The sequence below is a fragment of the Eleutherodactylus coqui genome, chromosome 4, assembly GCF_035609145.1.
Source record: "Eleutherodactylus coqui strain aEleCoq1 chromosome 4, aEleCoq1.hap1, whole genome shotgun sequence".
In the NCBI taxonomy this organism is placed as follows: Eukaryota; Metazoa; Chordata; class Amphibia; order Anura; family Eleutherodactylidae; genus Eleutherodactylus; species Eleutherodactylus coqui.
In genome coordinates, this window is record NC_089840.1 from 81,743,434 (window position 1) to 81,887,612 (window position 144,179).

General features: G+C 45.9%; 4 protein-coding genes across 7 annotated transcripts; all 4 read left to right on the forward strand.

The window, feature by feature from the left end:
• The first annotated feature begins 9,997 nt into the window (after positions 1–9,997).
• On the forward strand, positions 9,998–34,999 carry ABHD11 (abhydrolase domain containing 11). The gene is made up of 6 exons (XM_066599776.1): positions 9,998–10,215; positions 24,541–24,676; positions 27,416–27,589; positions 28,054–28,224; positions 30,007–30,188; positions 33,672–34,999. Exons 1-6 carry the CDS (start codon positions 10,094–10,096, stop codon positions 33,808–33,810), a joined length of 924 nt encoding a protein of 307 aa, XP_066455873.1. The 5' UTR covers positions 9,998–10,093; the 3' UTR covers positions 33,811–34,999.
• Positions 35,000–36,254: 1,255 nt separating this feature from the next.
• LOC136625527 (caspase-1-B-like) lies at positions 36,255–105,734 on the forward strand. 2 transcript variants are annotated; one of them, XM_066599777.1, is made up of 18 exons: positions 36,256–36,422; positions 40,418–40,678; positions 45,869–45,928; positions 48,510–48,563; positions 49,325–49,372; positions 50,988–51,041; positions 52,214–52,267; positions 52,663–52,713; positions 53,128–53,181; positions 54,614–54,667; positions 55,119–55,172; positions 66,047–66,094; positions 71,753–71,817; positions 82,380–82,559; positions 86,501–86,735; positions 97,606–97,740; positions 101,787–101,896; positions 105,567–105,734. In XM_066599777.1, the coding sequence occupies exons 1-18, from the start codon at positions 36,416–36,418 to the stop codon at positions 105,654–105,656; spliced, it is 1,614 nt and encodes a 537-aa protein (XP_066455874.1). In that variant the 5' UTR covers positions 36,256–36,415; the 3' UTR covers positions 105,657–105,734. The 2 variants fall into 2 exon arrangements, with proteins under 2 accessions (XP_066455875.1, XP_066455874.1); XM_066599778.1 differs by lacking the exon at positions 48,510–48,563 and having other exon boundaries at positions 36,255–36,422.
• Positions 105,735–117,749: 12,015 nt separating this feature from the next.
• On the forward strand, positions 117,750–121,306 carry LOC136624665 (caspase-1-B-like). The gene is made up of 3 exons (XM_066598619.1): positions 117,750–117,887; positions 120,316–120,591; positions 121,176–121,306. Exons 1-3 carry the CDS (start codon positions 117,881–117,883, stop codon positions 121,208–121,210), a joined length of 318 nt encoding a protein of 105 aa, XP_066454716.1. The 5' UTR covers positions 117,750–117,880; the 3' UTR covers positions 121,211–121,306.
• Positions 121,307–126,924: 5,618 nt separating this feature from the next.
• On the forward strand, positions 126,925–135,967 carry LOC136625530 (caspase-1-B-like). 3 transcript variants are annotated; one of them, XM_066599785.1, is made up of 4 exons: positions 126,925–127,113; positions 131,976–132,263; positions 134,443–134,511; positions 135,836–135,967. In XM_066599785.1, the coding sequence occupies exons 1-3, from the start codon at positions 127,107–127,109 to the stop codon at positions 134,475–134,477; spliced, it is 330 nt and encodes a 109-aa protein (XP_066455882.1). In that variant the 5' UTR covers positions 126,925–127,106; the 3' UTR covers positions 134,478–134,511; positions 135,836–135,967. The 3 variants fall into 3 exon arrangements, with proteins under 3 accessions (XP_066455882.1, XP_066455883.1, XP_066455884.1); XM_066599786.1 differs by having other exon boundaries at positions 131,994–132,263; XM_066599787.1 differs by having other exon boundaries at positions 132,003–132,263.
• Positions 135,968–144,179: the final 8,212 nt, after the last annotated feature.

Here is a 144,179-nt window from a genome sequence, read left to right on the forward strand (position 1 = left end):
CCAGCGATCGAACAGCAAATGATAATCGTTCACTTTTCAACCGTCGTTCATTTTATGCTGGCATAAAAATCATCATTGGCTCGTTCACTTATGGTTCGGTTTAAACAGCGCTCATTCAGTCCTTCTCAGTCACTTATACCGCGAATGTGAAAGACTGGTCAATTCTCATTTGAACAATCCAGCGATATATCTACCTGTCTAAACAGGCTGCACGAGAAAGAGAGAGAGATCTAGTGGTGATGTCTCTCTCTCATTCAAATGATAATCGGTTCCTCTAAAAGGACCCTTAGGCCTTCTTCACAAAATTGCATGAATGAAGGATAGCTGCGACCAAGTCACAGCTATTAGGCTGGGTTCACACAGGGCGGATTTGCCGCGGTTTTGCCGCCGCTGATCCGCCCGCGGCAAAACCGCCCGCGGCCGCTAATCTCGGGATTAGCCAGCCATGTGGATGAGATTTCTCAGAAATCTCGTCCACACGGGACGGCTAATCCGCTGCGGTAAATCCGGCTAAAACCGCGGCTGCGGCAGCCGCGGTCCCCAAAGATTAAGCATGTCTGTTTACTTTCTTTTTTTTGTTTACTTATGTGGCGGCCGCACTCTCCTCTATGGGAGCGCTGGCCGCAACGGAAAAGCATGCGGCCGGGCCGCTTCAAAGCCGCTGCGGCTTAACCGCGGCGGTTCTCCCGGCGGAGATCTCGCGGTTTTTGCTGTGGCCAGACAGCAAGTTTTCTGACAGGAATACGCCCCATGTAAACCCACCCTTATTCTCAATTTTTTCGTTCATTCTCATGGCCGTCTGTGGCGTATTGCAGCGAAAATACACCACAGCCCCGAAATTCCTTGGTCGGCAGAACTATTAGTAATCACTTTTAAATGCCTCACCAGAGGCACCTGTCAGTGTATAGCAGTGCTAGCCGCTGCTAAACTCCCTCCCCCTCACTTTTCTGACAGCTCCCATTGGAGTCTACAGAGCCTCCAGCGTTTTCCAGTCCAAATGTAGAGCAAGGACCTATATTTTTCGACACCCTGAAATTTGATGTGCTAATTTCAAGTGCTAATGTGCTATTTTTTGTGCACCAAAAAAATTGTTTGTTTAAATGATTACATTGGAAACCAATGCTTTAGATGGTCACAATTTTTTAGCGCGGCTAAATTAGCCACATAAAAACACTCGTGTGAATAAGGCCTTAGCGTCCTTTTACATAGGCTGATTTTCGGCCCGATGTAATGAGCTCTGATAGACAAAGCACTTATTTATATTTAATTTACACGGGTTGAGGATCACTGGAATGGAGTAGTACCATCGTCATTATGATTGCTCGTTCCCATAGAGCCGGCTGCACATCTCCTCATTCTCCTCGGTCAGATGTACAGTTGACCAGCAAGGATTTTTATGCTTGCTAAAAAGCAACACGCTACAATTGTGAATTGCAGTGAAAATTTAGCAGGATTTGCAGTACAAGTGTAACGGTTCATGCACTAGGGTGGAGCCTCAGATGCAGCAGCCAATGGTCTTGACAGTAGTCAGGTTAGAGCCAGGAGTCAGTAACAGAAATTCTGGGTTTGCAGTACAATGGATGAGGCGAGTAACATAGTTAGATGGAAAGCCAGTAGTCGGTAACAGTAAGTCTCAGTTTGCAGTACAATGGAGAAGGTGGGTAATGTAGTCAGATGGAAAAACAGCAGTCGGTAACAGGAGGTCTTGTCAAAATAGTAGAGGAGTAGGCGGAAGTGAAGCAAGGACAATTACTAGGATCAGCAGAGGAGCTGGTCCAGCAAGCTGGATAGCTCACTGGGGAGAGAAACTGCATGGAGCGCAGGAGTTCCCAAGTTTGAATCTTAACAACAAGCCATGTGGAGAAGATTTCTAAAATGTTCACTTCGCACGTTGCAGAAAATCTCATTTTAAAAAATGGTGCAGATTCTAAACCAGCTGCATTCTATTTATGCTGCGGAATTTAACCCTTGAAATACAAACAATAAATCCCACAGCAGATACGCTTTAAAAACCGCGGTCAAATCTGCATTTAAGTGCAGATTTTGCTACTGCGGTTTTGCAGCGTAATTGCTGCAGGTTGCAGAATACCCACAACCCTGTGTGTGAAGGTGCTTTAGGGTGACTTCAAACTTGCAAGAAAAATCGCACGATTTTTTGAATGATGCGATTCTGCGAGAAAACGTAGAATTATGAAATCCGTGCTTTCCGATTCCTATTTGCGATATTTTCTGTCCTGCTATGTTGCAAGATTATAAAACTGCTGCCTGTCCTATCCTTCTGCATTTTGCAATTTTTTCTAGCCCATGTTTCCCTATGAAGCCTCTGTTTTGTTGCATCGCAATGCACAAACTTGCACTGTTCGTGTGATGCGATGCGTTTTTAACATTGGAAACTCCTATTGTCTACTGTGTGAGAAAATCGCGGACGGCAGCGATGCAAGATTATTTTCAGGAAAAAGCATCGCTTACGTTAAAAAATGATGTAAGCAAAAATGCGATTTTCCCTTGATTTTCTTGCGGCGATATCGCCAGTGTGAAGGAGCCCTTAGGGTGTGTTTGCTGAATAATTTCTGCTCACATTTTGGGGTTGAAGTTCTGCAATGTGTAATGTACAATACAATGCAAACCCCATTCGTCTACAGTGGGAAAAAAAGCGACAGTGTAAGATAGACATGATGCGGATTTTCACCACATAAGTTGTACAATGGATTCTGCGGTTGAAATCTGCATGCTCTATTTTACCACAGAATCCGCACGGACGGCCTCCATTTATGTCAATAGAGGCGTGTGACCCGAAGCCCATACGCAATTAACATTACATATGGGCTGCAGGTACCTGCGTCATCATTAAGCGACAGTGCGGGAAATACAAACAAACAGGAAAAAAAACTGTACTGCACATGACTGCCTGCGCGCCTCCACAGTGATACGCAGTAAAGATAGGACACGGCACAATTTTCCCGTGCTGTGATGTGAGAAGAAGAAAAAATTTAAAAAAAAGAAAAGAAATCGCTCATATGTATGACCCCATTCAAGAGAAGACTTTCTCGGCCATGTGAAAGCAGCCTAAGGGGTCCGGAAATGGAGACTGGAGGTAGGAACGAGCTACGATGTATATAGGACATGCACAAGGCCAGATCAGGGTTGGGCGAGTTTAAAGGGGTTGTCCCGCGCCGAAACGGGTTTTTTTTTTTTTTCACCCCTCCCCCGTTCGGCGCGAGACAACCCCGATGCAGGGGTTAAAAAAGAACACCGGATGGTGCTTACCTGAATCCCCGCGCTCCGGTGACTTCTTACTTACCTGCTGAAGATGGCCGCCGGCATCTTCTCCCTCGGTGGACCGCAGGGCTTCTGTGCGGTCCATTGCCGATTCCAGCCTTCTGATTGGCTGGAATCGGCACATGACGGGGCGGAGCTACACGGAGCTACACGGAGCCCCATTGAGAAACGAAGAAGACCCGGACTGCGCAAGCGCGTCTAATTTGGCCATTAGACGGCGAAAATTAGACGGCAACCATGGAGACGAGGACGCCAGCAACGGAACAGGTAAGTGAATAACTTTTGATAACTTCTGTATGGCTCATAATTAATGCACAATGTACATTACAAAGTGCATTAATATGGCCATACAGAAGTGTATAGACCCACTTGCTTTCGCGGGACAACCCCTTTAGCCCTTTCCAATCCATCGTCTGATGTCTGAAGACATTCTGCTTGAATGCTGTACAGCTTCGATGTCGGAAGACGTCCGGCAGGGTATTCTCACTGTATATTACTGGCCGATCTGTTGTTGGGGACCTCTCCAGCATGTCCCATACTGCAGTACTGGCTCTAGCCAGCAGAGGGCGCCATTGTATAATAGTAGAAAGAGAAAACCCCCTAGGAAACCCTGAACCAGAAATTGGATTGCAAAGGGTTAATGTCTAGGGTTGCCACCTTTGTCACAAAAAAATAACTGCTAAGACAAAAGGAGCATTGTTGGGGTATGTGGTTGGGACGTGGCTTATCGTGACCTATGCTTTTAACTGCGTTGTTCTAGTGGCCAATTTGAGGAATTGAGTTGTTAAGGCATAGTAAAAAATGAGAATGTTAGGAGCAAATCTAATGGCAGAAATATCTGTACATGTAGCTAATAAATTGTGCCTGACGAAGAAACGCCACTGAATTATGTGACATTTAATAGATTTTCATATTCCTATTACAGATTGCAGAATTCATGGTGGAAATCGTTAAGCGGCATCCGTTGACTCATAATGATTGAATCACGCAATTATGATTAGACTGCGTACTTGAAAACACACCTTGACATTTTAATGCAGTTTGATAGAAAATACTAGATTTAATCAATACTACCCAAAGCATAACAGTATCTATTTATCAGAAAGTCATCGCTTTCACGGATGGACTACATTTGTGCATCAGACCTAGCAGAAAGAAAAATGCCTCCTCCACTAGTGCCCCAGTAGTAATAGTGGCCCCGGTGTTAATAGTATCCCACTTAGTGGTTACGGAAGTAGTGTTGACCCCAGTAGTAATAGTGGTCCCAGTAGTAATAGTAACCCCATTAGCGGCCACAGTAATTAAGTGTCCCCCTTAATGGCCACAGTAGTAATAGTATCTCATGGTGGCCTCAGTAGTAATAGTGACACCATTAGTGACCCTGGTAGTAATGGTGTAGAGTTTGGGGTCCCTCCAGCACTTGAGAATTTGTATGTTTTGTGTATGTGTCATGTCACTGTATGTAGTGTTGAATGGAACAGTAATATCTGTATTAACACAAGAGTGCACAAAAGAGTTAATGTCTGGAAAATGTATCGTTTCAGGTCTAATTATGTGTATTGTCCGTCCCAATGTCAAGGTGCACGTGTTGAGATGTGTCAGGTGAAAGGAAGAGGAGCTAAGGTTGGTAGAGATTGACTGGTGAGTCAGAGTTTGAGAGGAGAAGAGTCTGGAAGCGAGAGGTGATGGAGATGGAGGAGAGATGGGCTGCTGATCCTGCCGGAGCTCAGCCATGGTGGAGTCTCTCCTTGTGAGAAGTCTTTCCCCATCGGAGATTGGAGTGCAGGACATGCAGAGCATGCGTGGGTGTGAGTGCAAGAATCGCATGCTCCCCCGCAGAACCGCAACTTAAGCAAAATCAGTAAGAAACTACCCAACGTTAGTCACAAGTGTGAACGTGTCGGAAAGGCTGTGCAGTTGAGAGTAGCCTCACCTTAGATACCCTTCCCACCCTTTGCCCCCAGATACAGGCGTCCTGGCTTGCCATTGCCTATGATCACTATTACAAGTGATAAGGCATTGCAATACAGAAGTCCTGCAATGCTTTATCATAGCAGCTATGGTACAAGTCCCCTGCAAGGATATAAAGTCTAAACAAAAAAGTAAAATAACCCCTTTTTTGCGTTCTTTTCCCCTATTAGTATAAAAATATTTAAATCTCACATATGCGGTATCATTGTATCCGTAACGACTCATAAAATAACATTGAACACACTATTAATTCTGCGTGGCAAAAAGCGTTTAAAAAAAACCCTAAATAAACTAAGGCAAAATGCTTATTTTTCTTCATTTTGCCTCACACAAAAAAATGCCGTAAAAGTGATCAAAAAAGCTATAATGTACCCTAAAATGGTACCAATAACAACTACAGCTCATCATGCAAAAAAACAAGCCCTCACAGAGCTCTATCTATGGAAAAACAAAAAGTTATAAGACTTTGAATGCAGCAGTTTAGAAAAAAATGATATAAAAAAAAGTTTTTTATTGTGGAAAAAAAAACAAAAAAAAAATAAGAAGAATTTTGGCATTGTTGTAATCGGACTGACTTGCAGGAAAGATAAATGTATCATGTCATTTAGGGCGCCTTCACACTTAACGATCGCAATATTTGTTCTTTGCGTTTTTAATAGAGATGAGCGAGCGTACTCGGGAAAGCACTACTCGCTCGAGTAATTTGCTTTATCCGAGTATCGCTGTGCTCGTCCCTGAAGATTCGGGTGCCGCTGCGGCTGACAGGTGAGTCGCAGCGGGGAGCAGGGGAGAGCGGGCGGGAGAGAGGGAGAGAAAGATCTCCCCTCCGTTCCTCCCCACTCTCCCCTGCAGCTCCCCGCTCCGTGCCGGCACCCGAATCTTCAGGGACGAGCACAGCGATACTCGGATAAAGCAAATTACTCGAGCGAGTAGTGCTTTTCCGAGTACGCTCGCTCATCTCTAGTTTTTTACATTAGAAACTCATATTGAGATTCATGTTAAAAAAACGCAGCGATATTGCGATTGCAAGTGTGAAGGCGCCCTTATGCTGCATCATGAACGCTGTAAAAAAAAAAAAAAAGGCAGAATTTTTGTGTTTTCTCTCCCTGCTATAAAAAAAATGAATTAAAGTTTTACAATATAGTATATTTACACAAAAATCTACAGTTCACCGCGCAAAAAACAAGCCCTCATACGGCCATGTCGATGGAAAAATAAAAACGTTATGGCTTTTGAAAGGTGGAGATGAAAATCTCTAAAAAATCATTGTGTCCTCATGTTCAAAACAGGCCGTGACCTTAAGGCTTCCTTCACACGGGCGACAGCTGCAATAATTGCTGCAAGTTATGCGCAAAAAAAAAAAAAAATCAACGTACCGAGGCGCCCAGCCATTGTAATGACCAATTAGTTTAGGGAGTTCAAAATGTGCGCAAATGTACAGGAAAATCGAGCATGCTGCTTTTTTTTTTTTTGCATGACACAATTCTGCTTGCAGAAAACAACGCGCTTGTGAACGAACCCGTTTTCTGTGTATTGTGTGCGCAAGAACGTTTGTGTGACGCTGGCTGGAGCCTGATGTGGCGCGGTTTGTTAGCCAAACAACTCTGCCCTCCTGTGGAAGCATTATGTAACTACACACTGTGCCTCACACTCATCATCCGTAGGCGTAGCATCTACAGGTGGCCACTGAAAAGTAGCCCGGCACCACATTTTTATGAGAGCTGCCCGAGGGCTCCTTCACACCGGCGAGCGCGATATCGCCATGGAAATAAAAAAACAAAACCACATTTTTATGAGAGCTGCCCGAGGCTCCTTCACACCGGCGAGTGCGATATCGCCCGTGGGAAAAAAAACAAAAACACGTTTTTCTTAATGCGATGTTTGAGCGCCAGGGATGCTTTTTTTTGGAAAACTATTACGCATCGCAGCAGCCGGCCTTTTTCTCGTGCGATAGACGACAGCGGGCATTGTTAATATTAGAAATGCATTGCATCGCACGAAAAACGCAAGTTTGTGCGTTGTGATAAATCAGAGGCTCCATCGAAATATGGCTGAGAAAGAAAATGGCAAAACGCAGAAAGATAGGGCAGGCAGCGATGTCCAAATCTTGCAACATCACAGGACTCGTCGCAGAGGGGGATGAAGCCACTGAAAAGCGGGGGTTTCATATTGCTGTGCTTTCTCGTATTGCTCAAAAATTGTGCTATTTTCTCACCAGTGTAAAGGTGGCCCAAGGCTGCGCTCACATCTGTGGTGGGGGGGGGGGGGGCGGTTTAGGAGCAGGGAGGGGGAATGCCCTGGCCGGATGGATCCATCTCGTGCCGGAACCAAACGGACCTCACTGACTAACATTGTGTCCATAAGGACTCCATTCACTTGTCGGGCATTTTACTGGACAAAACCAAATCCTTCACTTAGCTCTCATTCCTTATACTGCTGAGGTAACATGAAAGCTGCGCTGTGATTGGTTGTTATATATTATACCGCTGAGGTAACATGAAAGCTGCAATGTGATTGGTTGTTATTAGAGATGAGCGAATCTACTCGTTTCGAGTATTTACTCGATGGAGCACCGCAATTTTCGAGTACTTTAGTACTCGGGTGAAAAGATTCGGGGGGCACCGGGGGGCGGGGGGAGGCGTGGCGGCGCGGGGAGTAGCAGCGGGGAACAGGGGGGAGCCCTCTCTCTCCCCCCCCCCCCACTCCCCGCTACAACCCCCCACTCACCCACGGCGCCCCCCGAATCTTTTCGCCCGAGTACGGAAGTACTCGAAAATCGCGGTACTCGGGCGAAAAAGGGGCGTGGCCGAGTAGGCTCGCTCATCTCTAGTTGTTATATATTATACCGCTGAGGTAAAATGAAAGCTGCGCTGCGATTGGTTGCTATTTCTTATACCGCTGATGTAAAAGATAAGCTGCGCTGCGATTGGTTGCTGTTTCTTATACTGTTAGGCTGGGTTCACATGGGGCGGATTTGCCGCGGAAATTATGTGTGGAATTTCGCCGCGGCAAATTTGCCTGCGGCCGCTAATCCCAGTGTTAGCCAGCCATGTGGACGAGATTTCTCAAAAATCTCGTCCACACGGGACGGCAAATCCGGCAGAAACCGGCGCTGCAGCGCGGATTTGCCGACTGCAGCATGTTCATTTTTTTCCGCCGTTGGTTTTGAAGCAGCGGTTCTCCCGATGGAAATGTCGCGGTTTCTCGCTGCGGCCAAACCGCAACATTTTCGGCGGGCATCTGCCCCATGTTACCGTGGCCTTAAGGTAAAGTAAAAACTGCGCTATGATTGGTTGCAATTTCTTCTACTGCTGAGGTAACATGAAAGCTGTACTGTGATTGGTTGTTATTTTGCTGAGGTAAAATAAAAGCTGTGCTGTGATTGGTTGCTATTTCTTATCCTGCTGAGGTAAAATGAAAGCTGCGCTATGATTGGTTGCTATTTCTTACATGGCTGAGGTAAAATGAAAGCTGCGCTGTGATTGGTTGCTGTTTCTTATACGGCTGAGGTATAATAAAAGCTGCGCTGTGATTGGCTGCTATTTCTTATACGGCTGAGGTAACATGAAAGCTGCGCTGTGATTGGTTGCAATTTCTTCTACTGCTGAGGTAAAATAAAAGCTGCGCTGTGATTGGTTGCTATTTCTTACACAGCTGAGGTAACATGAAAGCTGCTCTGTGATTGGTTGCTATTACTTTTACTGCTGGGGTAAAATGAAAGTGGTGCTGTGATTGGTTGCCATATATTATACAGCTGAGGTAAAATGAAAGCTGCGCTGTGATTGGCTGCTATTTCTTACACAGCTGAGGTAAAAGGACAGCTGCGCTGTGATTGGTTGCTGTTTCTTATACTGCTAAGGTAAAATGAGAGCTGCACTGTGATTGGTTATTTTGCTGAGATAAAATGAAAGCTGTGCTGTGATTGGTTGCTGTGGGGTTTTCTGTTAGGCAGCTTCTGTCACAGTGTGCCGCGGGGGTAATGCTCCGTGCCCGCCTGTACAACAACCATCATAAGAATATTGTTTACTGGGAGAGATTTTAATTAGTTGAGCTGCTGGTTTGTCGTGAGGCTTTAGTATCTGACGCCTCTGCGTTATAACTATTATCCCTAATTCCACTGAACTATTCTCCTGTGCCCGGACACTCATACATGTACAGACTGCAGCTGCCATCGGGTCGGCTCGTCTACTAATACTTTTGCTTATTCTTGTTTTTTTCCATCAGCAATATAAATCCAAGATGCCGGCTCACCGCACGGACAGGTGCAGGCACACCCCACAGCGATAGAAAAACAACCCCGCCCCCTCCCCCTCCCCCGACACTTGCGTGGATACCAGGATGAAAGCAGCATTTTATTTTGACATCATGGATAAAAACCTCTTCCAAAAAAAGTTTTCTTGCGCTTCCCTGTTACAAACAGAGCTCCTATTCACAGAAACACGGAAGCGCAAAAAAAATCTTTTTTGGAAGATGTTTTTATCCATGATGTCAAAATAAAATATTACTTTCATCCTGGTGTCCACGGAAGTGCTGGGGGTTGTGTTTTCCAATGACAATACTTTCGGCTAACTGCCACCCAGCATGCCCTCGGGGGGCTGAGCTATTGTCCACCACCCTAGAGCATCCTCAGCTCATACATTCTTTCACATGAGACCTACTTTGCCCTGTATCTCAATGGCAGCCACTATGCGGGCTCTGCCAGGAGTAAACATGGCACCTTATTTCGTTCTCTTTGGGACCACGTGACGAGGACGAAGCAACGCCCACTTAGACTACGAGCACTGTAGAGGCTCCGAATCTGCCCTCAGCCGGAGCGTTGACGCGGCCACCATAGCCGCTTATAATGCCGCTCCTGGCGTCTCATGTGAGCGCGGGGGGCCGCCGGACATGGGGACTTCTATCAAGCAGAGCATTCGGAGCTTTCACGAGACCTCTACATTTTACACACCACAAGCACCATGGCGGGTGAGTGCGTAGTGACGTCATGACGCGCCGTAAAGCGTGTGCGTACTGTCGCGTGTGTGACGTCATCCTGCCTAATGTAATATGCTTGTAAAACGCGTCAGAATGTGAATATGGTCTAAGAAATAGTATAAAACAGTGACCTCTGGACGCCCTTACAGTGATGTCACTGTACGACGTGATAGATAAACTCATACAGATTTAAGCATACATAGAAGTTTTTTAGCGTATGGTCGTACGTTTCCGTATAGTTCTCTGTTTTTAAGTAGCCAACAGTATGTTTTTAACTACATGGTCTTCTATACAGGGACCGGCCTGTATTTGTGCTTTAATGGTCAGGACTACAGATGAGCGAATATACTCGTTTCGAGTAATTACTCGATCGAGCACCGCGATTTTCGATTACTTCCTTACTCGGGTAAAAAAGATTCGGGGGGTGGGGGGGTAACAGGGGTGAGCCCTCTCTCTCTCCCTCTCCCCCCCAGTCCCTGCTGCAACCCCCCACTCACCCACGGCGCCCCTCGAATCTTTTCGCCCGAGTACGGAAGTAATCGAAAATCGGGCGAAAAAGGGTCGTCGCCGAGTAGGTTCGCTCATCTCTAGTCAGGACACAAAAACACACTGATTGAAATGGCTCATTCGTCAGTTCCAGATGAGTTACGGTGCGTCACACATCTTGCGTATCGCACACGCGTTTGTACACCTCCATTAACTTCTATAGGGATCCTTTGGTATTCAAACACGTTGAAAAACAGGCATGCATGCGCCAAATTACGGAAATGTGAATGAACCCATTCACATCAGCGGGTCCTATTCTCTGCATATTGCGCACCTGAGGCCGCTGTCACACAGGCGTAAGCATTTGCACAATGGGAGTTGCATTTTTGCGCGGGTCAGTGTTTTTACTGTATTTGTTGCACAATACACTGCGCCAAAATGCACTTCATGCTGTGAAATATGCCCATGTGACACCGGCCTGATGGTCCAACGTTATTATATGTCCAATGTTAACTGTTTTTATTAAAGGGGTTGTCCCGCGCCGAAACGGGTTTTTTTTTCTTTTCAATAGCCCCCCCGTTTGGCGCGAGACAAACCCGATGCAGGGGTTTAAAAAAAACCCGGATAGTACTTACCCGAATCCCTGCGCTCCGGTGACTTCTTACTTACCTTGCGAAGATGGCCGCCGGGGTCTTCTCCCATGGTGCACCGTGGGCTCTGTGCGTTCCATTGCCGATTCCAGCCTCCTGATTGGCTGGAATCGGCACACGTGACGGGGCGGAGCTACGAGGAGCAGCTCTCCAGCACGAGCGGCCCCATTCAGAAGGGAGAAGACCGGACTGCGCAAGCGCGTCTAATCAGGAGATTAGACGCTGAAATTAGACGGCACCATGGAGACGAGGACGCTAGCAACGGAACAGGTAAGTGAATAACTTGTGTATGGCTCATAATTAATGCACAATGTACATTACAAAGTGCATTAATATGGCCATACAGAAGTGTATACCCCCACTTGCTTTCGCGGGACAACCCCTTTAAGTGTTTTTATTAAAGGGGTTGTCCCGCGCCGAAACGGGTTTTTTTTTTTTTCAACCCCCCCCCCGTTCGGCGCGAGACAACCCCGATGCAGGGAGGTAAAGAAAGCTCACCGGAGCGCTTACCTTAATCCCCGCGCTCCGGTGACTTCTCTACTCACCGCTGAAGATGGCCTCTTCCTCCGTGGACCGCAGCTCTTCTGTGCGGTCCACTGCCGATTCCAGCCTCCTGATTGGCTGGAATCGGCACGTGACGGGGCGGAGCTACACGGAGCTACACGGAGCCCCATAGAAGACTGCAGAAGACCCGGACTGCGCAAGCGCGGCTAATTTGGCCATCGGAGGCCAAAAATTAGTCGGCTCCATGGAGACGAGGACGCCAGCAACGGAGCAGGTAAGTAAAAAACTTTTTATAACTTCTGTATGGCTCATAATTAATGCACAATGTACATTACAAAGTGCATTATTATGGCCATACAGAAGTGTATAGACCCACTTGCTGCCTCGGGACATCTCCTTTAAGCGCTGCGGAATATGTTGGCGCTATACAAATAAAAGATTATTATTGTTATTATTTAAAGGGGTTATCCCGCGGCAGCAAGTGGGTCTATACACTTCTGTATGGCCATATTAATGCACTTTGTAATGTACATTGTGCATTAATTATGAGCCATACAGAAGTTATAAGAAATTTTTCACTTACCTGTTCCATTGCTGGCGTCATCGTTTCCATGGAGCCGTGTAATTTTCAGCGTCTAATCGCCAGATTAGACGCGCTTGCGCAGTCCGGGTCTTCTTCTTTTCTGAATGGGGCCGCTCGTGCCGGAGAGCGGCTCCATGTAGCTCCGCCCCGTCACGTGCCGATTCCAGCCAATCAGGAGGCTGGAATCGGCAATGGACCGCACAGAAGCCCTGCGGTCCACCGAGAGAGAAGATCCCGGCGGCCATCTTCAGCAGGTAAGTAAGAAGTCACCGGAGCGCGGGGATTCAGGTAAGCACTGTCCGGTTTTCTTTTTTAACCCCTGCATCGGGGTTGTCTCGCGCCGAACGGGGGGGGGGGGGGGGGGGGGGTTGGAAAAAAAACAAAAAACGTTTCGGCGCGGGACAACCCCTTTAAGTGTTAATGTAAAATAAACAAAACTGAAATTCCACAGTTATCTTAGGTTTTATTTTATGGGGTTCCCCATATACTACAAGTGAGATGTTACTTCTGTACCTCTGCAGGTCTATACGATTACGGCAATACCAAATTCATGTAGTTTTTAATGTGTTACTATTTTTCCACAATAAAAACACCTTAAAACTCGCCGCATTCCAAGATCCGTAACGCTTTTATTTTTGACAACAGAGCTATGTGCGGTATTGTTTTTGCAGGATGAGTTCTAATTTCCATCGATGCCATTTTGAGATCCATGCAACTTTTTCATCGTATTTTTTTATCAAAACATGAAAAACATCAAGTTTGCCCTTTTTTTCTTTTATAGCGCTTAGGGCGCATTCAGACGACCGTATATCGGCCGGGTATTCACGCCGGCCAATATACGGCGTCTCTCTCTCTCTGTGCTCTGAGCTCCCGCCCCCTCTCTGCCTCCTCTCCACCCTCTCTCCGCCCCTTTGTACTATTTGCAATAAGGAGGTGGGATGGGGGTGGGGCTAAGTGGCGGGAGTTAGCTCCACCCCATCCCGCCTCTACTCATTGAAAATAGTTCAGGGGGGGTGGAGAGGAGGCAGTGATGGGGCGGGAGCTCAGAGCACTGCTCCCAGCTCTTCCAGCCTCCCCCCCCTGCAGAGAGAGACGCTGTATATCGGCCAGCGTGAATACCCGGCCGATATACGGTCGTCTGAATGCAGCCTTACCATGCGGTATAAATAATGTTTTTTTCTTTGGAGCAATACGATTACAGCTATACCAAATTTTTATATTTTTTAATACTTTGACACAAAAAAAAACACTTCATAAAGAAAAAAAATAATTCAATTTGTATTGTTGCTTCCACAACCTATAACATTTTTATTTTCTCACAAAATGAGTTGTGGGAGGCCTGTAGTTTCCATTTGTACTATTTGGGGTACATATGACTCATAATGGCCGCTGGTCATTGACACCTTCTTAAAACTGCACAGATAGTTCAGTGGCTATAGTCAGGGCCATTCATGGAACTCAAAGGGCCCCATAGCCAAAACCCAGAATCCCCCTCCACAAAATAAAAAAATTGTATAGTGCCTCCATTTAGTTATAGTGCCCCCTCTATAGCCCTAAATAATACCCCCCCCCCACCACCACCACCACCTCTCCGCAGCTGCATTTAGCAATAATGTCCCCTTCTGTGACCTTACTTAGCAATGCCGCTTCCTATGTGGCCCTGGCTACTTAGTAATGTTACCCCTCTCCCCCTGCTGGGCAGCAAAGTGTTATCAAGCAGCAGAGGTCTCCCGCATGCTATCACAAGATGCTGTATGCAGAAAATAATCTGGCTCCTCCCCCATCTCCTGCAGGTTAGAACCTTTAGGGCTCATGTCCACGGGCAAAATAAGAATTAAAATCCGCAGCGGATTTTAACTCTTCTCCCGCACGCGGATCCGCACCCCATAGGGATGCATTGACCACCCGCGGGGTAGATAAATACCCGCAGGTGGTCAATAAAAGTGATTTTAAAAAAAATGGAGCATGGAAAAATCTGGACCATGCTCCATTTTCATGCGGGTCTCCCGCGGGGACGGCTCCCGCGGGCTTCTATTGAAGCCTATGGAAGCCGTCCGGATCCGCGGGAGACAAAAATCAGATTTTACTCACACGCTCCGGTTCTTCTCTTCGGCGCGGCGCCATCTTCTCTGTCGCGGCCGGATCATTTTGCTTCGGCCCGGCGCATGCGCGGGGCACGTCACCGACGTCATCATGCACATCCGCCGAGCCGAAGAAAGAAGATCCGGCCGCGACGAGAGAAGATGACGCCGCAGCGAAGAGAAGAAACGGAGCGGATGGGAGGTGAGTTTATTCTTATTTATTGTTATTTTCAGCGCTCATGTCCGCGGGGCAGGAGGGACCCGCTGCAGATTCTCCATGGAGAATCTGCAGCGGATCTGATTTTCCCCGTGGACATGAGGCCTTAGGAACAGGACTAGAGTATACCTTTTATTAAAGGGGTGTTCTAGCACTAAACTGGCATCAGGATAAGTCATCCAAAGTTGATCTGTAGGGGTCTTCCCCTTAGGATCACTGTCAGTCAGTTGGTTCAAGAGGCCATGGCGCGTGGGTGAGTGCTGCAGCCTCTTCTCAGGTCAGTGACGTCTCATTCAACAGTTGGTCGGGACTGCACTACCAAACACCGCTGCTATATAGTGTACAGTGCTGTGCCTGGTATATACTGAAGTGCTCACCCGAGTGCCATTGTCACTTCAATCAGCTGCAGCAGGGATACCGAGTGGTAGATATCTGCTATCCACTATTGATGAGCTATCCGGAGACGGGCCTTCTTGCTGAAGTGCTCTTCCATGTCCATTAAGCTGCTCCACAGCTCTGGCTGACAGCTGTAGCATCCAACTAGGAGACTACAGCTGTCAATTAGAGCCGCTCCGTGAAACCCCCCTGATGAGTTTGATGGTTCACGATGACTCTTTCAGACGCACTTGGGCATATTTACTTAGGCCGGCTGCACACGGCTGTGACGGGCTCCGCCGCGGAATTCCGCGGCGGAACCTGTCACGGCGCCCCCCAGAGACCCCCAAACTTACCTGCGGATCCTCGCTCTCGCATGACGCTTCGGCGTGACGCGCCGCAGCGTCATGTGACACGCCGGCCACGTCACATGACACGCCCACCGCATATGACGCGGCGGCGGTAGGCAGAGAGGCGATTTCACGCTGTGTAGCACAGCGGAAGATAGCGTGAACGGACGGCCTCCATTGACTGCAATGGAAGTCGTCCGCGCGTACACCCGCGGCAAATAGAGCATGCCGCGGGTGAGGACGGGAGATTTCACGGTGCGGAATTCCACACCTAATAGAACCTAATAGCTGCGGGCAACGCAGCGGATTTCCGCCGCGAATTACGCGGCGGAAATCCGTCCGTGTGCAGCCGGCCTTAGAGAAGAGTTTTCTACAGTTACATTTGTGCTGGCTTAAAGGGGTTGTCCGGCCACACAGGGTAAAAATTTTTATAATGCTGCTGCTTTCCTTTCAGTAAGGATAGTAACACACAGCATACAGGGGCTCAAACCGGCCAGCAGATCAGCTGCAATGTCAGTTTATTACCTTAGAATCTGATCTTCACTGCAGCTTTCAAAGATGGCGCCTCTGTGCTGCCTTCCCACAATGCTCTGCGCTCTCCCTCTTCTGTGTGCGCGCTCCCGATGGCAGTAAGAGACATGAAAAGGCAGGATTTCATGGCCTCCCTCAGCTCACGTCCTAGCCCCGCCCACGACACGCCCACCTCTATTGAACTGCTCTACAGTCTCTCCCCACCCAGGCCCCGCCCCCTGCTGCATACTATACTCAGAGGGGTTGTAGCCAGGGGACACTTATACACTCATGGTTCAGGATAAAATCCTGGCATGAGTGTATAGTGAATGGAGAGGGGCTGGGCAGAGCCGAGAGAGAACTCTCCTGCAGCCCCCCACTGCAAGGCTACCTACTGCCCCCCCACCCTGCTAAAGTAAAGTAAAACAAAACATTTCCCCACACACACATGCCCTCATAGTGCCCCTCCCCCTTACAATGACCCCTCTCCCCCACTTCTGTCAGCCGGGTCCCTGCACACACACACATCACTGCACCCCCTTTGCACACATACATCCAACCATCGATCTCTCCCTCTCCACCCCCCCCCCCCTTCCCCCGGGACTTCTGACAGCCGGGTCTCCAGACACCACGAACACACACACACATCACTGCACCCCCCCCCCTCCTTGCACACATCCATCCATCCATCCATCCATCCTCCCCCCTCCTCCCTCCTCCCCCCCCCCCCCACGAGAGCCCGCCCCTCCACTCATTCTTACCTTGGAGATGAAGAGCCAGCAGCCACGCCAGAACTGAGCTTCCCAGCGGCTGAAGTTCTTCTGCACATGCGCAGAGCTGTGCTGGAGAAGCATGTCCCTCGTCCCGACAAGAACAGGACAAGAGACTTGTCGGAACCCATGGCAACCGAGGAGCAACACAGGGGGGGGCATCCCAAAAGGTAAGTGAATAACTTCTGTTTGCCTAATTTACAATGCACAATGTATATTACAAAGTGCATTGTATTGGGCAAACAGAAGTAATGAGACCTAATGTTTATGGCCGGACAACCCCTTTAAGTGTGACAGATATATTAAGAGACCTTTTAACCTCTTAAGGACATGGCACTCCCCTCCTATTTTTGCTTTTTCTTTCCCCCTTTTAAAAAAATCGTAACTCTTTATTTATCCATCGACGTCGCTGTATGAGGGCTTGTTTTTACGGGACGAGTTGTGTTTTTCAATGGTGCTATTAAATGTGCCATATAATATCCGAAAGTGTGGCAGGACACCATTTGAGAGGAGCATGTTAACGGTAAATATCTGTCATTGATAAATAGTCAATTCTATGATAAGAATTATTGATCAGAGAGGAAGGTATAATCTCTGCTGCAGGGGTGAAATGTGCTCTCTGGGTCGGATTGTGAGAGAATGGATATACAGGATATTTTTATGTATTGCAACTCCTTTGGTGTAATAGTGGTGGTGCGAGGGCAAGGGTATACTGTTAGCGTTACAATGGGTTTCTTGGAATAGAAGAATATCACTCTCCGCCTTTCTGAACAGAGCTGACCTCTCTAGGGGTATTATATAATGAAGTAGGTTTACTACCAACCGTAGCAGACATAAGACAAGCATTAAAAGACAGTATCCTTTATGGAAGGAGTCCAGCACGCGGGTAGGAACCAAAAAGTGTCTTAAGGAGACATCAAACTAAAACACATACAAAGTATTGTAAAATCATCAGGATAGGTCATCAATAGTTGATCAGTCGGGGTCCGCCGCTTGGGACCCCAACTGAGCAGCTGTGCAGGCGCATGCTGTCAGCGCCACAATAACAGAGGTCAAAGCGGAAGACTCCATGTCGACCTCCTATGTACTGACCAGTGCTTGTAAATGCAGGCACGGCTCTCGTTGAAATCAAAGAAAGCTGTGCCTGCAGTTACAAGCACCGGCCACTACATGGGAGGTCAGCGCGGAGATTTCCGCTTCAAATACACAGAGGTCAGGTAAACCTCGCATCGCACTCTCATGCAATGTGTTCTCTGTCCCATTGAAAACAATGGGCAATGCGTTCCGAGGACTGCAAAAACATAGGAAATGCAAGAACACCTCACTCCTGTATATGACTGCATTCAAAAGAATAGGGTTCACATTTGCGCGAGTTTTGTGAGTCTCGCAATGCACCAAGCTTGTGCGAGATTCTTGACCGTGTGAAACCGGCCTAAAGGCCACCAAACATTTGATTCTGAAACTCATTGTAGATCTAACTACTTTAGGCCGGTCTCACACAAACGGTCAGATTCCGCAGCGGAATGCCTTGTCACCCGGCGTCCGTGTGAGTGACTGTCGCGGATTCCGTAATCCAAATCCGGACGTGTGAGACCGGCCTTAAGCAGGAAATCTAGATCCTCAGACTGTAAGAGGGGTTTACCAGCAAGTAAGGCCAAAAGGCTTCTCCCTCCTTAATTACATCTGATCCACTGTAATCAGAAACATTTATATGAGGAGTTATAAGATAAGGAGATTTAACCCCTTAGGTACTGGGAAGAGATCTCTTCACCCCTTAGTGACGAAGCCTGTTTGCACCTTAGTGACAGAGCCAAATTTTGGAAATCTGACATGCGTCGTTCAACATAGCATAACTCCGTAAAGGTTTTGCATATCCAATTGATTCTGACATTGTTTTTTCGCCACATGTTGTACTTCATTTTGGTTGTAAAAAGAGACCGATATAATTTGTGTATATTTATTAAAAGTACCAATATTGGAAAAATGTTGAAAAAATTGTCATGTTTTTCACATTTTCAACTGTAATATCTCAAATATGTCCAAACATACTGTACAATTTTTTGATTAGATATATATTTCCATCTGCTTACTTTATTCTGAATGCACACTTGAAAAACTTTTTTTTTTTAACCATTTATAGGACGTACAAATTTAACATACTTCTCAGCATTTTGAGGAACACTTTGTTTTCCTGCACCAAGCCAAGTTTGCAAAGGCTCATGAGTGTCAGAATAATAGACCCCCCCCAAATGACCCCATTTTAAAAACTACACCCCCTAATGTATTCACTGAGGGTTGTCATGAGTATTTTGACCCCACCAGTTTTTTTCAGGAATTAATTCAATTTAGAGGAGAAAAAATAAAATTTCATATTTTTGCAAATATGTCATTTTAAAGACATGTTTTTTTTCCTATAGTGCCCAGGAAAATGAGGATTTACACCCCAAAATGGATATCCCCTTTTCTCCCGTGTTTAGAAACATACCCATTGTGGCCCTAATCTTATGTCTGGATGCACAACGGGACCCAAAATGAAAGGAGTAGTCGGTGTCTTTCAGAACAGAAATTTTGCTTGAAGGCGTTTTAGGCCCCATAGCACATTTGTAGAGCTCTTGAGCGGCCAAAACCAAAGAGAACCCCCACAAGTGACCCTATTTTGAAAACTAGACCCCTTAACGAATTTATCTAGGGGTGTACTGCCCATTTTGACCCCACAGTTTTTGAATGAATTCAAACAAAGCAAAAGGAAAAAAAAAGTGATGTTCGTTTATTTTGGCAATTCTGTCGTTTTAAAAACTGCTTTTTTTGTACAGCACACACATGAATGAAGACTTGCACCGCAAAATGGATACCCCTGTTTGTCCCGTGTTCAGAGACATACCCATTGTGGCCCTAATCTTATGTGTAGATGCACAACGGGGCCCAAAATGAAAGGAGTAGTCGGTGGCTTTCAGAACAGAAATTTAGCATGAAGCTGATTTAGGCCCCATTGCCCACTTGTAGAGCCCTTGAGCGTCCAAAACGACAGAGAACCCCCACAAGTGACCCCATTTTGAAAACTAGACCCCTTAACAAATTCATGTAGGGGTGTACTGTGTATTTTTACCCTACAATTTTTGAATAAATCTAAGCAAAGCAGTTGGAAAAAAATTACAATTTTCATTTTTTTGGCAGTTGTATCAATTTAAAAACAGTTTTTTTTGTACAGCACACATAGGAATGAAGACTTTCACCCCAAAATGGATACCCCTGTTTGTCCCGTGTTCAGAACCATACCCCTTGTGGCCCTAATCTACTTAAAGGACGCATGGCTAGGCCTATAATGGAAGGAGCACCCGTTGGATTTCAGGGTACAACGGAATAAATTCCAGGCCTCATTGCCCACTTGTAGAGCCATTGAGCGTCCAAAACGATAAAGAACCCCACGAATGACCCCATTTTAAAAACTAGACCCCTTAATGAATTCATCTAGGGGTGTATTGCGTATTTTGACGCCATAGTATTTGAGCAAATCTAAGCAAAGCTGAAGGAAAAAATTACGATTTTCATTTTTTTGGCAATTTTGTCAATTTAAAAACTGTTTTTTTTTGTACAGTGTACATAGGAATGAAGACTTTCACCCCAAAATGGATACCCCCGTTTGTCTCGTGTTCAAAAACATACCCCTTGTGGCCCTAATCTACTTAAAGGCACATGGCAAGGCCTGTAATGCAGGGAACACCCGTTGGATTTCAGGGCAGAACTGAATAAATCCCAGGCCCCATTGCCCACTTGTACAGAATAAAAATTGACTCCCTAAAAATATCCCCCCCTCCACGCCCTTTTCGGCGTTCCCCAAATCTTAGATAAAAGTAATAATGTGAACTGTGTGGTATTTCCGAAGACAGGGGTAATTACGGAGGCTGGTTGGGATGGGTACATGGGGCAATCAAACCGTGTATCCCCCCTCCTCTCATGCTTTTTGGGGGTATTTCTTGACCTCAGTAGTGGGTATGGGGTGTAAAAAGTGGCGCTCTGTGAGTTTCCGTAAGCTTGATAAGGTGCGGCGGTCTCGCACAGAAGACGCTCAACAAGCTGCTCCTGGAACTGCAGGAAGGCGAACGTTCCCGGGGCTGCTTGTAAATTGCGTATTACAGGTAGCGGTCTGAATAACGCCGGGCTCACGCAGCCGTAGGTGGAATCCGCTTGCAGAGGCCCACAGCGGATCCCAGCTGTGAGCCCGGCTGTGACCCTGCGTACGGCAGCGTAATGTACTGCGCATAACTGCCTACTCACACAGGCGGTCATGCGCAGTACTTTTTTTTTGTTTTCATTTCCCGAACCTTCGCTTAGCGATGACGTGGGTACCCGCAGCCCGTATGCAATGTAGTTGCGTATGGGCTGCGGGTATATCCGTGACCATGGAGCACAATGGGCTCTATGTTGCGGATATCTGCAGTAAAATAGAACCTGCTGCGTTCTCTTTTCTGCAAGTGGATTACGCAATTCCGACCCGCTAATGTTAGCGGAATTGTGTAATCCAATGCGATTAATCTGCGTAATACCACGGATCAGACGCATGCGGAATCCGTAATTCCTATCCGATCATGTGAGACCGGCCAAAGGTAGATCGCTACCTTTTTTTTCACGTGACCGGGGACCGCTCAACGAGGCCACCTGTCACTGCTCCAGGCTCTCTGCGACCGTTGGTCGCTGGGAGCAAGGAGATTTTAAATTTCCTAGGCACCCCGACTCCTGCACATGTGTCCGGTGTTTTGCCGGCGGTCGCATGTGCAGAATCCGGGAAAGTTCACGGAGGAAGATCGCGTCAGGGTGCAAATACGGAGGCCTCTGGTAAAAAGTTTCATCTCCTCTCACCGATCGCATCGGTGAGGGGAGATGAACCTTCACCTTTTTTTACTTTTACGTGATCGCCATTATCCATTGGATAACGGTGAATACGTGATCAGGAACCGCTCACCGCGGCCCCCCGTGAAGTCTCCAGGCTCTCAGCTAAGTTTTGTAGCCAGGAGCAGGGAGATTTTAAATCATCCTGGCAATCCACGGCTTTTGCGCATGCGCCTGCCATTGTGGCGACGGGCGCGTGCGCAGAAGCTAGGGTAAGGTCCGCCGATAAATCCGCGGGCCTTAGGTACGTCATTTCATCCTCCCTCACAGATATGATCCGTGGGGGGAGATGAAACGCAAGCTTTTTAAACTTTTTTAAACTTTTTTTTTTTACTCTTACACTTTCTTTTCTTCACTTTTTACACTTTTTTTTACTTTACATGATCACTGCTATCCATTGGATAACAGTGATCATGTCCCCGGTATAATCTCTCTGCTCCTGGCTACACATGGCAGCCAGGAGCAGAGGGATTTTAAATTTCCCGGGGCTCGAGCCCCTCTGTGCACGCGCCCGATGATTGACATCAGGCGTGCATGCGCAGACGGGGACTTCGGGTCCCGGGACATCGGGGAGGACTTAGGTGAGTATTTTCACCTCCCCTCATGGATCGGATCCATGAGGGGAGGTGAAACTGACACTTTTTTTTTTAACTTTTTCGCGATCGCCGCTATCCAATGGATTGCGGCGATCACGTGCCCGGGGACTGCTCACAGCAGTCCCCGGTAATACCATCTGGTTCCCGGCTACCTTCAGGAGCCGGGAGCCAGGAGATTTCAAATTTGCTGGGGGCTCCCGGGCTTCTGCGCATGCGCCTGACGTCATCGTCTGGCGCGCATGCGCAGAAGGTCGGCGGCGGGTCCGGGAGGACCAGATCTCCGGGGGACACCGCGGACAAGCCGGGTGAGTATTTTCAGCTGCCCTGATGGATCCAAACCATCAGGGCAGCTGAATATCTACCTTTTTTTACACTTTTATTTACTTTATTGCGATCTGCGCTATCCATTGGATAGCGCCGATCGCAATGCCAGGGGTGACTGCCCGCATCCTGGGATGACAGCTACATGCTGTCGGCTACCTGCGGGCACTGACAGCATGGAGCTGTCATGTCCTCAGGCAAGTGGGCATTAATCCTAAGAGGACGCATAAAACTACATCCTCTAGGATTAAAGCCCACTTTCTGAGGACGTAGAATCCTGATGGGGCCGTCGTTAAGGTGTTAAAAGCCTCCATAGAGCTATGCACCTCTGCCTTTACAATCTCCCTGTCACCTGTCCACGGGCTGGGTGGATTATCATGAGTGGATTCCCACCGCAGGAGATCATTTAAAATCACCGTGATTAACCTATCATTATGATAGGCTCATCACGGAGAATCACAGCATGACGCGATTTTCAGACACGAGCAGAAAATCGCGATGGATTTCCATCGTGTACATCGGGCTGCGCTTTCCATAGTTATCCTATGGTAAGAGTTTCAAGCGTTACCCACGTATGACTTATCGCCACAGATCACGCTATGAACTATCGCCCGTGGACAGTCAGCCTAATAGTCTGAATTAGAGATGGAGATTCATCAGCTACTACTTTATCCATACAAGGCTAACACAAGGCTCTAGTAGAAGCAGAAGGGAGTTTCTGTTTACATAAAGCACATTCCCTATTCTTAGTTTTACTTCAAGCCTTCTTCTGAGTATCCCTAGAATTTCCTGGATGTGATCCGGGCGATCAGAGCGCTGACCATCCCTATTGCTCTGCATGGTGTGGAAATAGGTCTGAAAGTGTGTTTTAGCATACCAATGTGCCAGCTGGGACCCTCCTGAAAAACACGCTCCATTTCACCCCTGTCCCTTCTATTGCTGCCTGCCAGACATCAATAATGTCTCCATGAAAAGGCCAGTCCACTGCTGAATCAATACAGTGCAGAAAGCAAGTGGAGCCCAGCAGTAGCAGGACCCCACCCAAGCAACATGGAGCAGTAATGCCTTGACTCACCCCAACCTACAGATCCCTGGAAGTAAGGTGGGCCCAGTATCCACTACAGGGGAGGAGGGGAGACCAGACTTTTCAGCATCTCCATCCAGAGAGTTAGGCCTCATGCACACGGGTCAAATTTAGCAGCGGATCCCACGCTTCTCAGCATGCGTGGGCGATTCGCTGCTCATTGTGCCCATTGATGTGTGTGGAGATTCCTCTCTCCACGCACACCAGCAGATTTTATTTGTGGCCGCTCTGCGCCAAAATAAAATCGCAGCATGCTCTATTCTCAAAGCGAATATGCAGGAACGGCTTCCATTGACTTCAATGGAAGCCGTCCCTGCTGCGGCACTTCAGCAATGAGCATTAGTGTTGCAGATCCGCATCATCACCTAGGCAACAGCGCGGGGAAATCTGTACTGCGCATTTGCACCGGCGGCACATCCGCAGTACAGAAGAAGAAGACTTCTGACAGGTACGCAGGGTTGCCGGCAGTAGGCATGGGAGGATTCCGTGCGGAATTTCCCACATGGAATCCGTGCGTGCCCGTGTGCATGAGGCCTTAGGCTGAATCTGGAACTTTAACCAGTAGCTCTTTTATATGCGGCGCCTGTAAGCGATACGGAAGCTTGTTCTCCGAGAGATCCAAGAGAAAACAACCTGCACCATGGACAGGAACTGAGGATATGGAGGGTGTTCCAGTGATCTGAGAGGTTCCTGTCTGGATCGGAGGTGGTCTCTCTGGTGCTGTCATGGGTGTAAGGGAAATCGGGTGTGCAAGATTTATTAAATATTTCCCACTGGATTTACTCCTCAGCCAAAAGTCCTTAACAAAGTTCCAATAGCAAATGCATTTTCCTGGCTTATACAGTACTTTTTGAAATTTCCTAATGGATCCACATGTAATATGTTGAATGATCTATTTACAGAGTTGTCCCTTTGTCCTATGACTTGTATGAGGGAAAGGCACCCGGACCGCCTCTGGTCTTGCTTCATGGATTGTTTGGTAGCAAATCGAACTTCCAGTCTATTGCTCGATCTTTGGTGCGACGGATAGGTAGAAAGGTAAGTGGTTCTTCTTGTTAGCGTCACAGACAGATCGGTAAGTTGTCTTCAGAAAACTATTCTTACATTTGATTTCTGAGATGAGGCAAAATTATTGCAAATAGCAAAAATCCTCTATGTGCTACTAATGAGCACTAATCAGTCTTAACAATAAAACCACCTACCTCATATTGTGTAAGTCTCTCTTGTGCTGCAAAACCACTAACATGGGCTCCGCAAGACCTCTGAAGGCGTCCTGTGGTATCTGGCACCAATAGAGACAGCAGATCCTTTAAAAGGGGTTGTTTAGTTGCAAACTATTGATGCCCTAGTCTCAAGATTAGATAATACTAGATTAGTGGAGTTCCACCAATGGGGAGCCTTGCCGACCAGCTGTTCCAGCTGTCGTCATCCAGCTTTGTATTACAAAGTTCCTCTTGAAGTGAATGGGAACTTTGTAGTACCAAGCCGAGCCACTGTAGAGGGAATGAAGATGCCTGCTTCCAGCAGAAACCAGCTCATTGCACGAGTGCACCGATCCAGCAAGCAGCTGAGCGGCAGGAGTCCTGAGCGGCAGACCTATTGATGGCATATCCTGAGGACAGACCATCAGCATTTTACATATGGACACTCCCTTTAAAGGGGTAATCCCTTCTCGGCTTTTGATGGCTGAGTTGGAAAAACTCTGCTGCTGTTAATCTGTGAAGATCTCACGGCGCATGGAAATCTAATCTGACTCTTCAAATTGCTGTCCATCAGCTCTACCATATAAGTCTATGGGGGAGTATGCGCAAGACAATATGAAAAGAGACAGATTTCTGTGTGCTGCGTAATCTTCACTGGAACCACTAAGTGGGCGAGTGTGAAAATATATCCTCCTGTAACAGCACCATAAGCTTATTATATGGTGCTGTAGAAAGGTGTTGGGTTCCCTTTAAAGAGACCTCTGTCACCTACTTTTAGCCCTATAGGTTAGGCTTATCTGCTGGAAGTAGCTTACCCTCTCAGTCCAGAGGATGTGAGTGTTATATTTACCTTCCCCATCGTGCTCCAGATGTGAGCGCTGGAAGTCACCCCTCCAAGCATTGAGCGGCATGCCTAAGTAGTCCACCCATTATAAAATTAGAACGGGCGGACTACTTAATGACGGGGAAGGTAGGTATAACACTAACATTCCTGGACTCAGCGGGTCACCTACTTTCAGCCCATAAGCTTATAAAGCTAAAAGCAGGTGACAGATTACCTTTGAGTAAATTGCAAATTGGGGTTTTCATGGATCAGATCTGTTTTTCCAGCAAAAACAGACAAGGTTTATCCAACATCCATTAAAAGAATGGCCTGTATTGTAACTAGTAAAATCCCAACACTACAGATAGATATCGCGCTCCTTCTGATGTGTTTCAGACTGACATGTGGTTGTTTTTTTGCATCCATTTGAATCTTGCAAGATGTGTGCATCTCTTCAGCTTGGGTAAACTGGTATACTTTCAGCATATTCCACAGATGCTTGATTGGATTAAGATCTGGGGAATTTGGAGGTCATTAAAAAAGTTGATCGACAGGGATTCACCCCTCAGTATCCCAGCCAATCAGCTGATTGTCTAGCCTGCTGTCGGTGCAGCAGAGCCGGATGTCTTCATCAGTAGCTCAGGCGAGGAAGTGTAAGCGCATGCTTTACTCCTATTGAAATCAATGGGAGTGCTGTACTTCTATTACACTTCCTGCTCCTCATCATGGTCAGAATTGAACATCCGGTCCTGACTGCATTGAGAAGCCAGAAGGGTAATAGGAGGCAGCGCTTACACTTACTCCCCTGACCACTGATGACAACATCCGGCCCGCTGGACAATCAGCTGATTTTGAGAGAAAAAAATCTGCACCTATAGAGCGGATTTTGACTCTGTTCTGGATGTAGAAGTGCTGCAGAATTTTTGCAGCATTTCCTCTACATGTAAACGTACTCTAAGGCCCTCTTCACACGAGCGTATGCATATTTGCGTGTGCTTGAGCCTTGTGTATTTGCGGGATGAATTATGTTTTTTTTGTGTGTATTGGCATATTTTACTGTACTCTTTGTGCACACAAGGTATGTTCATTTGCGTTCAGCAAAATATACGCACCAATTGAAATGACTAATTAGTCTAATGAGTTCCAGATGTGTTCTTTTTCCTGTGCAATTACACTGTGTTTCATGCATCTCCTAGAGTATTGCATACGAATTTGCGCATCCTCATTGACTTCTGTCGGGACTTTTGGTGTACAGGGAAACAGTATGCTGCAGGTTTTTTTCTGCACAATCGAAATACGCAGGTAAATGCGCGCATGTGATCGAGCCCATTGAAGCGAATGGGTTCTATTCTCTGTGTATGGCACGCACAAATTTTGCATGCACAAATACGCCCGTGGGAACGGGGCCTAAGGCATACAAATACGTCACAGTATAGAAATAGCATAAATAACACACAGATTTTGGTGCGCATTTTGCTGTGGCTGTATTTTCCGCCACGTGTTAAAGCCCCCTTGTAGTAGTAGGATTGGTCTTCCGGGAGATGCAAAGGAATATTTTTCGAAATAGCAGCTCTAATATTTTACATTATTTCTTTTTTATATTTAGTTGTAGATCAGAATGTAAGACTGATTTAACCTCTACACAACAGGCAAAGCCCTTTCCATTGTATGTGTGTTTCCTGTCTAGGTACCTTAACAAAGGATGTACAGTAAGTGCCGAGGCAAGTATGGTATTTGTTCTCTCTTCCGCAGGTGCTGACATTAGATGCCCGCAACCATGGCAACAGTCCACATTGTGATGTCATCACGTACCCTGCCATGAGCGATGATGTGCGCCACCTCTTGCAGCAGCTAAACATTTCTAGTTGTGTCTTGATTGGTCACAGTATGGGAGGCAAGACTGCCATGACCATGGCACTGCGAGAAGTAAGTGGTACAAATTCAAATTGTTGGTGCAAAATGTATTGTAGTCGGTTCAGACAGTTATATTCTGATAGAAAAGTATAGAGTTCTTGCTGCGTGATACGCACGAGAAATAGAGCACACTGCGATCTTTTTCCTGTGCGTATCTACATGCACTGCTTACATGCTAATGTAAAAGGATCAATGAAATTCTATCATTGGCTTCATTCACCTCGTGTCACGTGGCTTCCCATCGTCCACATAATTGGCGCCAAAATCACGGTCATGAGTTACTTTTTAATGTCATTTAAAAAGTAACTCCCCACAAAGCATAGTTACGGCATTGTTGGGCAGATTTTACTATTTATGTCAAGAGCCATGACTTTTTCTGATTAGTTATCCATCGCTTGCACATATCCACAGTGATATGTAACTTATTACCTTTACAAAATGTATATACACACAACTGACTCTCTTATCTTTCTCAGCCTGACATGGTGGAGCGCTTAGTATCTGTGGACATCAGTCCTTCTCCAACGGTGCCTCAGACTGGTTTCCCCGAGTACATCAAAGTTATGCAGAATGTACGTTTGGAAGGGAAGATGCCAAAGTCTACAGCTAGGAGATCAGCAATGGAGCAGCTCAGTGCGACAGTCAAGGTATAGGAATGATCTATCATTTTTTTTTTCCATCAGATAATATGACACACGCGGTGATAATAAGGCTGTGCTCATATTACATTTAATATACTCCTGGAAAGCTCTACATGTATATTGTGGCAAGTTGGGGTTACTTGCCCAGGATCTCTTGCTTACTTTCCCCTGCCCAGCGGTGGCAGCACTGTAATGATGTCCAGAAACACCAGGTAAAGTCCAAATGTTGGTTCCTTCAGCATTTATTTTAGCATAGCAATGTATTCAGTCTACATACAGTCCAGCATGTCATATGCAACTTCACACTGTTGTCCGTCACAGTGCACACAGCGGACCTTCCAGGAAGGTGACTTCGCCCCGATAGGCAATGAGCGAGGGACAACTACCCTGTGTCTGCTCTGTGCTTCCAGGTCCCTCACAGAACAGCACCCGGTCTACATAGACCTCAGGCCCAACAGGCCTCAATGGACCTAAGCTCCACAGGCTTCAAGGACTCTGAGTCTGTGAGGGAGGGGAAATTTAATCTGTGTAGCCGCACCCTTGCAGGTGCAGGTTAACTAAATCAAACACAATGACTGTGCTCAGAGGCCCTCTACAGGCCACTCTTGCTACTGCACTGTCAGAATATGTTTAACGTGTCCATAGTGTTACACTAGTGCAACGAAGGCTAAATGAATGTCGTCTTAGCTTCTAGCTGGTAAATCGGTATACCATAAAAAAGTTATGGTAGAAGCAGAAAAAATGGCAACAGCATGCAAAATAAATTTACTATCAGGGGTATGAATACATATAATCAATACTCTAACCACATTAAATAATGCAAGGTTCTTGGTATATAATTTGATCAAATTACATTGGCCTATCTACCAACGTCCAGGTGACCAAGCTGTCAGATGGGTCCTAACGCTAATACCAGGTGGTAAATCTCAACCTGGGAAAATTGGGTTCTTACCTCTCAGAATGCTCCTCTTTTTGGACTAAGCCTACAAATGAAACCAGGGAAGGTAGGATACCATTCATATGCTCCCGTAGGAGGGACAGAAGGTAAATGGGCGGCAGATGTGCATGACCAAGTGAAGATTAAATGGGTATAATTCCAGGTAGAACTGCTCTAATATCTAAGGGTGCGTTCAAACGAGTGCATAAACGGCGCGTTTTTGCGCCCAATCTTATAAACGTGACCATCTGAGGCATTGGTTTCCAATGTATTCGTTCGCACGGGCGATTTTCCGGCGCGTAAAAACAGCAACCCGAAAAAAACGGAACATATGCGACCGAAATACGTGCCAACGCATATTCGATGGCCGAAAAGACCGTTTGAAAAGTAGGAACAAACGAAAATACGCTTTCTAGCTCTGGTCGTGATCGGCGAAAAACGTTCTTTCCGGCGATTATACGCTGCGCTCGTGCGAACGTAAATACGCCTACGCTCGTGTGAACGCACCCTAAGACTGCTTTCAAATCTGCAGCGGAGGGTTCATTTTCCTGCAAGAAAGGGGAATCCCTTGGCTGAACAGGTCCATCTTCTGACAAAACCGAATAGCGGCACTGAATGGACCCCATTGACTCTAAAGGGGGTTCATTCGGTTTCCGCTCTGTTGCCCAGCATTTTACCGGAAGAAAAAGCCACACATGCTGCCGTATTTCTTCTGGTATTTTGTGCCGGATTTGCGACAGGACCTCCGATTTGGGGGTTCCAGCGCAGATGTGAATCCGGCCTAATGCAGATTAGTTCATGAAGAATCGTTTCAACTGTGGCTAGTTCACATGTTGGTGTTTTACTTACAGGAGGCTTCTGTTCGCCAGTTTTTGCTAACCAATCTTGTGGAAGAAAACGGTAGTTTTAAGTGGCGAGTAAATCTTGATGCCATCTCGAACAATCTCCAACATATACTAGACTTCCCGGAGTTTGATTGCTCTTACCCTGGACCCACACTCTTTCTTGGAGGAGCTAATTCTCCATACATCAGGTGAAGTACCTTATCCTAGCAAAATAAGATATGTCAGTCACAAAAGATGCGCAGTGTTATTCAAATATCACAGATCCATATAATCAAAGTTCAGCAATAGAAAAATTGTTCCATATAATCAGAATTACAGTCACCGAAAACGGAGTGCCACCCGCAGGTTTTCGTTACTTCATCTAAGCTTTGTTACGTCTGACATTTGGAAACAGTTTAGAGGCTCAATAAACATTATTGACAGAGTTCATTAAAATCAGTGGGATCTTCCAACTAAACTAGAATGTCTTTGACCGCATAAAGTGAATGTTCACTCTTGGATACTTTTTTTTATTCTTTTAATTTCAATAAGCTCAAAATGCTGAGCTAACGGTGGCTCAGTGGTTAGCACGGTTGCCTTGCAGCACTGGGTTCCACCAGAGACAACACTGCCTCTAGTGGTGGCTGCAGACAACTAGTGTTATGCTATAAATTTGTTCAGTGATATTGAGTTCTGTATAAAAAAAATAAAGCTCTGCCTGCACAGAATGTTGCAGCTCATTAATTTCAATACACCACAAGTAGGACAAAATACATATTGTTTACAAATGAATTGAGCATTGATTTCCTTTAGGCCTCCTGCCCATGGACGGAGCTGGATACGCCCGCTGTTTTATGCCGCAGGCATCCTGCGTCGATAAACAAAAAAGTCCCTGCTGGCCATCCCGGAAAAACACGCTTTTTACTAGGTTCTCGGCGGTCTCCTTTAATACTATATTAATGGGGACTTCCTGCCACGGAAAAACGCAGTAAAATAGAACATGCCGCGATTTTTTTTCTGCAGCATGTGAGGATTGAGCTATTAGGTTCAATAGAACCGAATAGCTGCTTTATTCCGCCATGGGGAACGCAGCATAAATCTGGCCATGGGCATTGGCCCTTAACCCTTTCCAATCCACTGTCTGACGTCTAAAGACATTATGATTTAAGGCTGATGTTGCAAGACACCCGTCTATGTTCTCTTACTATATATTGCCAGCCTCTCTGCTGTTGGAGCCTATCCAACGTGTCACCTCCTGCAGTACTGGCTTTAGCCAGCAGATAGCGCCATTGTATAACAGCAGAAAAAGAGTAAGCCCCCTAGGAAAACCAGGATATAAATTGGATTGGAAAGGGTTAATGGGTTGTACTGGAATCGCAAGTTATCCTTTATCCACAGGGGATTGCTGGCTCCATTAATTTTCATTGTGACTACCGAGGGACAAGCGCTCAGGTATTTCCATCAGCCCCATTGAAAGTAATAAAGCACCGACGGTGCATGCTCAGCTAGGACTCCATTCTTTCTGATGTCATTGCAGGAGTAGATGCGACCCCCATATTAACAGACAGGGACAGTGTCTCCCCTTTTTGAGATTGGCTAGGGTTTCTGCGGTGAGATGTCCACTGATCAACAAGTTATCCCCTCTCCTGTGGATAAGGAATAACTTGCGATTCTGTACAATCCCTTTAATGTTTTCGCTCAAAGTCTCCACTGTCAACAGTGATCACTGTATTTATTTGCCTAAATTAATCCATATTCATCACAGACTAGCTTCTTTTGTTAATTTATGAAAAATCGTATTTAGATTAATGAGCTGTAGTCTAATATGGCGTTGTGTTAAAAGGTAGTAATTCACTTTAAGGGTATATTTACTGTGGGTTTGGAATAGTTACAGCGACAAATCCATACCATTTTGATTTGATTGCAGATTTACCAATGCGGAATGTTTAAAAAAAAAAAAGCTAAAAAGCCACAATAGTTTGGATTTATTGAGGACTTTGACATCCCCATTGAACTCAATTGGCAAAAGCTGCAACAAATCCATAGCCAATCCACGGGATAAATTGATTTGCTGCAGACTGAAAATTTACACCATGGATCGGTTTACATTTCATATTTTCTCTTCAGTTTGTGAATGAGATTTCTTGAAATCTCAACCAAATTGCTTGTGCTGGAATACACAATGCAGCGTATATGCCATATGTGACCATAACCTAAAGCGACCTTCTCTAGCCAGTGATTAGCTGAAGCAGTCACATGTCCTTGGTCCTTGTTAGCAGCAACCGGGAAGGACAGAGAGGAGCAATTAAAATAAGCGGAGTAATTATAAGGAAGTGAAGCAATTATATAAGACATTATATAAGTAATGGGAAAATCCCTTTTAAAACTGCATTTACATGAATAATGAGTAGCTTGGAATATACAATAAATCCTGGCACACGGGCTGTATTCACACGGGTGACTGTGATTTTGCTTTGTGAATAATTGACAGTCTTCCTTGTAATTTCCTTGCTATTTTCATGCATTTTTATCACACGTTTTTTCTGCTCTGTACTTGTTCGTTTTTTTTTTTTTAAGTAATCCCCATAGTACCCTGCTTTAAAATCGCATGTAAGTGCAATGCATTTTTTTCACACTCCCATAGAAAATAATGGGTGATTCTTGAGCAAGAATTACCCAAAAATTGGACATGCACCATTATTTCTAACTCCAACTATCAGGCCTCATGTCCACGGGGAAAATCAGGCCCGCTACGGATTCTCCATGGAGAATCCGCAGCGGGTCCCCCCTGCATTGCGGACATGAGGGCTTAAAATAAGAATAAACTCACCTGCTGCGGGCCATGCGTGTCTTCCTTTCTTTGCGGCTGGATCTTCTTTCTTCGGCCGGGCGGATGTGCTCGGCACGCCGACTGCGTGCCGGGCACATCCGCTGGGCCGAAGAAAGAAGATCCTGCCGCGAAGGAAGGAAGATCTGCATCGCCCGGAGCAGGTGAGTTTAATTCTGGTGCGGGTCTCCTGCAGATCCAGACGGCTTCCATAGGCTTCAACAGAAGCCTGCGGGAGACCCGCGCCTAAATGGAGCATGTCCATTTTTTTTTCATGCTCCAGAATTTTTTTTAAATCACTTTTATTGACCATCCGCGGGAATTTATCTACCTGCGGGTGGTCAATGCATCCCTATGGGGTGCGGATCTGCGTGCGGATGATCCGCTGCGGATTTTAATTCTTCTTTTGCCTGTGCACATGAGGCCTCAGTCTGATATCAAATTTACTTGTATATGAGTTCATTCAGATAAATAGGTTATTTCCCAGCGTGCATCTCGGCATCGGACAGAGCTTGCATGGGAAAATTACCTGTGTGAATACAGCCGTACAGATTTCACTCTTGGGGAAGTCCGTCTGAGCTGAACACTTGCATACAAAGAGGTTTTGCTTGGAAAGGAGTTGGAAAAATTGATCCTTCATAGCAAAATAAAGCTCTACTATTCCCCCCAAATGGAGTTGTCCGTTAGCGTTTGCTATGGCTGCAATAACCTTCATCTTTTTATATACTATGCCGACGAATCCAGTTTCCGATATCAGTTCAACATAAAATGTTTTTATTAACCATGAATCCAGCAGTATAAACTATTTTCTGTATATTCTTTTTACATCTAACACATTATTTACTACTGCTGCTTCTATTTCCAGTTCAGAGAATTATCCTGACATAGAGCGCCTCTTCCCGTGTGCAAGCGTGGAGTACATTCAGGGCGCGGGACACTGGGTACATGCCGAGCAGACACAGGAGTTCCTCAATGCCATCTGCAACTTTGTGGAGTCAACGTAACACAAGACAGAAAGCTCTGTAGAGCCAGTCTGTGGGAAGTGGTTCTATCTGTTCAGTATTGTGCCGTCTGCTGGGAAGCTTTATAGTAGTTCTATGAGGTTTACATGCGGAAAGATTGTTTGAAAACTAATTAATATGTAAGTTATTGTTAAAAATGCTAGATGTAAATTTGCATCTATTTGTATATTGGAGAGTAGAGCAGGAGTCGGTGTACTGTATACGGTCCTTTTTTATTTTATTGCAGCTATATTGGCTGCCCCTTTTGAATTCAGTTCTCAGTCACCGATGTTAATCCTTCGCTTGCTGACAAAATAAGCCTCATCAGTTTCTAAAAATTGAGTTCACTGGGGACAGCCATGAAAGGGGTATTCCCAGAATTGACATTTATCACCTATGCACAGGACAGGTAAGAAATATCTGAATGCTGGAGGTCCCTTCTCTGAGAATGCCATTGATCACCAGAATGATGGTCCCATACGCCCTTTTGGCTCTCACTGCACTCCCCACAGTAAGGAGGAACTTGAATTGATTGGCGGCCGAGCATGCACCCTACTTCTATATTTAACTGTATGGGACTGCCGAAGAGGACTCAAGAACACTGGCTATCTCTGGCCGTCCCTTAGTGCTCATGGACATGGGCGTACACAAGTTGCACCCGGCATTCTCAGACGCAACTCGACTCACAGTACATGGACACATATGCGTGTGCTAGGCGGGACCCTATATGTCCGATATAGGTCCGTGATATGGAACAGAATAGGACGTGATGGGTTTTTTTCCCCCAGAAATGGTCATCATGAAAAAACACCAGTGTGTGTATAGACTAATTGGCTATAATATATCCGTCAAATATACGGATGGCACACAGACCAAATATACGTTTTGTGTGCATGAGCCCTTTAGAGTTAAATGGAGCAGTACTGTGCATGCTTGGCCTCCGCTCCGTTCACACTCTTCTTTACTGTAGGGAGCACAGTCAGAACCAAAGGGGGACATTGAATGCCTGTTCTTATGATCAGTGGCGTCCCAAAGATAATTTTTCATATATCGTATTGATAAGTGATAAATATCAATTCCGGTAATACCACTTTAATATTTATATGTATTTCTATGGCACTGAGCTAAATTGGTTATACTGTATATTGCACACATTTCTTTTACCTTGTATTTGCCTTTTGTAAAGTTGACATCCAATAAAAATTGAAAATATGTCTATACTGTGTATATATACATACATACATTATTCTTCTGAAATTAGGGGGGTTACTTCTGCTGTCATTAGTGATGCAAGCTGTAACTGCATGGAATCAACCATAAGCCCTTTTAGGTTGCTATCGCACGGTAATCACTAGCGCTCGTTTTCCTGATAATTTCCAGGCTGATCCTGTGCTTGCAGGTGTAGCCCGGCAATCGTCAAGAAAATGCAAGCACTGGCATTAGTCACTAACGTTCATCTAATAGGAGCCTTAGGCCTTATGTCCACAGGCGGGTTTGTATTCCGGGATCCACGTGGGGCACCCGCGCGGATGATCCGGAGTTCAAGCCACCCATAGACAATTGGGCGCTTGCAGCTTAATTAAACCATGCGAGTTTGTTTTCCAGACCTGGCTCCGCTTTGCTGCGGGTCCTGCAGGGACTGCTTCCATTGAAGTCAATGGAAGCCGTCCAATCTGCGGCACATCCGGAACTGTCACTCCGGGTATGCTGCGAGTCCCGCGGCAAAGCAGGAGACTTAGATAAAATAAAAATCTCCACTGCGCACGTGCGGGGCGCGTGCCGGCCGGCGGGCTCGCCCACATACCGGTCCGCCTGCCCGCATGCACGGAGGAGACGTCGGACAACCCGCACGCATCCGGATTGGTAAGTAATGTCCTCATGCCGCGGGCAGGGTGGGATCCCACAACAGGGCTCCCACCCATGGAACCCGTCCGACCCATGGACATTACTCTGGCAGAGGCGTCCAATAAATGCTCATTCTGAGTATTGCCCTGTGTAGACAGGACAGCGATAGGCCTGCAAATGAAGCAAAACTACGAAATTGCTTTGTTAGTGCTGTGCAGTAATTCGTTCTGTGTTAAAGGGGGTTGTCTGCCTTCTTTTCCACTGATTACCTACATCTGGATAAGTGATAAGTAGTTGATGAACGGGACCGATGTGTAACTGGTTAGTAATACAACCTACTCCAGCAATTACCAGGCAAGCCAGTCGGGCTTTTGGATCGCGTATTGGATCATAGACCTAGTTTGTGCTTGCTAAATTTATATGGTATTGCATTGAGCGTGGAATTAGGGGGTAAAATAATTGAAAGCATTCCAGAGTAACCCTATCTAAGAGAAAGAAGCTTCCTGATTGGACCAGAAAAGAAAGAAGAAGTGTGTGTCTTAACCTCTGCCGAACACGATAAAGTCGTGCTCTTCTGCTCGCTCATTTCTGTGGAACAACTGGTGAAAGTGAAACAGTTGTAAGACGAGACGTCCTCTAACTGCCTCTTCTACACATCAGCCAATTGTCTGTATATCCTACTTCCTGGAAAACACGCCTGTCAGTCTGTAGTGTGGAGTGAGCTGAACCCTGCAGAATAGACGGCGCTGCTGATCCCTACTAGATGGCAGGTAATGTATCCTGTTTAGGAGTCTGATTTTAATGTATGTAAAGTATAATTACATAATGCTTGTGTTAGTTATATGCATTTCCTAAAAACCGATCTCTTCACTCCTGAGCTCTGCTGTCAGACAGAGATCAATTCAATACTCTACAAGACATTGGACTTCAGCAGTAGTCACAGTAAAGTATTCGGAGAGCTACCAGCACAAGTATTACACAACTGTATGGCAGATATACAGAACAGGACTGTTGAATATGACTGAGCCCACATAATATGTAGAGCGGCAGAACAAAGTTTTTATCAATGAGTGATGCCTTCTTCCTGTACAGTGCTAGTTGTATAGAGGAGAGGTGGTACACGAACGCTATTTTCACATATGTTTTTCTTTTATCCAGCGTAGCTTCCATTTCTGGTTTCTAGCTTTTATGCTATAACAAGCATGGAGATGGAAATCTGGACCAGGATGGGGTTTAATGTGTGAGATGGAAACCTTTTTGGTCTCTTTTTCAAAAGGTTTCCATCCGTACCTGACTTTGTAGCTGGATAGAAAAGTGTTATCCTCTGCACTTATCCATCCAGTGAAAAAGACTGATAGGGTTAAAAGTCTTGTGAAATAGAAATCAAAAAAGTTTCACACATTAAACCCTATGCTGGTCTATCCAGATTTCCATCTCCATGTCATTCGCTGCATAAAGACAGAACTCCTACTGGATGCTATGCGAAAGTAGTCTTACAAGACACGGATTGTAACAGCTGTGGAAAGCAGGATGCACAGGCTGTATATATTACATGGAAGTGGTCTTATCCTAGCTATGACATGTCCCTTTACTTACACAGTTCACACTTGGTGGCATAAGGAGGGATAACTCTATTACTTGACTTGCAGGGGCTCTTGAAGCTAACAAATGTCTCTAACACCCCCAGTCCACTCATACTGGGGGTGTTAGAGACTGCCTCTCACTAGGACTCAGGGCAGACAGTCTCTTATTGTATGCTGGAGTACTATCACACCTTCACATTGGCGATAGCCATATCGCCAATTTGCACGACTTTGTAGCTCTCTTTTACCGGGATTTTCAGGTCGAGGGGGGGTTGAAATATAAGCCCTACTCTGAAAATAAGGAGGCAGGGTTTTTGAACCCCAGACTAGGAAGCACTGGCTGAAGACTACAGAAACGTGTTCCAGAGCTGCAGGGGAGACGTGCGGCGGAGCTGACAGCGCCTGTTAGGTGATGTATTGTTTTTGTTTTTTTTATGCAGCTAGGGTTTATTTTAGGGAAAACAGTAGGACTTCCTACTGTAAAAATTGCATTGCACCGCACAAGAAGGCTCCGTAGGAAAACATGGGCTACAAAACCATGCAAATTGCGGCAATATTCAGTATGCTGCAATTTTTTTTAATCGTAATGTAGCAACCTACAAAACTTCGCTAATGTGAAGGAACCTATTACAAAGCATGGGCTTCACATGCATGCGATTTTAGCACTGTCGCATCGTGAGAAAAACGCGCGATTTTGTTGCTCGTGTGAAAGCGGCCTAAGGGTATGTGCACACAGCCGAATCCAGCTCAGATTTTTGCACTCAAGCCATGGCAGAAATCCAGAGCTAAGCCATGTATTTCACCCGCATATTTTGCCACGGATCCACACATGGATTTAGCCCAGTGAATGGGAAAAATATGCATGCAGAATTTCCTACCCAATTTTACAAGTAGAATCTGCCATGTTCACATACCCGAATGTAGGGCCTGTAAAGCCAGAGTATATATCAGAAATGGTTCCCCAAAGTGTTTCAGTCCCTCTTTGTGGGAAATATTTCTTCTGTTCATGCCTGTTTGTTACTGGGGCCAGGAGCCGGCTATCATGGCTTCTACGCCATGCTGTCTTCCCCAGAGCAGCTCCTCACAGCCCCTCCTACTGTCAGCACATTGCTCCATACCCATCTCTCTAGATTTTTGTTGTGTCTCCTATGCTGTGCTGTCTGAACATACTCTGTACAATCTGTTACACTTATCATTTAGTAATACTGTATATATATGTGGCATCAGCTTTGCAACAAAACCAATTTTGCTTAGGGCTTAATCTAGAGGCTGCACCTTGGGTTCCATGGTTTTCACCCTTTAACCCCACCAGTAAAGATCTGGTCTTTGCTGTGGGTGGCCTCAGACTTAACCCCAAAATAGTCTTGGTTATGTGGCTGCTGACACAACTGAGACAACTGCATGAGTGTATAGATAGGGACGTAGTCAAAGAACACAGCTGAAATCAGGGCAGGTAGAATACTTCCACAACGTCGATCATGGAAGGCAACAGACAAAGAAAGTGTAGTCAAATAACGTGTAAAGGTCAGGACTGGAGTGGATAGGAAAACTGGGTGGTTCAGGCAAGGGTCAAATACCAGTAGATCACACAAAAACAAACTTGTACCTTCACACAGTATTGTGACTAATTGCTCAGGCACCTGCTAGTGGGCGGTAGGGTGCTTTAAGTATCCAGAGGCCTGAGTGGATTGGCTGGAGATAGAAAAGCTGGTTGCATGCACTGGCAATTTAATAAGACAAGAATTGGCAGCTCATATGCACCCTATGGGAACCAGGAAACTAATGTCTGCCACAGACCATGCAGGGAATGTGGCGCTGGTTATGACCAACAGCAGGAGGAGGCAGGAGACACAGCCAGCCATGGCCATTGGCTATAAAAATATCCCTTCTACATGTAACCCAACAGATTTTGGTTATATGTAAATCCCAGACAGGTTTACTTGTTGAAAGGCAAAGTCAACCCTATGGCAGAGCTGATTACAGGAAGCTTTATATGGCTAAACACGAAGTCCCCCTAAGGGCGAGCACCCACTGGCGTTTTTTTACCTGCGTTTTGCGTTTTGCGTTTTTCCTGCACAGGCATAGAGATAACCTGTGTTCCTGTCCACTGGCGTTTTTTTTTCGTTGCGTTTGCGTTTTTAACATAGGAACTGTCAGTTGCATATGTGTCCCTATTTTTCTCCTAATGCACCCATGAATGTCAATGGAAATTAACGGAAAACGCTGCGAAAACGCCGCGAAAAACGCGCGGAAAAAACGCGAGAAACGCGGCGAAAACGCTGCGTTTTTTTCCCGCGGAGAACGCAAACGCCAGTGGGTGCTCGCCCTTACTCTGCAGCTCGTCATCTAATTGAGCATGTCATGATTTTATTTTTTTATTTACCCCTCAGAAAATAAGCTGATTCTAAGTATATCAGTCAGGATCCGTGGATGTAGATCTACTAAGCCACAGACTGGTTTGGCTTTGGGCCATATTCTAAAGTGATACCTGAGGAACTCCCGGCTTCACACTTTAACCTCACTAATCGGGTTGTGGGCTTCGGTGCGGGTCTCCCAGGCCATTACTTAGGAAGTAGTCTCAGTACTGTAATAGCTGATGCTACTAGAGGCATAGGCCCGGTATCTGAGGGTGCAAACAGGGGTGCAGTCAGTCCAAGTAAGGACAGGTGGCACACTTCAACATGAGGGACAGGGGAGGCAGCGTAAGGGTAAGGGGAGGCAGTGGACAGAAGCATAGTCAGTGTAACAAGCTGAGGTCAGGAGCAAAGACGGGACTATAGTCAGGGACAGCCAATGTAAGGAACCAGAATATAAGAACAAACTTGATCCCAACTTGAACAGCGCCAAAATGACCACAATACTAAGGCACCCTCGACAGGAAAAAGGATTCCCAATATAGTCAGGTGTCAAATAAGATTGGAGTGGGAACACTTTATTTTTGTGCACTGCCCTTTTAAGACTGTGGCCGGATGCTCACAAGCTCCCATCGGAACGCTGTCACAGCCAGTGTCAAGAAGGGTAAGTGGTTGACCACACATTGTAACAATATCTAGTTATAACGTATAGTAGGATATAGTGTTGAGGGATCTAAGACTGAGATCGGCATGACCGTTTTAACCGACTCTTAAAGCTAGTAAACCATATTCCTTCAACAGTCTTTCATTTTGAATTCTATTTTGTAGCTGAACTTAGAAGATTCCGACTGCAGTTAGTAGAACGCTGCAGCGAAGCACTTATAAAAGGGTTGATAGATGACTTACTTCATCAAAAGATACTCAATGATGCAGAGAAGGAGTCGATCATTCAAGGTAACACTCTGCGTGCGGACAAATGCCGATTACTGATTGATACAGTGATCAGAAAGGGAGATTACAGTTCCAACATACTACTCCAAGAAATAAAGGAAAAGGATCCGGCACTAAGTGAAGATCTAGGAATAACAGGTACAATTATACAATGTGGATTATATTGCATTATTATCTAGTGGTGATTACAATGTAATAGTAAATATGTTCATTGCTGCCCGCTATCATCTGCTCTGTTAAATTGATAGTTTGGTTATGTGGATTTACCTTGGAATGCAATGTTTTGACGTACATTATGTTTTACATTTCAAAATCAGGCAGCTACGCTTAATTTGTGTCCTGAAAAATTTTATAACATGAAAACTATTAATAATAGTTACATAAACGATATTGCATTCAATAAGGCATTAAGCAAAGCATATATTAAAAAATGATTGACCTCGTGCTAACGTCATCGCAATGCAAAGTTGAGTCACAAAAATGTAAGCAGTGGTAAACATTAATTTAGTCCAACTATGGCTTCCATTGTGCGAGCATGACGTTTGAGGTGTCATTTGTTTTGCCTTTTTGCGATTTATAAAATAGATTATAAATAATACCTAAATATGTAATACTTGTTTAAATGTCAGCCTTCGAAGTGGGGAAATGTTGCAAAACTTTAAAAATGACTAAATATATGCATAATAAACCCAAGAAGAATGATAGAAAACATCAACAGGAAAAAATATCATGAGATGTGGAATTCAAGTAAACCTGGATGTCCAATGCTGAGCGTCAACAGACTTAGTGCCTGCAAGGTGAGACGTCACACCGTCAAGATGAATAAGTGCCCTATACGAAAGCGCCAACTACTTCCACTGCTCACTTCAACGCAAGTAGCATTTCTGATTACATAAACATTTCATCAACTAATAGATTTCAACCTATGAAGGTCGATAACGAGCCACAACCATCAACATGTATTGTGGAGACAAGGCGCACTACGCCTGCACCTGTCCTTTTAAGTTGGGAAACTCTTGAGCCTAGGGTCAGTAGGAGAGGTGGGCCTAGGTGAAGATCGGTCCTCTCCTAGACTGAATTTCTCAGTGTCTTTGCCCGTCTCCGGGACCCAGTTCACTGTGCCAGCCTTCCTGGACTCTGGATTGGCAGGGAACTTTCTGCATTAGGCCATAGTCCACCACTACCGAGTTCCCATCTGACGGCTAGAGAAACCTCTTGTGGTGACATCCTTAGACGGCAGAACTCTCGCTCAGACTATTCAGTTTGACACCGTAACCCTGGATCTGAAGGTGAAGGGTTCTTCACACAAAGAAAATCTTCTTGTTGGCTCTTCCAAAATCCAATAGTGTCTTGTTGCCGGGCCTTGGCTCTGTTTACATAACCCCACCTTGGATTTGAGGATGGGCGAGATTTTACATTGGGGGTCCGCTTGCCATTCCAAGTGCCTACATCCAGTACAAACTGTTTGATGGTCCCAGGCTCCCCAGGACCTCCAAGGATTCCCGGAGGCCTACCATAGTTTCGCCAATGTCTTTGACAAGAAAGAAGCGGAGTGCCTGCCACCACCTAGCCCATATGGCTGCCCAGTTGAGCTATTGCCAGGTACCATACCCCCTTGAGGTAGAGTATACCCTCTGTCGTCTCCTGAGACACAAGCTATGGCAGAGTACATCAGAGACAATCTTGCCAGAGGGTTTATTCGCAAGTCCTCCACTCATGCTGGGGCTGGATTCTTTTTTGATAAGAAGAAGGACAGGTCTCTCCAACCCTGCATAGACTATATGGGCTTGAACGCAATTACAATTAAAAACAAATACCATTACCCCATATCCCTGAGTTATTTGACCGCTTGCATGGTGCACGTATTTTTACTAAACTGGATCTACGGAGAGCATACAATCTAGTCTGTATCCGCAAAAGTGACAAATGGAAGACCGCCTTCAGCGTAATGGGCACTATGAGTACTTAGTGATGCCCATCGGCCTGTGCAATTCTCCAGCTGTTTTACAGGAGTTTGTTAATAACATCTTCAGGATATGTCGTGTACCTTGACAACATTCTGATTTTCTCACCAGATATCAATTTGCATCACACACACACGTCCGTACCATGCTCCAACGCTTAAGAAAGAACCAACTATATGCCAAGTCCGAGAAGTGCATTTTTGAAAGAGACTATCTTCCTTTCCTAGGGCATATAGTTTCTCATTTTGGCCTACAAATGGATCCAGACAAAGTATCTGATGTACAAAACTGGCCTCATCTGTTGGGCCTTCATGCTATCCAACATTTTCTGGGCTTCACAAATTTTTAACGGCAATTTATTCCCCACTTCTTCGCCTTGACTGCAACTATCTCTGCTCTCACCCATAAAGGGGCTGACACCAAGCTGTGGACTCCAGAGGCTGAAGCTGCCCTCCAAGCTCTGAAACAGGCCTTTGCTTCTGCTCCCGTTTTGCACTGGCTGGAGATTTCCAAGCAATTTTTCTTGGAGGTTGACGCACCTTCCTCCGGAGAAAATCTCTCCTGGTAGGATGGTGACGTGGTTTTTTTTCCAAGACTTTTTTGGCTTCTGAGCAAAATTATTCTATTAGAGATCGTGAATTGCTGGCCATCAAAATGGCCCTGAAGTTTTGACGATTTCTCCTGGAGGGAGCTTCTCATCCTCTTGTGATTTATACGGACCATAAAAATGTGACATACCTACAGACAGTGACTTAATACTCGACAGGCTCGATGGTTCTTGTTATTTGCCCGATTTTACTTTATTCTGCCTTTCTGTCCTGTGGTCAAGAAAGTCAAAGCTGACATGCTGTCGAGGTCCATTGACCCCAATGATCCAGAGGAAGAACTGCAGTACATCATGGGTCCTGCTAAAATTATGGCTATTCAAGTAAGGGACACTCCTGCAGAGAAGACATTTGTAACCACATCTAAAAGAAGGTGGGTTTTGTTCTGAGGGCATTATGCCAAAATCGCAGAGCACCCTGGTCAATGTAAAACTGCAGAACTAATCCATCATTGCTGGTGTCCATCAATGGAGGATATCCGGAGCTTTGTCTCTGCTTGCACCACTTGTGCCCAAAACAAGTCTTCAAAATAGAGACCTGACGGCCTTCTTTGTCCCCTGCCCACACCTGAAGCACCATGGCACACATAGCTATGGACTTTATCATGGACATGCCCTCATCCACAGTCATCTGGGTGGTCGTGGATTAGTTCTCGAAGATGGCACACTTCGTTCCTTTGCCCGGATTGCCCTTGGCCAGTCAACTGGCTAAGAATTTCATTGACCACATCCATTGACCATGGATTTCCCCTGCACGTTGTGTCCAATAGAGGGGTCCAGTTTAGTTCCAGATTTTGGAGGGCCCTTTGTAAGCTTATGAATGTATCCCTGGACTTCTGTTCCACTTACAATCCGCTCTCTATTGGGCAGGTTGAACACACAAATGACTAACTACCTCCACCGCTTCACCAATGCACATCAAGAAGACTGGACCGATTTGCTTCCTTGGGCCGAATTCTCCCACAATCATCATGTCAGGGAGTTTACTAATAAATCTCCCTTTATTATGGTCTATGGTTATCTACCCACGATCCTCTTCCTGTCTCATACTTGTCTGAGGTTCCAGCAGCAGGATCTTCGGTGGAGAATTTCTCCAGAGTCTGGCTGGTGACGAAGACTGCTCTGGAGAAAGCTACTGCCCAGATGAAGCGGTTTGCCAACCACAAATGCCGATTTCCTCTACAGTTCGTTCCAGGCAACAAGGTGTGGCTCTCCTCCAAACACATCAAACTTAAAGTGCCTTCCTATAAACTGGCACCTCATTTTCTTTGACCATTTGTGGTTACCAATAGGGTGAACCCCATTTGCTACAAGTTACAGCTCCCTCCCTCCTTACGCATACTAATTCATTCCATGTCTCACTTCTGAAACCCCTGATCCTCAATAGCTACTCCAAGAAGTCCAAGTCTGCTTAAGTTCAAGTCAATGCGGAACACATCTATAATGTCAATAACATACCGTAGTTGATGTGAAAGTAATTAGAAATAAAAAAATCTTTTTGGTGGATTGGAAGGAGTATGGCCCAGAAGAGTGGTCATGAGAGCCTTTAGAGAGCATCAATGCTCCGCTCCTAGTATAAAAGTTCTTACAAAGGGTGGGCATGAAGAAGAGGGAGTATAAGAAGGGAGGAACTGTTAGGCGTTTCCCTGCTCTTCCTGTAAAAAACGTGGCTTTTTTCCTCCCAGCACTCTGAAAGTTAATTCTTCCCAGTGCCTCCAGCCAGCTGCAAACTAATAAGCCATTACCCTGCTCTTTAACAGGGCCAGAGATGACACTCCTTGCCTGTGCTTTGGTGTTGTTTGTTTCCTGTTTCCAGCCACCTATTCTGACCTTGATCTATGGTGTACCGAGCCTTCTAATTTAAGATATGATGGTACTTATGAAATGTTGCAACTGTATTCATTGTAATGAACATTTGATGTTTGAAATTAAATTCTTTAAACTGTGATGCACAAAACTACTTATTATTTGCAGTGTGATGAATACTGATGTATTCTACAGCTTAAAACTAGTGGACATATCTTGACACAGCCCCATACTATTTTTTTTCCCAACGATACACTTTTTGCACTCTTTTTTCCACCTGAGTCTTGCACTTCTATTTCTTTTATACAGCAGTTGAACAATTCCTCAGAATAATTCTTGACATCCTCCTTTTACTCATTTTGTCAATGCGCTAGTTATTGCCACAGGATGACCTTTCGATGGATGGTTGATCATGCTTTTCTTAGAACACTCTCCACACTGTTACATGAGAACTCCTAGATTGTTGGCAGTGTATGAAATACTGGCCATTTTTACATATATTTAGTGTAGCACTAGGCCTCGCTCCGAATGCTCGATCTTCCCATTGTAATGTGGATTCATACTAAAACTGATCCACGTAAAACTTGCTTTGATTTTATGCTGTACTCCAAGGTCACGTGATGAATTTTCATAGAGGGGAGGTCCAATCGTGAAAGAGCAGCGGTCTCTGATAAAGAGGCCATTCAGTGTATATGCTGTACATACATTTGATTCTTCACATTGCTATATCTATCATGTTTGCAGAAGGGCAAAATTTCAAATGATGTGCATGAATTCACAACCCCCTAATGTTGTAAGACCAACTAAACTAGCCAACATCACAGTACCTTTCAGTGATGATTGAATGAATGAGTATTAATTGAAACTGGTTAAATGTAAAAAAAAGACAGAACCCGCCATTGTACATGTCATGTACTACCTGAATAATAATCACAATGTTTCCTTCGTTTCCAGCACAGCTTCCATTACCAACACAGGAGGAAAACAGCAGTTATAAACCAGCCACTCTGTCAGGTAATGCTAATTTAAAGGGAACCAGTCTATGAGCACCATAAAGAAGTGAAATTTAAAAGTTCACCCAATTCTACTGGACAAATATTCCAAATTTCACCCTTTAATCACTGGAGAGTTATACACTAAAAAATCTCAACATCTTTTTTTTATGATATTCTATTAAAGGAATTCTGTCATCCTATTTTTGGCCTATTAACACAATATATAATTATACATATGTCACTAAATGAGGAATCTAGCAGTTCCTTTATTTTTACTACCTTAGGCTCCCATCTTGAGATATTGCTACAGAAGGTCTTCCCGTGCAGTATGCTAATTAGTGGTGGATTGTCCGATAGGCGGCTTTCCTCTGCAAGTGATCCGGGCTCTCTTTGCCTCTTCAACTAAAAAAAAACCTTTGCTGCTTGATATCTCCACTGAGGACAGCGCATGCACTGTGACTCCTTCTGGCAAGAATGACATCACACACATGCGCCACAAGTATGTTCTAGGTGGCACAAGCACGCTCTAGGTGGAATGAATGACTTCCCATTTGCCATTGCTGGAGATATCAAACTGCAGAAAAGGTTTTTTTTTTTAGCTGGAGGCGGGAAAAGAGTCCAGACAGCTTCCAGAGGTGGACTGCTGATCGGACAGTCTACTGCTAATTAGCATATGGCACAGGAAGAATTCTTAGTTGGCATCTCAAGATAAGAGCCTGAGCTAAAAAATAATAAAGATACTGCTGGATTTCTCATTAAAGTTGTTGTACCACAAATACAAGTTATCCCCTATCAACAAGATAGGGAATAACTTGCGTATCGTGGGGGCCTTACTGCGGAGACCCCTGCCGATCTCCCGAATGGGGGTCCCATGTCCCGCTCTGCTTGTCACTGCGGGGGTTGCTTCACTGTGAACGGAGTGCTGGCCAAGAATGTGTGGTCAACGTCCCTTTAATTTCAATGGGGTTGCAGGAAATCTCTGCAGTCCCATAGACAGTGAATAGAGCACTAGTATGCTTGCACAACCAGTGTGCCAGTCAGTTTCTTCCTTATCACAGGGGATGCAGTAACCCCGCAGTGAGGGGGACAGGGGGACCTCTTTTCTCAGGATTGGGGGGGTGGAGTCTCAATGATGAGACCCCCACTAATCCGCAAATTATTCCCTATCATATGGATAGGGATAACTTGCAATTATTGTCCAACCTCTTTAAGTCACAAATGTAAAAGTACATTGGATGATATTCACAAAGTCAAGATAGACAGCGGCACTCACCAATATCCCAACTATGGGTGGGGTGAGGAGATGCAGGCTTATATATGGGACTGGACCCACGTCCCTCCAAGATCAACGTTTACATCAATTAGAAGAAAGCAGCATCAGAGGTGTAGTCAAGATTTCAAAAGTAGCCAAAATTTTTCAAAAATAGAAAAATGATTCCTTTATTTCCAATTTTGGCTACTTTTGAAATCTTGACTACACCTCTGATGCTGCTTTCTTGTAAAAGTATATTGTGTTGAGAGGCTAAAAGTAAGATTACAGACTTCCTTTAAGAGCTCAACCTAAGTATGCCAACTGGGAAAGAGACTAAGAGCGCTAGAGTAATAAATGAAAGTGAATTCACCCATATCTGAGGTGTTATGTTGGTGTATATGTCTGTAAAATCTCCAGATGTATACACTGATGTGCCCATAGTTTAAGAAGGTTTCCCAGGCATTTTTTAATAATGACTTCTCCTTGAGAATAGAAAATCTGGTGCTGGGAGCAACTCTCCAAGCTGAAGTAGCAGTGGAAGTATAAATGGTATTCTTTATTAAAGTTAAAAGCCTGCAGGAAAACACATTTCGAGGCACAGCTTATTCTTCAATTATGCTGGGGTAAAACACAATTGGCTATGGATTAAATATTTGATTGTGTCTATTGTCTGACATAATGGAACACTGGGGAAAGGCAAGGCAGAGTTCAAAGTAGCAGATGATTGAGTCTGCTGCAAGTGTCTGCTACTTTGAACTCTCTGAACAGGAGACATCCCCTTTAAATCCATAGTGGTTCCAGAAGCTCTAACTGCGAGAAACACATAAAGAAAGCAATATAACCACTTTATAAACTAATTGTTTGGCTTTATACTCTTTTTTTCCTTTTGTATTGATATTGAGTGTTGGCGTAGCCTTATATTATTATCATGGGGGGCATTGAGTTATAGCAATGAACATGACTGGACCCTTTAATAGAAAAACCTACATGTCCCTGTGTGCTCACATTGATTTCTGTATGTGTCTTATTTATATATGTCGTATTAGTCAGGGTCCTTTTGACCCATATAGTTCTCTGTTATACTGAGATTGTTATGCCCTTTAAATTCCTAATCAATGGATTCTGTGTTTTATTTTAGTCTTCTTGTCTTGTTTATGATATGTTTTTATAAACCAATTGTTTGGCTTTATTCTCTTTTTCCCTTCTGTATTTATATTGAGTGCTGGGGTAACTTTATATTGTTATTATCATGCGGGTATTGAGTTATGGCAATGAACACGCCTGTACCCTTTAACATAAAAGCCTGCATGTCTTTGTGTGCTCATATTGATTTCCATGTTTCTCACAGTTCCACGTCCTGAGACCAATGTGAATTTAATGGGGGAATCTCTGGGCTCCACTGGTGGGTACTTTTCCAGAACGTGGTTTTGACTCGACTTGTATCTAGTTTACTTTACCTTTACCTATATTTAGCATTAATCTTTATATATGTGTCTTATTAGTCAGGGTCCTTTTGCCCCATATAGTTCTCTGTTATACTGGGATTGTTATGCACTTTAAATTCCCAATCAATGGATGCTTGGTTTTATTTTAGGCTTCTTGTCTTGTTTCTGATATGTACAGGTGGTGGACAAAAATATGGGAACACTGTATAAAATGTATGCTTTAAATTACATGGTATTCTAAATCATATTTCCATAAGACATGTAGAGACCGATTTTAAATGGAGGTAATATGACACAGATACTGCCGGGCAGAAGTAAACATCTGCCCGAGGAACAAGGTTCCGTTGGTCAGGGATTGAGCTACTCATCTGCTGTTACCAGCTGGCTCCCAAAACCACAGAGAGCAGGGCAAGAGGTGAAGTAAACACAAATTTGGTGGAAAAGCTCTCAGTCAAGCAGGGGTCAAAAGGGCAGCTCGGTGCTAATGATTAAAATCCATGCATTTCGAAGGCATTTCCATATTTTTGTCCACCCCTTGTGTTTTCTTAATAAATTTATTGTTTGGCTTTATATTCCTTTTTCCATTTAGATTAAGTGTTGGAGTTGCCTTATATTGATTATTATTATCATGGGGGGCATTGAATTATAGCATTGAACATGCCTGGACCCTTTACCAGAAAAACATGTTTATATATTTTTGTGTGTCTTGCATTTGCAGGTCTTGGAACCATTATGGATTTAAAGGGGGTGTTTCCTAACACAATTGGTGGGTACTTTTCCAGTGTGTAGTTTTGACTCGACTTGTTTCTAGCTTACTTTACCTATGTGTAGCATTACTCTCTATTTATATGTGTGCCTTATTAGTGACATAGTAACATAGTACGTAAGGCCAAAAAAGACATATCTCCATCCAGTTCAGCCTATTTCCTCCCCCCCCCCCCACACAATGTTTATCCAGAGGAAGGCAAAGAACCCCAATGAGGTAGAAGCCAATTTTCCCCATTTAAGGGAAGATATTTCTTCCCGACTCTAATCTGGCAATTGGAATAATCCCTGGATCAACAACTCTTTTGAAGTAATTAGTGACTATAACATATAATATTGTATCACTCAAGAAAGGTGTCCAGACCCCTCTTGAACTCTTTTATTGAATTTGCCATTACCATGTCCTCAGGCAGAGAGTGCCATAGTCTCACTGCTCTTACAGTAAAGAACCCTCTTCCATGTCGGTGTAGAAACCATCTTTCCTCTAGATGTAGAGGGCGCCCCCTTGTTACAGTAACAGTCCTGGGCATAAAGATATGATGGAAGAGATCTCTGTATTGTCCCCAGACATAATTATAGATAGTTATTAGGTCGCCCCTCAGCGGTCTTTTTTCTATGCGAAATAATCCCAATTTGAGCCTTTTGACCCATATAATACTATGTTATTCTGCACTTAAATTCCCACTCAATGAATCCTTGGTATTATTTTAGTCTTCCTGTCTTGTTTGTTGATATGTGTTTTATGTTTTCTTACTAAACTAACTGTTTGTGTTTCATCTAAAACACTTACCAGGCATACATGCATGCATAAACAAATTGAATTGCTGCAGTACGAGGTATTGGTTCGTATTTTGGCCAATATACCTAAGCCCACAAGCCCGCGACCAGGGTCCTTGTTGTTTCGTGGGTCCTTACTTCCACAAGACAACTTCCCCATGAATCATGCCTGCAAGCAGGGCAATCGTCCCAATAGGTAAAGGCCCACGCTGAAACCTAAGGATTTAGCTCGCGCTAGATGGTAAACGATCCAAGCTGAACAGGACACAATTCACTCCAACACACAAGGGAATGCATACCACACATAACAGGATTGTTCACACCACATGTCCGTCAACCTGCACAGACATATACTGTAGAACACGTCACAGTTCACACCAAAACACATAGAACAAGATTGTTCACACCACATGTCTGGCTACATGCATAGACAGACAGAATATGTTGCTGTTCACACCTACACAACAGCATCCATTAATGCAAACACCATGGTATTAGGAAACCAGCATCGTCTAGCCAGAGGGGCTGGTATTTATGTGCAGCAGACCGGTGGTGATTAGCTGGCTAAAGAACTCTACACCCAGCCAGCCCAAACATCCTGCACCTGTGGCTGTGTGCTCCTGGAACCTCATAGAAATATACGTCCCAGCAGCACAACCTAACAGTTTTGCTTTATGCTCCTTTTTTTTCAATTATATTTTTATTGAGTGTTGGAGTAGCATTAAATTGATTATTATTATCATGGTGGCATTAAGTTATAGCATTCAACATAACTGGGCCCTTAACTGGAACCTACATGTCCTTGTGTGTGCTCATAATGATTTCTGTGTTTCTCACAGTTGCAGGTGCTGGAAGCATTATGGATTTAAATGGGTCGTCTCCTGGAACCATTGGTGGGTAATTTTCCAGTGTGTGGTTTTGACTCAGTTTGCACCCAGCTTACTTTACCTGTGCGTAGCATTACTCTTAATTTATATGTGTTAATATCAGAGTGCTTTTTGGTTCAATGATTTTTATTGAACTGTCATAATAAATAACACATTGGTATATGTAAAATTATCAATTCAGGTGGGATACCTGGGCACATTTCTTTCTTTTTCTTGTACAATTGTAACATAAACCCGGGAAGGGAGAAGGCTTGGAAAAAGTAGTGAAGAGTGTGTGTGTGTGTGTGTGTGTGGGGGGGGGGGGTGCTTTTTGAAATGCATTTCCAGAACCAATATGCCTTATAAATATAAAGGAAGTATTCCCTTCCAGACCTTTGTAATAGTAACTTCAGTTTTTCCTTAAGAGGATTCGGGCTAAACTCCGGTTTTAGATTATCCCCTTGTTAACACCATTTAACCAAGGTTGCCAACATTCTTTAAAATATAGCATTTTGTCCTGCCTTGCAGCGAATAGTTTTTCATATGACCAATGCTCCAAGGTCCTTCTATTAATATTTTGAATTGAGGGTGGGGTAGGGGATCTCCACTCTCTGGCTATCAATAGAATATCAGAGTCCTTTTGACTTCTTGTCACATGTATTTTATGTGTTTTCTTAGTAAACTAATTGTTTGGCTTTATACTCCTTTTTTCCTTTTGTATTTATATTGAGTGCTGGAGTAACTCTATATTGATTATTATTATCATGGAGGGCATTGAGTTATGGCATTGAACATGCCTGGACCCTTCAGTAGAAACCCTGCATGTCTTTGGGCTAATGTTCATGGCCGGATTTATGCCGCGCTCGGGCAACGTAAACTCACGGCAAAATAACGCAGCTATTAGGTTCTAGTGAGCCTAATGGTTTAGTCCTCACATGTGGGATTCTGCCGCGGTTTTACGTCGTGGAAAAAAAAATGGCATGTTCTATTTTACGCGTTTTTCTGCGTTGGGAGGTCTCCATTAATATGGTATTAATGGAGACTGCGGAAAAACACACATTTTTTTCGTGATCGCCAGCGGGGACTGTTTTTTTTTACTCTGCAGGATTCCTGTGGCGTAAAACCAAAGGCGTATCTCGCTCCGTCCATGGGCAGGAGGCCTTTGTGTGTGCTCATATTGATTTCTGTGTTTCTCACAGTTGCAGGTCCTAGAACTGTTATGGATTTAAATGGGTCATCTCCTGGAACCGTTGGTGGGTACTTTTCCAGTTTGTCGTTTTGACTCGACTTGCACCTAGCTTACTTTACCTGTGTGTAGCATTACTCTTCATTTATATATGTGTCAATATCAGAGTCTTTTTGTCCTATAAAATTCTCTGTTATACTGGGATTGTTATGCACTTTAAATTCCCTCTCAGTAGATCCTTGGTTTTATTTTAGTCTTCTTCTTCTGGTGTGCTTTTTATATGTTTTCTTAATAAAGTAATTGTTTGGCTTTTTTCCTTTTGTATTTGTATTGAGTAGCCTTATATTGATCATTTTTATCTTGGTGGGCCTTGAGTTATGGCAATGAACATGCCTGGACCCTTTACTAGAAAGACCTGCATGTCTTTATGTGCGTTCATATCGATTTCTGTGTTTCTCACAGTTGCAGGTCCTGAATCCATTATGGTTTTAAAGGGGATGTCTGGAACTATTGGTAGGTGATCTTCCAGTATTTGGTTTTGACTTGACCTCTACCTAGCTTACTTTACTTATGTGTAGCATTATTCTTTATTTATATATGTGTCTTATTAGGCAGAGTCCTTTGACCCATATAATTTTCTGTTATACTGGGATTGTTATGCACTTTTAAATTCCCACTCAATGGATTCTTGGTTTTATTCATTCTTCTTGTCTTGTTTGTGACATGTATTTTATGTGTTTTCTTAATAAACTGTTTGGTTTTATACTACTTTTTTCCTTTTGTATTTACATTGAGTACTGGTGTAGACTTATATTGATTAATATTATCATGGGGGGCATTGAGTTATAGCATTTAACACGGCTGGACCCTTTACTAAAACCTACATGTCCTTGTGTGTGCTCATATTGATTTCTGTCTTTCTCACAGTTGCAGGTCCTGGAACCATTATGGATTTAAATGGGGTGCCTCCTGACTCCATTGGTGGGTAATTTTCCAATATGTGGTATTGATTCGACTTGCACCTATAATTCTTTACCTATGTGTTACTTTACTGTTTATTTATATATGTGGCTTATTAGTCAGAAGCTGTTAGGTCTGCTACCTGTGTCTGCTACCCTCTTGCTATTCTAAGCAGATGTGGGCATTACTCTGCTCCCTCTGTATGAATATACTCTTTGTTTCTATTTGCTTCCAGCAATGTACTAATTAACCCTGCTCAGGTGCTCATAGCCCAGCTGCAACCTAAGTGGCAATTGCCTTCCTATTTAAGGTAGCTGGAGCCACCCCACCCTTGCCACAGAATTGATGTGTGTTTGCTTATTTTGTATAGTTTTTACCTTATGCTTTAGCCTGTCTTTCAATTTCTGTCCAGTTTGCGCATTGTTCCTGTTTCTGTTGTAGTCAGCCGTGTTCTGTGTTTTGTTTACACTGTCATTGTTTCCTGTCAGGGATAGTCAGCCCTAAGGTTTAAGCGCAGGGCCTTCCTTATCAAGGTGATCACCCTGCTTGTAGGCAGGGATTCTTCCCATCTTCCTGCTTACCTTAAGACAAATTACTTATCTTTTAAGTACCTCTGTCTTCTGGGATCACCTGCCAGCTTACCAGGTCTGGTCTAATAGCCAGGTTTGGTTGGTCAGCACAGTGGGTGCACACCCAGAGCTCTAACAAAGGCCTTTTGAACCACATAATTCTTTGTTAGGCCGGGCTCACACGATCGTATGTTAAAACACTGCATTAAAAATTGCACATTGGATATTGCCGTGTTTTACCATGTTCTTAATCGCATATGCCTGTGAATGGACAGCATATCTCATGCATGCTGTCATACACAGGCTTCCTGGTTTCTTTTTTTTATTTACTTTCTATTGTGTCTTAGCAACGTTACGTAAAAATGCTGCACATACGCAATGTGAATCGTGTATGCACAACGTTTAGTAGACACCCATAGAGAACAATAGGGCTTTATCACGCATAGTAAGTGGTAAAAGAACGTACTGCATTCTTTTTTACGCTGGTAATATACACAATAAATATACGCTAATGTGAGAGGAGCGGCGAAATCAATGAACTTGAATTGCCGTGATGTACTGCATACATCACACGCGTAATACGCAATTCAAATACACTCATGTGAGCCCAGCCCCTTTACTGAGATTGCACTTTAAATTCTGACTCAATGGATCTTTGGTTTTATTTTAGTCTTCTTGTCTTGTTTCTGATATGCATTTTCTGTGTTTTCTTAATAATCTAATTGTTTGGCTTTATACTCCTTTTTTGCTTTTGTATTTATATTGAGTGATGGAGTAACTCTATATTGAATATTATTATCATGGGGGCATTGAGTTATAATGTTGAACTAGAAAAACCTACATGTCTTAGTGTGTGCTCATATTGATTTCTGTGTTTCTCGCAGTTGTACATTCTGGAAGCATTAAGGATTTAAAGCAGCGGTCTCCCGGCATCTTTGGTGAGTACTTTTCCATTTTGTGGTTTTGACTTAACTTGCACCTATCTTACTTTACCCATGTATAGCATTACTCTTTATTTACATATGTGCCTTATTAGTCAGAGTCCTTTGACCCATATCATTTTCTGTTATACTGAGATTGTTATGCACTTTTAAATCCCCACTCAATGGATTCTTGGTTTTATTCATTCTTCTTGCCTTGTTTGTGACATGTATTTTATGTGTTTTCTTAATAAATTGTTTGGTTGTATACTCTTTTTTTCCCTTTCGTATTTATATTGAGTGGTGGAGTAGACTTACATTGATTAATATTATCATATGGGGCACTGAGTTATAGCATTGAACACGCCTGGACCCTCACTTTAAATCCCCACTCAATGGCTCCTTGGTTTTATTTTAGTCTTCTTGTCTTGTTGGTGATATGTTTTATTGATTTCTGTGTTTCTCACAGTTGCAGTTGCTGGAATCATTATGGAGTTAAAGGAGGTGTCTCCGGGCACCAATGGTGGGTACTTTTCCAGTATCTGATTTTTATTTAACTTGCACCAGCTTACTTTACCTGTGTGTAGCATTAATTATTTAGCTTTATACTCCTTTTTTCCTTTTGTATTTATATGGAATGTTGATGTAGCCTTATATTGATTCACTGGTCTACATCAATTTTGTTGACTACAAGATAACATGTGATTTGTATGTACTTTTGTGTGCTGAATCTAAAAATTACATGTCTGTTTTTTCTGCAAAACTCTGTTTACAAATAAACTGTAGAAATGTAATGTGAGCAAAATTATAATTTATTGTATTGGTATGTATGTGGTCTCTGGAATGTATATGGGATGTCCTGCAAGAGCACATGTTAGGGCTAATGCCCACGGATGGATTTATGCCATGTTCCCTGTGGCGTAAATCCGTGGTGGAATAACGCAGCTATTGAGCCCAATAGCTCAGTCCTCACATGCAGGATTCTGCCGCGGATTTACGTCGTGGGAAAATAAATCACGGCATGTTCTATTTTACTGCGTTTTTCTGCAGCGGGAGGTCTCCATTAATGCAGTATTCATGGAGACTGCCGAAAAATGCTGTAAAAAGTGTTTTTTTCCGCGATCGCCAGCGGGGACTTTTTTGTTTATTCTCGTGGCGTTAAACCGTGAGCGTATCCTGCTCCATCCGTGGGCATTAGCCCTAACACAGTGACTAAAAAGTTTTGTATAAATGAAATTATACTATGTGAAATGTTCCAACCCCTTTTGTTCAACATACAGATAGTCCCCTACTTGCGAATGCTCGAGTTACGAACTTCGCAAGATGCGAACAATCTGGCCTGCACAGTATGATGTAATGCTATGGCATTACATCATTCTTTGCAGGGACCGGACAGGCTTCTATCAAGCCTGTCAGGTCAGATCGTGTGACGCTGTGTGGTTGCCAGGCAGCTCAGGGCCTTCTGAAAGGCCCTAGCGTTGCCTATGCAGAGCGCCTATCAAGTCGTGCCTTGATAGGCGATCTGCATAGGCAGCCCTGGGGCCTTTCAGAAGGCCCCCTGGGTGATAAGCAACCCCTGAAGAAACCCCTGAACGTAGGGTGCCGGCTGTTTCTTACAGCGGACACCCGGCGGCAGCAGTTCCGACGAGCCACGCCGCTTGTCGGAACTGTCAACGCTTTAAATACCGCTGACTATTCTGACAGCGGCATTTAAAGTGTTATCTGTTCTGATGAGCGGCGCGGCTCGTCGGAACTGCTGCCGCCGGGTGTCCGCTGTAAGAACAGCCTGCACCTGACGTTGTATGGAGCGGGATCCACCCGCGATCCGCTCCATACAACCATTTGTTCGGACATACGAACAAATGTACTTATGAAAAGGTTCGTGGAACGGAACCTGTTTGTAAGTAGGGGAGTATCTGTACTTTAAACTGGCTGAATTGATATAAACACTCTTTTTGGAACTGCACATGCTATTGTGTGTTTCAAAGGCTGTACTGGTTCATTCATTATTCAAATAATCTGGTCAAGAGAATATACATGGTTAAAGGCTAGATTTAGCACTATCAGTAACTATATATATATATATATATATATATATATGAGTGTGTGTTTTTTGTTGAATATGTCATCCAATACTCGAATAGTTGATGGACGGTGCAGGAAGGATCATAATTAGAGATGAGCGAACACCAAAATGTTCGGGTGTTCGTTATTCGGAACGAACTTCCCGTGATGCTCGAGGGTTCGTTTCGAACAACGAACCCCATTGAAGTCAATGGGCGACCAGAGCATTTTTGTATTTCGCCGATGCTCGCTAAGGTTTTCATGTGTGAAAATCTGGGCAATTCAACAAAGTGATGGGAACGACACAGAAACGGATAGGGCAGGCGAGGGGCTACATGTTGGGCTGCATCTCAAGTTCCCAGGTCCCACTATTAAGCCACAATACCGGCAAGAGTGGGCCCCCCCCCTCCCAACAACTTTTACTTCTGAAAAGCCCTCATTAGCATGGCATACCTTTGCTAAGCACCACACTACCTCCAACAAAGCACAATCACTGCCTGCATGACACTCCACTGACACTTCTCCTGGGTTACATGCTGCCCAACCGCCCCCCCTCCCCTCCCACAGCGCACACCAAAGTGTCCCTGGGCAGCCTTCAGCTGCCCTCATGCCACACCACGCTCATGTCTATTTAGAATTGCGTCTGCCATGACGAGGGACCGCAGGCACACACTGCAGAGGTTGGCACGGCTAGGCAGCGACCCTCTTTAAAAGTGGCGGAGCGATAGCCCACAATGCTGTACAGAAGCAATGAGAAATAGAATCCTGTGCCACCGCCATAAGGAGCTGCACACGTGGGCATAGCAATGGGGAACCTATGTGCCACACACTATTCATTCTGTCAAGGTGTCTGCATGCCCCAGTCAGACCGGGCTTTTTAATTCATAGACACAGGCAGGTACAACTCCCTATTGTGAAGTCCCTGTCGACCCACAGCATGGGTGGCTCCCTGGAACCCACCGGCGGTACACAGAAATATCCCATTGCATTGCCCAACACAGCTGAGGTAGTAATGTCGTGCTTAATGCAGGTGGGCTTCGGCCCACACTGCATGCCCCAGTCTGACTGGGGTTCTTTATAAGTATACAGATGTAGTAAAAACTCCGTGTGCACCTACAGCATGGGTGGGTGCCAGGAAGCCACCGGCGGTACATAGAAATATCCCATTGCATTGCCCAACACAGCTGAGGTAGTAATGTTGTGCTTAACCCTTTCCAATCCAATTTGTATATGGTTTTCCTAGGGGGCTTACTCTTTTTCTGCTGTTATACAACGGCGCTATATGCTGGCTAAAGCCAGTACTGCATGAGCTGACACGTAGGATAGGCTCCGACAGCAGAGAGGCTGGCAATATACAGTAAGAGAACCCCGACGGACGTCTACCAACAACGGAGCTGTACAGCCTTAAACCCTAATGTCTTCACAGGTCACACAGTGGACTGGAAAGGGTTAATGCAGGTGGGTTTCGGCCCACACTGCATGCCCCAGTCAGACTGGGGTTCTTTACAAGTGGACACATGTAGGTTAAACTCCCTGTGGACCCACTGCCTGGGTGGGTGCCAGGAAGCCACCGGCGGTACATAGAAATATCCCATTGCATTGCCCAACACAGCTGAGGTAGTAATGTCGTGCGTAATACAGGTGGGCTTCGGCCCACACTGCATGCCCCAGTCAGACGGGTTCTTTAGAAGTGTACAGATGTATTAAAAACTCAGTGTGCACCTACAGCATGGGTGGCTCCCTGGAACCCACCGGCGGTACATAAAAATATCCCATTGCATTGCCCAACACAGCTGAGGTAGTAATGTCGTGCTTAATGCAGGTGGGCTTCGGCCCACACTGCATGCCCCAGTCAGACTGGGGTTCTTTACAAGTGGACACATGTAGGTTAAACTCCCTGTGGACCCACTGCCTGGGTGGGTGCCAGGAAGCCACCGGCGGTACATAGAAATATCCCATTGCATTGCCCAACACAGCTGAGGTAGTAATGTCGTGCGTAATACAGGTGGGCTTAGGCCCACACTGCATGCCCCAGTCAGACGGGTTCTTTAGAAGTGTACAGATGTATTAAAAACTCAGTGTGCACCTACAGCATGGGTGGCTCCCTGGAACCCACCGGCGGTACATAAAAATATCCCATTGCATTGCCCAACACAGCTGAGGTAACGTCAGCTGTAATGCAGGTGGGCTAAAAATTAATTTGATTACACTGTAGGCGAGGGCCCACAAAAATTGCTGTATCAACAGTACTAATGTACATCCCAAAAATTGGCCATGGCCAGCCAAGAGGGCAGGTGAAACCTATTAATCGCTTTGGTTAATGTGGCTTAAGTGGTAACTAGGCCTGGAGGCAGCCCAGTGTAATGAAAAATTGGTTCAAGTTAAAGTTCCAACGCTTTTAAGCGCATTGAAACTTATAAAAATTGTTCTGAAAAATTATTTGAGTGAGCCTTGTGGCCCTAAGAAAAATTGCCCGTTCAGCGTGATTACGTGAGGTTTCAGGAGGAGGAGCAGGAGGAGGAGGAGGAGGAGGAGGAATATTAGACACAGATTGATGAAGCAGAAATGTCCCCGTTTTGGATGGTGAGAGAGAACGTAGCTTCCATCCGCGGGTGCAGCCTACGTATTGCTTACGTATCGCTGCTGTCCGCTGGTGGAGAACAGAAGTCTGGGGAAATCCAGCCTTTGTTCATCTTGATGAGTGTTAGCCTGTCGGCACTGTCGGTTGACAAGCGGCTACGCTTACCTGTGATGATTCCCCCAGCCGCACTAAACACCCTCTCCGACAAGACGCTAGCCGCAGGACAAGCAAGCACCTCCAGGGCATACAGCGCTAGTTCAGGCCACATGTCCAGCTTCGACACCCAGTAGTTGTAGGGGGCAGAGGCGTCACCAAGGATGGTCGTGCGATCCGCTACGTACTCCCTCACCATCCTTTTACAGTGCTCCCGCCGACTCAGCCGTGACTGGGGAGCGGTGACACAGTCTTGGTGGGGAGCCATAAAGCTGGCCAGGCCCTTAAAGACTGTTGCACTGCCTGGGATGTACATGCTGCTCGATCTACGCACATCCCCTGCTACCTTGCCCTCGGTACTGCGCCTTCTGCCACTAGCGCTGTCGGCTGGGAATTTTACCATCAGCTTGTCCGCAAGGGTCCTGTGGTATAGCAACACTCTCGAACCCCTTTCCTCTTCGGGAATCAGAGTGGGCAGGTTCTCCTTATACCGTGGATCGAGCAGTGTGTACACCCAGTAATCCGTCGTGGCCAGAATGCGTGCAACGCGAGGGTCACGAGAAAGGCATCCTAACATGAAGTCAGCCATGTGTGCCAGGGTACCTGTACGCAACACATGGCTGTCTTCACTAGGAAGATCACTATCAGGATCCTCCTCCTCCTCCTCAGGCCATACACGCTGAAAGGATGACAGGCAATCAGCCGGTGTACCGTCAGCAGCGGGCCAAGCTGTCTCTTCCCCCTCCTCCTCATCCTCCTCATGCTCCTCCTCCTCCTCCTGTACGCGCTGAGAAATAGACAGGAGGGTGCCCTGACTATCCAGCGGCATACTGTCTTCCCCCGCCCCCGTTTCCGAGCGCAAAGCAGCTGCCTTTATGGTTTGCAGGGAATTTCTCAAGATGCATAGCAGAGGAATGGTGACGCTAATGATTGTAGCATCGCCGCTCACCACCTGGGTAGACTCCTCAAAATTACCAAGGACATGGCAGATGTCTGCCAACCAGGCCCACTCTTCTGAAAGGAATTGAGGAGGCTGACTCCCACTGCGCCGCCCATGTTGGAGTTGGTATTCGACTATAGCTCTACGTTGTTCATAGAGCCTGGCCAACATGTGGAGCGTAGAGTTCCACCGTGTGGGCACGTCGCACAGCAGTCGGTGCACTGGCAGCTTAAAGTGATGTTGCAGGGTGCGCAGGGTGGCAGCGTCCGTGTGGGACTTGCGGAAATGTGCGCAGAGTCGGCGCGCCTTTACGAGCAGGTCTGACAAGCGTGGGTAGCTTTTCAGAAACCGCTGAACCACCAAATTAAAGACGTGGGCCAGGCATGGCACGTGCGTGAGGCTGCCGAGCTGCAGAGCCGCCACCAGGTTACGCCCGTTGTCACACACGACCATGCCCGGTTGGAGGCTCAGCGGCGCAAGCCAGCGGTCGGTCTGCTCTGTCAGACCCTGCAGCAGTTCGTGGGCCGTGTGCCTCTTATCGCCTAAGCTGAGTAGTTTCAGCACGGCCTGCTGACGCTTGCCCACCGCTGTGCTGCCACACCGCGCGACACCGACTGCTGGCGACATGCTGCTGCTAACACATCTTGATTGCGAGACAGAGGAGGAGGAGGAGGAGGGTGCTTTAGTGGAGGAAGCATACACCTCCGCAGATACCAGCACCGAGCTGGGGCCCGCAATTCTGGGGGTGGGTAGGACGTGAGCGGTCCCAGGCTCTGACTCTGTCCCAGCCTCCACTAAATTCACCCAATGTGCCGTCAGGGAGATGTAGTGGCCCTGCCCGCCTGTGCTTGTCCACGTGTCCGTAGTTAAGTGGACCGTGGCAGTAACCGCGTTGGTGAGGGCGCGCACAATGTTGCGGGAGACGTGGTCGTGCAGGGCTGGGACGGCACATCGGGAAAAGTAGTGGCGACTGGGAACTGAGTAGCGCGGGGCCGCCGCCTCCATGATACTTTTGAAGGACTCAGTTTCCACAACCCTATACGGCAGCATCTCAAGGCTGATGAATTTTGCTATGCGGACGGTTAACGTTTGAGCGTGCGGGTGCGTGGCGGCGTACTTGCGCTTGCGCTCGAACACTTGCGCAAGCGACGGCTGAACGGTGCGCTGAACTACACTGCTGGATGGGGCCGAGGACAGCGGAGATGAGGGTGTGGGTGCAGGCCATGAGGCGGTAGTGCCTGTGTCCTGAGAGGGGGGTTGCATCTCAGTGGCAGGTTGGGGCACAGGGGGAGAGGCAGGGGTGCAAACCGGAGGCGGTGAACGGCCTTCGTCCCACCTTGTGGGGTGCTTGGCCATCATATGTCTGCGCATGGTGGTGGTGGTGAGGCTGTTGGTGTTGGCTCCCCGGCTGAGCTTTGCGCAACAAAGGTTGCACACCACTGTTCGTCGGTCGTCAGGCGTCTCTGTGAAAAACTGCCAGACCTTAGAGCACCTCGGCCTCTGCAGGGTGGCATGGCGCGAGGGGGCGCTTTGGGAAACACTTGGTGGATTATTCGGTCTGGCCCTGCCTCTACCCCTGGCCACCGCACTGCCTCTTGCAACCTGCACTGCTGATGCCCTTGACTCCCCCTCTGAAGACCTGTCCTCCTGAGTAAGCGTTGCACACCAGGTGGGGTCAGTCACCTCATCGTCCTGCTGCTCTTCCTCCGAATCCTCTGTGCGCTGCTCCCTCGGACTTACTGCCCTTACTACTACCTCACTGCAAGACAACTGTGTCTGATCGTCATCGTCCTCCTCACCCACAGAAAGTTGTTAAGACAGTTGGCGGAAGTCCCCAGCCTCTTCCCCCGAACCCCGGGAACTTTCGAATGGTTGGGCATCAGTGACGATAAACTCCTCTGGTGGGAGAGGAACCGCTGCTGCCCAATCTAAGCAGGGGCCCGAGAACAGTTCCTGGGAGTGTTCCCGCTCCTGAGCAGGTGTTATTGTAGTGGAGTGAGGAGGCTGGGAGGAAGGAGGAGCAGCAGACAGAGGATTCGGATTGGCAGCAGTGGACGGCGCAGAACTGCGGGTAGACGATAGGTTGCTCGAAGCACTTTCTGCCATCCAGGACAGGACCTGCTCACACTGCTCATTTTCTAATAACCGTCTCCCGCGTGGACCCATTAATTGGGCGATGAATGTGGGGACGCCAGAAACGTGCCTCTCTCCTAATCGCGCAGCAGTCGGCTGCGACACACCGGGATCAGGAGCTCGGGCTGTGCCCACACCCTGACTTGGCCCTCCGCGTCCTCGGCCGCGTCCACGTCCTCTAGGCCTACCCCTACCCCTCAGCATGCTGTATTACCAGTGATTTGATTTCACAGGCAGGAAATAAATTGGCGCAAGACTGCAGGCCAAATATAATTTTTGCCCTTTTTGGAAAACGAAAGGCCCCACTGCCTCTAGTGAATGAATTATCTAAGTTTAATAACTGTGCTGTGTCCCTGCTAATGTGTCACAGAACGTGAAGGTAGCAGAGTTATTATAACTCTTGGAGAGCAGGTATTTTTTTCCCAATTAAGGAAAGCAAATGGCGAAGCCAGCAGTAAAGCGTAGCTGGGTGCGTCTGATTTAGCAATGTTGTTCACGCAGCTCACACGTGTCCACCGCCCTTAGGACGGACAGAGGCTGGACAAATAGATTTGTTTTCAGTTTTTTTCCACCAAAAGGCAGCACTGCGTATATTCAATGAACATGAGAAGTTTAATAACTGTGCTGTGTCCCTGCTTATGTGTCACAGAACGTGAGGGTAGCAGAGTTATTATAACTCTTGGAGAGCAGGTATTTTTTTCCCAATTAAGGAAAGCAAATGGCGAAGCCAGCAGTAAAGCGTAGCTGGGTGCGTCTGATTTAGCAATGTTGTTCACGCAGCTCACACGTGTCCACCGCCCTTAGGACGGACAGAGGCTGGACAAATAGATTTGTTTTCAGTTTTTTTCCACCAAAAGGCAGCACTGCGTATATTCAATGAACATGAGAAGTTTAATAACTGTGCTGTGTCCCTGCTTATGTGTCACAGAACGTGAGGGTAGCAGAGTTATTATAACTCTTGGAGAGCAGGTATTTTTTTCCCAATTAAGGAAAGCAAATGGCGAAGCCAGCAGTAAAGCGTAGCTGGGTGCGTCTGATTTAGCAATGTTGTTCACGCAGCTCACACTTGTCCACAGCCCTTAGGATGGACAGAGGCTGGACAAATAGATTTTTCAGTTTTTTGGCACCAAAAGGCAGCACTGTGTATATTCAATGAATAACAACTGTGTTGTCGCCCTGCCTATACAATTCTTTCCCTGCAGTATCAATGGAGGGTGCAATGGTCTGCAGAGGCGATTTTGAGAAGCAAAAAAAAATGCAGCACAGCTAACAGCAGCCTGGACAGTACTGCACACGGATAAATATGGCCCTAGAAAGGACCGTTGAGGTTCTTGAAGGCTACACTCACTCCTAACACTCTCCCTGCCTATGCAGCACTTCTGTCCCTAATGCCAGGTGCAACGGTCTGCAGAGGCGATTTTGAGAAAAAAAAATTTGCCACTGCTAACAGCAGCCAACACACAGCTATCAGTGGCCCTAATAAGGACCTTTGGGGGGTCTTGAAGCCTACACTAACTACCAATTCTTTCCCTACAGCAGCTCCGGTACAAACAGCACTGTCCCTCATCTAACTCACACCGCATCTGAGGCGAACCGCGGGAGGGGCCGACTTTTATGTTCGGGTGACACCTGATCTTCCCAGCCACTCACAGCAGGGGGGTGGTATAGGGCTTGAACGTCACAGGGGGAAGTTGTAATGCCTTCCCTGTCTTTCAATTGGCCAGAAAAGCGCGCTAACGTCTCAGGGAAGGAAGTGAAAATAACCAGAACACCGCATGGTGTTCGTTACGAATAACGAACATCCCGAACACCCTAATATTCGCACGAATATCAAGCTCGGAAGAACACGTTCGCTCATCTCTAATCATAATATATTTTGTTACATTTGTGAGATTTTTTTACAACACCAAAACAAAGGACGAATATATCTGACTTTGTACGTTAAGCTTATCACGAATATTTTGGAGTTAAACTGGGTGACCAGGAAAAACCTTGGACACCAGAAAAAGTGTGCAGGACATGCATTGAAAGTTTGAAGCAGTTGACTAAGGATCAGAGAAAAGGTCTAAGCATCAGAGTTCCAATGGTGTGGCAAGAACTTCAAAACCAGTAAATATGAGAGGAACTTATGAATCCGTCAGAACCATTCTCCAAAAAATCAAATATAGTGATCATTGGTGGATTTTATGCGGCGACCTGAAAGTTATATTGATTCTTCTAGGATAGAACAGGGAAAACACTAAATTTCATTAGGATAGCCGAGCAAAAGGCAGAACATTATACTAGGACAGAATGACCAGCTAGAGAGAATTTTACGATTGGTGAAAAGAATATCAAGAATGAACCACTTGTTAATCCTCATAAAGTGTTGTTTCCCTCACTGCATATAAAATTGGGACTTATGAAACAGTAGGTTAGGGCTTTGGATCGAGATGGTGAGTGCTTCAAGTACATCTGTACCAAATTTCCCGCTCTTTCCCACGAGAAGTTAAAAGCTGGCATATTTGATGGCGTATAAATAAGGCTTCTAATAAAAGAGAACTCCTTGATATCTTGAAAACCATAGAAAAGGATGCTTGGTCTTCTTTTTTCTGAGTGGTTACGGATTTCCTTGGCAACTTTAGGGCCGAAAATTATAACCGTATAGTTCAACATTTGTTGATTGCTTTTCAAAGACTGGGAGAAAACATGAGTGTCAAATTGTATTTCCTTCATCGCCACCTGAACTACTTCCCCTCAAATCTTGGATCTATGAGTGAGGAACAAGGAGAACACTTTCACTAAGACATCAAAACCATGGAACATAGATATCAAGGTAGATGGAACACAACCATGATGGCCGACTACTGCTGGTGTTTACAGCCTAACAATCCTGGACAGAACTATTCAGAGCATCCAAAAAGAGAAAAATTCTCCCTAACAATTAAAATTTACACAACTATTGTTTTCTTGCTTAGGCAATAGACTCGTTTCTTGCTTGAAACAAATATATTATATGCCATCACTTCTGCAGAACTTCTTATTATCTCTGATATTTGCCTCTATAACCACTAATCAAACAGTTGTTATTTGTGAAAAAAATTGACGTATTGCATATTTTTGGACTTCATATGTGGAATCAGCACCTTTCATTTGGGTAAAAACAGCTAAACTACTTAGGTCAGCAGAATTTTTTTGTTCAAATGTAGACCAGTGGGGGAGGGGGTGGGGCATTGAGTTACAGTGTTGAACAACTAAAATGTCACTGTTCTTGTTTAGTTTTAATAACCAATAATAATAAATGAATTATAATAAATTATAAATATTACAAGTGAGGCGTGTTCTAGCCTAATTGCAAATGTCTTTGTAGATATATTCATGCATGTTAATGGAATAAACATATGACTTCCAACCACATCTCATGTGTGTGTGACTTGTAAGCTTCTTTGGGCTAGAATATAAACAATAATTTGGATACCTAAAGACATACCAGTTAGCAAATATTTATTTGGGCTTACACTCACATTGATCTATATGTTTCTCACAGTTGCAGGTCCTAGAACGGATTTAAAGGGGGCGTCTCCTGGAACCATTGGTGTGTACTTTTCCAGTATGAGATTTTGACTTGACTTGCACCCATCTTACTTTACCTATGTGTAGCATTAAGTGTTTAGCGTTATACTTTTTTCCTTGAGTAACTATAGGGCAGGCACCATAAACATAATATTGATGCTGGTAACTTCATGTCTCCACAGTGGAATAGCAGGGATAATTCTTAGGATTAGTAAGAAGGTGAAGTAAGGTGGTCTGTAACCTGGATCTTTCCTAATGGGAAAGGAAACCATACAGCTAAGATGATTAATATCATTCACACGACTAAAGATACCTTTACATGGGACGACTGCCCTAGGAACTGCTTCCTGACTATCACTCCTATGCTTACACAGTCTTTAAGTAAATTGAGGCATAGCAGGCGACTATCATTCCAGGCCACCTGCCTCCATTCACAGTACACAGAAGTCACTCAAATATTGAACAGCTCCTGTTTACACTACCCTTCAGTCGCTTGGTTTTTAGTTCTGCTAAAAACCAAGTGACTTTGACATGTGAGTGTTTTCTTGGCAGCTGCCTTTACATGGGACAACTATTGCCCGAATTTGCTGCTTCTAGTGAGAATTCAGGCAATAATTGCTTCTTGGAAAGTACCCTTAAAGGGGTTGTCCCGTTGCCTAAACTGAATTTTTCCCCCCTTAATGCCCTGTAAAGTAAGAGCATCATACAGTACAGCATTACACTTAAAAAATGATATTCTGCTCACCTTTTTATTCCTTATCTTCTCCTTGTAAAGCTGACCCGAAGAATATTTCAAAGATAGCGCCGCCTGGGTAGTTCCCATGGTGAACTGCTCTCTCTCCTCCTTAGCGTGTGCACTGCCGACGATGTTGGTCACATGACGGGAAGACCGATGTCATTATGAGAGGCGCACGCTGTGATGGGGACAGCGATATCGGGCTGTGAGTGACAGCCCGATATAGCTCTCTCCATCCATGCGAGTCCTCTGGATGCAAGGCGTTTCATGTGAAAACAGCCTCGCATCCCTGTGGGAAATCCCTTCACTGCTTTCAATGGAGTCGGAAGCCGAACGGCTCCATTCAAAGCAATGGGAGAGCATTGCGATCTCCTGCTACTGCTGTGACAGCTGTAGCAGGAGATTCCTTCATCTCCCCAGCATGTCCCCTCATCACTAGACACTGTGACAGCACTGTCACATCATTGTCAGTGTCCAGTGATGAGGGGACATGCCAGGGAGATGAAGGAAGTAGTAGCAGTAGCAAGGGATCGTGATGCTCTCCCATTGAAAGTAATTAAAAGTGAAAGTAACCCCACATGCTCCCACACACCTACATAGTTCCCCCACACAGTCCCACATGGTGCCCCCACATAGTGCCCACACATAACATAGTGCCACCCTCAGTGCCCCACATAGTGTCCCCACAGTGCTCCCACGAGGTGCCCTCACATAGTGCTCCGACATGGTGCCCACACAATTATAGCCACAGTAGCATCTATGCCCCCACAATTATAGCCACAGCAGCATCAGTGCCCCCACAATTATAGCCACAGCAGCAGTAATGCCCCCACAATAGTATCCACTGCAGTAATAGTGCCCCCACAATTGCAGCCACAGCAGCATCAGTCCCCTTACAATTGTAGCCACAGCAAAATCAGTGCCCTCACAATAGTAGCCTCAGCAGCATCAGTGACCCACAATAGTAGCCACAGCAGCATCAGTGCACCAACAATTATAGCCACAGCAGTAATTTTGACCCAACAATAGTAGCCCCAGCAGCATCAGTGCCCCACAATTGTAGCCACAGCAGCATCAGTGTCCCCACTATTATAGCCACTGCAGTAATAGTGCCCCCACAATAGTAGCCCTGTAGCATCAGTACCCCCACAATTGTAGTCACAGCAGCATTAGTGCCCCGACAATAGTAGTCACAGCAGCATTAGTGCCCGCACAAATATAGACAGCAGGATCAGTGCCCCCACAATTATAGCCACTGTAGTAATAGTGCCCCCACAATAGTAGCCCCCGCAGCAACAGTATCCCCACAATTGTAGCCATAGTAGCATCAGTGTCCCCACGATTATAGCTACTGCAGTAATAGTGCCCCCACAAAAGTAGCACTGTAGCAACAGTACCCCCACAATTGTAGCCACAGCACCATCAGTGCCCCCACAATAGTAGCCACAGCAGCATCAGTGCCCCCAGAATTATATCCACTGTACTAATAGTGCCCCCACAATAGTAGCCACAGCAGCGTCAGTGCCCCCACAATAGTAGCCCCAGCAGCATCAGTGCCCCCGCAATTATAGCCACAGCAGCATCAGTGCCCCCATTATAGTACCCACAGCAGCATCAGTGCCTCCACAATAGCAGCCACAGCAGCATCAGCATCCCCACAATTATAGCCACAGCAGCATTAGTGCCCCCACAATTATATCCACTGTAGCAATAGTGCCCCCATAATTATAGCCCCAGCAGCATCAGTACCCCCACAATTTTAGCCACAGCAGCATCAGTGCCCCCACAATAGTAGCCACAGCAACATCAGTGCCTGCACAATTATAGCCACAGCAGTAATTATGACCCCACAATAGTATCCACAGCAGCATCAGTGCCCCAACAATTATAACCACAGCAGTAATATTGCCTCCACAATAGTATCCCCAGCAACATCAGTGCCCTCATAATTATAGCCACAGCAGTAATAGTGTACCCACAATAGTAGCCCCAGCAGCCTCAGTACCCTCACAATTGTAGACACAGCACCATCAGTGCCCCCACAATAGTAGCCACAACAACATCAGTGCCCCCACAATAGTAGCCCCAGCAGCATCAGTGCCCCCATAATAGTACCCACAGCAGCATCAGTGCCCCCACAATAGCAGCCACAGCTGCATTAGTGCCCCCACAATTATATCCACTGTAGTAATAGTGCCCTCATGATTATAGCCCCAGCAGCATCAGTACCCCCACAATTTTAGCCACAGCAGCATCAGTGCCCCCACAATAGTAGCCAAAGCAACATCAGTGCCTTCACAATTATAGCCACAGTAGAAATTATGACCATACAATAGTAGCCACAGCAGCATCTGTGCCCCAACAATTACAGACACAGCAGTAACTGTGACCCCACAATAGTAGCCCCAGCAGCATCTGTGCCCCCACAATAGTAGCCCCAGCAGCATCAGTACCCCCACAATTGTAGCCACAGCAGCATCAGTGCCCCCACAATAGTAGCCCCAGCAGCATCAGTACCCCCACAATTGTAGCCACAGCAGCATCAGTGCCCCACAATTATAGCCACAGCAGCATAAGTGCCCCCACGATTATATCAACTGTAGTAATAGTGCCCCCACAATAGTAGCCCCAGCAACATCAGTGCCCCCTCAATTATTGCCACAGCAGTAATAGTGCTCCCACAATAGTAGCCACAGCAGCATCATTGCCCCAACAATTATAGCAAAAGCAGTAATTGTGACCCCTCAATAGTAGCCCCAGTCGCATCAGTGCCCCCACAATAGTAGCCCCAGCCGCATCAGTGCCCCCACAATTGAATCTACAGCAGCATCAGTATTCCCACAATTATAGCCACAGCAGTAATAGTGCCCCCACAATAGTAGACCCAGTAGCATCAGTACCCCCACAATTGTAGACACAGCAGCATCAGTGCCCCACAATTATAGCCACAGCAGCATCAGTGCCCCCACGATTATAGCCACAGCAGCGTCAGTGCCCCCACAATAGTAGCCACAGTACCATCAGTGCCCCCAGAATTATATCCACTGTACTAATAGTGCACCCACAATCGTAGCCCCAGCAACATCAGTATACCGCCACAATTATAACCATGGCAGCATCAGTGCCCCCACAATAGTAGCCAGAGCAGCATCAATGCCAACACAATAGTAGCCCCAGCAGCATCAGTGCCCCCACAATTATATCAACTGTAGTAATAGTGCCCCTACAATAGTAGCCAGAGCAGCATCAATGCCAACACAATAGTAGCCCCAGCAGCATCAGTGCCCCCACAATTATATCAACTGTAGTAATAGTGCCCCCGCAATAGTATCCCCAGCAACATCAGTGCCCCCTCAGTTATTGCCACAGCAGTAATAGTGCCTCCACAATAGTAGCCACAGCAGCATCAGTGCCCCCATAATTATAGCCAAAGCAGTAATTGTGACCCCAAAATAGTAGCCTCAGCAGCATCAGTGTCCCCACAATTATATCCACTGCAGTAATAGTGCCCCCAAAATAGTAGCCCCAGCTGCATCAGTGCCCCCACAATTGTATCCCCAGCAGCATCAGTGCTGCACAATTATAGCTACAGCAGTAATAGTGCCCCCACAATAGTAGCCCCAGCAGCATCGGTACCTCCACAATTGTAGCCACAGCAGCATCAGTGCCCCCAAAATTATTGCCACAGCAGTAATAGTGACCCCCAATAATTGCCTTAGTGGTAATAGTGACCCCCAATAGTTGCCCCAGTTGTAATAGTGACCCCCAATAATTGCTCCAGCAGTAATAGTGACCTGCAATAGTTGCCCCAGCAGTAATAGTGACCCCTAATACTTGCCCCAACACAAATAATGACCACCAATAATTGCCACAGCAGCATCAGTGCCCCCAGAATTATTGCCTCAGCAATAATAATGAGCCCCAATAATTGCCCCAGCGGTAATAGTGAGCCCCAATAATTGCCCCAGCAGTAATAGGGACCCCCAAGTAGTTGCCTCAGTAGTAATAGTAATCCCCATTAATCCCTATGTGACAAATTACTGTGACAGCCCTCCTTCTCCCATCTAACCCCCTCCCCCCGACAAATTACTGTGACTGCCCCCCCTTCTCACACCGCCATCCCTTGGTGCAACAAGTTGCTGTGACAGTTACCCTACCCCCCTTATGACAAATTACTGTAACAGCCCCTCCTCCCACCACCAGCCCACCCCAGTACGACAAATTACTGTGGCAGCCCCCACACAACAAATTACTGTGACAGCCCCCCACCTCCACCGCGCAACAAATTACTGTGACAACCCCCCTAGCCCAGCGCAACAAATTACTGTGACAGCCCCCCACCCACCGGGACGATAAATTACTGTGACAGCCCCCTACCCCCTGGCACAACAAAACACAAACAGTCACATACAGTCACAGCTGAGGACGGTCGGCAGGTGGAAGCCGCTGTTCTTCTTCCTCTTCAGGTCCGTACTGTCAGCGGGAGCCGTGGGTGAGCGGACTGTGCATGCGCGCGCACGAGATGCGCATTCACAGGGCCCAATCAGCCAACAAGCGCTATTGCACCTGTGCGACAAGAAGAAGAGGAGACACCGCTGGATTTCTTGTATCAAAGGACGACGGACAGGTAAATACAGGGGGGGCACTTGATCAGGTAAGTATATATCTTCTGTGTGGCTCATTTACAAAGCACATATCATATTACAAAGTTCTATGTAATGGCCAAACCGAAGTGTATAGCTGTATTTGTCACGGCGGGACAACCCCTTGGCTTCCAGTAAATGTATTCTAACCTCATTTATTGCAATTGGTTGCCACTAATTATCCCGTTGATTTTGAGATCTCTGTTATTGAATATGGGTGTCCATATTGTCATCTGAACACCCCGTTTATATATTCTATGGGGGGCAAAAAAGCTCATCAACTTTCATTATTTTCGTTTAGACATCAATGGAATCACACTGTGCTCCGAGGCAGAATATCAAGAAATAACTACTAAAGAAACAGAGGTGAGAGTTAGTCATAGGAATCGGTGAATGCCCAATGCCATGGTTGGGTATCTATTTTTGTCATAAGTCCCTTATATTGGCATTATGGCAGATATTTGCCAAACAACCACTCATGTTATGTTCAAGAAATTATCGGAGTCAAAAGTTTCTGGCTACAGAAATCACGAAATCTTCTGCTCTATATTAATATCCAAACACATACCTGAAATGAAAACCCACAGACGCCAGCGTGGAACTGAAAGGCTGCGGCATTTATTTTAAATGGCGTTACCTTATAAATATTAATAACTCAAAAACCCAACATATGTAACACGTAGACTAATAAGCCAATACTCTAATATTAATGCCCAAATTACCTTTTAAAATCATTTCTGCCCAGATTCCATGAGGCCCCAGTCCCTAATTGGCCTTCGGCCGCACATGGAATCTTATGCTCTATATTACTATTCAAGCATATGCCTGGAATTAAAACATACAGATGCCAACACGGATTTGAAAGGCTGCAGCATTTATTTTAAACGGGGTTACCTTATCAATATTAATAACTCAAAGTCCTAACATATATAACACGTCCTACCTACTCAAGTCTACACCAATAACCAATCTGTAATCCGTTGTTATACCCACTCGCAGGAGGCGGGCGGCATTCCCACCAGATCATGACATAACTATGGCATGGCCACCACCCAACACAGCCACAGCCCTTTCAATCAGCTACTGCAATCCCATATTAAAATGTCCAAAGCAATGTCCGATAAATGCACCCACTCCAGTTCTGTATGGCCAGCTAAAACCCTTCTAGCTTAGCGTGCTGAACCGAAAACCCTGAGTGACAGCAACCCTTTTCCTAGCACCTTGTTCAATCTTTTCCATCTTTTATTCAAAATAAAACTTTGGAAACACCCAAACCAACAGGGGTCTAAATCCGGAAAATCCTAAAATCATGTCAGGAAAAATTGCTTTAACCCTCCATAATTCAAAGTAATAAACACATTCCCATCCTGCGAATGTTTATCCATTTCAAGCTTACAGCATGGTTCAGCCGGCCAGTGACCATTCCAGAATACCCCGTAATCTTGCTCACAAGAAAAGAACAAATAAACCAAATTAAATCCATAATACCATTAACCCCTTAACGACCGCCCCATCGGGAAACTACGTCCTGGCCGACTGGGCTTTATTCCTAGAGGACGTAGTTTTATGCATCCTCTAGGAATGGCAGCCCTGCAGGCTCAGGATGTGATAGCTCCATGCTGCCGGTTACCGGAGGTAGCCGACAGCATGGAGCTGTCATCCTGGGCGGCGGGACCCCACCCCCGGTAACCGGATACCGGCGATCGCGTTAAAGTCAATGCAGAGTTTAAAACAATTAAAGTTTCAGCTCCCCTTACGGATCCGATCCGTAAGGGGAGCTGAGAGTACTCACCCCCAGTCCTCCACGCTGTCCGGCATCTTCACTCTTCTCCCCGGCCCTGCCGCCGGCGTCTGCGCATGCGCGCCAGACGAATTACGTCACGCGCATGCGCAGAGAGCCGGGAGGCCCGTGAGATTTAAAAACTCCCGGCTAGAATGAGTAGCCGAGAGCAGGGAGCTGTCACCGGGAGCCGCTGTATGCGGCTCCCGGTCACATGATCGCTGCTATCCAATGGATAGCAGCGATCATGTAAAAGTAAAAAAAAAGTTTAAAAAGTGTAAAAAAAGAAGATAAAAATGTTGTTTCATCTCCCCTCATGGATCATATCCGTGAGGGGAGATGAAATTAGGTACCTTAAGCCCCCAGATTTATCCGCGGATCTTGCCCGTCTTTTGCGCACACATCAGTCGCCAAAATGGCGGACGCAGGCGTAAAAGCCGCAGATTGGCGCGGTAATTTAAAATCTCCCCGCATCTAGCTACTAAATGTAGCTAAGAGCCTGGAGATTTCATGGGCGGCCACGGTACGCATTTCCCAGTCACGTGATCGCCGTTATCCAATGGATAACGGCGATCACGTAAAAGTAAAAAAAAGCTCAATTTTCATCTCCCATCATGGATCGGATCCGTGAGGGGAGGTGAAATTACTTAAATAAGGCCACCAGCAAGGTTCCCTGATGGGATCCTTATCCGCGGACCTTTCCCCAGTTTTGGCGCACGCGCCCGTCGCCAAGATCGTGGACGCAAGCGCAGAAGCTGGGGAGGGCAAGAGAAAATTTAAAATCTCCTTGCTCCTGGCTACTAAAGGTAGCCAAGAGCTTAGAGATGTCACGGGGGGCCGCGGTGAGCGGTCTTCGGTCACGTGATCGCCATTATCCAATGGATAATGGCGGTCAGTTAAAAGTCAAAAGACAGTTAAAGTTTGACGCTCCGTTCAGTTTGGGCCCCGTTGTGCATCCAGACAGAAGATTAGGGCCACAATGCATATGTTTCTGAACACGGGACAAATGGGGGTATACATTTTGGGCTGAACGTCTTCATTCCTATGTATGCTGTACAAAAAAAACTATTTTTAAAATTACATAATTGCCAAAAAAACAAAAATCGTAATTTTTTCCTTCTGCTTTGCTTCAATTCATTTAAAACCGGTGGGGTCAAAATACGCAGTACACCGCTAGATGAATGCGTTAAGGGGTCTAGTTTTTAAAATGGGGTCATTTGTGGGGGCCCTCTGTCGTTTTGGTCGCTCACGGGTTCTATAAGTGGGCAATGGGGCCTGAAACACCTTCAACCAAAATGTCTATTCAGAAAACCACCCGCTGCTCCTTCCAGTTTGGGCCTCGTTCTGCATACGGACAGAAGATTAGGCCCACAATGGGTATGTTTCTGAACATGGGACAAACGGGGGTATCCAATTTTGGGTGAAAGCCTCCATTTATATGTCTGCTGTCCAAAAAAAAATGTTTTTAAAATCACATAATTGATAAAAAAAACAAAAATTGTAATTTTTTCCTTCTGCTTTGCTTTGCTTCATTCAAAAACTGTTGGGTAAAAATTTGCAGTGCACCCCTAGATTAATGCGCTATGAGGTCTAGTTTCCAAAATGAGGTCATTTTTGGGGGTTCTCTATCGTTTTGGCCGCTCGAGGGGTCTATAAGTGACCAATGGGGCCTAAAACGCCTTCAAGCAAAATGTCTGATCTGAAAGCCACTGGCTGCTCCTTTCGGTTTTGGCCCCGTTGTACATACGGACAGAAGATTAGGGCCACAATGGGTATGTTTCTGAACACGGGACAAACGGAGGTATCCATTTTGAGGTGTAAATCCTCATTTTCATGTGCACTATAGAAAAAAAATCTGTGTTAAAAATTACGTATTTGCAAAAATATGAAATTTTATTTGTTTTACTCTAAATTACATTAATTCCTGAAAAGAAACTGTGGGGTCAAAATACTCCTGACCCCCCTCAGTGAATACACTAAGGGGTGTAGTTTTTAAAATGGGGTCATTTGTGGGGTTATCTATAATTCTGACACCTATGAGAATTTACAATCTTGGCTTGGTGCCGGAAAATAAAGTGTTCCTCAAAATGTTGATAAGTAATGTTAAATTTGTACGTCTCCTAAATGGTTAAAAAAAAACGAAAGTTTTTCAAACGTGCATTCAGAATAAAGTGAACAGATGGAAATATATATCTGAGCAAAAATTTGTACAGTATGTTTGCACATATTTGAGATATTACAGTTGAAAACGTGAAAAAATGAGTTTTTTCAATATATTCCCATTTTTGGGGTTTTTAATAAATATACACAAATTCTATGGGTCTATTTTTACCACCTAAATGAAATACAACATGTGGCGAAAAAACAATGTCAGAATCACTTGGATATGTAAAGCCTTCACGGAGTTATGATATGTTAAGTTTGACAAAGACTCATTCTTTAGAGTCGAAACGTCGCCATCTTGTGTGTTGAGGAGGCATTACTATCTGTGTATTCTCATGAATGCATAAAATACAACCGCACCAAACCTGCTGCCTGACGTCTTTCTTATTATATGATATGTTAAGTGACACATGTCAGATTTCCAAAATTTGGCTCTGTCACTAAGGCGCAAACAGGCTTCGTCACTAAGGGGTTAAACTCTGGCAAAACTGCATCCATGTGAGCAGGTCATTCTTCTGAATTGACAGTCAATCTGCTTATTGAGAGAGTGAAGACCTCATGTGACTCTTTTGGAAAGAAAAAGAAATAAAAAATAAGAAGATAGTACAACCTGCAATTATAATACCCAAGAATTCCAATCCGGTGCATGGAAAATTGTTTCTCATGATCCAGAGGCATACCAATTTTTTTTTAAACCTCTTCTAACTACCCACTTGAAGGAAAGAAGCAAAAAACTCAAAGTAAATACATGACTGAAAAAAACCCATGGATGAAGGAAGCCCTGTCCAAGAACAGTCCATCCTTGAAATGCAAAGCAAAAGAATTGAAGACAAACAAGCAACTCAGGTTTAACCTCAACCTACAGAGAAAATTGCCTTGGGTAAGATAAATGACAAATCACTGGGAGGAGATGGACTCCTTCTTTGGTATCGCCCCTAAAGGGGACAACCTCAAGTTGACTAAAAGAGGTATCAAAATTACCAGAAATTTTGCCATCATCTATTTCCTTAACCATTTCTTTTTTGAACTAATAGCAAGATAGGGAATAACTGAAATGTAACTTATTAACCTCTTACTACCGAGACCCTTGGACTTGGGCACAAAGCAGATGTTAAAAAGCCTTCTTTAATGAGACCTCAGAGATTCACTCAAATCAAATCAGAAATATATATATATATATATATATATATATATATAGTGGCAAGCTGGAGTATACTTGCCTGCGGATCGCCAACTTCCAGACCGGAAGGGGCACCAGCCATGTAGAAAGACTCTCTGGAGACATGAATTTTCTTTAAACCTGGCTCCTGCCAGTCTTTATTCACTGCACAAACAACGTAAACAGAGTCCATATAACATTCAACAAAACATAGAAGTCCACAGGCACCCCACTTGGGTGTAAGTCCAGGGTAGTCGTCCCGGTCGGACTCCTTTGCTAGGCCACCAGCCTGCAGCACCTCAGCTCTGCTGCACTGGTCCTCTCTCCCTTTCTTCCTGCACAGCTGCCTCTTTTGTAGCTAACTCTTGCTACAACTTGGGTATTAACCCTTTCTTTCCCTCTTGCAGGTATTAGAATGCCTGACTAGCACACTCTGCTTTGATATAGGCCGTAGGCTGTATCACACTTTCTTTTGGCCCTCCAGGGTCAAAACTCCAGGCACGGGGGTCTCTTTCTATTTTTACTTCTATGAGAAGTTCTCTCTTCTTGTCTCCACTCGGCTCATCACATCCTTGCAGATCTCTCTCAGACTGTGCCCTCCCAGCTTGCAGGTTGACTTCCAAGTGCCACTTTGTATCCTCTGTGGTTTGTAACTCATCTTCAGGTTCCTCTACCTCTGAATCTAACTTTTGCTTGGTAGTATTCAGTTCACTGATGAGTTGGTCCTTGTAGCCAGCATCCCTGTGATAGGCTTCTACCACCTGGACAACCCGTTTCTTCACTTTCTGCGTTTGCTTTTTGAGGTCATTATACTCTTGCTGCAGTTCTTCCAAGATTTCTGCTGCCACTTCTGAGACCGTCTCAGCTTCAATAGCCTCACTTTCTCCCTTCTCCTTGGCCTCTTGTACTTCAGAGGTCTGTTCAATCTGCATCTTTTGCTCAGCTCTCACCTTAATGACTTTTCCTTTGTTTACAGAAGTGATTTCTTTCCTCCAGACCATCCAAGTCTTCACACATTGTTCATCTAGAGTGCCCAGGTCACCTTCATCTAATTTGGTATGCTTCACCACTTGTGTCTTATTTTTACAATTCTTCATTCCTGCCACTGATTGTGGGACAACGCCCTTGCGTTTTCTTTGTACCAGAGTTCGCTTTCCAGCATCATTACTGGGAATCTTCCACAAGCCCTTCTCTTTTACTTGCTGTCTGAACTGGCTCCTAGACCGCACTAGTCTCTGAACCCTCTTTTCAGCAACATGACACTGTGCTGCCCAGCGTTTCATCTTCAGGCTTGAACTCTTCGCGAACTTTTGGAACAGCCCCTTTTTATTTGACATCATTTTCAGGGTGCATGTCAAAGTTAACCCTTCAGTCTTTTTCATACAGACCCTTTCTTCAGCAAGCTCACATTCAGTGACATATCTTGCAGACTTGATTTTCTCCTCTGTAAGCTGCTGTTCACATATTTTATGCGTCTTTCTTAGTTTGGACAGAAGCTCCTTTTGGAGACCAAGCTACACAGAAACATTTTCTATCTCTTGCTGAAAACTTACTTTAACCTTCTCAAGCTTATAACAGGCAGCTGTCTTCTCTTCACACTGCTGCCTTGTAGCTTCTAACTCCTCTTGTATTTCTCTTTTCTGCTCTTCCACAGAATCCAAGCACACAGCACTCTTCTCCAGTTTATATTTTAGGTCCGACACCTCAGCCTGAAGTGTTGCAACCTGCTCTGACAGGTGTCTCCTAGCTTCTGCATTTTCCTGTACCTGCTTGAGGAACACATCTCTCTCATCTTACATTGTCTTCAGGTGTGCACCGAGACCAATCCTCTGCTGTGTCTCTTCCTGTAGCAATTTCTGGGACTCTTCACTCTGAGCTTCCAGCTCCACCTGCAGCCTGCTGACCTGCTCAGACAACGCTGTCTGCACACTGTCACCTTCGGTTATTTTTATTTGTAGCTCTTGAAGCTGCATCTCTACTGTCTTTTTCTTGCATTCAGACTCCTGTTTAGCCTGCAAAAGGACCGTCAGCTTATGAGTAAGCTCAGTACACTTGCTTTCCATAGCCTGTTTGACCTCTTCCAAGTTTCATTCATCTTTCCAGCTTGCTCTAACCGTTGGGACAGTTCCTTTATAGCTAGCGCATGGATCTGATTAAGGTCCTGTATCTGAGCTTCATATTCTTCAGCTTCCTCATTCAGGCTCTTCGGTAGCTGGGACACCAGTCTCTCATGCAGTGCTTCCTGGTTTTCTTTGTAAACTAGTAAATCTTTCAAGATCTCTGCTTGCTTCTCTGCCTGACTGCAAGCAGTTTTCTCTATTTCCAGCTCTTCCTTAAGCTGACTTATTTGGCACTCCAATTCACCATTTTTCTTTGCTAACTGCATTTTCAACTCTGCAACTTGATTCTGCAAACCTGTAGTTTGATTCCGTGCATCTGTAGAAGCTCTATCTAACTCGCAACACATCATCTCCAACTTCTGGGTTTTCATTTGCAGTTTCTTACAGTCCTGTTCATACTGCACAGACTGTGCCTCCAGACATACTCTGCGATCAGCCTAATCTCTGGCTACATCTCTGAGGTCTTTTATCTCTTCATGGGCTGTTGAAATATATTCCTCATACTTTTGTTTCTCACTTCTCATTTCTTCTAAGCTCTATTCACACTGAACATTCTTCTGTTCCAGCAACACCCGGTGATCAGCTTCCTTCTTAGGCAATCTCTCAAGATGCTCCTTCTCCTTTAAGAGAGCTGCACTCTCTGCTTTCTGCTGCTCAGCTTCTTGGAGAATACTTTCTTTTAGGAATTTATCTGTCTGTTCCTCTGCTAACAGCCTTTGCCTCTTGGCCTCTTCTCCAAGCAGACACAAGATAGTCCTTTCTTTCTGTAACTGAACTTCATAATTTCTGTTAGCAGTTTGCAATGCCTCCTCAAGAAACTTTACATGAGCTTGCAAGGGTGCAAATCCCTCCTGAATTTTAAACAAGCGTTCTCTTGTTGTCTCACCCTGGACCTCAGGATCTGCACTGATAACCTCACTTGGTTCACTAGCAGCAGCCTTTTTCTTCTTTTTTCTCTTTTTTTTTTTGCAGATTTAGTGCGATCTATCTTTTCTCTCTCTAAAGGCATAGTACTACTCACTCCAGCATTTCTAGTCCTACACACACTATCCTCATTATTACTTCCCTCTTTCACTAGAGGTATATTTGCCCTGACTCCCACATGGGCGTTGGCTGCACTCCTCATTGCACCCTGTTCACATCCTGACTTCATTTGGGAAACATATCTACACATATTAGGCACAGAATACATCCCACCATCCCCCACACATGATATTCCGGGGTTAATGGACTTTTTTTGCCCCACCCAGTCAGCAACACAGTTCTCAGACAACTCTTCCTTAAATGTCCGTGCACACTGTGCGGCTTTCATAGTATCATCGTGCAACACATTATCAACAATACAGTTTTGGGACTTCTTTTCACCCAATGCACATACTGTCTTTTACCCAGCACCCTCCTGCAAGAAAAACATTCTGTTATGCAGCATTTTAACCACATCAATTTGTTCACCGTGAAGTCCATACCGCACAGAACGCACAGTCTTTTTAGTGGTCTCACCACTCCATGGATTTTTTAAGGCAAAAAAAACTAGTATACAGTATATTAGATATGACAGTAATCCTAACACAGAATAACATTAACCTGTCATTTATACCACACTGTGAGCAAGGTAAAAACAAATCCCCCCCAAAAAATGACAAAATTACTTTCCACTTCCCTTGCAAATGAATAAAAGTTAATCAATAAAGTATATGTACCCCCAAATGTCTCATTAAAAATACAGATAATGCTGCAAAAATCATGTATTTATACAACTGTAAAAATTTTTGACACTCAGCCTGTGATTAAATGAAGAAAAAAGGTTACATACTTCACCGCATCTTCAATGACTTCCAAGAAAGTCAACCAAGCACTTTTGGTTTTCTGCTCCCGATATACCCCACAGCCATTCTGGCAGCATATTTGGTATTTCAGCCGCACTTCAGTAGTGGTGAGCGATTCCAGTGACCTGATTGTTGGGTACACACCCCCCTTTGGAGATATGCACGAGTGGCCTGCCCGTTAAATAAGCAGCAGGGGCATAGCAGGGTCGGCAAATAAGGCCAACCATAAACCGTAACCCCAAACCCTAAACCTAACCCTAAACCCTAAACCTAACCCTAACCTAACCCTAAACCTGGTCTTGTGAAGTAGCACTCATGCACATCTCCAAAGGGGGGTGTGTACCCAACAACCAATCAGGTCGCTGGAATCGCTCACCGCTACTGAAGCGCAGCTGAAATACCAAATATGGATTCTGGCATGCCTTGCACCACTTTTGGAATATGAAATCTCACAAGTTATCATGAGATCTATTGTTCTGGCAAAAACTACACTGTTTCCTGCTGTAACAGAACAGTAATTGATCGATAAACATTAATCAATGCTTATCCATTACAAACGTCTTAAAGCAGTTATCAAAAAGTCTACTTTTATCTGTTATCCACAGGATAGGTGACAACAGTTTGATCATGGGGAACTCATCTCTGAGACCCCCACGATCCCAGAAATGGGGGTTGCATGTCCCCTTCTTTGCATCACTGTCTGCTAATTGCACCCAACTGCAGTGAGGTGGAGACTGAATGGACTAGCAGCTGAGCATGTTCTCCATTCTTTGAAAAGGGGCTGATAGAAATAGCCAAGAACAGCCGGTGCTGGTACTTTTTTTTACCGGCCCTATTAAAGACCGGTATTTTTTAATGCTTTATGGAAGCGGGGAGTGAATTCCTTGCCTCCAGCAAAGATAATGCTCTGATTGGCTAGCCAGCGCCGGCTTCAGCCAATTAGAAGCCGGCGCTGGGTTAACCAATCACAGCCATTCAATGACGTCATTGAATAGCTGTGAATGGTTAAGCCAGCGCCAGCTTTCATGTGCTGGCGCTGGCTAGCCAATCATCCACAGGGCTTTGTTGTCCTTCTCCGGGGACACTACACATGAGGGAGGCGGTGACATCACTTCCAGTGTGTGATCCTGGCCTGAGCCTTGCCCTGCACTGTGCACTGGGAATCCTCCTCTTCATGGTTCTGTGGCTGAGTACTCCTTGGTAAGTTGCTGACAGCCGCTGATGCCATCATCACTCTGTAAAGATTCCCCCCCTAAGCCACCTTCCATCCCACTTAACCCATTTGCTAACTATTTCAACTACTACTGGGAAGACCGACATGGCCAGGTAACATTGGGGGAGGGGCTGCTCTGTGGGGGGCAGCTGGTGGGAAGTCCTGCCTCAGTAGATTTGTCAGGCGTAAGAGAGAGTCCGTCAGTCCTATAGTCCGTGCATCCCTCAGTTAGTTAGTCAGTTACATAGTCTGTCCGTTCCATAGTTTGTCCATCTGTCCCTCAGTTAGTCAGTCAGTCCTGTAGTCCATCTGCCTGTTAGCCATTCCTTTAGTCTGTCCGTCCTTCAGTTAGTCAGTCAGTCCTATAGTCTCTCTGTCTCTCAGACAATCTTATAATCCGTCTGTCTCTTAGTCAGTCAGTCCTTTAGCTGTCTGTCCCTCAGTTAGTCAGTCAGTCCTATAGTAGCGCTTGCCAATGTGTGATTCTTTATGGCTCCCTGTCCACGGCTGTCGCGCATGCACAGAACAAAATTTTGGCCCCGCGATAAGCCATGCCCCAAGCCACACACCCTTTTTTTTTTTTACCATGGCCGGTATTTTTTCATGACAAAAGTGGCAACCCTAAATACTGGATTATTCAACAACACGTTTTTGCTTTCTCCTCTAGAGATATCCTATATATGACATAGCTAATCGCAAACGCTGGGCTCTGATTATCTGTAATATTAATTTTGAAGATGAAGCTATAAAGGAGCGCAAAGGGGCGGACATTGACCTCAAGGAAATGACAAAACTATTAGAAGGACTTGGTTACAATGTACGATCAGAAAGTAATCTGACAGCTGAGGTAAGAACTGGAATATACTGTATATATGTGAACCCCTTCAGCCAGCGCTTCATAGGATTTTGTGTGTATTGGTTGCACTGTTGGAATAGTGGAGGTTTTCAGTATGATATTCTGTCTAATGTATTCCTATGAGATGGCCATAAAGAATGACTGTGCTATCGCTATAGAGCTCCTTTTCCTTTCCAGTTCTATCTAAATTAAACTTCTGCAACTTACTAATGTACTTTGTTATAGAGTTGATTAGCCCCTTGAAAATCTTTACTTGGTGTCAGTGAGAGGCTGAAAATCATTAGGTGAGAGAGCCAAGGTTTAGGTGATGTGTGGCCACACAGGATTTAGGCACTTTGGGCTTTTACGACAAATCAGCACAGTTTTGCAATAAGTATTTTAACATATTACACCTGCAAAACCACGAAATCACACATTACAACACTGCGCTGACTTGTTATAACTCTTGTGTTTTAACCCCTTAACAGTACAGGGCGTATAGTTACATCCTGCAAGTTCGGGGTTTGTATGGAGGGGGGGGGGGGGGGGGGGGGTTGCCACCTAATCCAGCTTCATAAAATGCTGGTTCCTGCAGTTTCTTACAGCCAACACCCCCTGCAACAGCTCTGATAAGTTGTGCCACTTATCGGAGCTGTTAACCCTTTAAATGCCACAGTCAATACTAACAGCAGCATTTAAATGCTTTGACCGTTGTCCGGGGCTCTTGTCAGATCAGGGTATGATTTAAAGGAGATGTCTCGAGGAAGCAGTTAATTTTTTTTTTTGCCCAGTCCCCCCCATTAAACATACATTACAAAGCCCCCCTGTAAATGACATTTCTAGCTGGTTCGTACTTACCGTTCCAGCGTTTCAGCAACTTATAAAAGTTTCCTCAAGATGGCCGCCGGCTCTTTCCCCGTCGCTCGCTGCAGCCCGACGTGCGCGCTCCCGAGACGCCGCCAGCTGTGTCTCCATGGCAACCGGACGCATCGCAGCCGCCGACCAGACGCCCCGCAGCCGCCGACCAGACAGCAGGTAACCGGCGCTAGCCCCCGGCTCCCCAGCGCTAAACCCTCAGCCCAGGTAAAGGCCCCGGAGCCCAGCGCTAGGTTCCGGAGCCCAGCGCTAGTTCCCCCGGCCTAGCGGCAGCCCCCCCCCCGGCCTAACGACAGCCCCCCCGGCGCAGCCCGGCGCAGCGGCAGCCCCCCCGGCCTAGCGACAGCCCCCCCATCACAGCGGCAGCCCCCCCCGGCCTAGCGACAGCCCCCCCGGCGCAGCCCGGCGCAGCGGCAGCCCCCCCCGGCCTAGCGACAGCCCCCCCGGCGCAGCCCGGCGCAGCGGCAGCCCCCCCGGCCTAGCGACAGCCCCCCCCCCGGCCTAGCGACAGCCCCTCCGGCGCAGCGACAGCCCCCCCGGCCTAGCGACAGCCCCCCCGGCGCAGCCCGGCGCAGCGGCAGCCCCCCCCCGACCCATCACTTACCTGGGAGGCTTCTCGGGGCTGCTGGGCTGGGCTTCTCCGCTGGGCAGCTCCAGTTTCTGCACCTTCCTCTAACAGAGGATGGTGCAGAATGGCCGCTTCAGCGCGCTCCCGAGCAGTGACAGCTCGTCTGCGCATGCGCAGAAGAGCTGTAGCGGGGAGCACACTGAAGCGGCTCGTGCTGAATGGAGAAGACCGGACTGCGCAAGCGCGTCTAAAAAAGCAAGCTGCCAGCGAATTTAGACGGAACCATGGAGACGAGGACGCTAGCAACGGAGCAGGTAAGTGGAATAACTTCTGTATGGCTCATATTTAATGCACAATGTACATTACAAAGTGCATTAATATGGCCATACGGAAGTGTATAACCCCACTTGGTTTCGCGAGACCACCCCTTTAATGCTATGGCATTACATCATACTGCAGGAGCGATCAAAGCATCGCAAGTTCTTTTCTTCTCTGGGGGCTAAAAAACAAGTAAAAATAAGTTTTAAAAAGTCTTACTAATTATTTAAAAAAATTAAAAGTAATAAAAGTTAAAAATAAAAAAAAACTTTTGTCATATATATAATAAAGGAGTCTAAATAATACACGAAAAAAACATATTTGGCATCACTGCGTAATAACAAGTAATGTTATTTACCCCTCCCAGTGAATGTTGTTAAAAAAAAAAAAAGGAACGCCAGAATTAAACTTTTTTTGGTCACCCTCGAAGAGAAAATGTAATAAAAAGCGATCAAAAAGTCATATGTTCTCCAAAATGGTGGCAATGGAAACTACAGGATGTCCGGCAAAAAATGAGCCACCGCACAACTATGTCAACTGAAAAATAAAAATGCTATGCCTGGCAGAAGATGGCAACAGGAAATAGTTGAAAATATATATAAAAATACTTGAAATAATAAAAGTAGTACAGCAAAAATCTATATCAATTTGGAATTGTAGCAATCATAGTGACCTATGTGTTTTTTTTCTTGCATTATTTAGACTCCTTTATTATAAATATGGCAAAAGGTTTTTTTTTAATTTTTAACTTTTATTACTTTTAATTTTTAAAAATAATTAGTAAGACTTTTTAAAACTTATTTTTACTTGTTTATCAGGTCATTTCTGTTGCAGTTTTTTTCCATTTCACTCCACCCAGAAAGTGTTAAAGTTTTTCAGTATTAAATAGTACCATTGAAAAATACAACTCATCCGGCAAAAACAATGTCTGACACCTACGTGGATGGATAAATTAACCCTTTTCAATCCACTATCTGACCTGTAAAGACATTATGATTTAAGGCTGTACAGCTCTGATGTTGCTAGACATCCGTCGGGGTTCTCTTACTGTATATTGCCAGCCTCTCTGCTTCTCCAACATGTCACCTCACGCAGTACTGGCTTTAGCCAGCATATAGCGCTGTTGTACACCGGCAGAAGAAGAGTAAGCACACTTGGAAAACTAAGATACAAATTGGACTGGAAAGGGTTAAAGAGTTATGATTTTTTTAAAAGGGGGGAGGAAACACATGGAAATGGAAAAAAAGGTCTGCTTCTTTAAAGGGTTAGTACACACCGTGGCCACAGATCAGCCAAACAACCCGCAGTGCAACCATATATCAGGTAAACGTGGATGCTACAAGCAGCTTAACGTAATCCAGAGAATGTTGGTTATTTACACATACAATATTCATACCACAACAATTCTAAGAGTCACACGAAACCTTTTTTCCTGCACATGCATATATACATACTAGATGCACAACAACAACCTTTTCTATCTAGTTCTTTGGACCCACTGGGAACACAACAGCAGTGTTTCCTCTGGCAGTGGTCAGGGACCCCCACAACCTCAGGAAGGGAAAGATAGTAAATATAAGAAAAATACATTTTCTTACCTTTTTAATGGAGCTCCGAGAAATCTGTCTGTCCTGTTTGGTGGAGGGTCACTAGGTTGTCAGCTGGATGAAGGATGCGTCTCAGGGCCCCACGTTAGGCGCCAAATTGATATTGCAATAATTCTGCGAAACAGGTATACCTTGCTTGTGTCAAATGTGTTATAAAAGGATACTCAGTTTTTGGTGTAATCAAAATGATCTCAGCTTTATTTAATCATATAGCAACTTTTATAGTTTTAAATCAAAAGTTGCGCCCATCTTCCTAGCCAATAAACAAGTGTGGAAGGTTGAAGAAGGTCGTAGAATAGTAGTTCTGCTCTGTTGCCTTGCTAGGTCATGCTATGACGTCAATGGTTTCTTATTAAGCATATTTCTTCTGGCCGTGTCATCTAGCTAAAAACCACTTTAATATTAAATATCTATTTTCTTAATGCTACACATACAATCTTGAACACAACAGGGAATATAATCATATAAAAGGGTATATAAAGATGCATTTGGCAATGTTACATAAATATATATTCTCTAACAGTAGAGTTCTATGGTGTATAAGAACGAGATACAGTGTTTGTATAATTCTTATCTCTTTGTAGGAGATGCGGAGCACAATGAAGAGTTTTGCTGCTCACACTGATCACAGCCAATCTGACAGCACCTTCCTGGTTTTTATGTCTCATGGAGAAAAAAACATAATTTATGGGACTGATGTTAAAAAAGATGTCACTAGGGGTCTCCATGTTGATGAGATCTTCAATATGTTCAACAACAAAAACTGCCCAGGACTGCGGGATAAACCAAAAATGATCCTTATCCAGGCTTGTCGTGGAAGTAAGTTAAAGGGTTCTCCAGAAGTAAAGTATACAGTATATAAAACACTTTGTATTGTGTGATTGTTCCCAGCAAGAGAAACCGAGTAATTTAGGAGATCTGATACCTTTTAATGGCTAACAAAAATACATGATGTTATAGCAAGCTTTTAAACCTTTCAGGCAAATTCTTCCTCAGGCTTCAGTCACACGGGCGCATCGGCACCCGTACACCGGCGCCGATGCGCCCGTGTGACTGACACCAGCAGACGGCCGTACCTAAAGACGGCCGTCTCTCTGCAGCGCCGGACAAAAGAACATGTGACCGGCTCCATTGCCGGTCATGTGTTCTTCCCTCCGGCGCTGCAGAGAGACGGCCGTCTCCTTCCTGCAGTCACACGGGCGCATCGGCGCCGGTGTACGGGTGCCGATGCGCCCGTGTGACTGACACCAGCAGACGGCCGTACCTAAAGACGGCCGTCTCTCTGCAGCGCCGGACAAAAGAACATGTGACCGGCTCCATTGCCGGTCATGTGTTCTTCCCTCCGGCGCTGCAGAGAGACGGCCGTCTCCTTCCTGCAGTCACACGGGCGCATCGGCGCCGGTGTACGGGTGCCGATGCACCCGTGTGACTGAGGCCTCAGGCATAATCAAATAGATCCAAAGAGGCATATATATATATATATATATATAGACACATACTTATTACCTTGTATTACGACACAGTATAGTAATGAAGAAGGACAGCTTTCCTTCTGCAAGCATATATGTATATTATAACTTATGGTCACTGCTGCACTGACCACACTGTTTTCAGAGCTGAATGACATTAGAAATGTCCTATGATAGCGCAGATGCACATCATATCTATTGGCATTATAAAGTATAAGGTTATTTTCACATTTCAGTTGGTTCTTCAACACATTTCCGCTATAACTCTTTTATTGATCCATCCACATAGATGTCAGATGTTTTTTTGCGTGACGAGTTGCATTTTTCATTGGTACTATTTAACGTACCACATAAGGTACTGTAAAACTTTTAAGTGGTGTGAAATGGAAAAAAAAAAACAAAAAAACTTCAACATCTTTTGAGGGTTGTAGTTTATACCGCTTACAAACTGCAGCAAAAATGACTTGATAACATTTTCTATGGGTTAGTAAAATTATTACCATGTCAAATTTATATAGCTTTTTGGCTCCACTACTTTTATTTTTTTCCAAAGACATTTAGTTTTTTTTTAATTATTTTCTGCCGCTATATTTTGACAGCCATAACTTTTTTATTTTTCCATTGACATAGTTGTTCACGGGCTTGTTTTTTCTGGGCCGTCCTGTAGTTTCTATTGGTACAATTTTGGAGTACATATGACTTTTTAATCTCCTTTTAATAATTTTTTTTCTTGGAGATAGGGTGACCAAAAAAAATGCAATTCACCGTCCAAGATAAGTAAGATACCGAATATGTCTTTTGTTTTCTTTTACATATATATATATATATATATATATATATATATATATATATATATATTTTATATTTTTATTAAACAATTGAGATACACATCCCACATTACATCAGTTAATCAGTCATTCTTGATTTTTCTGGAATCTGGATCAATTTGTACTTCTGGAACACATTGTGACTGTCAGCAGATTAGTGCATAGATATATTCTCGATATACATTTTGTATTTTTTTTTAACTAATAATCAAAAGTAACCAAAAAGAAAAAAAAAGAAAACAAAAAACACATGAAAACAAACTTAGACCTGTTATGACCTCAAAATTATGTGCCATCTTCCTCTTTTCATTTATTATTCTTTAAACACTATGTAACTATTTTCAGGGTCTGTTCTCAGTGCATCAATGCACCCGAGACAAATTCCTGATTAACAGCGATTAGAGATGAGCAAGCATACTCGCTAAGGCAAACTACTCGAGCGAGTAGTGCCTTATTCGAGTACCTGCCCGCTCGTCTCTAAAGATTCGGCTGCCGACGCGGGTGAGAGGTGAGTTGCTGTGGTGAGCAGGGGGGAGCTGGGGGGAGAGAGGGAGAGAGAGATCTCCCCTCCGTTCCTCCCCGCTCTCTCCGCCCCTGGCCGGCAGCTGAATCTTTAGAGACGAGCGGGCAGGTACTCGAATAAGGCACTACTCGCTCGAGTAGTTTGCCTTAGCGAGTATGCTCACTCATCTCTAACAGCGATGTTTCAGCCCAGTCCATGTTGAACAGGAATGCCAGCTTATCCAAAAATATTCTAAATGGAGGGGCTGTCGGTTTTATCCACGTCTGTAGGATGGTTTTTAGTCCCGCTACTACCACAAAATGTAAAAGCTTGTGCACGCCTCTTGAGCAGTAATATATATTTGGGTCCAAGTACCCAAAAATCACCCATATAGGCTCCTGTGGACAGAAATTTGTTAAGTGTGTGGTGGTATATTCATAAATACATGACCAGAAAGCTTGTATCTCAGGGCACGCCCGTAGGCTATGGTATAGATTGGCACAAGGAGCCTTGCATTTCAAACAATTTGACGTGGAGTATATTCCCCTACGGTATCCCTTTACCAGGGTTAGATATGATCTGTGGATGACCTGGAGTTGCATCTCTAGAAACCTAGCCAAGGGTGGGTATTTATGAGCTGATGACACGGATTTCATAATTAATTCTTATGTGAGGCCTGGGTCGTCCAGAGACCACCTATCAACCCCCGCATCCATGTCATTCTGCTCTCGCATATTTTGTATTGCTGTATATATTTTGGAGGTCATACCCCTCATGTCCCCCGATCTAGAGATCCATGCACCACCCATCTGTAGCCAGTCAAGTTCTCTGAAATGTGGCAGGAGTTGTTGGATATAGTGTCTTGCTTGCATGTAGGAGAATAATGGAATTGGTAGTTCAGGATATTTCTGTTTCATCTCTTCATATGACAGGATGCGCTTCTCTTTTTTGTATAGCAGTTTATCTATAGAGTCGACCCCCTGTCCCCACCAGACAGAAAAAATCTCGCGGGGATTGTTGCTCTGAAAATTGGGGTTATTTGTGAAAGATAGATATGGGGACACATGCAGGGATGCATGGCTGTCTCAGCGGAGTCTGTCCCATACCCTCCTGGCCACGAGAATTAGGGGGTTGCACTTGGTAGTCTCTGACAGTGTTGCATATGGGAGATGGAGAATATATTGTAATTGTATTGGGCTGGACAGTTTCTGTTCCAATTGTTTATTTGTAAAATTTGATTGGGGATGAATCCAGTGATGGATTATATGGGCCTGTGCTGCTAAATTGTAGTCTTTTATGCGGAGTAGATTAATTCCACCGTAGTCTTTGTGTTTGTGCAGTGTTTTGAGTGCTATGCGCGGTCGCTTTCCTCCCCACACAAAGTTTCTGTAGAGATAATTTATCTTTTTTATGTCTTTTAGTTTTAGAAAAATGGGTAGGGAATGTAGGATGTCTAGTAGTCAGAGGAATTCCGTCATTTCTAAAAGATTGGCTCTCCCCAGGAAAGATATCCAGGTGTTTAAGGTCATTTCTAATTTTCTGATATAGGGTTCTATGTTTGTGGCATACAGCCTAGAGGGGTTTCTCCTGACCTTGATTTCCAGGTACTGTATGGAGTGTGTTTCCCAATAAAACGGATACTGGTCTGTCCACGGGGGGTTAGTTGGTCCTTTTAGTAGTAAAGCTTCAGTTTTGTCTAGATTTAGGGTGTATCTTGAGAGTCTCCCTAATCTTTCTATGTCTTGTAATAACGGTGTCAAGGTCTCCTTGGGGTTACCAACTATCAATAAGATGTCATCTGCAAAGGCTTCTACTTTGACCTCTATATCATTGCAACAGGTGGGCCCTCCTACGTAAATTGACAGTCGGTGTGTTAAGACCATTATTTGTGAGAGTATTGATGGCATTCATTTGGGTTGCATTTATATAATTTACAAATGTCTGTCCAAACTTGCGCTTCCCCATAACCGCAATTAAAAAATGGCCATGCCATTTTATCGAAGGCCTTCTCGGCATCTAGACTCAAGAGCATCATCACAGGGCTGTCTCGGTTTTGAACAATAATTGTTGCCGCTATGGAGGCCCTAATATTTTTTAGGGCACTCCTACTCTGTCTGAAATCTTTCTGTGATGCATCCAGTACAGAGGATAGACTGGAGTCTGTCAGCCATTATTTTCAACAGAAATTTGTAGTTGCAGTTTAGTAACACTATTGGTCTGTTAAAGCTCGGGTTGTTTAGATCGGGTTTAGGCAATAAAATGGTTCTGGATGCCCCAAAATCTTCAATTTGGGTCTCATTTATATATAATGCATTGTAGAATTGGGTCAATGTAGGCACCAAGTCTGCTGAGAGCATTTTATAGTATTCTGCTGAGAGTCTATGGGGGCCTGGTGATTTTCCCCCTGCTGCCGACACTATTACCGCTTTTACCTCCTCCTCCCGTATAGCAGTATCTAGTAAGGATGCCTTTTTATCTGAGATTCTGGGTAAGCCCACTGTGTCCAGGAAGGTATGAGTCTCTAATATTTGATGGTTCTGCTCTGTAAAGATCTTCGAAATAATCATAAAATATCTCTTCCCTGTTGGTTATTATATATCAGTGTTGGGATGCCACAGTTAAAAGTTAAAATCAGCTTGTGGGGCTGGTTTTGTCTAGTTAAGTTGGCCTGTAGGCAGCCTAACTTGTTTTTTTTAGTTGCGTTTGCCAATGTGCATAGGTATATACAAATGTGTCTAGAAGGTGTTTTGCTGTTAAAAAGGCTTGATATGAGCGGTCGCTATGAGACTCAATATGTTCTTTCTGCACTGCCAGGAGAGAGGTATGCAGCTCTGCGAATTCTGTCTGAAACTTTTTCCATCTATGGGAAACGTAACTTATAATGTGACCTTGCATTACCCCCTTTGATGCTTGCCAAAATAGCGTTATGTCACCGTCATGTTCTCTGTTATCTGTTGGAGCCTGGACTAGATTTGGGTTGAGATCAGAGCTTCTCCTGTATATTAGCCCCGTTCCTCAGCCTCCTCCAAGCCCATGTATATTCTGGCGTCTTCTGGGGAGTTAAATAGAAGAGATTTGTTGCCTTCCTGAACTCGGAGTTTTACCGGGTATAGTAACTTGAAACGGGTCTTTCTTTCATGCAGAGCTTGACAAATTGGGGTGAACAACTTCCTTTTTTGTTGAACTATCATGGAGAAGTCCTGAAACAATAGGATCCTTGTCCCCTGGATTTGCAGCTCCCCCTGACGCTGTAGGCTTATAGGATGGTTTCTTTAGTCGTCCAGTGTAGGTATTTGGCTATTACTGGGGGTGGTTGTGCCCTGTCATTATTTCGTCGCTCTCTGTGTGGTCCGATACAGTGAGCCCTTTCTATTATTAGTGGATCATTAGGTATGTCAAGCTGGAGAGCCCGTGGAAGATCTGTGGTCATATATGTAATCAATTGGATGTTAGTCACTGACTCTGATATCCAGATGAAACGCAAGTTATTTTGGCGGTGTCTGTTCTCCAAATCGTCTATTTTGTCTCGGAGAAGTGCAGTCTCTGATTGGCTTCTTAATAGTGAGGTTTCTAGGGTTGCGATGGTATGTTCCGTACTTTGAGTTCTCGCCTCAAGCTCTGTCACCTGTCGGGCATAATTTGTAATCTGCGACAGGGCAGAATTTATTGATTTATGCTATGTCTCTAGCCTACTGTCGAAAGGAGTATTTTTGATACCACCTGTGCCACCAAAGATGCCTGTGCCACCTCCATCATATTAGAAGCTCCATTTAGAGCTGTCTATGGCCTCTGGGAGGGAATCAGACATAGCCATGGCGCTGGGGGGGGGGGGGGGGGGGGGGGGATATAGGTTGTTGGATTCCCTTGTGTTCTTTAGATTTAGCTGCTTTATTTTTTTGTTTTCCAGTTATTGATGTTTTTTCGGACTCCAATTGGCACGTTGTTCGTGTTGGGGTGCCCACAGTCCATTCGTTTAAATATCTGTCCATACTTGTGTCTTACGGATCATGTATACAGATGTTAGAGATACTGTCAAGCTCTCTATTTTGGCATTAGATTAATTATATGAATGTGGCTTCTCATCTAGAAATTATTCAGATTCCATCTCTACGTACAATTCCCCACTGGGCTGGTTCATAACTAGCAATTGTATTTATTAGGATAGGCATCTTCTTCTATTCCTCCACTAGGTGGCAGCAACACTGATATTTAGTGAATAGCTGGATTTTGGTATATGAAGACTTGTTTCCTCTTATGGATGGAACTGGCCTCTGTAGATCTAATAGTGCTGTGGACTTTGTACCCTGCACTTGTGTTAGCACTACAAAGAAAATGATGGCTGTGGGAGAGTGCCTCCCCCTGTGCTGCACACAGAATGATGGCTACAGGCCAAGTGGCCCTCCTAGCAACAGCTGGATCTACCTGAGCTGATGTTGTGGGGTGCACTTTATTGTCCAGGCTTAGGTGTCAGGATCCTCTAACAGGCTTCAGTACAGACGCTGGCAGCGGCAGAGAGAAGGATGCTGCTGCACCTAATATCAGGCCGTGTGAAGCAGCCTGTGATCAGTGGTACTTCTCAGGCTGTTGACAGTCTGGACCAGGCACAGCAGGGAAAAGCCGTCCGCCGCCTCTATGGGTTCTGATAGAGCGTTGGGGGGTGTGTGGAAAATCCCGCACAGATCAGCCAGAGCGGGTCTCTCACCTCCACTGCGCTGCAACAAGATGGCAGTCACTGCTACTTCTGGTCTCCTCTCCGTCTGGCACAGCTCTGGTGGTTGTCAGGGCTGTGGGCAGGTCTCCCAGTCCCTCCTCCCGCATATGATATTGCCGCTGGGACTCCCTCACCATCAAGATGTCCAGGCACTGGGTGCAGATGAACGCGGAGACTGGCTGCAGAGAAGTCTGCGGTCTTGGTCAGCAGGTAGGCCGCAGTTTTTCACGGCTGCTCCTGAGTGCACACTGTCAGTTTCTTCTGCTTTTTATCTCTGCTCCGGCACTCAGGATAGCTGGTGGAAGCTGGATGTGGGACACTGGGATCACTAAGGATGTCAAAGCAGGGCTTTTTTAGCGTAAATCCCCAGGAGCTGATCTCCCACGCGTCCTCTCTCTTTGGATGCTAAGCCACACCCCTCTCCTTATATTTTTTATTATAAGTATGGCAAAAGGGGCAGTTAAACCTTTATTCCCTTTTATTTATTTCAATAAATAATAAGACTTTTTTAAACTGATTTTTTCCATTTTTTTAGTCCCCATAGGGGACAAGAACTTGTGATGGTTTGATCTCTCTTGCAGTATGATGTAACTCCATAGCATTACATTATATCGCAATCTGATAGGCATTCTATCAAGCCATGCCCTGGGCATGGCTTGATAACCCATAGAGCTGCCATGGCAGATGGCCCTTCGGAAGGCCTCCAGCTGCTATTGCAACTACACACATGAAATTGCGGGAGGCTATTTGGGCCCCCTGAACATCGATCAGGGCATATAAATGCCATTGTCAGAATTGATGGCGGTATTTAAAGGGATAATCGCTCCAATCAGTGGCGGTGCTGACCCGAGTTGTTGCGTGTGGATGTTAGCTGTAGGAACCAGTCGGCACCCTCATTGTATTGAGCAGAATCGACCACCGATCCCCAGCCTTACAAACCCCGAACCTCCATGATGTCAATGTATGCCCTGCAGCGTTAAGGGGTTAAAAAGATAGAATTTTCAGAATGTAAGTTAGCAAAACAAAAATAAGTTTGTGCGTCCTGAAGTAACATCAAGATTCATTAAATACACATTTTAACCAGTCCTGAATCTGGTAAAAACAAGCCTTGCCACCAGTGTGACCACAACCTGGTAGTATATAGTCATCTCCCACAACTCTCCATCCCTTACTAGCAGAACGGAGCTGATAATGGGGAGAACAGCAGCAGGAAACCCTAATTTTTATGGCTGCTCGTTCTGCTGCGGCTGCAGAATATAAGAACTGTTTACAGTAAGAATATTCTTGTAAGAAACCCTCCAATCAGAAATGAAAATTCCTTCTATCATGTTCCCTTCTCTTACATTGTAAGTTCTCCTTCATACACACATTTGCAAAGCGTATTTTAACACTTGTAAAAAAAAAAAAAGCCACAAATTTCAAGTATTTTTCTTAAATCCTCTAGAGAAATCTATGGGAAAAATGACAGAAAAAAGCCACATCCAGAGCATAATACATTTTGGAAAACAGTCCAATGTTCCAAAGAAAGTCAACAAAATGCCACAAACCAAAACGTTGTATGTAGTAGATTTTGTATTCCTATATAGACTTCAGGGCCCAATGCACAGGGGCATATTTACACTGCGGATATCCGGAGCGGGCGTTTGCCTCCAGATTCCGCTGCAAACACTGCCCATTGTTATGTTATGCAAAATTACTTTTCCATTTAGTCGAAAGGAAATCAATTGTGATTTTCCGCTTGCATAGGGAAAATTGCTGCATGTCCTATTCCAGTGTGTATTCCGCGCGGGCGGCTTCCATTGACGCGGAAAAGCAGACGGTTTAAAAAAAAAAATACTGCACTGCGCATGTCCGACGGCTCGCCATGCTGACCATCTGCAGTACAGAAGAAATATATAAGAGAGTGTCTGTGAGCCAGCCCATCGATACCAGAAGCCTACCACCAAGGCTGTTGGTCTGCCGCTCCTCTTTCCTTATTAATCTTTCATCTATTTCTCTCAAGTTTTTTTTAACTTCTGGGCTATCAGGAAGTTATCCCTAGAAACTGAGCAATATAGAAAGTATGAGAAACTAAAAGGGGAAATAAGAAGAAGAAGTTAGAGTACAGTGAGAGTAGAGGAGGAAATCTAAGTTCTCATACAAGATTGGAAATCGAGAAGTAATAAAGTGGGGAACTTGTGGGTTTGGCAGCTGTAGTGATCAGAACTGCAGTCAGGAGCATAGTGACAGATGGGAGAATCAGTTGCCTGCATCCGTAGGGGCAACTAGAATGATCAATGAGCTTATACTGAATGGAGCAGAGATGAGTTATATATAGATGGGCTCCTAATGAATCGAATAGGGTGGTGATATACGACGTTGTCTAATACAGAAGCTGTGAGACGGATCCAGCAATGCTATATCTATTTTTTATGACAAAATCTTTTACCACCTTAGAGTGATTTTGGTTAAATAGGGTTGTGACAAACTGAGATAACTATGGTGTCATCAATTCATCCACAAATTAGACATATTGGGTCCCTGAGGAGCTACTGTAAGGAAGCAAATGCGTCGGGGCAGGACCAAGATTGCAGTGTCATTGAAATCCTTCTAAAGTGATTAAAAGTGAAACCTCCCCTCTTGCCTCAGGGAGGTACTAGATTGGTCACTCGCTTGATCTCCAAATACGTGCAGTTATACCCAATACAGCTGTACAATTCTTTACAGTGAAACAAGTAGTAACATCGATATACCCTGATTGTATCACAGAATATATATCAATTGTTGAGGTGGATGAAATTATCAGTCCACTTAATTCCCATCACTGCTCTCACAAAATAAGTGAGAAATATCATATCATTTCTACTGTCAGATGTGTGTGAGTCATATTAAAAGTCATGTTTTATAGTCCAAACCTGTGAAAAGGTTGTAGAGATATTATTTGGACTATTCTTGCTTCAGCGAAAGATCCTGCAGTGCAAATACGCCGTGGGCATTCGGCCCAAAAGGGTTGTCTGACTTTTATCTGAATATGGTTCCAATATGTAAAAATAACGAACAAGTTTATTTTCACCTCTCCAAGATAGACAGCCAAAACACTCATTTTGTTCATTTTGCTTCCCCAAAAAATGCAACAAAAGTGATCAAAAATGCCAAATGTACCCCAAAATGATACCAATAAAAATTACAGCTTGTTATGCAAAACACAAAGCCTTACATAGCTCCATTGATGGAAAGATTTAAAAGCCATAGGTCTTTGAATGCAGCTATACCAAAACAAATTCCGGCATCTGTTATATATATATATATATACAATAATACTGTTGGAAGCCAGGGGCGTAACTATAGAGGATGCAGGGGGTGCGGTTGCACCCGGGCTCAGGAGCCTTAGGAGGCCCATAAGGCCTCTCTTCTCCATATAGGGAGCCCAGTACTATGAAAAAAGCATTATAGTTAGGGGCCCCATTCCAGGTTTTGCATTGGGGCCCAGAAGCTTCAAGTTACGCCTCTGTTGGAAGCTACTACCTTTAGGGCACAGTGTGAGAATGTAGAGCAAAAGTGAGGAGCAAAGACATCTGAACTGCAAGCTCTGCACAGACAAGTCATGACCAGGAGAAATTGTCATGATAGTCTGGGTCAAATGGAGAATACAAGAAAGAGGATGACTCCAGTCATGTTCTGTGCTGTTTTCATAACACCTTATTTAGAAGTACACGGGCCCATATTTGTTAGACATTATGGCAAATCCTGTAGATTTGCCAGAAATCTCTGATAGGAATAACTCTAACAAAGGGGTCAGAAGATCTGGCTTTACCGTGATTCCCTGATTACAGACAATAGCACACAGGGACTTTTTAGCTAGATTTTTCTTGCTAATAGCATTTCAGATATTTAGAAAAATATGGTAAGCTGCAAATATATATTTTTTTAATTTTCTTTCATTCTTTAAATGTGTCATGTAATCATTAGAAGTACTGCAAACTGGCTAAGCAGTGTTTCTGAGTAAATGGAAGACACTGCATATACTTATGAGCATAAGTGCTGCGCTTCAGCTCTTTACTTATTTTTTAAGTGAAAGAGATTATCGTGGCCTTACAGGTTCAGAGAAGCACAATTGTGAAAAGGTGTGCCCCAGTGACAAATACTCTTTGTAGAAGCGACTTCAAATATTTCACATTAAGAGTTAAATATGTTTATGCAGATGAGAGGAGCCGGGTATTGGTCAGTGATGGTGCTCAGCAGCCCGCGAATATCAAACACGAAGACTTGGAAGCTGATGCTGTGTGGTTGATGCATAAGGAATCCGACTTCATCTGCTTCTATTCAACAACACCAGGTACACAAACTATATCCAGACTAGTAATATTATACAGGGTTTTAGAGCTGGCTGCCTCCAAGGTAACCAAACACATGTATCCATATATTTCCGAACCAAAATCATATATTGTAATATAAACATTTTAAATAATAGCTGTCTTTTTTTATCATAAATCAATAGTAAAAGCAATAAGACACTTTATAATATATTTTGTTTGTGAAAAAATTCTTCTCTCTCTACTTATCAGATTCTCCTTCGTTCCCCGTCTCCTGTACTGTTCACTCACTCTCACTTCACTGGTAAAATCCATCTTCAGAGAGAAAGAGATGAGATGGATTTTCAGCTTCACTGAGATACTCCCTTACAGCCACTGCCCATTGAAGTTTTGGGGGAGGGATGGGGAGGAGGAGAGATTAGTTGGTGAATTAGAATGCTTCCCTCTAACATAGTATGTTAGGCTGAAAGAAGACAATGTACATCTAGTTCAGCCTGTTTCCACCCCCACTTGGTCCACCCCACCTCCTCCCTCGGCTTATCACAACTCTCAGACTCAGAGACCTAATCTTCCTCCGTCTCTCTGCTCTGCCTCCCACTTTACTAACTCTCCCCTCCCACTCTCAGACCACAATCTCTTCTCCCTCTCCATTAGGCACCCTAACATCTCTCCATACCACCTCATCTATCGCAACTCCAGACCGGCCGCACCCAACAGTTCACCAAGATCCTACAGTCTTCTCTGTCTCCCATCTCTCTCCTCTCATGCCCCAACCTGGCTGCCAAACATTACTCCACCACTCTCAGACCTGACTTGGATGAAGTGGCACCCCCCATGACCAGAGCCATAAACTGCAGCCCACGACAACCCTGGCTCATGCCCAAAACGAGCTTCATCCGGCAGTGCTCCAGATGTGCTGAACGTCTGTGGCGTAAATCCAAAACAGCCTGTGGATGTCATCCACTTCAAATTTATGCTTAAAATCTACAATCTCACCCTCCATCATGCCAAACAAGTCTATTTCACCTCCCTCATCTCCTCACTATACCACAACCCCAAAAGACTCTTCAACACTTTCTATTCCCTCCTTAGCCCCCCCAAAACAGGCCCCCGTGATGGACCTCAGTGCTGGAGTGCAAGCCGCACATTTCAAAGAGAAAAAATATCGAAATTATCCATAAAGAATTCTCCAAACATTGCATAGCTAGCCCTCATCCTAGCCTTTTCAGCACTTTACCCATCACTCACCCACTAGGTTTACTCGAACCAACGACAGAGGAACAAGTCTCTAGACTGCTTTCAGCCACTTGCCCTACCACCTGCTCTAGCGACTTCTTCCCTCACACCTCCTCTGGTCCCTTTCCCTGGCTGTCATCACCCACCTCACCACCATCTTCAACCTCTCCCTGTTCCCTGGTATTTTCCCCTCCTCTTTCAAACATTCCATCATATCCCCTCTTCTAAAGAAACCAACCCTTGACCCGACTGATGCTGCCAACTGCCGACCAATCTTTAACCTCCCCTTCATCTCCAAACTATTTGAATGCCTGGTCTATTCCGGCCTTACTTGCTTTCTCTCTTACAACTCTCTCCTCAACTTCCTTAAGTCCGGTTTCCGCCCCCTCCACTTCACTGAAACCACCCTCACAAAAGTGTCTAACGACCTTATAGAGGCCAAGTCGAGGTGCAACTACTCCCTACTAATCCTCCTTGACCTGTTTGCTGCATTTGACACTATCGACCATAACCTCCTCCTTGCTATGCTCCGCTCTATCGGCCTAAAGGACACTGCTTTCTCCTGGTTCTCCTCCTTCCTCTCTGACTGCTTCTTCAGCATTTCTTTTGCTGGATCTAGCTCCTCTCCACTTCTTATCGCCGTTAGGGGCCCCCAGGGCTTGGTCCTTGGTCCCCTTCTCTTCTCTATCTATACAGCCCCAATCGGGCTAACAATTCGCAGATTTGGCCTCCAACATCACCTCTATGCTGATGACACCCAGATATTCACCTCCTCCCATGACATCTCGGCACCTTTCCTCCAAAACATCTCCAATTGTCTGTCCGCTGTCTTTAACACCATGTCCTCCCTTTTTCTCAAACTTAACCTCTCAAAAACTGACCTAATTTTTCCACCCTCTATCAGCCAAACTTCCCTAAACATCTCCATATCAATAGCTGGCACTACCATAACCCCCAGACAGCACACCAACAGGCTAGGGGTCATATTAGACTTGGACCTCTCCTTCACCTCCCACATCCACTCTCTGGCCCGAACTTGCCGCCTGCACCTCAAGAACATTGCAAAAATACGGCCATTCCTGACCACAGAGGCGCTAAAAACTCTCCTTGTTCCCTTCATCCATTCCAGACTCGACTACTGCAACTCTCTGCTAATTGGCCTTCCCCGCGCCAGGCTCTCCCCTCTCCAATCCATACTAAATGTGGCAGCTAGACTCCTCTTCCTATGCAGCTGCTTCTAAGAAGCGTCCGCACTATGCCAGTCACTGCACTGGCTGCCCATGTATTAGGGAACTCAATTTAAACTCATCAACCTCACTCACAACCTCACTGGTGCTCCGCCACCATACATCACCCCCCTCCTGTCCATACATCACTCATCCCGCACACTTCGTTCTGCCAACACAGTCAGACTTGACGTCCCCCTAATACGACCCTCACATGCTTACCTTCAGGACTTCACCAGAGCAGCTTTGACCCTATGGAACGCTCTATCCAAAGACATCCGGACAATCCCGGACTCACGAGATTACAGACGTGTCTCAAAGACCCTCCTCTTCGAACAAGCATACCAACTCTCCTAATTTAGTCCCCGCTCTCAAATGACGCCCTCCTGTACACTAACTGTACCACATCTCCTGTACCACCCCACCTCACCCTGATTGCGCTCCCCCATGCATCAAAGCGCTGTGGAACAAATGGACGCTATACAAATAAAGATCATTATTATTATTATCATCCAGCAGAAGGCTGTGATACTGACTGCTGAACTTCCGTATCTAATCCCATCACGCGTGATAATGACTGTTGAGCTTCTGTATCTAATCCCATCATGTGTGATACTGACTGCTGAGCTTCCGTATCTAATCCTATCATGTGTCTGCTGAGCTTCTGTATCTAAGTCTATTGTGCGATACCGTGTTTCAGCAGATTATATCTACTCCTATCAAGTGGGATACTGTCTGCTGAGGTTTTGTATCTAAGGAAACCCTGTGTGATGCTATCTTTGGAATTGATGTATGTAATCTCATAATGTGTGATATAGTCTTCTGAGCAAAGTAGCTAATCCTATAATTTGTGGTACATTCCCCATGCCTCACAAATCCCCCAATCACCTGCTCACCCTCGCTACCCTACTACGTTTAGCTGCGGGGAACATCTCCCTCAACCCTGGTCCACCCCAGGCTGCTCCCTGCCAAAACCTCCCCCTAATCACACCAAAACACCCCCCAAGCCCAACCATTAGTCCACGAGCATTTCCCCTCCATTTTGGAACTCCAAATCCGTGTGCAACAAACTCCCAACCATCCACGACCTCTTCATTACCAAGCATCTCAACCTGCTCGCCCTCACCGTGGATACAACAGTCCGACTCAGCCTTCCCTGCTGCACCGTCCTTTGATGGCCTGCAGTTTTCCCACACCCCCAGATTGAACGTCAGGCGCGACAGAGGAGTAGGTGTTCTCCTCACTCGTTTGAAGTCCACATCCTACGACTCTTCCATCCACTGTCCCTGCATGTCACAGTCTTCTACCGGCCCAGGGGTCCCACCTACCTGTTCCTTGACTACTTCGCCACCTGGCTCCCCCATTTCCTATCCTGCGAACTCCCATCCCTTATCTTCAGTGACTTCAACATCCCCACTAACAACCCCATCACCCCATCTGCCTCCCACCTTTAACGCTCACCTCCTCCCTCAGCCTATCACAACTCTCAGACTCCTCCACTCACAAAGACGGCAATTTGAGTGTTTGCATATGGATGTTGTACTCATAATGTTGATCTAGCTTTCTGACATACAGATGATAATGGGGGATGTTTATTCTGTTGCCAGACACCGTTTCCTATAGAGATCCTGCCAAGGGCTCCTTGTTTATTCAAAGTTTGATCGACTTCATGAAAAAAGATGCTCATAATTCATCTATAGAGGATATCTTCCGAAAAGTAAGACTTTATAAAGAATTTATAAAGGTGTCCAATGAAATTAAGACAGTCTTTTAGATTTAGGCTAACGAATACATATACTTCGTAGCGAACATCATGCTGATTTATTTATATACATCTAAATGTGTCTAAAACTCTATTCCAATGACTTTCTTAATGAATCTTTATGTTGGTTTGATCTCTGTTATTCTGATACATATCTCAGAATCCCCTACATGAACATAGCCATTTACTGGTAAAGATTTCCACTCTAAGGCCTCTCTCACACAGGCGTTTTTGTACAGCGTTTAGCACTGTGTTTTCAGCCCAGCACTAAATGCTGTACAAGGCTCCCATTCATTTCAATGGGGCTGCTCACACAAGGCTGAAAACGCTGCGTTTTGAAAGCGTAACATGTTCTATTCTTGGGCGTTTTCAGCTGTGTGTCTCCCATCAAAATAAATGGGCAGCGTTTTCAGCTGTGCTGAAAACGCTGTAAAGGCAGCATTGAAAAACGCAGCGTTTTTGCAAACACCCCGTGGGAAAGCGGCCTAAGAGCTCAGTCAGATGGGCATTTTTATGTGTGAATTTATGTGCGCAAGAGCGCATGCGTAAAGAAAATTTGTGTGACCGAAGCGGGCTTCACGCTGAAAAAAACGCACTTGGCTGCGTTTATGCGCACAAAAAGTGTGCTGCCCGCTATTCCTTGCTGCAGCTTTCACAGGGGATTCCTTGGATGTGAAACCCTTTGATGCTGTCACATCCAGGGGTTTCACCTTTGGTCAGTGGGGCCGGTGGCAGCAGCGGCGGCTAAATGGACATACAGAGAACATCGTGATCCTCTACCACAGCTGTCACAGTGGTGGCAGAGGACTGCAATGCTATCCCATTGAATGCAATGGGCTGCCGGCAAGCCCTGCAGTGATTTTCAGAAAAGGGCTTTAAATATAAGTCCTTCCCTGAAAATGTGTAAAAATAAAAAAAATATATACTCACCTCTCCGCAGCTGCCGGGGCTCAGACGCATCCAGCCGGGTCTTCTCCCTGCACTGCTTTGAAGTGCTTTCAGCAGGTAGGGATTTAAAATCTCCACCTGCTGAAAAGGCTGCTTCTGATTGGCTGAGCACTGTGAGTAATCAGAGGCAGCTCTCAGCTGTCATTCAATACCTGAATGCTCCCTTTTATTGGTCACAGTGCTCAGCCAATTAGAGGCAGCCCTTTCAGCAGGTGGGAATTTTAAATCCCCGCCTGCTGAAAGCACTTCAGAGCAGTGCAGGGAGAAGACCCGGCTGAGCCTCGGCAGCTGTGGAGTGGTGAGTATATATATTTTTTACACATTTTAGAGATGATTTTCAGGGAAGGGCTTATATTTAAAGCTCTTCCCCGAAAATCACTGCAGGGCTTGCCGGCAGCCTATTGCGTTCAATGGAGCCGGCTGTTGCGCCGGCTCCATTGAATTCAATGGGAGAACATCGCGCTCCTCTGCCACAGCTGTGAGAAATGTGCCAGAGGATCGCGATCTTGACTATATGTTCTCAATAGGGTTGGTGCGGCTGCCGCCGGCCCCACTGAGGACAAGGGGAAATCCATAGATGTGACAGCATCCAGGAGTTTCACATCCAACAAAGGACGGATGCCGCAGTTACTTGCGTTTTAAAATTCACAGCCGTATATTTACCGCTGCACATTTTTGTGCGCAGGTAAATATCGGGCAGATGACCGCTGCCACTGAAAAGCATTGGTTCTTAATAGATGCGGATCACAAACCCAAGTAACATACGCACATAAAAACGCCCGTCTGACTGAGCCATAATTTATGCTAGTTTCTGGTGTAAATTCTAGTAACTATATTGGACTGTTGGAGGCCACTCCCTCTTGTTAAGCCCCGCTGACTTTTTCTTATAAAATTGGCAAGCAAGATGCAAAAATGAAAAAATTCACAGTATGCGCCAAAATTTGTGACTTTTTTCCCAATAAATACCTTTTCCCTATGTATTCAGTGATAAAACAGCATGTGGTAGCTACCCATAGTAGCAGCTGAAGGCAGTCAGAATTGCATTATTTAACTCTTTGTATAAACAGAAGCAGGGATTTGGAGTTCTATACCAAGAGAAAAAAACAAGCTCTGTCCCCTTTAAGGGTTTATTGTTAAATAAATCAGCACAGAATAATGTAATTAATTATCCCAATGTATCTAAAGTAAAAATAAAACCACTTTGCCAAAAATATTAATTTAAAATTTCCTTTCAGTTTTGTGTCTACAGCTCCTCCATAGATCTATACATCTCCCTGATAACAGACAACAACCCATCTCTATGTAGCCTCATCCTGCAGCCCTATTCCTGCCCATCTGTCCCCTGCTTCATGCTAACATACATTTGGTAGATTAGCAATAAGTATGAAATAAATGGTAAACAGTGTGACTGCAGCATCTGACTGCCCAGGGTGTTTACTGTCTGTTACCATGGAGATACATAGATCTGCAAAGGAGCTGTAGGAGCAAAACTGGAGGAAATAGTTCAAAAACTGTTGAACAGTTTTTTTTCCCATTGGATTACATGTACAACAACAGTAAGATAAATGTGATTGTAGACATGGACACAGTCTTTAACCCCTTAATGCTCCTGGACGTACATTTACATCATGGAGGTTCCGGGTTTGTAAGGAAGAAGATCAGGGGTCAATCTCACTCCATACAATATGGCTGTTGGCCGTTTCTTACAGCCAACACCCTCCCACAACAGCTCTGATTAGCGGGGTGCCATTCGGTTGACATGGTATTCAGGGCGTTCTGAAAGCCCCCAGCGCTGCCTTTGCAGATTGTCTATCAAGCCATGGTTTTTGTGCAAATTCGCTTCGGAAATGGTGCAGATTTTGCTATTTGTATTGCAGAATTTCCACACCACTTCCGTACTAGTGGAGCAGGGTTTTTCTGTCCTCACCTAGATGTGGGCAGTGCATCCAATGCCGAGGGAGACAAGTTCATGACTCCTCTCTAGTATGTTCAAACTACTTTTTAGTTTTAACCCTTTGCAATCCACTGTCTGATGTCTGAAGACATTCTGATTGAAGCCTGTGCAGCTCCAATGTCGGAAGACATCCGGCAGGGTATTCTTACTGTATATTACTGGCCGCTCTGTTGTCAAAGGCCTCTCCGGCATGTACCATACGGCAGTACTGGCTCCAGCCAGCAGATGGCGCCATTGTATAATGGTGAAAACAGAAAACACCCTAGCAAACCCTGAATCCAAAATTGGACTGCAAAGGGTAAATCCCCAAATAACCAGTTTTCGCAGAGCCTTTAAAATGCTGAACACAAGCTGCATAATATCATGCTGGTGGTCTAGTGACTCCTAGGCTGATGACAGGTTGCATTTTAATATGTCCTATCATGCAGAATATACCTTACTCCAAATATACAATAATTAACCCCTGACACCTATAGTGATCTAATGGTAACAGCCCATTAAGTCACAGTTACCAGTGCTCTGTATATACAGATATGCAGATTTTCTTCTCTGCATGTTTCAGAGACCCTGTTGCATAGGGAATCCCTAACAATTGCCCCAAATGCAGAGGAGTCTGTGCCATTGCCTGTGCTATGTGGTGTGGGGAGGAGTTAAGAAACACTATAATAACTATATTAATGTATTCTTCATCTTTCATAATTGCTTATTTTTTGCCCCTCATAGGTTCGATATTCATTTAGAAATGACATACAGATGCCAACTCTGGACAGGACAACCAGTCTGAAGAAATTTTTCCTGTTTCCTGGGTATTAACATTTCCCAGCACTGATTTATATATTGCTCGTTATTTACTTTCATCTTTGTAGTTCTTAATAAAGCTGCCCAAAGATATTTGTTGGTTGAATGTTCTTTCAGGCCGAAAGCTATTGCAATGTTCCGCAGCAGCCAAGACACAAGGCCCACGCTGAGGAGCTGGTGGAGGTAGAAATGGCACTTGTCATGGTGGCTCTACCAAACTCCTCCCCAGAGGGACGCGTATGGCCTGTTCCAGGCAATGCTGGGACAGTGGTTACCTGTATAGATATGTAGTGGACTGAAGAAGTTGTCCGTCGTGACACCACCGTTCCTTCACATCGTTGATTATCTGGCGGGTAAATAATAAAGTCCATACACGATGAAAGTTGAATACCTCAATCACAGGGAACAGGCAGTTACTGGAACTTTACTTCCTCAAGGATAACTTTCACATACCAGTGCAGGAAGAACAATTTCATCAAGGTCAGGGAGGAGGAAGGGGGACAAGAACACTCCACCGGCACTCACTTGCTTACTGTAGACAGAACACTGCACGGCGAGCTCCTTACTTCCACTCACTCAAGGTGAGGGTCCTGGGATGGGAACATCAGGATACCTTTACTTGGCCTCCATGCTTTACCACATGAGGGCTGAAGGTACCCCCTGGTGGCTTGCACTCTGTCAAGGAACCCAGAAAAACAGACTGACTGACCCAGACTCACTCCTTGCAATCATTTATTTATGAGTAGAGATGAGCGAACCTACTCGGCCACGCCCCTTTTTCGCCCGAGCACCGCGATATTCGAGTACTTCCGTACTCGGGCGAAAAGATTCGGGGGGCGCCGTGGGTGAGTGGGGGGTTGCAGCGGGGAGTGGACGGGAGAGGGAGAGAGAGAGGGCTCCCCCCTGTTCCCCGCTGCTACCCCCCACTCCGCCGCGCCTCCCCCCGCCCCCTGGCGCCCCCCGAATCTTTTTACCCGAGTATTGAAGTACTCAAAAATCGCGGCGCTCGATCGAGTAATTGCTTGAAACGAGTAGGTTCGCTCATCTCTATTTATGAGCACATCATGTGACAAGACAATTTGTTACATTTTCCAGACATATTACAGCCACACTCAGACATTAGCCCCTTACATGCTGCAACTGTGCAATACACATAACTCAAGACAAGACACTTTGTACAGTGCATCCATACCTAAGACGTGACATGTATGATTATTATGGAGGGGCCAGATATATAGACTTCGGGCCACTACAATATTTCACCTATAGTCCCCATCTTATTACTGGTGGTGAGAAGGCAGTGTTTTGAAGCATTCCGAACCACCTACCAGTTTTCCATCAAGTTATGGTTTTAATTTGCCATTTTCAACATACAATGGTCATTCCAGAACCAATTAGTATTGTATGTTAAGGGACCGCTTCTCTCTCTCTCTTTCCCTCTCTCTCTCCCCCTCTCTATCTCCCCCTCTCTCTCTCCCCCCTCTCTCTCCCTCTCCCTCTCTCCACCCCACTCCCTCTCTCCCCCCCACTCCCTCTCCCCCCCCCTCCCTCTCCCCCCCCCCTCCCTCTCCCTCCAGATCTACAACGTCAACCGCTTGCTACACGGAGGGACCTGCAGAAGACTGGGAGACGGAGGACCCCATCAACCACTTCGCTGACCTGATAGGACGATCTGGCCAGGTAACGGCCGCCGGAGCTGGGGCTTTAAGACCAGAAGTGAACCAACTAAGTGCTTGGGGAGACTGGGACCTAGCCCCTCCCCCCCCATAAGCGCACCCCGGTTTTGTTTTTATTCCGTGCGCTGGTTACATAGCCCCAAATCCACTTTAGACTCTTATTATGCCATTACTACATAGCCATTACTATTTTTTTTTATATTACCGTGCATTGATTTGCACCCATTCTGTTTCATTTACACTCCTTCTACATATGTATGCAAATTCTGAATATGCTAATGCTTAATTAATACATAAAATATCTGTATTTCATGTGGTTATTGGGGGTCGCACCAAACTCAAAAGGTGTACGTCCAACCACCCCCCAAATTCGCGAGGATTGGGAGAAGCCAGGGGGACTTTTCCCCAACTCTCAGTCTGAATGAGGAACAGGCCCAGGGCCCCTCAGGGAACGGCTCTCCCTCTACCCCGTGTCTAATATGTTTCCTCTTTTTTCCACTTCATGTGGAGTTTGTTGTTATTACTTGTTGGAACAGCAAGATTGCTTACAATTTATTAGGCAAGGATAGGGCAGATCCACATCTTAGAGCAGATTCCCTGGAACTGGACCACAGCAGCGATTAAAATTATCTCATTTAATGTCAGAGGCTGGAACAACCCCCAGAAAAGATCTCAGACATTTAACCTCATGAAAAAACATACCCCGGAGGTGGTGTTTCTTCAAGAAACCCACTTTCGCCATAACCGCATCCCTATCCTCCCAACCTACTATTACAACCAATGGCATCACAGTACACACTCCTCGACTTCGAGAGGGGTCTCCATTGCAATAAGCAAAAATGTCCCCTTCGTCCCTACATGGTCAGAGTCGGACTCAGGTGGTAGATACCTATTTCTGAAAGGTATGGTGGCACACAGGCTGGTCACATTCGCCAACTTGTACACCCCAAATAAAAATCAAGCCCAGTTGCTATTACGGGTCTTGACCAAATTTGGAGAATTCGCGGAGGGTTTGCAGGTGGTCGGAGGCGACTTCAACCTAGCATTAGACCATTCAGTTGATACCACCTCGGGTTCCGCCCCGACCTCTCGTAAACAAATCCACAGACTGAAGAGCCTTCTGTCGGATCTGAACTTGCGAGATGCCTGGAGATTAAAACACCCCGAGCTCAGAGAATATACATATTTCTCCTATATTCACACAACCTACCACAGAATTGATTATTTACTAATATCAGGCAAATACCTACATTCAGTTACCTCGGCCGACATTGGCCCACTCACTATTTCGGACCACGCCCCCATCTTCCTCTCCCTGATAGTGGACAGCCTGCCGAGAAGGGAATGGAACTGGCGCCTTAACTGCACGCTAATAAATGGGAGGGAAAACCACTCAAGCCTATCAGAAAAACTGGAAGAATTCTTTCTAATCATCGATTCCCACGAGGTCCCCGTTCCAACTATTTGGGAGGCACATAAAGCCTACATTAGGGGAGAACTGATATCTTTAGGCACCAGAGCTAAACGCCAGAGAAATGAGGAAATTAACTCCCTCCTCACTCAGATCTCGAACAAAGAAACGCTCCATAAAAATAACCCTAACAATGACACTCTAAAAGAACTTAAAAGTCTGAGGGACAAACTCAAAAATGTCCTAAATATAAAATCAGCAAAGACCCTGCTCACCTCCAAATACAAAATTAATATACACGGAGATAGAGGATCAAAAACAATGACAAGGCTCATCCAAAAGCAAAAAGAGAAATCCTTTATCTCCCAGATCAAGGCCCCTACAGGAATGATAGTAACGTCTACAGAGGACGTCACCGCAGAATTTGAAAAATATTACACTGCTCTATACAATTTGGGTAGAGACATTGAGGAATCACAGGACACCACACTTAACTTCTTAAACACTCTAAAACTCCCGGGGCTAACCGAAGAAGATACCTCCTCACTTTTACGACCGGTTACGGAGGACGAAGTGGCCGAGGTTTTAGCTTCCATCCCTAATGGAAAGAGCCCAGGCCCTGATGGGCTCCCCATCCTTTACTATAAAAAAAAAAAATCGCTAACATACTTACTCCATACCTAACCAAACTTTGTAACTCCCTCCTTTCTGGCTCGGCACTACCTAAACAATCCCTAGAAGCTCACGCTAATCCCAAAGGAGGGCAAGGACCCAGACCTGAGTAGTAGTTACCGCCGCATTTCTCTACTAAACTCGGACATCAAATTGTGGGCAGGTACTGCTTTGGATCAACGGACCTCCTCTCAGTAAACAAACATATTTCAGCCCTATCACGAAGTGCACAGTAAAAGTACTTAGATCAATCCGCCTAGGGGCAGTGGGAGAAAAGTCCCTTCCCTCAATGGCCTCGTCCTCCCTGATACTAGCCATCTTAGCGGACGGACCACTTAGAATTGAGAGGGTTTGGGACAAAGTTAAAGATCTCACAGTACACAACATCCTCAAAGGCCCCAAACTAACAAACCAGACGCAATTGGATATCTATTTCCCACACCTCTCTCTAAACTTCTTGAACAGAGCCGGTCTCTATCATTCCCTGAGACGATTTCAGTAAATTAATCTTAACAACCTGAGAGACCCCTCTTGTTTAAGGCATACATCTCCCTCCCCTCTCGCCTGAAGAAGTTGGTCAGTCAACTCCACAAAGGCCTCCTTTTACAGACCGCCCCTGAGAGGCCCTGGTTTCTCAGGGAATGGGAGGGAGAGTTGGGACTTAACCTTAGCAGAGAGGAGAACCTCAGAGTCTTAAAAAACTCACATGGTTTCTCTAGATGTGTACGTATCCAAGAAAACTCATACAAGATTTTGACTAGGTGGTATAGGACCCCCGTCACAACTTCTAAAACGACTCCTGCTTCGTCAGATGTCTGCTGGAGATGGGGGGAAGAAAGGGTAACCGCCCTACATATATGGTGGCATTGCTCAAAAATTAAACCCTTTTGGCTATCAGTCACCAACCTCATTAATAAAATCTGCCACACCTCATACTCTTTCAGACCGGAAGAGATCCTGATCTGGCTACCCACAAGCCAATTCAAACCCTCTAACAAAAACTTGCCGACAATCCTCCTGGCTGCAGCCAAATTAATGATCCCACTTTTCTAGAGAGAGAAAGATATCCCACAAATCCCCCAATGGATAGAAAAGGTCTCACAAATCTTTTGCTTTGAAGAGATCCTGGTCTGGGAGTCTGGCTCAAGCGATGACTTCACAGCCCTCTGGACGCCCTGGATACAGTTCCAGGGAAACAGAAACAACCTAGATACCTAAGAAACTAACTGCCATAAACAACTCTCAATGATCTGCCTAACCCTTCCTGCTCATTAATAAGAAAGTACCTTGCTGCATGTTTTCTTTCCTTCTCCCCACCTATCCTCCCCCTTCTTTCCCCATACTTTCTTCAAATTCAAGCCAGACCAGCGGCTTTTCTTTTATGTGTGTAATATTTATAATAATGTTTTGTTATTTGATACATACATTACACGCTGACCCTGCGAGGCCTGACTGCACCTGATTTTCAATGGCTTTGTTTCCTTTCAATAAAAAAGCAAAAGTTTTAAAAAAAACATATTGGTTGGTGGAAGCGACCCTAAATGAATCTAAATTAGAGATGAGCGAGCACCAAAATGCTCGGGTGCTCGTTACTCGGGATGAAATTATCGCGATGCTCGAGAGTTCGTTTCGAATAACGAACCCCATTGAAGTCAATGGGCGACCCGAGCATTTTTGTATATCGCCGATGCTCGCTAAGGTTTTCATTGGTGAAAATCTGGGCAATTCAAGAAAGTGATGGGAACGACACAGAAACGGATAGGGCAGGCGAGGGGCTACATGTTGGGCTGCATCTCAAGTTCCCAGGTCCCACTATTAAGCCACAATACCGGCAAGAGTGGGGCCCCCCCATCCCCAACAACTTTTACTTCTGAAAAGCCCTCATTAGCATGGCATACCTTAGCTAAGCACCACACTACCTCCAACAAAGCACAATCACTGCCTGCATGACACTCCGCTGCCACTTCTCCTGGGTTACATGCTGACCCCCCCCCCCCCCCCCGCACGACGCAGTGTCCACAGCGCACACCAAACTGTCCCTGCGCAGCCTTCAGCTACACTCATGCCACACCACCCTCATGTCTATTTATAAGTGTGTCTGCCAGAGGAAAAGCAGGCACACACTGCAGAGGGTTGGCATGGCTAGGCAGCGACCCCCCCATAAAAGGGGCGGGGCGATAGTCCACAATGCTGTACAGAAGCAATGAGAAATCCAATCCTGTGCCACCTCCATCAGGAGCTGCACACGTGGGCATAGCAATGGGGAACCTATGTGCCACACACTATTCATTCTGGCAAGGTGTCTGCATGCCCCAGTCAGACCGCGTTTTTTTATAAATAGTCACAGCCAGGTACAACTCCGCAATTGGGAATTCCGTGTGCACCCACAGCATGGGTGGCTCCCTGGAACCCACCGGCTGTACATAAATGTATCCCATTGCAGTGCCCTGGACAGCAGAGCTAACGTCAGATTAAATGCAGGTGGGCTTCGGCCCACACTGCATGCCCCAACCTGACCGGGCTTTTTAATTCATAGACACAGGCAGGTACAACTCCCTATTGTGAAGTCCCTGTGGACCGACAGCATGGGTGGGTGCCAGGAAGCCACCGGCGGTACATAAATAAATCCCATTGCATTGCCCATCACAGCTGAGGTAATGGCGTGCTTAATGCAGGTGGGCTTCGGCCCACACTGCATGCCCCAGTCTGACTGGGGTTCTTTAGAAGTGGACAGATGTAGGTTCAACTCCGTGTGGACCCACAGCATGGGTGGGTGCCAGGAAGCCACCGGCGGTACATAAATAAATCCCTTTGCATTGCCCATCACAGCTGAGGTAATGTCGTGCCTAATGCAGGTGGGCTTCGGCCCACACTGCATGCCCCAGTCAGACTGGGGTTCTTTAGAAGTGGACAGATGTAGGTTCAACTCCGTGTGCACCTACAGCATGGGTGGCTCCCTGGAACCCACCGGCGGTACATAAATGTATCCCATTGCAGTGCCCATCACAGCTGAGGTAATGTCGTGCTTAATGCAGGTGGGCTTCGGCCCACACTGCATGCCCCAGTCAGACTGGGGTTCTTTAGAAGTGGACAGATGAAGGTTCAACTCCGTGTCGACCCACAGCATGGGTGGGTGCCAGGAAGCCACCGGCGGTACATAAATATATCCCATTGCAGTGCCCAACACAGATGATGTAACGTCAGCTGTAATGCAGGTGGGCTAAAAATTAATTTGATTACACTGTAGGCGAGGGCCCCCAAAAATTGGTGTACCAACAGTACTAATGTACCTGAGAAAAATTGCCCATGCCCAACCAAGAGGGCAGGTGAAACCCATTAATCGCTTTAGTTAATGTGGCTTAATTGGTAACTAGGCCTGGAGGCAGCCCAGTTTAAATAAAAATTGGTTAACGTGGAAGTCTCAACGCTGTAATGAGCATTGAAACGTCTAAAAATTGTTTCAAAAAATTATATGACTGAGCCTTGTGGGCCTAAGAAAAATTGCCAGTTCGGCGTGATTACGTGAGGTTTCAGGAGGAGGAGCAGGCGGAGGAGGAGGGATATTATACACAGATAGATGAAGCAAAAATGTCCCCGTTTTTGATGGTGATAGAGAACGATGCTTCCATCCGCGGGTGCAGCCTACGTATTGCTTAGGTACCGCTGCTGTCCGCTGGTGAAGAAGAGAAGTCTGGGGAAATCCAGGCTTTGTTCATCTTAATGAGTGTAAGCCTGTCGGCACTGTCGGTTGACAGGCGGGTACGCTTATCCGTGATGATTCCCCCAGCCACACTAAACACCCTCTCTGACAAGACGCTAGCCGCAGGACAAGCAAGCACCTCCAGGGCATACAGCGCGAGTTCAGGCCACGTGTCCAGCATCCACACCCAGTAGTAGTAGAGGGCAGAGGCGTCACAGAGGACGGTCGTGCGATCGGCTACGTACTCCCTCACCATCCTTTTACAGTGCTCCCGCCAACTCAGCCTTGACTGGGGACCGGTGACACAGTCTTGCTGGGGAGCCATAAAGCTGTCAAAGGCCTTGGATAATGTTCCCCTGCCTGCGCTGTACATGCTGCCTGATCTCTGCGCCTCCCCTGCTACTTGGCCCTCGGAACTGCGCCTTCGGCCACTAGCGCTGTCGGATGGGAATTTTACCATCAGTTTGTCTACCAGCGCCCTGTGGTATAGCATCATTCTCGAACCCCTTTCCTCTTCGGGAATGAGAGTGGAAAGGCTCTCCTTATACCGTGGGTCGAGCAGTATGTACACCCAGTAATCCGTAGTAGCCAGAATGCGTGTAACGCGAGGGTCACGAGAAAGGCATCCTAACATGAAGTCAGCCATGTGTGCCAGGGTACCTGTACGCATCACATGGCTGTCCTCACTCGGAAGATCACTTTCAGGATCCTCCTCCTCCTCCTCCTCCTCCTCTGGCCATACACGCTGAAAGGATGACAGGCAAGCTGCATCTGTACCCTCAGCAGTGGGCCAAGCTGTCTCTTCCCCCTCCTCCTCATGCTCCTCCCCCTCCTCCTCAACGCGCTGAGATATAGACATGAGGGTGCTCTGACTATCCAGCGACATACTGTCTTCCCCCGCCTCCGTTTCCGAGCGCAATGCGTCTGCCTTTATGCTTTGCAGGGAACTTCTCAAGAGGCATAGCAGAGGAATGGTGACGCTAACGATTGCAGCATCCCCGCTCAGTATCTGGGTAGACTCCTCAAAACTTCCAAGGACCTGGCAGATGGCTGTCAACCAGGCCCACTCTTCTGTAAATAATTGAGGAGGCTGACTCCCACTACGCCGCCCATGTTGGAGTTGGTATTCCACTATAGCTCTACGCTGCTCATAGAGCCTGGCCAACATGTGGAGCGTAGAGTTCCACTGTGTGGGCACGTCGCACAGCAATCGGTGCACTGGCAGATGAAACCGATGTTGCATGGTGCGCAGGGTGGCAGCGTCCGTCTTGGAGTAGCGGAAATGTGCGCTGACCCGGCGCACCTTTCCGAGCAGGTATGACAAGTGTGGGTAGCTTTTCAGAAAGCGCTGAACCACCAAATTAAAGACATGGGCCAGGCATGGCACGTGCGTGAGGCTGCCGAGCTGCCGAGCCGCCACTAGGTTACGGCCGTTGTCACACACGACCATGCCCGGTTGGAGGCTCAGCGGCGCAAGCCAGCGGTCGGTCTGCTCTGTCAGACCCTGCAGCAGTTCGTGGGCCGTGTGCCTCTTATCTCCTAAGCTGAGTAGCTTCAGCACGGCCTGCTGACGCTTGCCCACCGCTGAGCTGCCATGCCGCGCGACACCGACTGCTGGCGACGTGCTGCTGCTGACACATCTTGATTGCGAGACAGAGGTTGCGGAGGAGGAAGAGGAGGAGGAGGAGGGTGGTTTAGTGGAGGAAGCATACACCGCCGCAGATAGCACCACCGAGCTGGGGCACGCAATTCGGGGGGTGGGTAGGACGTGAGCGGTCCCAGGCTCTGACTCTGTCCCAGCCTCCACTAAATTCACCCAATGTGCCGTCAGGGAGATATAGTGGCCCTGCCCGCCTGTGCTTGTCCACGTGTCTGTAGTTAAGTGGACCTTGGTAGTAACCGCGTTGGTGAGGGCGCGTACAATGTTGCGGGAGACGTGGTCGTGCAGGCCTGGGACGGCACATCGGGAAAAGTAGTGGCGACTGGGAACTGAGTAGCGCGGGGCCGCCGCCGCCATCATGCTTTTGAAAGCCTCTGTTTTCACAAGCCTATAAGGCAGCATCTCCAGGCTGATCAATTTGGCAATGTGCACGTTTAACGCTTGAGCGTGCGGGTGCGTGGCGGCGTACTTGCGCTCGCGCTCAAACAGTGGCGCTAGCGACGTCTGGACGCTGCGCTGAGAGACATTGCTGGATGGGGCCGAGGACAGCGGAGGTGAGGGTGTGGGTGCAGGCCAGGAGACGGTAGTGCCTGTGCCCTGAGAGGGGGGTTGGATGTCAGTGGCAGGTTGGGGCACAGGGGGAGAGGCAGTGGTGCAAACCGGAGGCGGTGAACGGCCTTCGTCCCACCTTGTGGGGTGCTTGGCCATCATATGCCTGCACATGCTGGTGGTGGTGCCTCCCCAGCTGATCTTGGCGCGACAAAGGTTGCACACCACTGTTCGTCGATCGTGAGGCGTCTCTGTGAAAAACTGCCACACTGTAGAGCACCTTGACCTCTGCAGGGTGGCTTGGCGCGAGGGGGTGCTTTGGGAAACAGTTGTGGATTATTCGGTCTGGCCCTGCCTCTACCCCTGGCCACCGCACTGGCTCGGCCTGTGCCCACACCCTGACTTGGGCCTACGCGTCCGTGGCCGCGTCCACGTCCTCTAGGCCTACCCCTACCCCTCAGCATGCTGTATTACCAGTAATGCAGAAACAGAACGCTGTAATTAAATGTGCCGCTTATTGGCCTGTGGTTGGAGGCTGACTTCGCTTACGGAACGCCAGGAAATAATTTGGCGCAAGCCTGCTGTAACACTTAGCTGGCTGCGAATGATTTTGTAGAACTACTACACCCAGCACACACAGACCCAGAACACTGAGCACAGTGACAGGCAGGCCAAATAGATTTTTTGAACACATTTTTTTAGCAAAGGCCCACTGCTAGAGATGAGCGAACGTGTTCTTAACGAACACTTACGCACCCGGACACCGGCTTTACCGAGGACCTCAGTGTCCGCGCGTAAAGATTCGGGGGGCGCCGGGGGGCGGGGAGAGGCGCGGCGGCGCGGGCGGCAGCAGCGGGGAACAGGGGGGAGCCCTCTCTCTCTCCCTCTCCCCCCCCACTCCCCGCCGCACCCCCCCGCGCTGCCACGGCGACCCCCGAACTTTTTTCGCCCGAGCACGGAATTGCTTGCAAAGTTCGGTGTTCGGGCGAAAAGGGGCGGAGCCGAACACGTTCGCTCATCTCTACCCACTGCCTATATTAAATGAATATGTCTTCTGTCCCTGCCTCCACACTTCTGGCCCTAGGGTATGTCACTGCACTGCAGAGTGTTGCACTATTCACTGCAACACAGCGGTGATTTCAGAGCCCAGACAGAGCCAGGAAATTATTTGGCGCAAGCCTGCTGTTACACTTTGCTGGCTGCGTATGATTTTGTAGAACTACTACACCCAGCACACACAGACCCAGAACACTGAGAACAGTGACAGGCAGGCCAAATAGATTTTTTGAACAAATTTTTTTAGCAAAGGCCCACTGCCTATATTAAATTAATATGTCTTCTGTCCCTGCCTAACCACCACTTCTGTCCCTGGAGTATTACTGCAGGGCGCAATGCTCTGCACAGCCGATATACCAAAAAAAAAAAAAGTGCATCACTGCAAAAAGCAGCCTCCACACTACTGCACACGGTTAGATGTGGCCCTAAGAAGGACCGTTGGGGTTCTTGAAGCCTACACTAACTCCTAACACTCTCCCTATAGCAGCTCCAACACAATAGCACTTTCCCTCAGCTATCTCACAACGCATCTGAGGCGAGCCGCGGGAGGGGCCGATTTTTATACTTGGGTGACACCTGATCTCGCCAGCCACTCACTGCAGGGGGGTGGTATAGGGCTGGAACATCACAGGAGGAAGTTGTAATGCCTTCCCTGTCTTTCAATTGGCCAGAAAAGCGCGCTAACGTCTCAGAGATGAAAGTGAAAGTAACCCGAACATCGCGTGGTACTCGTCACGAGTAACGAGCATCCCGAACACCCTAATATTCGATCGAACATCAAGCTCGGACGAGTACGTTCGCTCATCACTAATCTAAATCCACATGCAGATCCACATAAATCAAAATAAAACTTTATGCCAGAAATCCAAGGCTCGGCCTCAAATCTCTGACATGAGTGCAGGGCAAATCCATGTTGGATTTTTCTATGTCTACACGTATTGTCAAAATCTGCAGGAAACAGACAGATTTTGATGCGGATTTCACTCTCTTATTTGAAGAGGTGATACGGTGCAGGAATTGCCCAGCCAATGCAGCATTTGTGATACGTGTAAACATGTCCTTACGATACATTCACATGTTGTGGAATTTCCAGTGCAGAAAGTTTGCAGATTTTAGTATGAATTCGCATCAAAATCAGCTTGTCTTGTGGATTTCACTTCCTCGTATTCTGTAAAGCTTACGTGTATGAAAAGATCTATTTCCTTCAGTAGTTTTGCATTTCTCTTTTGCATTTACAGTCAGCTTGTTGTGAAGTTACACTGATACTAAAACATGAAGCAACGCTCTTCTACTTTCTCATTTCTGTGGAATAAGTTCATATAAGAACATCCGGTGAAAGTAAAAATGTTCTAAGTAAGACGTGGCGCCCCTGACTGCCCCCCCCCCCCCACCCCCTACAGATCAGCCAGTTGTTTATCTTTAAACAATGTAATTTACTGGAAGAGCAGTTTGTCAGTCCGGAGAGTAGATCCAGCTGAACCCTGCAGTATAGACGGTGCTGCTGATCCCTTCTAGATGGCAGGTAATGTATTCTATTGGAGTCTTAATTATGACTACATCAGTGTGTTTTGTGCATCTGACTTATTATATTCTAGTCCCTGATTACTTCAGATGGATCGGTGATGCAGGGATTATTCTGATTGCCGATTGTAGTCGGGAAGAAATTTTTCCCCCTAAAATGTTTAAAATTGTCTTCTATTTCATGGGGTTGTTTGCCTTCCCCGGGATCAACATTGGAGGATAATAGACTGAAGTAGATAGACATATATCAGCCTTACACACTATGTTATTATGTTAATGTATGCAAAACCGTGATCTGACAACAAAGTGTATTTGCATAATAATAATATTTATGTTAGCTATATGCAGTTTCCAACAAGCGATCTCTGCGCTCCTGAGCTCTGAGAGAGATCGAGCTACAAGACGAAGGTGTTCAGCAGTAGTCACAGCAAAGTATTCGGAGAGCTACTGGCACAAGTATTACACAACCGTATGGCAGATATACAGAACGGGGTTGTTGAATATGACTGAGCCAACATAATTTGTAGAGCAGCAGAACAAGGTAACTGAGACCATGGCCCTGGGTGGAGGCCCACATGGCGAGAAATTTGTAGGGAGGATGAGGAGCTAAAGGGTTAAAGATTTAGGGGAGGGTTACAGGGGTGAAGTTAAGGAAATAAACATCCTCTCCAGGACATAGGAGAGACATTTTAAGCAGGAAATCAGAGAAGGTCCTACCCTCCCGGCCTAAGATTTTCTTATTCCTTAGTCCAGATTAACCGAAATGCAGCTAAGAGTGGAAAATTAAACCAGCTGAGAGTTTGGGAGAAGACCCAGGGGTTGAATCTTGTCATGGCAGTGTTGTGTTGGTTATGTAATGTTTTTACAATATTCATTATTTTTGTTGTTGCTAAATTATTCAAAAATATTATTTATCAGTGTTCATGATTCATTGAATGACAGCTGAGCGCTGCCTCTGATTGGTCACAGTGCTTAGCCCATCAGAGGCAGCGCTTTCAGGAGGCGGGGATTTTTCAATCCCTCGCCAAAAAAGAAGCTGAAGAAGTGTATCGAGGACCTGCTAAAAGACACGTCGGAGATGATAGCACTTCTAAGGTGATGTATTATTATTATTTTCTATAGATAGGGATTACTTTTGGGGTAGGGCTTATATTTCTAGCTCCATGGCCACAGCAGTGGCAGAGGATTATGATCATCTCCCATTGATTTCAATAGGGTCGACGCTGCTGCCAGCCGCATTGACAACAATGTGAGAAAATCAAAATCCACTGCTGCAGTTGTGACAGCTGCAGCAGAAGATTTCGTCAGCGATCGTGTCCCATTGATTTCAATGGGGCCAGTGCTGCTACCACTGGCCACACTAGAAGCAATGGGCAAGATCGCAAAAAGAATGGACGTGCGATTTTGTTTTCACGCTGCATTGCAAGCGTTAAAACATCGCACACATGAATGGAGCCATTGGAAGCCATTGGCCTCCTAATTCTGTTATTTCTTGCAGCCTTGTGTGCTGGGAAATCATGTGATTTTATCGCCAGGGTGAAGGCACTCTTTCTTCACTAGGTGGGATCTGATCTTTGTTGTGGGGGACCTCAGCCTGTTACCCCAAAATAGTCATGGTTAAGTGGCTGCCGACACAACTACTATGATGCATTACGTGAGCACGTAGAAAGGGACATAGTCGTAGAATAGAGCCAAAATCAGGGCAGGTAGAATACGTTAACGTAGATCAGGGCCGGCAGCAAAGTAAGTGTAGTCAAATAACAAGCTAAGGTCAGGATTGGAGAGGTGAGGAAAGCTGGATAGTTAAGGCAAGGGTCAAATATCCTTACAAACTACAGTTACATATAAATATAGTGGAATATGGGATACCCAGATACTATAATAGACTGTTATAAAAAAAATCCCAGGCAAGTCTACTTGTAGAAAGGCAAAGTTAACTTCATGGCAGAGATGATTTCAGGAAGCTTTATATGGCTAAGCACAAAGTCCGCCTTGCTCTGTAATATGTCAGCTGATTGAGCATGCCATGGTTTTTTATTTATCCATCAGTAAAAAGCTATTTCTAAAAAGATCTGTCAGGATCAGGGAATGTAGATCCACCAAGCCATAGACTGGTTTGGCTTTGGGACAAATCCTTTGGCAACACTTGAGGAACCCCGGTCTTCACCCTTTAACCTCACTAATCAGGTTGTGGGCTTCAGTGTGGGATCCCCAGGCAAATACTCAGGAAGTAGTCTCAGTACGGTGGCCGCTGATGCTACTAGAGGCCTAGGCTCGTTATGTGAGGGTGTGACTATAAAGTTTAGTAGGAAATAATGTTGAGGGATCTAAGACTGAGATCTGCATGACCGTTTTAACCGACTCTTACAGCGGGTCAACAATGTTCTACTTCTATCCAACAGTCTTTCATTTTGAATTATATTCTGTAGATGAACTTAGAAGAGTCCAACCGCAGTTAATACAACGCTGCAGCAAACCACTTATAAAAGGGGTGGTAGATGTCTTACAGCATCTAAGGATACTCAATGATGCAGAGGTGGAGTCGATCAATGAAGGTAGCAATCTGCGTGCAGACAAATGCCGATTACTGATTGATACAGTGATCAAAAAGGGAAATTACAGTTGCAACGTACTACTCCAAGAAATCAAAAGACAGGATCCGACACTAAGTGAAGATCTAGGAATAACAGATACAATTATACTAGGTGATTATATTACATTATTTTCTAGTGGTGACTGGTAAATATGTTCATTGCTGCCCGCTATTATCTGCTCTGGTAAATTGATAGTTTGGCTATACATCTGATTTCACCGTACATCACCTCTGACTGCTAGAGTGACATGTTGCATCGTTATCTTACATAGACAACCCTAAAAATGTTGGTATGTCCCATCACTCAAGAAACATATGAAGTGTCCAGTGTTGGCACAATACAACAATCACATGAAATGACTATTCATTGTCCATAAAATACAGTTCAAAATATTATCAAAGACTTACATGACTATCCACAACCCATCTCCTCCATACATCTCTGTCCTAATCTCCTGGTACCTCCTGGTTATACTGGGATTGTTATGCACTTTAAATTCCCACTCAATGAATTCTTGGTTTTATTTTAGTCTTCTTGTCTTTTTGTGATATGTATTTTATGTGTTTTCTTAATAAACTGTTTGGTTTTATACTCCTTTTTTCTTTGCGTTAAAGTGTTGAACATGACTGAACCCTTTACTAGAAAAACCTGCATGTCTTTGTCTGCGCTCATACTGATTTCTGTGTTTCTCACAGTTGCAGGTCCTGCAGCCGCTATGAATTTCAACTGAGAACAATCGAATTTAAAGTCAAAACATTTTATTGAAGACTTAAAAAAAATAGATATTGACATGTATTAAGAAACAATAAAGATAGATTGCAACGTCTCTCTTCTGTATATCAATAAATGACTTCCATTATAAATTAATACAACTAACCCCACCCAGGGACCAACACTGTGAAATTTCATAAAATTGGTTCAGGCAACTTGCCCACTATTAGGTATACGTATTACCCTTATGAAGGAGGAACCCATCCACTCCCTCAGGAGCAAAGCATAAACTGAGTAGGAATTACCGAAGAAATACAGCTCTTCAAACAGGGTGAGCTTTGTAGGACCTTTTCTTGTTGACCTACTCCAGGAATGCAATAGGTTTAATTTGTGTTCCAGTCTAAAGGCAAGAGATCCAAAAAGGCTCCCTGAACCTGCGTCTAAACGCACTTTTCGTGCACCGCTAGCTGCTCGTTAACTTCAGGCCAAACTAAAAATCGTCATTCAGCCTTATCAGCAGTTCTCCATTGGTTGTGCTGATAGCACTGTTTCCCATCGGAGAACAAAAGAACTGAAAGCAGATATGAGCCCTCGGGCTATTAACTGCTTTCAGCTAGGTTTCATTTGCACACTAAATTGCTATTTAAGTAGCCGAGTAACTACTTAATAGTTTACGCAAAATGATCACTGAAACTGTCGTTTGAGCAAACTTTGAGCGATCATCGGCCCGTGTAAATGGACCTTAAGTCTAGGTCAAGCAAACGTTTTAGGACGAGTTAAGATTTTATAAATAAGGCACGGTGAGAAGTTTTGCCAGACAAATCTAGTTATAATTTTTCACTGCATTTCGAAGTAAGGTTTAGGTAGATCCCAAGGGACATTCTGGAATAGGGCCTACTTGCAATAGTAGGGGTCGGGATGGGGCGAAGCTATGCACTGACATGTCCCGCCTTCTCCCATCGCTGGCTGTGGACAAGGGGTGGGATGAGGGTGGGGCTAATCTCCCCCCCTTGTCCACAGCCAGCAATGGGAGGAGGGGCGACGGGCGGCGCTAACCCCCTATTGCAATCAGATGGCGGGGAGGAGAGAGGAGGTGAACCGGAAAGGGGGGGGGAAAGGGCGACGGCATGGCAGCCTTGGCGTATATTCGCCGGGGCCCATGACATCTGAACGGGCGCACAAACATTAGATTTGTGTGCCCGTTCATGGGGTTTATGCCTCAGATGGTAGCATATATCCTTTTACATCGCGGGAATACAATGCATCAAATCACAGTGTATATCGGCCAACCGTGAAAATGGCATGCCGATATCTGCTAGTGGGAAAGAGGCCTTAGGCCTCCTTCCCACGAGCGTGACGGGCTCCGCCGCGTAATATTACGCTGTGAAGCCCGTCACGGCGCCCCCCAGAGCCCCTATACTTACCTGCGGGAGATAGCGTGAAATCGCTTCCCCGCCCACCGCCGCCGCGTCACCGCCCGTCACCGCCCACCGCCGACGCGTCACCGAGCGTGTCACGTGACGCGGCCGGCCGTGTCACGTGACGCGGCCGGCAGCGTCATATGGCGTCATATGACGCGCGGCGGTGGGCGGGAAAGCGTTTTTTCACGCTATCTCCCGCTGGTTACAGCGGGAGATAGCGTGAACGGACGGCTTCCATTGACTGCAATGGAAGCCGTCAGTGCGTACAGCCCGTCCTCACCCGCAGAAAATAGAGCATGCTGCGGGTGAGGACGGGAGAAATCGCGGTGCGTAATTCCGCGGTGGAATTACGCATCGTGAGCATTGTGCTATTAGGTTCAATAGAACCTAATAGCTGCGGGCAACGCAGCGGATTTTCGCCGCGAATTACGCGGCGGAAATCCGTTCGTGGGAAGGAGGCCTTAGACTGTGAGTGTGGGAGGACGGAAAAGTGGGCAGCACAGTGCAATTTTATTAGGCCAGACTGCAGTGTATCAGAAAGAAGAGTCAGAGCCGAGCAGAGAACAGCTGCTTTTCAGCATCTACTGCTATGATGCCGGCATCCTCCCTGCCTTCTATTCAAGTTGCGCCAAGGGCACTAGCACCACCTTCCCACCCTGGTTACGCCCCTGGTGAAAGTAATGGGCTATAAGCCTACATAGCGCATTACATGAACTTGTAGTATTGACACCCTATACAAGCCTTAAAGGGGTTGTCCCGCGAAAGAAAGTGGGGTTATATACTTCTGTATGGCCATATTAATGCACTTTGTAATGTACATTGTGCATTAATTATGAGCCATACAGAAGTTATTCACTTACCTGTTCCGTTGCTAGCATCCCCGTCTCCATGGTGCTGTCTAATTTCAGCGTCTAATCGCCCGATTAGACGCGCTTGCGCAGTCCGGTCTTCTCCCTTCTGAATGGGGCCGCTCGTGCCGGAGAGCGGCTCCTTGTAGCTCCGCCCCGTCACGTGTGCCAATTCCAGCCAATCAGGAGGCTGGAATCGGCAATGGACCGCAAAGAGCCCACGGTGCACCATGGGAGAAGACCCGCGGTGCACCGTGGGTGAAGATCCCGGCGGCCATCTTACTTAGGTAAGTAAGAAGTCGCTGGAGCACGGGGAGCCGGGTAAGTACTGGACGTTTTTTTTTTTTTATTCCTGCATCGGGTTTGTCTCGCGCCGAACGGGGGGGCTATTGAAAAAAAAAAAAAACGTTTCGGCGCGGGACAACCCCTTTAATTGTGTGCAAGTATAATACTAGGCTGCTAATGTATTGTGGGTTTGTCAGTGGTTGTTGGTCAGTATTTTGCACTTGTGTTACTTCCCCTATATAGCATTTTCCTTCTGCTTTCTGCTGAGAACTGGTGTTTGTACACCTATTGTAAAAAAAATCAAGCGCCTAGATAGAGTTGTCGAAATCCAATGAAACTTTCTCTGTGTGATTGTAACTTTGATATACTGTGATTACAATATCAGAGCAAAAGGAGAATTTATTGCAGAAAACTTACCCTTTGAAGGGAGGCTCTAGTACCCTGTTGTACTGTCTCTTGCTTGGATACAAGATGTGATATGGACAGGCATGGAGGCATAAAGGTTCCATATCGTATACTGCGGCATATTGGTCCACATTTGCTCTAACTGTGCCTCTAGATCATGCAGCTTGGTCTGTACTGGACCCACTCTCAGTCCAGTTGGCCACAATGGACCTCTCAGACACCGAGCACTCAAGAACACTAGACATTTCTTCTGTTTCTTCACATAACCTACCGAAATGCTCCCTACTGACCAAGTTTGGTATGGCCTTGCTATTAGAAATATATATACCGTATTCTCCGGTTTATAAGATGACTGGGCGTATAAAATGACCCTCAGCTGTTGACTTATACGCCAGGAATACGCTGTAGAAAAAAAATAATAAAATTCACGTTTCGCGGCTCTTGCAGGCTGACGCTCCCTCCTTCACGCCGATTGGTTAACGCAACGCCGACTTTCATTGGCTGACGCCACGCTGAGTTAGCCAATCAGAGCACTAGCTTTCTGGAGGCATGGCATTCAAGCCTCGCATCCAGAACACAATGTTCTGTCGGCGTGGAGGAGGAAGCGTCAGCCTGCAGCAGCGCCGCGGAAGGTGAGTATTGATTTTTTTTCTACAGCGTATTCCCGGCGTATAAGACTACCTCCGACTTTGGAGAAGATTTTCCTGGGTTAAAAAGTCATCTTATTTGCCGGAAAATATGGTATTTATATTATAAAATTGTACCACATCCACAAATATATATAAAATCTGTAGCTGAGCCTCTAGATCATACAAAACTCATTGAAATTTGGCCCTGTGCATGTACTATTGGTGCTAAATCTGTTGACCACGCAGGTCACAGAAGTGTGGCAATTTGGTGGTAATATTCCTGTGACATCCTTTTGTGTGACCGAGTATTATTCTGCTGGAAGATGCCTTGAGAGGAACACATGTGGCTGCAGGATGTCCTGAACATATCGCTGAGCTGTCATTGTCCCTCGTACCACTACTAGGGGTAACCGACTGCCATATGTGATGCCCCCCCCCCAGAATATCACACCAGCAGTTGGGCAGTGTGCCGCTCCACAGTAAAGGCAGGATTGAGGTGCTCACCTATAGGTCTCCAGGCCCGAACACTAATGTCATCATTGCACAAACTAGACCTGCATAAGTTGCTGGCGATGGTGGGTGTCAAAGACAATACATCTAATGGGCTCAGTGAGATCAATTGTCTTTCAGCCAAGCATATGGAAATGGTTCCAACGGACACAGGGGCTGTAACAATGGTGCCACCTGTCTCTGGATGGTGAACAATGAAACAGTTGGAACTGCTCGTTTTCGTTGGACAATCAGACGATCCTCTCTAATGGTGGTCTGTAGAAGGTGTCCTGATCCTGGTCACCTTGTGTGTGTGCCCCCACGCATCCTCTGGTCCCAATGCTTCCTAACAGTCTGGTCAGAATGGCCCAGGTATAAGCAATTCGTCGATACGACCATCCAGCTTCTTATAAATCCCACCTCAGGAAGCGATGGCTCTGATTGGTTCTTGAGCGCTGCTCAGCAAATCAATGCAGTGCTCAGTAAACCAATGTGATGTCTGTGATTGGTTTAGTCAGTGCTGCATTGATTCCCTGAGCAGCGCTCGAAAACCAATCACAGCTATTGAGTTGTGCAGGTGTGGTTAATGAATTGGCTGAGCCCCAGAATTGATTGGACAATTCATAAATCCCACCTCCACGATGCAATTGCTGTGATTGGTTGTCGAGCGCTGCTCAGGGAATCAATGCAGCGCCGGATGAACCATTTTGTGCGGTTCCCCGAGCCAATGGCTTCCATTGAAGTCAAGCCGTCCGATCCGCGGCCCTGCCGCAGCTAACCATGCGGCCGTGCCACGGATCCGTGGGAATGCAGGAGATTTTTTAAAAAACAACACGGCGCATGCGCGCCTGGACGTAACCACCGTGCAAAAGAGCGAAGATCCGTCCGCAACAGATAAGACCCGCGCCACATCTGGACAGGTGAGAAAATGTCTTTTTTGGCCTCATGGCTGCGGGTACAGCTGCAATCCACTGCAAGATTCTGCACTGGGATTCCATGCGTGCCTGTGGACAAGAAGCCTTAAAAAATGCAAGTGTGTGGGAGGCCTAGTCAGGGAATCTGAGACAGTGGCAGTTAGTCAATAAGTCTCCTATTTGTACAGATAGCTATTGTCTGGAGATTGTTATTGGTTCCCATAAGGGAAGAATTATTTATATTTGGCCCTTTCGGACATAGAGCTTTGTAGGCTTGCTCCTGTTATTCATACATAGGTGATGGTTGTCTTTGAATTGCCATATGGCAACCTCACCTGATACACAGTGAAACACACACATGAAAAGCAGGACAGAAGGCCAGTGCATTCATTTGACCTTCCAGCCCTAATAAATATATGTGTTTATATAGGTACATGGGCTTACACATTTGACTGCTTAGCTATAAGTGTGAAAAAACTCCTGTGCACAAATCCGAATAAATAAATGCATTCACACATTGTGGAATTTCCACAGCAGAAAGTTTGCAGATTTTCGTGTGAATCCACGTCTTGTGGATTTCACTTCCTCGTGTTCTGTAAAGCTTACGTGTATGAAAAGATCTATTTCCTTCAGTAGTTTTGCACTTTTCTTCTGCATCTACAGTCAGCTTGTTGTGAAGTTACACCAATTCTAAAACATGAAGCAACGCTCTTCTGCTCTCTCATTTCTGTGGGACAAGTTCATGTAAGAACATCCGGTGAAAGTAAAAATGTTCTAAGTAAGACGTGACGCCCCTGACTGCTTCCCCTACAGATCAGCCAGTTTATCTTTAAACAATGTAATTCCTGGAAGAGCAGTTTGTCAGTCCGTTGAGTAGATTCAGCTGAACGCGGCAATATAGACGGCGCTGCTGATCCCTTCTAGATGGCAGGTAATGTATCCTGTGTGTTTTGTACATATGACTTATTATATTCTAGTCCCTGATTACTTCAGACGGGTCGGTGATGTAGGATTATCCTGATTGCCAGATTGTAGTCGCAAAGGAATTTTTTCCCCTAAAATGTTGAAAATTGTCTTCTACCTCATGGGGTTGTTTGCCTTCCTTTGGACCAACATTGGGGGATAATAGACTGAACTAGATGGACATATATCAGCCTTACACACTATGTTACTATGTTAATGTGCGCAAAGCCGTGATCTGACAACAAAGTGTATTTGCATAATAATAATATTTGTGTTAGCTATATGTAGAGATGAGCGAGCACCAAAATGCTCGGGTGCTCGTTACTCGGGACGAAATTATCGCGATGCTCGAGGGTTCGTTTCGAGTAACGAACCCCATTGAAGTCAATGGGCAACCCGAGCATTTTTGTATATCGCCGATGCTCGCTAATGTTTTCATTTGTGAAAATCGGGGTAATTCAAGAAAGTGATGGGAACGACACAGCAACGGATAGGGCAGGCGAGGGGCTACATGTTGAGCTGCATCTCAAGTTCCCAGGTCCCACTATTAAGCCACAATAGCGGCAAGAGTGCCCCCCCCCCCCCCCCCCCCGCACTGTCAGCATAAAGATCGTTCTCCTCTGCCACAGCAGTAACAGCTGTGGCAGAGAAGAACGATGTTAGCCCATTGAATTCAATGGAGCCGGCAATACAGCAGGTTCCACTGAAAGCAATGGGCTGCCGGCGTGCGCGGGATGAATTGTCGGGAAGGGCTTAAATATAGAAGCCCTTCCCTGCAATTCATCCAGAAATGTGTAAAAATAAAAAAAATATACCGTATATCCCGGCGTATAAGGTGACGGGGCGTATAAGACGACCCCCCAACTGTCACCTTATACGCCGGGAATACAGCGGAGCAAAAAATAAAAATCATTACTCACTTCCCCCGGCGCTCTGTGGCGCTGCTGCAGGATGTCGCTCCCTCCTGGTCCCCGGCAGAGCATTGCTTTCTGGACGCAGGGCTTGAAATCCCCGCCACCAGAAAACACACGTGCCTTCAGCCAATCACAGCCAATGACAATGATGTAATTGAATGGCTGTGATTGGCTGACGGCGTGTGTTAGCTAATCACAGTAGCTTTCTGGAGGCGGGGATTTCAAGCCCTGCGTCCAGAAAGCAATGCTCTGCCAGGGACCAGGAGGGAGCGACAGCCTGTAGCAGCGCCGCAGAACGCCGGGGGAAGTGAGTAATGATTTTTATTTTTTGCTCCGCTGTATTTCCGGCGTATAAGGTGACAGTTGGGGGGTCGTCTTATACGCCCCGTCGCCTTATACGCCGGTATATACTTACCTTGTCCCGGCAGACGGAGTTCAGCGCGGCCGGCCTACAGTGGGTGTGAAGGGGGTGTGAGTCAGACCTGCCCCCTGATTGGCTCAGCGCTGAGTCTGACTCACACCCCCTTCACACCCACTGCCGGCCGCCGCGGCTGAACTCCGTCTGCCGGGACAAGGTAAGTATATACTGTATATATATATTTTTTTATTTTAACACATTTCTGGATGAATTGCAGGGAAGGGCTTATATATTTAAGCCCTTCCCGACAATTCATCCCGCGCACGCCGGCAGCGCATTGCTTTCAGTGGAACCTACTGTATTGCCGGCTCCATTGAATTCAATGGGCAAACATCGGTCTTCTCTACACAGCTGTTACAGCCGTGGCAGAGAAGAATGATTTGTCTTCTATATGTTCTCAATGGGGTCGGCGCTGCTGCCGCCGGCCCCATTGAGCGCATATAGAGAAGAGAACAGGAATCGCAGATCGCAGATAGGTGCGATCTGCGATTTCTATGGCCTAAGAAGGACCGTTGGGGTTCTTGAAGCCTAAAATCACTCCTAACGCTCTCCCTATAGCAGCTCCGGCATCAACAGCACTTTCCCTGAACTATGTCAGAATGCATCTGTGGCGAGCCGCGGGCGGGCAGATTTTAATACTCGGGTGACACCTGATCTCGCCAGCCACTCACTGCAGGAGGGTAGTATAGGGCTTGAACGTCGCAGGGGGAAGTTGTAATGCCTTCCCTGTCTTTCTATTGGCCAGAAAAGCGCGCTAACATCTCAGCGATGAAAGTGAAAGTAACTCGAACATCGCGTGGCACTCGTCTCGAGTAACGAGCATCTCGAACACCCTAATACTCGAACGAGTATCAAGCTCGGACAAGTACGCTCGCTCATCTCTAGCTATATGCAGTTTCCAACAAGCGATCTCTGCGCTCCTGAGCTCTGAGAGAGATCGAGCTACAAGACAAAGGAGTTCAGCAGTAGTCACAGCAAAGTATTCGGAGAGCTACTGACACAAGTATTACACAGCTGTATGGCAGATATACAGAACAGGATTGTTGAATATGACTGAGCCAATATAATTTGTAGAGCAGCAGAACAAGGTAACTGAGACCATGGCCCTGGGTGGAGGCCCACATGGCGAGGGATTTGTAGTGAGGATGAGGAGCTAAAGGGTTAAAGATTTAGGGGATGGCTCAAGGGGTGAAGTTAAGGGAATAAACATCCTCTCCAGGACATAGGAGAGACATTTTAAGCAGGAAATCAGAGGAAGTCCTACCCTCCCGGCCTAAGAGTTTCTTATTCCTTAGTCCAGATTAACCGGAATGCAGCTAAGTGTGGAAACTTAACCAGCTGAGAGTTTGGGAGAAGTCCCAGGGGTTGAATCTTGTCATGGCAGTGTTGTGTTGGTTATGTAATGTTTTTACAATATACATTATTTTTGTTGTGGCTAAATTATTCAAAAATATTATTTATCAGTGTTCATGATTCATTGAATGACAGCTGAGCACTGCCTCTGATTGGTCACAGTGCTCAAACAATCAGAAGCAGCGCTTTCAGGAGGCGTGGATTTTTCAATCCCTTGCCAGAAAAGAAGCTGAAGAAGTGTGTCGGGGACCAGCTAAAAGACACGTCGGAGATGATAGCACTTCTAGGGTGATCTATTATTATTATTTTTTTCTATAGATAGGGCTTATATTTTAAGTTCCGTTGCCATAGCAGTGGCAGAGGATTATGATCATCTCTCATTGATTTTAATGGGGCCGACGCTGCTGCCGGCCCCATTGACAACAATGGGAGAAAATCAGAATCCACTGCTGCAGCTGTGACAGCTGCAGCAGAACATTTCTTCAGCGATCGTGTCCCATTCATTTCAATGGGGCCAGTGCTGCTACCACTGGCCACATTAGAAACAATGGACAAGATCGCAAAAAGAATGGACATGCGATTTTGTTTTCACGCTGCATTGCAAGCGTTAAAACATCGCACACATGAATGGAGCCATTGGAAGCCGTTGGTCTCCTAATTCTGTGATTTCCTGCAGCCTTGTGTGCTGGGAAATCGTGTGATTTGATCGCAGGGTGAAGGCACCCTTTCTCTACCAGTTGGGATCTGATCTTTGTTGTGGGGGACATTAGCCTGTTACCCCAAAATAGTCATGGTTAAGTGGCTGCCGACACAACTGAGACAACTACCATGATGCATTACCTGAGTACGTAGAAAGGGACATAGTAATAGAATAGAGCCAAATCAGGGGAGGTAGAATACTTTAACATTGTAGATCAGAGCCGGCAGCAAAGTAAGTGTAGTCAAATAACAAGCTAAGGTCAGGATTGGAGAGGTCAGGAAAGCTGGATAGTTAAGGCGAGGGTCAAATACCAGTAGATCAGACGAAAACAAACTTATATCTTCACATAGTATAGCAACTGATTGCTCAGGCACCTGCTAGTGGGGTATGGTGCTTTAAATAGCCAGAGGCCTGACTGGATTGATTGGAGATGGAAAAGCTGGTTGCATGCACTGGCCGTTTAATAAGACAAGGATTGGCAGCGCACACGCACCCAATGGGGATCAGGAAACACCGGGATTGTGGCACTGGTTACGCCCAACAGCAGGAGGAGGTAGGAGACACAGCCAGCAATAACCAGTAACTATAAAAATAGCTCTTCTACATATAACCAGGCATACAGATAACTATGATAACAAACTACAGTTACATACAAATATAGTGGAATATGGGATACGCAGATACTATAATAGACTGTTATAAAAAAAATCCCAGACAAGTCTACTTGTAGAAAGGCAAAGTCAACTTCATGGCAGAGATGATTTCAGGAAGCTTTATATGGCTAAGCACAAAGTCCGCCTTGCTCTGTAATATGCCAGCTTATTGAGCATGCCATGGTTTTTTATTAATCCATCAGTAAAAAGCTATTTCTAAAAAGATCTGTCAGGATCAGGGAATGTAGATCCACCAAGCCATAGACTGGTTTGGCTTTGGGACAAATCCTGAGGCAACACTTGAGGAACCCCGGTCTTCACCCTTGAGGCTTCAGTCACACGGGCGCATTGGCGCCCGTGTAACTGCAGGAAGAGACGGACGTACCTGAAGACGGCCGTCTCTCTCTGCAGCGCCGGAGGAAAGAACATGTGACCGGCTTCATTGCCGGTCACATGTTCTTTCATCAGCGCTGGAGAGAGACGGCCGTCTTCTAACTGTCAGTCACACGGGCGCAACGGCACCGCTGTACGGATGCCGATGCGCCCGTGTGACTATGCCCTTAACCTCACTAATTGGGTTGTGGGCTTCAGTGTGGGATCCCCAGGCCAATACTCAGGAAGTAGTCTCAGTACGGTGGCTGCTGATGCTACTAGAGGCCTAGGCTCATTATGTGAGGGTGTGACTATAAAGTTTAGTAAGAAATAATGTTGAGGGATCTAAGACTGAGATCTGCATGACCGTTTTAACCGACTCTTACAGCGGGTCAACAATGTTCTGCTTTCCTCCATCAGTCTTTCATTTTGAATTATATTCTGTAGATGAACTTAGAAGAGTCCAACCGCAGTTAATACAACGCTGCACCAAACCACTTATCAAAGGGGTGGTAGATGTCTTACAGCATCAAAGGATACTCAATGATGCAGAGGTGGAGTCGATCAATGAAGGTAACGATCTGCGTGCAGACAAATGCCGATTACTGATTGATACAGTGATCAAAAAGGGAGATTACAGTTGCAACGTACTACTCCGAGAAATCAAAAGACAGGATCCGACACTAAGTGAATATCTAGGAATAACAGGTACAGTTATACAATGTGATCATATTGCATTATTTTCTGGTGGTGACTGGTAATTATGTTCATTGCTGCCCGCTATCATCTGTTCTGGTAAATTCATAGTTTGGCTATACATCTGATTTTACCGTAGAGTGACATGTTGCATCTTTATCTTACATAGACAACCCTAAAAATGTTGGTATGTCCCATCACTCAAGAAACATATGAAGTGTCCAGTGTTGGCACAATACAACAATCACATGAAATGAAGCTATTGTAGTAAAACTAGATCACATCCAGTTCTGGACAAATCATTTGAAGTGGTAGAAGCTGTGTACAGGTTCTTCTTGATTTAAGCATAGCCTATTCCAGTACACTGAATGGTCACATTATTAGAGACACTCATCCAGGACTCTTGTGTCTTCCAATCCATCCTCAACTCTGCTGCCCAGCTGATCCACCTCTTCCCTGATTACTTCATTGTCTCTTCTGTATGCCAGTCTCTTCACTGCCTATTTATTGTCCAACGAATACAGTTCAAAATATTATCAATCCACACTTTTGCCCATTGGAGTTCTATTTTTCTTCTATTTCTCTTAGGCTGGCTGCACGTGGCTCGGTTGGATTCCGCATGTGGGAGCTCATAGCGGAATCTGGCTCTTACCGAGGCTAGTGACCCTGTGTACCTGCTTTCACTTGTATTGTGGATAACCGCGGTGGCTTGCCACCAGTCATGCGCAGTACAGGGTTTTTAAAAAAAATTGTTTTTCCCACACCATCACAAGGCAATGATGCGGGTAACGGCGGCCTATTTGCAATTCACATTTCAGTTGGGACGCGGGTTATACTTTGAAAAATCTCATCATCTTTTTACAATATTCTACTAAAAGAAATCTGTCATCTTATTTTTACTCAATCAACGTAATATACTTATGTGATTAATGAGGAATCCAGCAAGCTTCCCTCTTGAGATATCACCCCAGAAGGTTTTCCCATGCTATATGTTAATAAACGGTGGATTATCTGATGGGAGGTTCACCTCTGCAAGTGATCTGGGCTCTCTCACCGTCTCTACAACTAAAAAACACCCCTTCTATGCTGCTTGGTAATTCCGGCAATGGCTGCTTGAGACGTCATGTGTTCCACCTACAATGCGCAAACGCCGCACTGAGGACAGTTCATGCCCTGTGATTCCTTCTGGTGCAAGAGTGACATCATATGCTGTCCTCAGAGTGGCACAAGCACGTTCTAGAATGAGGTCTTCAGTGACCATTGCTGGAGACATCAAGTGGCAAAAAAGGATACTTCTTGTTAGCTGAAGAGGCAGGGAAAGAGTCCACACCACTTCCAGAGGTCGACGGCCCATGGGACGGTCTACTGCTAATTAGCAAATGTCACAGGATGACATTCTTAGTTGATATCTCATTATGAGAGCCTGAGTTAAATATGGTTTCGTCATTAAAGTGATGGTACCATAATTTCCAGTAAACCCCTAACTACAGAATAGGGAATAACTTGCTGATCTCACTGCTGAGACCCCTGACAATCTCCAGAATGGGGGTGCTTTGTCCCGTATCTGCCCATCACTGCGGGGTTTTTTTTTCTTCCTCCACAGTGACTTCATTGTGAACAGGGGACTGGCCAAGCATGTGCAGTCAGTACCCCATTAATTTCAATTGGGCTGCTGGAAATAACTCAGCAGGTGCTGCTTGGCTATGTCTGCAATCTCTTTAAAAGTGAAGGGAGCACTAGTACACTTGTGCGACCAGCACTCCACTTAGTCTCTTTTTTTACTTCATGGAATGTAGTCACACTCGCAGTGAGAACGGGACTCCCATTCTAGAGATCGGCAGGGGTGCCAGCAATGGGACCCCCACCGATCAGCAAGTTATCTCCTATCCTGTAACTAGAAAAGGCTGGTCCCTATAGCAAAGTTTTGAATGGCATTCCCCCTTGACCATGAATATTTAGCTGCCCCATGTAAAACTTATGTAAAAGTTTATGCCAGGCCATGACCCCTTTATAAACTAATTGTTTGGCTTTATACTAATTTTTTCTATTTGTATTTTGAGTTTTGGAGCAGCTTTATATTGATTATTATCATGGGGGCATTGAATTATAGCGTTGAACATGCCTGGAACCTTTACTAGAAAAACCTGCATGTCTTTTTATGTGCTTATAATAATTTCTGTGTTTTTCACAGTTGCAGATCCTATAAGCAATATGGACTTAAAGTAGCCGTCTCTTGGCTTCATTGGTGGATACTATTACAGTATGTGGTTTTGACTTGACCTGCACCAAGCTTACTTTACCTATGTGTAGCATTAATCTTTATTTATAGATGTGTCTTATTAGTCAGAGCTAGAGATGAGCGAGTATACTCGCTAAAGGCAATTGCTCGAGCGAGCATTGCCTTTAGAGAGTACCTGCCCGCTCGAGACAGAAGGTTCGGGTGCCGGCGGCGGGCAGGAAGCTGCGGGGCAGAGCGGGGCAGAACGGAGGGGAGATCTCTCTCCCCCCCCCCCCCCCCGCTCCCTCCTGCTGACAGCCGCTACTCACCACTCCCCCGTGCCGGCACCCGAACCTTTCGTCTCGAGCGGGCAGATACTCGCTAAAGGCAATGCTCGCTCGAGCAATTGCCTTTAGCGAGTATACTCGCTCATCTCTTGTCAAAGCCCTAGTGACCCATAAAATTTTCTGTTATACTCAGATTGTTATGCACTTTAAATTCCCACTCAATCGATGCTTGGTTTTATTTTAGTCTTCTTGTCTTGTTTGTGATATGTATTTTATGTGTTTTCTTAAAAAAACAATCGTTTGGCTTTATACTCTTTTTGTATTGCTATTGAGTGTTGGAGCAGACATATTAAAGGGGTTGTCTCGCGGCAGCAAGTGGGGTTATACACTTCTGTATGGCCATATTAATGCACTTTGTAATATACATCGTGCATTAAATATGAGCCATACAGAAGTTATTCACTTACCTGCTCCGTTGCTAGCGTCCTCGTCGCCATGGTTCCGTCTAATTTCGGGGTCTTCTTGCTTCTTTAGACGCGCTTGCGCAGATCCGTCTTCTCCCTTCGGCTCCGCTCGGCAACATCGGCGATTTGGCTCCGCCCCTTGTACGCGTCATCGCGTAGCTCCGCCCCGTCACGTGCCGATTCCAGCCAATCAGGAGGCTGGAACCGGCACACATCATGGGGCGGAGCTACGCGATGACGCGTACAAGGGGGCGGAGCCAAATCGCCGATGTTGCCGAGCGGAGCCGAAGGGAGAAGACGGATCTGCGCAAGCGCGTCTAAAGAAGCAAGAAGACCCCGAAATTAGACGGAACCATGGCGACGAGGACGCTAGCAACGGAGCAGGTAAGTGAATAACTTCTGTATGGCTCATATTTAATGCACGATGTATATTACAAAGTGCATTAATATGGCCATACAGAAGTGCTGAACCCCACTTGCTGCCGCAAGACAACCCCTTTAATTCTTATGATCAAGAGGGGCATTCAGTTAAAGTGTTGAACATGACTGGACCCTTTACTAGAAAAACCTGCATGTCTTTGTGTGCGCTCATACTGATTTCTGTGTTTCTCACAGTTGCAGGTCCTGCAGCCGCTATTAAATTTCAACCGAGAACAATTGAATTTAAACTCAAAACATTTTATTGAAGACTTAAAAAAAATAGATATTGACATGTATTAAGAAACAATAAAGATAGATTGCAACGTCTCTCTTCTGTATATCAATAAATGACTTCCATTTTAAATTAATACAACTAACCTAAGCAGATGTCACCACTAGAGATGAGCGAGCACCAAAATGCTCGGGTGCTCGTTGTTCAAGTCGAACTTTTCGTAATGCTCGAGAGCTCATTTCGAGTAACGAACCCCATTGAAGTCAATGGGGGACTCGAGCATTTTTGTATGGGACCGATGCTCCGCATAGGTGATGACTTGTGAAACACCAGAAAACATCAGAAAGTCATGGAAATACCACAGAAACGGATAGGGAAGGGCAGGAGCAGCATGGATGACTGCATCTGAGGCTCCCAGGTCCCACTATTAAGCCAAAATGGGGGCAAGGGTCTGGCGGTCACCCCCCTAACAATTTACTTGGGACAAACCCTCATTAGCAAGGCACAAGCGCTGGCACATCTTAGCTAAGCACCACACTACCTGCGACCAAGGACAATTACTGCTTGCGGGTGACACCCCTGCCTCTTCTCCTGGGTTACATGCTGGCATTGCAGTCCAACCCCCCCCCCCCCCCCGCACAACCCTGCGCCCACAGTACACACAAACATTTCCCTGCGCAGCCTTCAGCTGCCCTCATGCCACACGCTCACTTCATAGCTACACCACCCTCATGTCTATTTATAAGTGCGTACTAGATGAGGAGGAACCGGAGGCACACACTGCAGAGGGTTGGCAGGGCCAGGCAGCGACCCTCTTTGATAGTGTGGGCGATGGCCCACAATGCTGTTGAGAATTGATGATAAATTGACGTACGATCATCATTCCAATTCCGTGCCACCTCCGTCACAAAATTGTTAGGAGCCGCAAACGTGGGCATAAAGGGGACTCAGGTGCCAGCACTTCTACACATCTCCACAATGCAGCAATACTCTGTGTGGGAAGGACGTGAGCGGGCCCAGGGTCAGGCTCAGGCCCAACCTCCACCTTGTGTGACCCAAGGTTCCGCGAGTTACATAGCAATGGGAAATCCATGTGTCCCCACACAATTCATTATGTGTAGGTGTCAGATAGCTCAACACCGCAATGGGAAGTCTTTGAGCTCCTTGGGCTTGCCTTTGCTGTCGGTGCACAAAGATGGTATTACACAGGAAGAAATCAGAGTGCCCAAACATGGCAGAGTTTCACCCCGCCAAGGACCTCGGCCCACATTTCTACCTTAGTCAGTCAGTGTATTTGTGCCAGACAGGTAAAACACCGCAATGGGAAGTCTTTGTGCACCTGCAGCATAGGCAAGCCCAAGGAACTCAAACATGGTATTACACATGAGGAAATCAGATTGCACAAACATGGCAGAGTTCCACCCCGCCGAGGACCTTGGCCCACATTTCTACCCTAGTCAGTCAGTGTATTTGTGCCAGACAGGTAAAACACCGCAATGGGAAGTCATTGTGTACACACAGCATAGGCAAGCCCCTGGAACCCAAGGAAAGTATTATACATAAAGACATCAGAGTGCCTAAACATGGCAGTTTCACCCTGCCAAGGACCTCGGCCTCGGCTCACACCCTCATTAATCGTGGGCATAAAGTGGACTCGGATGCTAGTGCAGCTGTGAACATCTCATAAAAGCAGTAATGCTCCTTTTGTTTGGCCCAAACCAGTGTCTGAGATAACTGTGGAAACACAAAAGAAAATACATGTTGTCCAGCGCTGATCCCGAGACCCCAAGCAGGAGGTGGCATAATAAGGCCGAGAAACCATGACCGAGGTAGGACCCGCAATACCCTGTGTGGGGAGTACGTGAGCAGGCCCTGGGCCAGGCTTGGTCCCAGGCTCCAGCCTCTGACCCAAGGTGTCGTGAGTTAAATAGCTATGGGAAGTCCATGTGTCTCTACACACTTCATTCTGTGTATGTGTCAGATAGCTCAACACCGCAATGGGAAGTCTTTGAGTTCAATTGGGCTCGCCTATGCTGTGGGTGCACAAAAATGGTATTACACAGGAAGAAATCAAAGTGCCCAAACATGGCAGAGTTTCACCCCGCCAAGGACCTCAGCCTTGGCCCACATTTCTGCCTAAGTCAGTCAGTGTATTTGTGCCAGATAGGTAAAACACAGCAATGGGAAGTTTTTGTGCACCCACAGCATAGGCAGACTCCAGTAACATTTCTGTAGCAAAAGTATAGGTGAACCCCTCAAACCATTCAGTAGAAACTGCATAGGCGGACCCCAGTAACATTTTTGTAGCAAGAGTATAGGTAGACCCCTGTAACATTTCTGTAGTGAAAGTATAGGGAGACCCCTGTAACATTTCTGTAGCAAAAGTATAGGCAGACCCCTGTAACATTTTTGTAGCAAGAGTATAGGGATACCCCAATAACATTTCTATAGCAAAAGTATAGGTGGACACCAGTAACATTTCTGTAGCAAGAGTGTGGGGAGACCCCAGTAAAATTTCTGTAGCAAAAGTATAGGGAGACCCCAGTAACATTTCTGTAGCAAGAGTATAGGCGGACCCTAGTAACATTTCTGTAGCAAAAGTATAGGCAGACCCCTGTAACATTTCTGTAGCAAGAGTATAGGCAGACCCCTGTAACATTTCTGTAGCAAAAGTATAGTCAGACCCCTGTAACATTTCTGTAGCAAGAGTATAGGTGGACCCTAGTAACATTTCTATAGCAAAAGTATAGGCAGCTCCTTGTAATATTTCTGTAGCAAGAGTGTAGGCGAACCCCTGAAACATTGGTGTAGCAAGAGTATAGGCGAACACCTGAAAAAATTTGGTTACCAAGAGTGTAGGCGAAGGCCGGAAAAATTAGTTAGATAACAGTATAGGCGAGGGCCAGAAAAATTGGTGTACCAAGAGTACAAGTGCACCCCTGAAAAATTGCTCAACCGCGAGGGCAGGTGAAACCCACAAACATTTTTTAAAGATACAGCTCACTGTTGCTTAATTTGTAACAGAGCCTGGAGGCAGCCCTGTGAAAAAAATGGTTTCTGTTAAAGTATAAATACTTTTGAAACTTTGAAAAATTGTAGAAAACCTTTAAACAGAGCCTTTTGGGCCGCGGAAAAATTGGCAGTTCAGCGTGATGACATGCTGTTTTAGGAGGAGGAGTAGGAGGAGTACTAATACCTGAGAGTGATTGACAAAGCTAATTCCCCCTTTTTTGTGGCGATAGAGGATGCATTTTTCTCCTGTTGCAGCAAAAAGAATCATTAGGTTCCGTTTCTTTCTCGCTGGTGGAGAAGAGAAGTCTGGGGAAATCCAGGCTTTGTTCATCTTTATGAGTGTAAGCATGTTGGCACTGGCAGTTGACAGGTGGGTACGCTTATCCGTGATGATTCCCTCAGCTACATTAAACACCCTCTCTGACAAGACGCTAGCGGCAGGGAGACCAGCACCTCCAGGGCGTACAGTGAAAGTTTGTGCCACGTGTCCAACCTTGACACCCAATAGTTGTATGGAGCAGAGGCATCACGGAGGACGGTGGTATGATCGGCTACGTACTCCCTCACCATCTTTTTACAGTGCTCCCTCTGACTCAGCCTTGACTGGGAAGTGGTGACACAGTCTCGCTGGGGAGCCATAAAGCCGGCAAAGGCATTGGAGAGTGTTCCCTGCCTGCACTGGATATGCTGCCTGATTCCCGCTCCTTCCCTGGTACTTGGCCCTCTGAACTGCTACTAACGCTGTCAGATGGGAACGTTAGCATCATTTTTTCCACCAGGGCACTGTGGTATTACATCACTCTCGAAGTCCTTTCCTCTTCGGGAATGAGAGTGGAAAAGTTCTCCTTATACCGTGGGTCAAGAAGGGTGTACACCCAGTAATCCGTGTTGGCCATAATGCGTCTAACGCGAGGGTCACAGGAAAGGCAGCCTAACATGAAGTCAGCCATGTGTGCCAGGGTCCCACTACGCAACACATCGCTGTCATCACTAGGAAGATGACTTTAAGGATCCTCATCCTCCTCCTCTTCAGCCCATACACTCTGAACAGATGAGAGTCAAGCAGCATGGGTACCCTCTGCAGTGTGGCCAGCTGTCTCTTCCCCCTCCTCCTCTCCCTCCTCCTCCTCCCCCTCCTCCTGATATAGACATGAGGGTAGTCTGGCTATCAAGCGAAATACTGTCATCCCCCGTCTCCTGTTCCAATTGCAAAGCATTGGCCTTTATGCTTAGCAGCGATCTTCTCAGCAGGCAAAGCAGTAGGATGGTAACGCTAATGATGACGGCATCGGCGCTCACCATCTGCGTAGACTCCTCAAAGTTTCCGAGGACCTGGCAGATATCTGCCATCCATGCCCACTCCTCAGTAAAGAATTGTGGAGACTGACTACCACTCCGCCGCCCATGTTGCAGCTGGTATTCCACTATTGCTCTACGCTGCTCGTATAGCCTGGCCAACATGTGCAGCATAGAATTCCAGCGTGTGGGCACGTTGCACAGCAGTCGTTGCTCTGGCAGCTGAAACCGACATTGCAGGGTCCTCAGGGTGGCAGCATCCGTGTGGACTTGCGGAAATGCGCGCAGACCTAGTGCACCTTGCCGAGCAGGTCAAACAAGTGGGGGTAGTTATTCAGAAACCACTGAACCACCAGATTGAAGATGTGGGCCAGGCATGGCACGTGTGTGGCTGCCGAGCTGCAGAGCCACCACCAAGTTACGGCCGTTGTCACACACGACCATGCCTGGTTGGAGGCTCAGCAGCGAAACCCAGAGGTCAGTCTGCTCTGTCAGACCCTGCAGCAGCTCAGGGGTCGTGTGCCTCTTGTCACCTAAGCTGATTAGTTTCAGCACGGCTTGCTGGCGCTTACCCACCGCTGTGCTGCCGCGCGCTACCGACTGCTGGCAACGTGCTCACACTTTTTAATTGAGAGGTAGACGTGGCAGAGGAGGAGGAGGGGGAGGGTTTAGAGGAGGTGGCATAAAACGCCGCAGATACCAGCACCGAGGTAGGACCCACTATTCTGGATGTGGGTAGGACGTGAGTGGTCCCAGGCTCTGACTTGGTCCCAGTCTCCACCAAGTTCACCCAATGTGCCGTCAGGGAGATATAGTGGCCCTGCCCGCCAGTACTTGTCCACGTGTCCGTGGTTAAGTAGACCTTCCCAGTAACCACGTTGGTGAGGGCACGATTTATGTTGCGGCAGACGTGCTGGTGTAGGGCTGGGACGGCACACCAGGAAAAATAGTGGCAACTGGGGACCAAGTACCGGGGGTCCACCGCCGCCATTATGTTTTTGAAAGCTTCCGTTTCCACAAGCCTGTACGGCAGCATTTCCAGACAATGTGCACGTTTAAAGCTTGTGTATGCGGGTGGGTGGTGGTGTATTTGCGCTTTCACTCCAACGCTTGTATTAGCGACAGCTGAACTCTGCGCTGAGAGACATTGCTGGATGGAGTAGAGGACCATGGAGGTGAGGGTGTGGGTGCAGGCCGGGAGGCGCGTGTCCCTGTTTCCTGGGAGGGGGATTGGATCTGTGTGGCAGGTTGTGGCACAGGGGAAGAGGGAGTAGTGTGACCCGGAGGCGGTGAACGTCCTTCTTCCCACCTTCTGGGGTGCTTGACCATCATATGCCTGCGCATGCTGGTGATGGTCAGGCTGGTAGTGGTGGCCCCCCAGGCTGATCTTGGTGCGACACAGGTTGCACACCACTGTTCGTCAGTCGTCAGCACTCTCACTAAAAAACATCCACACCTTTGAACGCCTCACCCTCTGCACGGAGGCTTGGCGCAAGGGGGTGCTTTGGGAAACAGTTAGGGGATTCTTCGCTCTGGCCCTGCCTCTATCCCTGGCCACTCCACGGCCTCTTCCAACCTGTCCTGCTGCTGCACTTGCCTCCCCATCTGAAGCTCTGTCCTCAGTTGGCTTAGCAAACCAGGTGGGGTCAGTCACATTATTGTCCAGCTGCTCTTTCTCCGAATCCTCTGTGCGCTCCTCCCTCGGACTTACTGCACTTACTACTACCTCACTAACAGACAACTGTGTCTCATCATCCTTATCCACAAAAAGCTCTTGAGACCGTTGCCGGAAGTCCCCAGCCTCATTACCCGAACTGCGGGAACTTTCCAAAGCTTGGGCATCGGTCACGACAAACTCCTCAGGTGAGAAAGGAACCACTTTTTCCCACTCATGGCAGGGACCTGAGAACAGTTCCTGGGAGTCTGCCTGCTCAGAATATGCCATTTTCATGGAGTGAGGAGGCCGGGAGGAAGGAGGAGCAGCCAGAGGATTCAGAGTTGCAGTCCCTAGGCCGGGAGTAGTGGACTGCGTAGAAGACTGGGTGGTCGATACATTGCTGGACACGTTTTCTGCCATCAACGACAGGACCTGCTCGTACTGCTCTGTTTGTAATAAAGGTCTACCACATGGACCCGTAAATTGTGATATGAAGCTGGCGAGCCTAGAAACTTGCCTCTTTCCTAATCCCGCAGCAGCCGGCTGTGATTCACCACGCCCAGGAACTCGGCCTGTGCCCACACCTTCACTTGGACACCCGCATCCGCATCCTCGACCCTTACCCCTACTCCTCATCATGGCGGATTAAGAATAGAGCAGGGCCCAAATAGATTACTGTATAGCACTGACAACTGTGGCTTAATTCACCGCACACAGAGACTTGTAGATAGCGGAGGCTCTATGCTGTGACTTTAAAAAATTAACCCGCTGTCCTGCGCTGATACCTAGGGGTAATTTACCGCTCGCAGAGACTTGTAGATGATAGAGGCTGTGTGGAATGGGAGAAGACTCTAAAGCCAGAGGATAGTGCTGGTAACTGCGGCTATCTCAACCCCACCAAGGAAAGGGTATTGTGAGACGCTATGCACAGTGGCAGAGCTGAAATACTTTGCAGTGGCCAAGGAAATATTACAGTACTGTTTAGCGGTGAGACCTCTGTGTAATGCACTGCAGAAACAGAACGGTATAACTGAAGTCGCTTGCAGTAGGCTAGGAAATGTTAGAGTACAGTTTCACGGTGAGAGCTGGTTGTACGGCACTGCAGGCTGAGAACGCTATTACTGACAGGCTGCGAACAGGCCTAGATGCGTAATACAAAAGTTGGTGCACTACTGCTCCCAGCCAGCCACAACTGTAAAGCACATGGTCAGATGTAGCCCTAAGAAGGCCTGTTGGGGTTCTTGTATGGAGGATCAGGACTGTATAACTTTCCCTATAGTAGTGCATGTGTCCCTAAACTCTCCGTTATGCACTGCAGACACAGAACAGTATAACTGAAGTAGTTTGCAGAAGGCCAGGAAATGTTAGAGTGCAGTTTCACGGTGAGAGCTGGTTGTACAGCACTGCAGGCTGAGAACGCTATTACTGAAAGGCTGGGAACAGGCCTAGATGCGTAATACAAAAATTGATGCACTACTGCTCCCAGCCAGCCACAACTGTTAAGCACACGGTCAGATATAGCCCTAAGAAGAAGCGTTGGGGTTCTTGTACAGAGGATCAGGACTGTATAACTTTCAATATACAAGTGGCTGCATCCCTAAACTCTGCGTTATGCACTGCAGACACAGAAAGGTATCACTGAAGTAGTTTGCAGTAGGCTAGGAAATGTTAGAGTGCAGTTTCACGGCGAGAGCTGGTTGTACGGCACTACAGGCTGAGAACACTATTACTGAAAGGCTGGGAACAGGCCTAGATGCGTAATACAAAAATTGATGCACTACTGCTCCCAGCCAGCCACAACTATAATGCACACGGTGAGATGTAGCCCTAAGAAGGACCATTGAGGTTCTTGTTCAGAGGATCAGGAGGACTGTAAAACCTTCCCTATATAAGTAGCTTTGTCCCTACACTCTGCCTTATGCACTGCACACACATAACAGTATAGCTGAAATGGCCTGCACAGCCCTAGATGCTTAAAAAAAATTGGTGCACTACTGCTCCCAGCCAGCCACAACAGTAATGCACACTATGAGGAGTAGCCCTAAGAAGGACCGTTGGGGTTCTTGACGACAGGATCCTACTCTAACACTCTCCCTATATCAGCAGCAGCACTATCCCTAACCTCTGCCAGCATGCGTCTGAGGCGAGCCGCGGGCGGGACCAGTTTAAGTACTCGACGGTCACCTGATCATCCCAGCCACTCACTGTGTGGGGGGAGAGGGCTGGCACGTTACAGTAGGGAGTGGTAATGCCTTCCCTGCATGTCTATTGGCTAGAAAATGGCGCTAAACATGCGGGGAAGGAAATGCAATTGACTCGAGTACCGCGTGGTGTTTGACTCT

Excerpts from the sequence above, each read along its gene's own strand:
- LOC136624665 (XM_066598619.1), top strand. Across the intron at positions 120,592-121,175 it reads AACAGATACAATTATACTAG|TTGCAGGTCCTGCAGCCGCT; the intron begins GTGATTATATTA and ends TGTTTCTCACAG.
- ABHD11 (XM_066599776.1), top strand. The coding sequence starts at position 10,094 with ATGCCGCTCCTGGCGTCTCATGTGAGCGCGGGGGGCCGCCGGACATGG. Across the intron at positions 28,225-30,006 it reads AGCTCAGTGCGACAGTCAAG|GAGGCTTCTGTTCGCCAGTT; the intron begins GTATAGGAATGA and ends TTTTACTTACAG. Across the intron at positions 30,189-33,671 it reads GCTAATTCTCCATACATCAG|TTCAGAGAATTATCCTGACA; the intron begins GTGAAGTACCTT and ends TTCTATTTCCAG.
- LOC136625527 (XM_066599777.1), top strand. Across the intron at positions 52,714-53,127 it reads GGGGATGTCTGGAACTATTG|TTGCAGGTCCTGGAACCATT; the intron begins GTAGGTGATCTT and ends TCTTTCTCACAG. Across the intron at positions 66,095-71,752 it reads GGCGTCTCCTGGAACCATTG|ACATCAATGGAATCACACTG; the intron begins GTGTGTACTTTT and ends ATTTTCGTTTAG.
- LOC136625530 (XM_066599785.1), top strand. Across the intron at positions 132,264-134,442 it reads TGAATATCTAGGAATAACAG|TTGCAGATCCTATAAGCAAT; the intron begins GTACAGTTATAC and ends TGTTTTTCACAG.